The following is a 121,896-nucleotide window of genomic DNA, read 5'->3' as shown; positions in this document are numbered from 1 at the left end:
TTAGGGGGTGGTGAGGTGAGTGTGGGCTGAGCTTCATTACTGTACCAGTGTGTGTCCTATGTAGGTGGTGGTGAGGTGAGTGTGGGCTGAGCTTCATTACTGTACAAGTGTGTGTCCGCGTAGGTGGTGGTGAGGTGAGTGTGGGCTGAGCTTCATTACTGTACCAGTGTGTGTCCTATATAGGTGGTGGTGAGGTGCGTGTGGGCTGAGCTTCATTACTGTACCAGTGTGTGTTCTATGCACGTGGTGGTGAGGTGAGTGTGGGCTGAGCTTCATTACTGTACCAGTGTGTGTCCTATATAGGTGGTGGTGAGGTGCGTGTGGGCTGAGCTTCATTACTGTACCAGTGTGTGTTCTATGCAGGTTGTGGTGAGGTGAGTGTGGGCTGAGCTTCATTACTGTACCAGTGTGTGTCCTATATAGGTGGTGGTGAGGTGAGTGTGGGCTGAGCTTCATTACTGTAACAGTGTGTGTCCTATTTAGGGGGTGGTGAGGTGAGTGTGGGCTGAGCTTCATTACTGTACAAATGTCTGTCCATGTAGGTGGTGGTGAGGTGAGTGTGGGCTGAGCTTCATTACTGTACAAGTGTGTGTCCATGTAGGTGGTGGTGAGGTGAGTGTGGGCTGAGCTTCATTACTGTACCAGTGTGTGTCCTATATAGGTGGTGGTGAAGTGCGTGTGGGCTGAGCTTCATTACTGTACCAGTGTGTGTTCGATGCAGGTGGTGGTGAGGTGAGTGTGGGCTGAGCTTCATTACTGTACCAGTGTGTGTTCTATGCAGGTGGTGGTGAGGTGAGTGTGGGCTGAGCTTCATTACTGTACCAGTGTGTGTCCTATATAGGTGGTGGTGAGGTGAGTGTGGGCTGAGCTTCGTTGCTGTACCAGTGTGTTTTCTACGTAGGTGGTGGTGAGGTGAGTGTGGGCTGAGCTTCATTACTGTACCAGTGTGTGTTCTATGTAGGTGGTGGTGAGGTGAGTGTGGGCTGAGCTTCATTACTGTACCAGTGTGTGTCCTATATAGGTGGTGGTGAGGTGAGTGTGGGCTGAGCTTCATTACTGTACCAGTGTGTGTTCTATGCAGGTGGTGGTGAGGTGAGTGTGGGCTGAGCTTCATTACTGTACCAGTGTGTGCCCTATGTAGGTGGTGGTGGGGTGAGTGTGGGCTGAGCTTCATTACTGTACCAGTGTGTGTCCTATGTAGATGGTGGTGGGGTGAGTGTGGGCTGAGCTTCATTACTGTACCAGTGTGTGTCCTATATAGGTGGTGGTGAGGTGAGTGTGGGCTGAGCTTCATTACTGTACCAGTGTGTGTCCTATGTAGGTGGTGGTGAGGTGAGTGTGAGCTGAGCTTCATTACTGTACCAGTGTGTGTTCTACGTAGGTGGTGGTGAGGTGAGTGTGGGCTGAGCTTCATTACTGTACCAGTGTGTGTTCTACGTAGGTGGTGGTGAGGTGAGTGTGGGCTGAGCTTCATTACTGTACCAGTGTGTGTTCTACGTAGGTGGTGGTGAGGTGAGTGTGGGCTGAGCTTCATTACTGTACCAGTGTGTGTCCTATGTAGGTGGTGGTGGGGTGAGCGTGGGCTGAGCTTCATTACCGTACCAGTGTGTGTTCCATGTAGATGGTGGTGAGGTGAGTGTGGGCTGAGCTTCATTACTGTACCAGTGTGTGTCCTATATAGGTGGTGGTGAGGTGAGTGTGGGCTGAGCTTCATTACTGTACCAGTGTGTGTCCTATTTAGGGGGTGGTGAGGTGAGTGTGGGCTGAGCTTCATTACTGTACAAGTGTCTGTCCATGTAGGTGGTGGTGAGGTGAGTGTGGGCTGAGCTTCATTACTGTACCAGTGTGTGTCCGAAATAGGTTGTGGTGAGGTGCGTGTGGGCTGAGCTTCATTACTGTACCAGTGTGTGTTCTATGTAGATGGTGGTGAGGTGAGTGTGGGCTGAGCTTCATTACTGTACCAGTGTGTGTCCTATATAGGTGGTGGTGAGGTGAGTGTGGGCTGAGCTTCATTACTGTACCAGTGTGTGTTCTATGTAGATCGTGGTGAGGTGAGTGTGGGCTGAGCTTCATTACTGTACCAGTGTGTGTCCTATGTAGGTGGTGGTGGGCTGAGCTTCATTACTGTACCAGTGTGTGTCCTATATAGGTGGTGGTGAGTTGAGTGTGGGCTGAGCTTCGTTGCTGTACAAGTGTGTGTTCTACGTGGGTGGTGGTGAGGTGAGTGTGGGCTGAGCTTCATTACTGTACCAGTGTGTGTTCTATGTAGGTGGTGGTGAGGTGAGTGTGGGCTGAGCTTCATTACTATACCAGTGTGTGTCCTATATAGGTGGTGGTGAGGTGAGTGTGGGCTGAGCTTCATTACTGTACCAGTGTGTGTTCTATGCAGGTGGTGGTGAGGTGAGTGTGGGCTGAGCTTCATTACTGTACCAGTGTGTGTCCTATATAGGTGGTGGTGAGGTGCGTTTGGGTTGAGCTTCATTACTGTACCAGTGTGTGTTCTACGTAGGTGGTGGTGAGGTGAGTGTGGGCTGAGCTTCATTACTGTACCAGTGTGTGTTCTACGTAGGTGGTGGTGAGGTGAGTGTGGGCTGAGCTTCATTACTGTACCAGTGTGTGTCCTATTTAGGGGGTGGTGAGGTGAGTGTGGGCTGAGCTTCATTACTGTACAAGTGTCTGTCTATGTAGGGGGTGGTGAGGTGAGTGTGGGCTGAGCTTCGTTGCTGTACCAGTGTGTGTTCTATGTAGATGGTGGTGAGGTGAGTGTGGGCTGAGCTTCATTACTGTACCAGTTTGTGTCCTATATAGGTGGTGGTGAGCTGAGTGTGGGCTGAGCTTCATTACTGTACCAGTGTGTCTTCTATGCAGGTGGTGGTGAGGTGAGTGTGGGCTGAGCTTCATTACTGTACCAGTGCGTGTCCTATGTAGGTGGTGGTGGGGTGAGTGTGGGCTGAGCTTCATTACTGTACCAGTGTGTGTCCTATGTAGGTGGTGGTTGGGTGAGTGTGGGCTGAGCTTCATTACTGTACCAGTGTGTGTCCTATGTAGGTGGTGGTGAGGTGAGTGTGGGCTGAGCTTCATTACTGTACCAGTGTGTGTACTATTTAGCGGGTGGTGAGGTGAGTGTGGGCTGAGCTTCAGTACTGTACCAGTGTGTGTCCTATATAGGTGGTGGTGAGGTGAGTGTGGGCTGAGCTTCATTACTGTACAAGTGTCTGTCCATGTAGGTGGTGGTGAGGTGAGTGTGGGCTGAGCTTCATTACTGTACCAGTGTGTGTACTATTTAGCGGGTGGTGAGGTGAGTGTGGGCTGAGCTTCAGTACTGTACCAGTGTGTGTCCTATATAGGTGGTGGTGAGGTGAGTGTGGGCTGAGCTTCATTACTGTACAAGTGTCTGTCCATGTAGGTAGTGGTGAGGTGAGTGTGGGCTGAGCTTCATTACTGTACCAGTGTGTGTTCTATGTAGGTGGTGGTGGGGTTAGCGTGGGCTGAGCTTCATTACTGTACCAGTGTGTGTCCTATGTAGGTGGTGGTGAGGTGAGCGTGGGCTGAGCTTCATTACTGTACCAGTGTGTGTCCTATATAGGTGGTGGTGAGGTGAGTGTGGGCTGAGCTTCATTACTGTACCAGTGTGTGTCCTATGTAGGTGGTGGTGAGGTGAGTGTGAGCTGAGCTTCATTACTGTACCAGTGTGTGTTCTACGTAGGTGGTGGTGAGGTGAGTGTGGGCTGAGCTTCATTACTGTACCAGTGTGTGTTCTACGTATGTGGTGGTGAGGTGAGTGTGGGCTGAGCTTCATTACTGTACCAGTGTGTGTTCTACGTAGGTGGTGGTGAGGTGAGTGTGGGCTGAGCTTCATTACTGTACCAGTGTGTGTCCTATGTAGGTGGTGGTGGGGTGAGCGTGGGCTGAGCTTCATTACCGTACCAGTGTGTGTTCCATGTAGATGGTGGTGAGGTGAGTGTGGGCTGAGCTTCATTACTGTACCAGTGTGTGTCCTATATAGGTGGTGGTGAGGTGAGTGTGGGCTGAGCTTCATTACTGTACCAGTGTGTGTCCTATTTAGGGGGTGGTGAGGTGAGTGTGGGCTGAGCTTCATTACTGTACAAGTGTCTGTCCATGTAGGTGGTGGTGAGGTGAGTGTGGGCTGAGCTTCATTACTGTACCAGTGTGTGTCCGAAATAGGTTGTGGTGAGGTGCGTGTGGGCTGAGCTTCATTACTGTACCAGTGTGTGTTCTATGTAGATGGTGGTGAGGTGAGTGTGGGCTGAGCTTCATTACTGTACCAGTGTGTGTCCTATATAGGTGGTGGTGAGGTGAGTGTGGGCTGAGCTTCATTACTGTACCAGTGTGTGTTCTATGTAGATGGTGGTGAGGTGAGTGTGGGCTGAGCTTCATTACTGTACCAGTGTGTGTCCTATGTAGGTGGTGGTGGGCTGAGCTTCATTACTGTACCAGTGTGTGTCCTATATAGGTGGTGGTGAGTTGAGTGTGGGCTGAGCTTCGTTGCTGTACAAGTGTGTGTTCTACGTGGGTGGTGGTGAGGTGAGTGTGGGCTGAGCTTCATTACTGTACCAGTGTGTGTTCTATGTAGGTGGTGGTGAGGTGAGTGTGGGCTGAGCTTCATTACTATACCAGTGTGTGTCCTATATAGGTGGTGGTGAGGTGAGTGTGGGCTGAGCTTCATTACTGTACCAGTGTGTGTTCTATGCAGGTGGTGGTGAGGTGAGTGTGGGCTGAGCTTCATTACTGTACCAGTGTGTGTCCTATATAGGTGGTGGTGAGGTGCGTTTGGGTTGAGCTTCATTACTGTACCAGTGTGTGTTCTACGTAGGTGGTGGTGAGGTGAGTGTGGGCTGAGCTTCATTACTGTACCAGTGTGTGTTCTACGTAGGTGGTGGTGAGGTGAGTGTGGGCTGAGCTTCATTACTGTACCAGTGTGTGTCCTATTTAGGGGGTGGTGAGGTGAGTGTGGGCTGAGCTTCATCACTGTACAAGTGTCTGTCCATGTAGGGGGTGGTGAGGTGAGTGTGGGCTGAGCTTCGTTGCTGTACCAGTGTGTGTTCTATGTAGATGGTGGTGAGGTGAGTGTGGGCTGAGCTTCATTACTGTACCAGTTTGTGTCCTATATAGGTGGTGGTGAGCTGAGTGTGGGCTGAGCTTCATTACTGTACCAGTGTGTCTTCTATGCAGGTGGTGGTGAGGTGAGTGTGGGCTGAGCTTCATTACTGTACCAGTGCGTGTCCTATGTAGGTGGTGGTGGGGTGAGTGTGGGCTGAGCTTCATTACTGTACCAGTGTGTGTCCTATGTAGGTGGTGGTTGGGTGAGTGTGGGCTGAGCTTCATTACTGTACCAGTGTGTGTCCTATGTAGGTGGTGGTGAGGTGAGTGTGGGCTGAGCTTCATTACTGTACCAGTGTGTGTACTATTTAGCGGGTGGTGAGGTGAGTGTGGGCTGAGCTTCAGTACTGTACCAGTGTGTGTCCTATATAGGTGGTGGTGAGGTGAGTGTGGGCTGAGCTTCATTACTGTACAAGTGTCTGTCCATGTAGGTGGTGGTGAGGTGAGTGTGGGCTGAGCTTCATTACTGTACCAGTGTGTGTACTATTTAGCGGGTGGTGAGGTGAGTGTGGGCTGAGCTTCAGTACTGTACCAGTGTGTGTCCTATATAGGTGGTGGTGAGGTGAGTGTGGGCTGAGCTTCATTACTGTACAAGTGTCTGTCCATGTAGGTAGTGGTGAGGTGAGTGTGGGCTGAGCTTCATTACTGTACCAGTGTGTGTTCTATGCAGGTGGTGGTGAGGTGAGCGTGGGCTGAGCTTCATTACTGTACCAGTGTGTGTCCTATTTAGCGGGTGGTGAGGCGAGCGTGGGCTGAGCTTCATTACTGTACCAGTGTGTGTCCCATGTAGGTAGTGGTGAGGTGAGTGTGGGCTGAGCTTCATTACTGTACCAGTGTGTGTTCTATGCAGGTGGTGGTGAGGTGAGTGTGGGCTGAGCTTCATTACTGTACCAGTGTGTGTCCTATGTAGGTGGTGGTGGGGTGAGTGTGGGCTGAGCTTCATTACTGTACCAGTGTGTGTCCTATGTAGGTGGTGGTTGGGTGAGTGTGGGCTGAACTTCATTACTGTACCAGTGTGTGTACTATGCAGGTGGTGGTGAGGTGCGTGTGGGCTGAGCTTCATTACTGTACCAGTGTGTGTCCTATGTAGTTGATGGTGAGGTGAGTGTGGGCTGAGCTTCATTACTGTACCAGTGTGTGTTCTACGTAGGTGGTGGTGAGGTGAGTGTGGGCTGAGCTTCATTACTGTACCAGTGTGTTTTCTATGTAGGTGGTGGTGAGGTGAGTGTGTGCTGAGCTTCATTACTGTACCAGTGTGTCTTCTATGCAGGTGGTGGTGAGGTGAGTGTGGGCTGAGCTTCATTACTGTACCAGTGCGTGTCCTATGTAGGTGGTGGTGGGGTGAGTGTGGGCTGAGCTTCATTACTGTACCAGTGTGTGTCCTATGTAGGTGGTGGTTGGGTGAGTGTGGGCTGAGCTTCATTACTGTACCAGTGTGTGTCCTATGTAGGTGGTGGTGAGGTGAGTGTGGGCTGAGCTTCATTACTGTACCAGTGTGTGTCCTATATAGGTGGTGGTGAGGTGAGTGTGGGCTGAGCTTCATTACTGTACAAGTGTCTGTCCATGTAGGGGGTGGTGAGGTGAGTGTGGGCTGAGCTTCGTTGCTGTACCAGTGTGTGTTCTATGTAGGTGGTGGTGGGGTTAGCGTGGGCTGAGCTTCATTACTGTACCAGTGTGTCCCCTATGTAGGTGGTGGTGAGGTGAGCGTGGGCTGAGCTTCATTACTGTACCAGTGTGTGTCCTATATAGGTGGTGGTGAGGTGAGTGTGGGCTGAGCTTCATTACTGTACCAGTGTGTGTTCTATGTAGATGGTGGTGAGGTGAGTGTGGGCTGAGCTTCATTACTGTACCAGTGTGTGTCCTATGTAGGTGGTGGTGAGGTGAGTGGGCTGAGCTTCATTACTGTACCAGTGTGTGTCCTATGTAGGTGGTGGTGAGGTGAGTGTGGGCTGAGCTTCATTACTGTACCAGTGTGTGTCCTATTTAGCGGGTGGTGAGCTGCGTGTGCGCTGAGCTTCATTACTGTACCAGTGTGTGTCCTATGTAGGTGGTGGTGAGGTGAGTGTGGGCTGAGCTTCATTACTGTACCAGTGTGTGTCCTATGTAGGTGGTGGTGAGGTGAGTGTGGGCTGAGCTTCATTACTGTACCAGTGTGTGTCCTATTTAGCGGGTGGTGAGCTGCGTGTGCGCTGAGCTTCATTACTGTACCAGTGTGTGTTCTATATAGGTGGTGGTGAGGTGAGTGTGGGCTGAGCTTCATTACTGTACCAGTGTGTGTCCTATATAGGTGGTGGTGAGGTGAGTGTGGGCTGAGCTTCATTACTGTACCAGTGTGTGTCCTATATAGGTGGTGGTGAGGTGCGTGTGGGCTAAGCTTCATTACTGTACCAGTGTGTGTTCTATGCAGGTGGTGGTGAGGTGAGTGTGGGCTGAGCTTCATTACTGTACCAGTGTGTGTTCTATGCAGGTGGTGGTGAGGTGAGCGTGGGCTGAGCTTCATTACTGTACCAGTGTGTGTCCTATTTAGCGGGTGGTGAGGCGAGCGTGGGCTGAGCTTCATTACTGTACCAGTGTGTGTCCCATGTAGGTAGTGGTGAGGTGAGTGTGGGCTGAGCTTCATTACTGTACCAGTGTGTGTTCTATGCAGGTGGTGGTGAGGTGAGTGTGGGCTGAGCTTCATTACTGTACCAGTGTGTGTCCTATGTAGGTAGTGGTGAGGTGAGTGTGGGCTGAGCTTCATTACTGTACCAGTGTGTGTTCTATGCAGGTGGTGGTGAGGTGAGCGTGGGCTGAGCTTCATTACTGTACCAGTGTGTGTCCTATTTAGCGGGTGGTGAGGCGAGCGTGGGCTGAGCTTCATTACTGTACCAGTGTGTGTCCCATGTAGGTAGTGGTGAGGTGAGTGTGGGCTGAGCTTCATTACTGTACCAGTGTGTGTTCTATGCAGGTGGTGGTGAGGTGAGTGTGGGCTGAGCTTCATTACTGTACCAGTGTGTGTCCTATGTAGGTGGTGGTGGGGTGAGTGTGGGCTGAGCTTCATTACTGTACCAGTGTGTGTCCTATGTAGGTGGTGGTTGGGTGAGTGTGGGCTGAACTTCATTACTGTACCAGTGTGTGTACTATGCAGGTGGTGGTGAGGTGCGTGTGGGCTGAGCTTCATTACTGTACCAGTGTGTGTCCTATGTAGTTGATGGTGAGGTGAGTGTGGGCTGAGCTTCATTACTGTACCAGTGTGTGTTCTACGTAGGTGGTGGTGAGGTGAGTGTGGGCTGAGCTTCATTACTGTACCAGTGTGTTTTCTATGTAGGTGGTGGTGAGGTGAGTGTGTGCTGAGCTTCATTACTGTACCAGTGTGTCTTCTATGCAGGTGGTGGTGAGGTGAGTGTGGGCTGAGCTTCATTACTGTACCAGTGCGTGTCCTATGTAGGTGGTGGTGGGGTGAGTGTGGGCTGAGCTTCATTACTGTACCAGTGTGTGTCCTATGTAGGTGGTGGTTGGGTGAGTGTGGGCTGAGCTTCATTACTGTACCAGTGTGTGTCCTATGTAGGTGGTGGTGAGGTGAGTGTGGGCTGAGCTTCATTACTGTACCAGTGTGTGTCCTATATAGGTGGTGGTGAGGTGAGTGTGGGCTGAGCTTCATTACTGTACAAGTGTCTGTCCATGTAGGGGGTGGTGAGGTGAGTGTGGGCTGAGCTTCGTTGCTGTACCAGTGTGTGTTCTATGTAGGTGGTGGTGGGGTTAGCGTGGGCTGAGCTTCATTACTGTACCAGTGTGTCCCCTATGTAGGTGGTGGTGAGGTGAGCGTGGGCTGAGCTTCATTACTGTACCAGTGTGTGTCCTATATAGGTGGTGGTGAGGTGAGTGTGGGCTGAGCTTCATTACTGTACCAGTGTGTGTTCTATGTAGATGGTGGTGAGGTGAGTGTGGGCTGAGCTTCATTACTGTACCAGTGTGTGTCCTATGTAGGTGGTGGTGAGGTGAGTGGGCTGAGCTTCATTACTGTACCAGTGTGTGTCCTATGTAGGTGGTGGTGAGGTGAGTGTGGGCTGAGCTTCATTACTGTACCAGTGTGTGTCCTATTTAGCGGGTGGTGAGCTGCGTGTGCGCTGAGCTTCATTACTGTACCAGTGTGTGTCCTATGTAGGTGGTGGTGAGGTGAGTGTGGGCTGAGCTTCATTACTGTACCAGTGTGTGTCCTATGTAGGTGGTGGTGAGGTGAGTGTGGGCTGAGCTTCATTACTGTACCAGTGTGTGTCCTATTTAGCGGGTGGTGAGCTGCGTGTGCGCTGAGCTTCATTACTGTACCAGTGTGTGTCCTATGTAGGTGGTGGTGAGGTGAGTGTGCGCTGAGCTTCATTACTGTACCAGTGTGTGTTCTATATAGGTGGTGGTGAGGTGAGTGTGGGCTGAGCTTCATTACTGTACCAGTGTGTGTCCTATATAGGTGGTGGTGAGGTGAGTGTGGGCTGAGCTTCATTACTGTACCAGTGTGTGTCCTATATAGGTGGTGGTGAGGTGCGTGTGGGCTAAGCTTCATTACTGTACCAGTGTGTGTTCTATGCAGGTGGTGGTGAGGTGAGTGTGGGCTGAGCTTCATTACTGTACCAGTGTGTGTTCTATGCAGGTGGTGGTGAGGTGAGCGTGGGCTGAGCTTCATTACTGTACCAGTGTGTGTCCTATTTAGCGGGTGGTGAGGCGAGCGTGGGCTGAGCTTCATTACTGTACCAGTGTGTGTCCCATGTAGGTAGTGGTGAGGTGAGTGTGGGCTGAGCTTCATTACTGTACCAGTGTGTGTTCTATGCAGGTGGTGGTGAGGTGAGTGTGGGCTGAGCTTCATTACTGTACCAGTGTGTGTCCTATGTAGGTGGTGGTGGGGTGAGTGTGGGCTGAGCTTCATTACTGTACCAGTGTGTGTCCTATGTAGGTGGTGGTTGGGTGAGTGTGGGCTGAACTTCATTACTGTACCAGTGTGTGTACTATGCAGGTGGTGGTGAGGTGCGTGTGGGCTGAGCTTCATTACTGTACCAGTGTGTGTCCTATGTAGGTGATGGTGAGGTGAGTGTGGGCTGAGCTTCATTACTGTACCAGTGTGTGTTCTACGTAGGTGGTGGTGAGGTGAGTGTGGGCTGAGCTTCATTACTGTACCAGTGTGTTTTCTATGTAGGTGGTGGTGAGGTGAGTGTGTGCTGAGCTTCATTACTGTACCAGAGTGTGTTCTATGCAGGTGGTGGTGAGGTGAGTGTGGGCTGAGCTTCATTACTGTACCAGTGTGTGTTCTACGTAGGTGGTGGTGAGGTGAGTGTGGGCTGAGCTTCATTACTGTACCAGTGTGTGTCCTATATAGGTGGTGGTGAGTTGAGTGTGGGCTGAGCTTCGTTGCTGTACCAGTGTGTGTTCTACGTGGGTGGTGGTGAGGTGAGTGTGGGCTGAGCTTCATTACTGTACCAGTGTGTGTTCTATGTAGGTGGTGGTGAGGTGAGTGTGGGCTGAGCTTCATTACTGTACCAGTGTGTGTCCTATGTAGGTGGTGGTGAGGCGAGTGTGGGCTGAGCTTTATTCCACATGAATGAGAGCAGGCTTGTTGGGTCAGAAACGCACATAAAACCTGGTGGAACCTGAGTTGTACTTATTGATGTAGTGCTATGCGTTGTACTTATTGATGTGGTACTATGTGTTGTACTTATTGATGTAGTACTACATGTTGTACTTATTGATGTAGTACTATGTGTTGTACTTATTGATGTAGTACTATGTGTTGTAGTTACTGATGTAGTACTACGTGTTGTACTTATTGATGCAGTACTATGTGTTGTACTTATTGATGTAGTACTACGTGTTGGTGAAGGTCTTCTACCAGCTTGTTGTGTCATATCTGCTGGTTAGACTCAACACCTTCACTTCTTCTATCGCAACACTACCTGCCTTCTTCTTCCTCATGTGGCTGCTGTGATGAAGATGAAACACTGCACCCTGCCATGTTTCCTGGTGAATCCTACCAGACACCAACCATCCACATCACACACGGCTGCAGGCTGCAGGACCTGGAGGTCTGGGGATTATCGCATACACCAGAATAAAAAACAAAGACATCTGTTTGCATGTAGCTCTTCAGAATGTAGTGGCGTATCAGCCAACACTACAAGGACACCTGGGTTTGTTCCTTTTTTATTGGTCAACTTAGGTTTGACCGTCTCTCACCATCTTCTAATTTGCCCTCCATCTCATCGGTCTTCACCACCGGGCCTTCGAAGAGCACCTGCAGTCATCTTGGGTTTTTTTTACAAAGCGTCGCTGACATGTGAGAATCAACGCATGTGATGGTTTTTCTTACAAACACTTTGCTACTGTGTTTTTATTCGTTAATCTAACGGCTGAAAGCTGTGCTTGGCTGACTGCCATCAATCTACCTCAACACTACCACTGCTAATCCTAACCTTCAACTTAATCACTGTACCTACAGTATCCGCCGTGACCACGAAAGTGGACTTTCGTGTCTGCATTCCACAGTTTCAAGTGGAGTTCTTTGTTCTCCACTCACCGAGAATGTAAATCAGCAGTCCTCGTCTGTAACAACACCACCAAAGAAGTGAAAAGTTGCCCTGGACTCGGCAACTCGGTCCGGTTCTCCTCCAGGTCGTCCGGCTGCTTGCCTGGATGAGGGAGGGGTGCTGAAATGTTACTGGTTTGCAGGTCCTGACATCAAGACATGATGCGGGTAAAAGGCGTGTTTCAGACTTGACATGTTCCAGTTAGAGTTGTCGATCTAAAACCACGGCAAAGTGACAGTCAAGACGTTGTAACGCTTCATTGTGTTTATTGATTTTGGTTATTGCAGAGATACAATGTAAAAGCTGTGGAAATCAAGATTTTGACTGCATGTGCTCTTTGAATGACAAATAATCATCAATGGACATTATCCCTCTGTGAGTTCAGATCTTTGAAAGCCACCAAGCTCACATCCAGATCCATGGCAAAGCCACATGCTAAGAAACACCAACGTTCATTAAATTCCCTCTCTGACCAGTTGGCTCACTTCTCCAACCTGACACAAGATCCGAGAACAACAGCACGTTCCAGCGGTCCATGATCTTAAATGCCGACAATCCAGCAGCAGAGAGACCAGTCCTCTTCAGACATTCTATTCTTGTTGTATTACAGTCAATCCGGAGACCAGCTCCTGTCTGCCCTGTCCGACCCTCACCTTTTACTTTTCTAGCTGGAGAAGACACAGACTGTAGCCTGGAAACTCTTTTTTTCTCACTTGTACCTTCCTGTAACATCTACAGACTCCAGGCTTCCCCTCACAATCAATGCTTTTTCACTGCTCCCTGATGTAGGACAGCATCCCCCATCAGATAAATGAACTTCCCAACAATCCTCTTCCTTGTTTTTATGTTTTAAGAGCTAGCCAAAGGCAGTTCATGTGCTCTCATGTAGACATACTACACGGCTACACACTAACTTTGGCCTACAGTTTCGTTGTTGCTGGGGAGAACACTGGAGCGAGAGAGATATAGAGAGAGAGAGAGAGAGAGAGAGAGAGAGAGAGATAGATAGAGAGAGAGAGAGAGAGAGAGAGACCTCCTGGGATCTGGCAGTTCCCCTTCATTTCCTTGTGACCCCCCTGTGGTCTACCTCTGGGCGCTGATCTTGTAGCGCAGGACAAAATACGCAATGAGGCGAAGGGAGAAGAAGAAGATTCCCAGGACGATGAAGTCCAGGTACAGTTTGGCATCCACCATGTCCAGCTCCTTCAAGATGGCATCTGACTTTTGGAAGTGGCAGGTAGAATCCATGTCACAGTGCAGATCCTCTCTGTCCAGCCCGTAGATAGACAGAATGACTCCCTCGAAACCGTACCTGAGACACAGCAGAGACTCAACTACTGGACTCACACTTACATTACTGATAGTAAAACTTACACTTGACACAAATATTTTATTTTTGTGGTGAAGAAATACTTCAATCTCTAGAGCAGAAGAGAGGAGTGTTATTTGGTTAATTATTTTCAAAGCAGTAAATTACAAATAAAGCACTAAACTGTCCAGAAATATTTCAGTTTCTGGTGACATTCTTACTTCAAAAACCCTGATAGCTGAGACTCCAGAATGGGATAAACTGCCCCACTTCTTTTTTTTTCTTTCATTTTATTCTTTCATATATTTGCGACTCTTAACATCACGGATGTCTCCTCATGTCCATGGCTCTAGACATTCTGAGGGGTCTACAAAGAAGGACTAGCTGCTATCTCGATTGACCTGGTTCAGCCCAATATAGAACCTACAGCTCTATGTAAAATAGATTCTCAAAGTTCTGGTCACCAAATGAATCAGAGGTTCATCACATACTCCAGAAATATCTCATGTATTGAACCAGCTGTCCAAACCTACGCTCAGTATTCTAGAGACCAGCAGTGGTTTGGTCCAGAAGTAATTTTAAGATGAAATTTTTCTTGTTATTTAACAATATCATCTTCAGAGGGTTGTTGGTTACCTGACATAAGAGATATAAGACATCCATTGCAGGTACCAGGGAATGGTGTCAAAACTGACAAAGAAGCCAGAGAACAGCAGCACCGGGATGGCCGTCACCGGGCCGACAAACGTCGCCACCTAGAGGAGAGTCAGAGAAATTTGAGAGATTTGAGAAATAGTTTATTGATCCTCGTGGGGAAATTCTTTCTCTGCATTTAACCCAACCTAGCTGTGCAGCTAGGAGCAGTGGGCAGCCACCATGCAGTGCCCAGGGACCAACTCCAGTTGCCATGCCTCGGTCAGGGGCACAGACAGGAGTACTGACCCTAACATGCATGTCTTTTTGATTGGAGGTTCACCTCCAATGTGGGTACAATATTAGATATCAACTGAATAGGTAAAGTTTTAACGTCTCAAGAACGCTTGGTTTAACCCTGCAGTTGGTATTTCCTTCTGTAAGGTGACTCAGGAAGCACAATAGAAGAACAACGAACAACAGACAACCCAATCTAAATTTTCATTCCCTATCTTTTTTTCTTGTACAATTTCTACTGGGGTAGGTGTGCTGTCTTTACGTTTCAGAAAAATAGAAGAAAACAAGAAAGATGAACAACTAACTCCCTGGTTACCACAAGAACTGGCAAAGTAACCAAGACTGTTTTGGCTGCAGGTATAAGGATTGGACATGCAGTAAGATATCTACATCTGAAAATGTTAGCTATCATGTCAGAGATAGCAGACAAGCAATTTTTTCCAGGTTGATTTGACTAGAAGTGCGGACCTGTAGCGAAGTGGAGGCAGCCCCTATAAGCAGCCCCAGGGACTGGGCCACGAGTGAGGTCAAGACCCCCAGAGAGAGGAAAAGGAAGAACCTGGCTGCGTCTGGAGGCTGGGCCGTCATCCAGTAGACAATACTGCAGTACACCACAGGGAAGATGACCTGAAAAATTGAGGAAGATGACTAATGGTCCCAAGGGACTTCCACACCTCTGCTGAATTAAATTATTTGGAGTGAAACCTTTTAAAGTCCTAAATATGATAGGAGCTTTTCCTGTCTGGTACAGGACAGACATTCAGCATAGTTACTTTAAACTATGAAATTTAACACGCTGTTCACTTCACTTATATACAGCTACATAAGGTATACACATGGTAAAGGCTCTGAAATGCTTTCACCTCAGAACTGACATTCAGTGTGACTTCAGAGTCTGAGTATAAAATTATATTTAAGTGATGTATCAGAAAGCTAACTGTAAAGTTTGATAACAGTGATGAAACATCATGTTAAATGATACATTGTGGTGATGCACAGTTGGGGTTGATTCACCAGGGGCTGCTGCTCCTTTGGGGCAGAAGTTCAGAGTGCTGATGTAGGCACTGCTTAGAGTTTCCGGGGTGGAGCCATGTTGGCAGCAGCCTAGCAGTTACCTGGTTGCCACGAGAGATTGTGCTGTATCGGTGTTGTTTTGTGTGGCGAGTAAACGGAATTGACTCGACTCGATCTCTCCATCTCCTCATTCCTGCACTCCCACAACATCATCTCTGATAAACAGCATAAGAGGTTTTTCTGCACCAGTCTGAATGAGGGTCTCTGCTCCTGGCATCCATGTAGTCTCTTCTATTGTGACCTGCAGCCCAAAGCCTCTGAACTCTGACCTGTTGGGTTTTACTGTGAAAGCCTGTATGCTGCCGCTGCTTCTCCCTGCAGAACAACTCCTACTGAGCTCAAACTGAACTCCCACTGAACTCCTGCTGAACTCCCACTGACCTCCTACTGATCTCAAACTAAACTCTTACTGAACTCAAACTGAACTCCCACTGAACTCATACTGAACTCTTACTGAACTCAAACTGAACTCCTACTGAGCTTAAACTGAACTCCTGTTTAATTATTACTGAACTCTACTGAACTTCTACTGAGCTCCTGAACTCAAACTGAACTCCCACTGAGCTCCTACTGAACTCAAACTGAACTCCTACTGAGCTTAAACTGAACTCGTATTGAATTCTTACTGAATTCCTACTGAACTCCTACTGAGCTCCTGAACTCAAACTGAACTCCAACTGAGCTCCTACTGAACTCAAACTGAACTACTACTGAACTCCTACTGAACTCCTACTGAACTCAAACTGAACTCCCACTGAACTCCTACTGAACTGCCACTGAACTCAAACTGAACTCCCACTGAACTCAAACTGAACTGCCACTGAACTCAGACTGAACTCCTACTGAACTGCCACTGAACTCAAACTGAACTCCCACTGAACTCAAACTGAACTCATACTGAACTCCTACTGAGCTTTAACTGAACTCCTATTGAATTCTTACTGAACTCCTACTGAGCTCCTACTGAACTCCCACTGAGGTCCTACTGAACTCAAACAGAACTCCTACTGAGCTTAAACTGAATTCCTATTGAATTCTTATTGAACTCTACTGAACTCATACTGAACACCTACTGAACTAAAACTGAATTCCCACTGAGCTCCTACTGAACTCAGACTGAACTCCCACTGAACTCAAACGGAACTCGTACTGAACTCAAACTGAACTCCTACTGAGCTTAAACTGAACTCCTACTGAACTCAAACTGAACTCCTACTGAACTCCCACTGAACTTAAACGGAACTCCTACTGAACTCCCACTGAACTCAAACTGAATTCCCACTGAACTCGTACTGAACTCATACTGAGCTCCTACTGAACTAAAACTGAGCTCCTACTGAACTAAAACTGAGCTCCCACTGAACTCAAACTGAACTCCTACTGAGCTTAAACGGAACTCTTATTGAATACTTACTGAACTCTACTGAAGTCCTACTGAACTCACAATGAACTCCCACTGAATTCCTACTGAACTCAAACTGAACTCCCACTGAACTCAAACTGAACTCGTACTGAGCTTAAACTGAACTCACAATGAACTCCCACTGAATTCCTACTGAACTCAAACTGAACTCCCACTGAACTCAAACGGAACTCGTACTGAACTCAAACTGAACTCCTACTGAGCTTAAACTGAACTCCTACTGAACTCAAACTGAGCTCGTACTGAACTCCCACTGAATTCCTACTGAACTCAAACTGAACTCCCACTGAACTCAAACTGAACTCCCACTGAACTCAAACTGAACTCGTACTGAGCTTAAACTGAACTCCTACTGAGCTTAAACGGAACTCTTATTGAATACTTACTGAACTCTACTGAAGTCCTACTGAACTCACAATGAACTCCCACTGAATTCATACTGAACTCAAACTGAACTCCCACTGAACTCAAACTGAACTCGTACTGAGCTTAAACTGAACTCCTATTGAATTCTTACTGAACTCTACTAAACTCCTACTGAACACCTACTGAGCTTAAACCGAACTCCTACGGAATTCTTACTGAACTCCTAATGAGCTCCTACTGAACTCAAACTGAACTGCTACTGTACTCCTGCTGAACTCAAACTGAAATCCTATTGAATTCTTACTGAACTAAAACTGAACTCCCACCGAACTCTCACTGATCACCTACTGAATTCCTACTGAACTCAAACTGAAGCTGGTAAAGTATGCAGCCTAGAGAACTACAGGCCTATAGCTCTAGCCAGCATACTGTCAAAGTCCTAGAAGGAATTCTGCTGGATAGTATGCATGAGTTTATCAACTCCACGGATAACCAGTTTGGTTTTAAAGCTAACTGACGTATGTATATATGTCTTAAAGGAAGTTATTAACAAATACAGAGGCCAAAACTCATCAGTTCTTCTGTGTTTCATTGATGCTTCTAAAGCTTTTGATCGTGTTAATCACAGAAAGTTGTTTGTTAAACTGAGTCAAAGAGGGGTGCCTAAATACATTGTGAGAATTCTGGCTTATTGGTATGCCTACCACACTATGCAATTAAAATGGGGTAATAGTGTTTCAGCCCCATTTGGGGTTAGTAATGGTGTCAGACAAGGTGAAATTCTGTCTCTAGTTCTCTACAATTTATATATTGAGGATTTGTCCAGGCAGTTGAAAGCCTGTAACACTGGGTGCATGATGGGTAATACCTTGGTGAATCATATTATGTATGCAGATGACCTTGTCATTCTTAGTCCCTGTAGCGCTGGTCTCCAGCAGCTCCTTGATATATGTTATGTGTACAGTGTGCAGCATGATATCAAATACAATGCTAGTAAGAGTGTTGACATGATCTGCAGAACCACAGAGGTCAGTCATCTAAAACTTCCTGATTTTAAATTGTCTGATAATAATCTTGTGGTGTGTAATAAGGTGAAATATCTTGGACATCATATTACTGAACAAATGACAGACGATAATGATGTTTATAGGCAATGCTGCATGATGTATACACAAGCACACACTCTTTCATGCAAGTTTGGTATGTGTTACTGTGAAGATGTGTCTGTTCAGAGCATATTGTACACCACTTTATACTGCCCCCCTGTGGTCACACTACATATTGTACACCACCTTATACTGCACACCTGTGCTCAAACTACATATTGTACAAGACTTTATACTGCAAACCTGTGGTCACACTACATATTGTACACCACTTTATACTGCACACCTGTGGTCACACTACATATTGTACACCACTTTATACTGCAGACCTGTGCTCAAACTACATATTGTACACCACTTTATACTGCACACCTGTGGTCACACTACATCAGGGGTGCCCACAATTTTTTGACTCTTGAGCTACTTTTAAAATGACCAGGTCAAAATGATCTACTCATATTAAAAATAATAATAATAATAATAAAAATACTCAATACATGTTTTACATATATATGAACATTTCTATGCAGTGTGTGTATTTATATACATGCTGTGTTACATATACAGTATTGCAATGGATTTGCAGTTATATTGAACCTTACACAGGCAATAATCATACCAAGCATTTGCTACTACACTATTTTGAAATTGCATCACTGCATGAACCTTTACAGCTGTGGTAAATAGATTTGTGATCTCTACCTCTCTACTCTGATGATGACCTGCACTGGAGGGAGTCAGACAGGGTTGCATAGTTCAGACAGTAGCTGCTGGTAGCCAGCCTCAAGCAGGCCTCCAAATGATCATCTGTCATGGTGGAACGGTATTTGGACTTGATAATCTTCATGTGAGAAAAGGCTGACTCACACAAATAAGTAGAGCCGAATAATGCCGTCAAGGAGGTTGCGCATTTCCTCATGTTTGGGTACTTGTCCTCTGTAAGTAAGTTCCAAAACTCTCCATGCACCCTGGACTTAAGCTGAATGTCAGCCTGTACTGTCAGCACCTCATCCTCCACTGCAGACGAGTTCAGGTGAAACAGTGTTGCCCTTTTTGAGGCGAGGGAATCCACCTCTGTATCTTCCCCAAATGGGTAGCACATAAATGTAGTGATTGGCTCAAGCAAAGCAAAGTCTTGAAACCGTTTGTCAAAGTCTGACCGGACATTTTCAATCTGCTCTGTGTAGCGTGTACTGTCAAGTTGTGCACACGCCCTCCCTTGCTTCTCCAGCTCTGCTGCCAGGTTTCGAAGTTTCCCAAATCACAGCGCTGCAACTTTGAGGACAGAAGTTGCATTTTCCGTTTGAAAGCGTTAACTGAGCTGATCGTGTTTACCACGCTTTTGTCTTTTCCTTGCAGCTCTAAATTAAGCTCGTTCAACATGTTGGTTAAATCAGTTAAAAACGCCAAGTCTACCAGCCACTGATTGTCATTAAGTTGCTTGTGTTCCGCATGTTTAGTGATAAGGAGAAACTCCTTAATCTCCGGACAGAGCTCTCGACATCTCTGCAAGAATCTCCCTCTACTAAGCCATCTCACGTCAGTGTGTAGCAAGAGGTCAGAGTAGTTACAGTCGGCCTCTTCCAAATGTGTACCAAACAACCGTCTTTGAAGAGACCTCGCTCGAGTAGAACAGGCGGGTTTGGTTGCCACATCCATGATCTCTTTCATGTTTAGCATTTTTGCGCATAATGCTTGTTGGTGTATTATGCAATGGTAATTAAGGAAGTCAGGGAAAGCATCGTCCTCCCTGCACTTGGCAATAAATCCATTGGAGCGGCCCACCATAGCAGGCGCACCGTCCGTGGTGATTGACACCAGTTTACACACTGGGAGCTGGGTTTTATCCACAAAGTTTTTGAAGATCTGAAAAATGTCCTCTCCCCACGTGTGTTCCTTCATGGGTAGTATTGTTAACAGCTCCTCTTTTGCGGTCATATCTTGAAACACCATGCGAATGAAAATGCACAATTGGGCCGAATCACTGATGTCCGTAGACTCATCCAATTGTAGTGAGAAACACTCGCAGTCCACGATGTCCCTCCAAAGCTGCTGTGTCAAATCATCGCCCATCACTTCACAGCGCCTTGTGACGGAATCTCTTGATAACTGGAGAGCTTTGATTGAAGATATTATTTCTGATTTGTTTTTAAAGTCCCGAAACAACGAATCTGCTGCCTGAAGGAAGGCCTCTTTCATCATCTCTCCACCTTGGAAGGCTTTCTTATGCTTAATGATGGAGTGACTCACCCATAAAGATGCTTCGGTGGCTGCCTTTGCCTTTGAATGCAGCTGCGGGAAAAGTGACTGCTGCACGATTAACTGTGATTTTAGTTCCCTCACCTTTCTCTTTCTCAGCTCGCTTTTCGGAGGGAAGTCATCGTCATAGTTTTTATGAACAGTTCGAAAGTGCCTCTCCACATTTCCTTTCTTTGGGATAGCAATGCTAGACTGACAGAGGAGACAAACGCATTTGGAATAAGACATGGTGAAAAAAAAGTCCTCCTCCCATTCCACATGGAAATGGTAGGTTTTTTGTTTCTTGCTAGGTCCGGCTCCCCCACTCATTTTTGTTTTGTTTCACTTTTTAGTAGAATTTTTTTTAGAGAGTTGAACTAGCTAGCTCGATGCAGTTCTGCGTTAGCTGACGTTGTGGGCATGTGAACTTAAAGGTACGTTCGAGAAGGGCTCTGGTTGTTACGGTAACCTAATGTAACAAAGTTTTAGGTTCCGCTCTAGAATCTTTGGTTTTAGGCAACAGCAGACTGGCCGTCCTTTACGTCAATCAAAAGGCAAATGCCAAATGGAGGACAGATGATAGGCTAATGTCTTGGGGAAAAAAAAGAAGTTTTTTTGGAATGTCATGGAGATCTACCAGCACTGCCTTCGCGATCTACTGGTCGATCGCGATCGACGTAGTGGGCACCCCTGCACTACATATTGTACAACACTTTATACTGCACACCTGTGGTCACACTACATATTGTACACCACTTTATACTGCAGACCTGTGCTCAAACTACATATTGTACAACACTTTATACTGCACACCTGTGGTCACGCTACATATTGTGCACCACTTTATACTGCCCCCCTGTGGTCACACTACATATTGTACACCACTTTATACTGCAGACCTGTGCTCAAACTACATATTGTACAAGACTTTATACTGCACACCTGTGGTCACATTACATATTGTACAACACTTTATACTGCACACCTGTGGTCACCCTAAATATTGTACACCACTTTATACTGCACACCTGTGGTCAAACTAAATATTGTACACCACTTTATACTGCACAGCTGTGTTCTAACTACATATTGTACACCACTTTATACTACACCTGTGGTCACACTACATATTGTACACTACTTTATACTGCACACCTGTGGTCAAACTACATATTGTACCTCATTTTATACTGCACATCTGTGGTCAAACTACATATTGTACACCACTTTATACTGTATATCTGTGGTCAACTACATATTGTACACCACTTTATACTACACGCCTGTGGTCAAACTACATATTGTACACCAATTTATACTGCCCCCCTGTGGTCACACTACATATTGTACACCACTTTATACTGCACACCTGTGGTCAAACTAAATATTGTACACCACTTTATACTGCACACCTGTGGTCAAACTAAATATTGTACACCACTTTATACTACACGCCTGTGGTCACACTACATATTGTACACCACTTTATACTGCATACCTGTGGTCACACTACATATTGTATACCACTTTATACTGTACACCTGTGGTCAAACTGCATATTGTACACCACTTTATACTGCACACCTGTGGTTAAACTACAAAAAAACCTAGCTTACAGAGACTTCGAGTAGCTTATATGATGCTATGAGAATGCTACTAAAAAGAGGTAGATGGTGTAGTGCAGTGAAATGTTTGTGGCTGCAAGAGTCAGTACCTTTCAGGCTCTTCTAAGAAATCTCAAGTATAAATGTATTAGCCAGCTGACTGAGTCTGATAATGTAATTATCATAAGTTTAACTAATATAAGAGTCTGATAATGTAATCATTATGAGTTTTACTAATATGATTCTGATAATGTTATCATCATGAGTTTAACTAATATAAGATTCTGATAATGTAATCATCATGAGTTTAACTCACATAAGATTCTGATAATGTAATCATCATGAGTTTTTTTTTTAAATTTATTTCTGATTTTTCCCTTTTTTCTCCCAATTTAGTGGCCAATTGATCCCTATTTTAATTCAAACACCCACCCTCGCACTGCATGCGTTCGCCAACTGCGTCTCTCCGGCCGGCAGTCTCGAAGGAGACGCCTCCCCACTTTCGTGACAAGGCGAATCCAAGCCGAACCACTGTTTTTCCGACACACACAGAGACGCATTCACATGACGAACACAAGCCGACTCCGCCCCCCTCCCGAAGACAGCGTTGCCAATGATTGCTGCTTCATCGAGTCCGGCCATAGTCGGATCTGACGAGATCGGGGCGCGAACCCCAGTCCCCAGTGGGCAACTGCATCGACACCAAGCCGATGCTTAGACCGCTACACCACCGCGGACGTAATCATCATGAGTTTAACTAATATTAGATTCTGATAATGTAATCATCATGGGTTTAACTAATATAAGAGCCTAATAATGTAATCATCATGAGTTTAACTAATATAAGATTCAATGCCACACGCCACCAATCCCAGCAGTGGGACCACTGGTATAGCTGCTTCCTTGTAAGACACTGATTTGTTCCATTTATGCTATTTTATTGTGTTTCCTTCATGGATTGTCTAGGGTTTATCTTTTACCGATGGTTCTTATCTTTTATGGCTTTATTTCATTTACCTTGTCTTTGTCTGTTATGGACCCTGAGTCTGCAGTAAAGTTTTGAGTGGAGTTGAGTTGAAAGTGTTTGATCTCTGTTGTAATTATGTAATGTAACAATTTAAAGTTGCAATCCTGAAGATTTTGTTTTCATTCAACTTAGTGACCCCTACATACTGGTGATACAGGTGATAGTTGTGTTACTGGTGATAGTGTTCATACTGGTGATAGTGTTCATACTGGTGATACCGGGGGTGCTGGTGATACTGGTCACTGCAGTTTTTCCTTCCTCATTTGGCTGCTATGGTGAAGCTATATCACACTATACACCCTATAATTTTTCCTTGCAAATTCCTAACAGACACTAACCATTCAAATCAAATACTACCAAAGCCTGCAAGATATGGACATTCATGGATTAAATATTGTCTTAAATACACCAGAGATAGAAAGTATCTAAAATGAAACTTGATTGCATGTAAATCTTCAGGATTGAAGCTTTAACATAGTGTGAAAATGGGCTTTTCTTTGGTCAAGTCAATTTGATTTGTGTAGCCCAATATCACAAATTACAAATTTGCCTCAAGGGGCTTTACAGCAACACAACATCCTGTCCTTAGACCCTCACATTGTTGTTTGGTTCGAGGTGAGGTGTGAATCTGACCTGGAACGGAATGTCAGCCATGGTTTTAGCGAGGTAGTATGCCTTTAGACTGTACCAGTAGTTCAGATGTTCTCGCAGGAAAACGCCCATCTCCAAAGGAACTGGAGAAAGAAGAAAACACAACTTCTTCCATTACCTAAACTACTCCTAACCACTTCTAGTAACCTATTAACATTTAAACTGGTCCAAACCCTCCCAGTAATCTACCATTACTAACTGCTCCCAACCTGCCCAGTAACTTACCATTAATATCTGGTCCCAACCCTCCCTGTAACCTACCATTACTACCTGTTCCCAACCCTCCCAGTAATCTACCATTACTACCTGGTCCCAACCCTTCCCGTAATCTACCATTACTACCTGGTTCCAACCCTCCCAGTAACCTAACATTACTATCTGGTCCCAACCCTCCCAGCAATCTAACATTACTATCTGGTCCCAACCCTCCCAGTAATCTACCATTACTATCTGGTCCCGACCGTCCCCGTAACCTACCATTACTACCTGGTCCCAACCCTCCCAGTAACCTACCATTACTCCTGGTCCCAACCCTCCCAGTAACCTACCATCGTCTTAACTGGTCCAACCTTAGAGGAAAACTTACAGGTCAGCACAGTTGGCATGAGTGCAGCGAACATGAGGAAAAGCATGGAGAAGAAGAGGAAGCCAGAGTTACTCAGAACCTTCTTGGCTTCATTTCCAATTCCCAGGTATAGCAGACCGATGAGAATGCCGATCCCAATGTGAGACATGATCCGCAGGTGAGTCAGAACCTAGAGAGAACCAGAGCAGCAGCAGAACCCATCAGCACTGTAGGACAAACTCAAACTGAAAACCTGTTTGATGGACAGAACTTTTCTGCTCAAAGTTAAAATGTGATTGACCACACAAAGGCCAGAAACTGCTTCTGTGGAGAGCCATATAAATGCCTCTGAGAAGCAACACTTAGAAGGGCTTTCCACTTTCAAACCGGTCATTAATGAGCATGTTGAGCATGTCTGCAGGCAGGCACATGGTACCAACACTGTCTGCTGCTGTAGTGCAGCAAGGTTTCTATACACACTTGTTTGTTTGTTTGTTGATTTTCCTCATTTCAATATCCAGATATGGAAGCTCTAGACCGTGGGACAAGGACGATGACATTGGTTGTCCTGTATAATGTGCTTTTGTAAACATGGCAATGCCCTTAGGGAACAGTTGGGTGTTATGTTCAAGTATGTTGACAAATACGTTTGCCCACAAAATGTAGACGTGCTGGTATGATGTGTGGTGAGCCATGGCCTGTACATGTCCCATGTGACACGCAGAGAACCACACATCATAGTGGAAGAGCCAGTTCTCCCGCCGTCTCAGATGTGAAGTCAGATAAAGCTGATCAGCCACAACATTTTAGAAACATCCCAATGTATGATAACCCCATGTGATCTGTCAAATGACTGGCTGAGACACTCAGTACAAAAACAAAACCCAGATGTTTGTTGACTGGTTATTGACACAGAGTTGCTGACTGGTTATTGATACAGAGTCGCTGACTGGTTATTGACACAGAATTGATTACTGATTATTGATACAGAGCTGTTGACTGGTTATTGATGCAGAGTTGCGGACTGGTTATTGACACAGAGTTGCTGACTGGTTATTGATACAGAGTTGGTGACTGGTTATTGACACAGAGTTGCTGACTGGTTATTGATAGAGTTGGTGACTGGTTATTGACACAGAGTTGCTGACTGGTTATTGATACAGAGTTGCTAACTGGTTATTGACACAGAGTTGCTGACTGGTTATTGATACAAAGTTGCTGACTGGTTATTGACACAAAGTTGATGACTGTTATTGGCATAGAATTGATGACTGTTATTGATACAGAGCTGTTGACTGGTTATTGACACAGAGTTGCTGACTGGTTATTGATACAGAGTTGCTGACTGGTTATTGACACAGAGTTGCTGACTGGTTATTGACACAGAGTTGCTGACTGGTTATTGACACAGAGTTGCTGACTGGTTATTGACACAGAGTTGTTGACTGTGGATTGGGTGTTTGCTGGGGAACGGGTTTAACGTCTTTCCATTTTGAAAGAGCCACCGACTGAAAAAGTTTAAGTCTAAGTTTAGGCTGCTTTGCGTGTAGTTCTCCAATATAACCAGCAGATGGCGTGTCACTTCTCACCGAGTCCCTGAGGATGCTGAGGAAGGTCCTTCTGAACAGAATGGAGAACTGAGTAACACAGCTGGCCGACAGACTGTGACATCCTTCAGAAGACGAGTCCTGAGAGGGAGAGAGACAGAAATGACCGTCATCCTGCTGTATGTCTCTCTGGACAACAGTGTGTGTTTGTGTGCTGGCTGGTACCTCCTCAGTTTTCCAGATGAAGGAGTTGAGCTGTTCTCCCCCGTTGACCTCCGTCTCGTACTCTTCCTCACATGTCTTGTCCTGAATGGCCTTCACCAGCCGCGCTGTCTGGTCTCCATACTCCCCTGACGCCACCTCCATCACTGTGCGTGTGTGTGTGTGTGTTGTAAGGGAGAGACTCTGTCATACACAAGACCTTCTGCTGACAGCTCAACTATGCAGTAGTGGGTAGGAGCTAATCTACAGGGTAGTAGTACTGACTAGAGTAAAACTACATGGTTGTAGTACAAGGTGACAGGATGCTTGAGTTTGGACTCAGTCTCTGGTCCACACTTTGAAGGACTTGGCTTTGGTTGCCGCTTTATCGGCAAGCTCAGTAAAGGGCAGTCTAATGTAGTGAAGTGTTATGACCTTACATGTGTGAAACCAGGTGGCGCCTGAAACACGCCGCCCTTCCTCAATAAACACGAGAGCATAGTGAAACTGGCTGGGACTACAGGTGCAGTCAGGCCGCTTAACTGGCTGGCCAGTCTGTACACAGCTTATGACGTCATTAGTCTCCACTAGGACCCGACCCCTTACAGATCTGCTCTGTATGTGTTCTGGACTACAGGACAGCAGGTAGTAGTCATGGTGGGGGGGAGGGGTATTTGCTGAACGGCAGGTAGTAGTCGTGGTGGGGGATTGGGGTATTTGCTGGACGGCAGGTACTAGTCGTGGTGGGGGATCGGGGTATTTGCTGGACGGCAGGTAGTCGTCGTGGGGGGTCAGGGTATTTGCTGGATGGCAGGTAGTAGTCGCGGTGGGGGTCAGGGTTTTTGCTGGACGGCAGGAAGTAGTCATGGTGGGGGTTCAGGGTATTTGCTGGACGGCAATTAGCAGTCGTGGTGGGGGTCAGGGTATTTGCTGGACGGCAGGTACTAGTGGTGGGGGTGGGGGTATTTGCTGGACAGCAGGCAGTAGTTGTGGTGGGGGGTCGGGGTATTTGCTGGGTCTTACCAAAGTCCGCCGGGTTGTGGTAGGTGGGGCAGTTGAGTTGCAGGTCTCTCAGGTAGGGCACCAGGTTGGAGACTTTTCCTCTGTAGACACACTGACCCTGACTGAGGACATACAACTACACACAAACACACAACTAATTAAAGTCTCATCGTTTCATTTCTGTTAAATCATCCCTTCATCCGTTACAACACTTTATTTTAAGTGTGTGTCAGTTTATTTAAACTTGATCAGTAACATAACGTCATTCTAATTTAAGTGCTTGTTATTTTATCTTGGCTTTAAATAATGCCCTCATCAGTTCCTCTCACACCACTCACTACATGCTGTTGGGAAAAAGAACGTTTTAATTATTTAACATAATTAATATTTAGTTCATGTTTACTTCATTAATACTATTATTTCTTTTATCAACACGTCAGTAGCATAATTATCTACTAATATAATAAGTGATTATTAATAACATACATACGCATGTGCATGTGTGTGGTGTTAATAAGTAAGCTACTGAGGTGAAGGTGGCGGCAGGGTGGTACATTGGTTACTGGTATTTTCTCTATAGGCAACAGCAACATATTGACATATATCTTACAGAGATGAGGAGAGAAAGAGTCTGTAACCACATAATGTAACTAACTTTCAGATTAGTTCAGCTAGTTTACTGGTGAGCTGGGTTTACGTCTCCTTCAGACAGATACGTGTACAACACTGTTGTGCATCTCAGCAAGCTTCAGTCTCTCGGCTAGTTTGTCGGGTGACTGCGCGTTGCGGAGAAAAAAGTTCAAAACAATTCAACTCTGGCAGTGGGTGGGCATGTCCATGACACGAGCACGCCTGCGACACTGTCACGGGACCCTCCCCCCCCCGGCGGTCCACCTGACAGGTCACCTGCGCCTCCCTGCCTGCCCACTCACTTCTCGCTGAGAGTGAAGTACTGAGGCCTGTCTGGAGACAATAATGGTCCAGGTCTTCCAGTATAGTCATGCTTAAACCAAGCCCACGACTTCGACTACAGCAGGTAGATGAGTATTCATGTGGGTGTTTCCATGGAGCTGTATCTTAAATTACTCTCTGACTGGTGCTCGTTGCATATCTCCGTGCTGACTGGACAACTGCTCAAGGTCAAAGCCGGACTGGACGGTGTTCAAGCAAGCCGGCCACACCCCAACTGAGCTGGCATGAACCAAGCCCAGGTAAGATGTGTGTGTGTGTGTGTGTGTCTTCATATATGTGCTACGTATCTGGACTCTGCAGTAGGTCAGGTTATTGTGTTCTTCTGTTTCTTTTTGTGTATTTCTGCTTCCCCTACTATCCTGCTCCTCCTCTTCCACTACACCCTTGCTACTGCCTGTTTAACTGGTACTTCTGATACTGGAACCAACACGTCCTTGCCCTTCACTAGTGAACCAACCTATGTGAGTATTCCCCTGGGGGTAGGTAGGTCCCGGGGTGGTGTAGACGGGCTACATCCTGACATCTTACACCTCTGCCACTTTTGTTAGCGGCATATTATGTTAAAGCTTTACAGTTAATGAGCCCAAACATGTGCATGAGATTAAGCGTGCATGCGCATGCGCATGATTAAACCCATGGCATCAACATCTCACTCCTGCCGGGTACCCAGACCCGGAAACCCTAGTGATGGAGGCACCGGGGTGTTGGTGTGTTGTTGTTAGCTAATGTTTCATGTGTTTTCGGGGTATAATTCATTTGATTTGCATGCCAGCTCAGTAATTTACATGCATGCGACTTACTTGAACATTATGCTAGATTTAAAATGGACTAGAGCTTCCTATCAGAATCAGAGTCAACTTTATTGGCCAAGGGTGTCTATGCACACGAGGTGTTTGACTCCAGTACACAGCAACTACTAGCACTTGCAGACATCACTCACACAAAAAGGGAAGAGAAGAGAACAAAACAACAAACAAAAAAGAAAAAAGTAAATGGAACAACAACAGGACAGTGGAGGCAAGCATGTATGAACAACAGCTATCTCGCTACAATGCAGAGTTTTGTTATGGTTTAATAATCAACAACCTACGCCCATATCTACTACTACTACTACTACTACCACCACTACTACTACTACCACCACCACTACTACTACCACCACCACTACCACCACCACTACTACTACTACTACTACTACTACTACTACCACCACCACTACTACTACTACCACCACCACTACTACTACTACTTTCGGCTGCTCCCATTAGGGGGCGCCACAGCGGATCATCCGTTTCCATTTCTTCCTGTCCTCTGCATCTTCCTCTGTCACACCAGCCACCTGCATGTCCTCCCTCACCACATCCATAAACCTCCTCTTTGGCCTTCCTCTTCTCCTCTTCCCTGGCAGCTCCATATTCAGCATCCTTCTCCCAATATACCCAGCATCTCTCCTCCACACATGTCCAAACCATCTCAATCTTGCCTCTCTTGCTTTGTCTCCAAACCGTCCAACCTGAGCTGTCCCTCTAATATACTCGTTCCTAATCCTGTCCTTCTTCATCACTCCCAATGAAAGTCTTATCATCTTCAACTCTGCCACCTCCAGCTCCACCTCCTGTCTTTTCATCAGTGCCACTGTCTCCAAACCATACAACATAGCTGGTCTCACAACCATCTTGTAAACCTTCCTTTAACTCTTGCTGGTACCCTTCTGTCACACATCACTCCTGACACTCTTCTCCACCCGCTCCACCCTGCCTGCACCCTCTTCTTCACCTCTCTTCTGCACTCCCCGTTACTTTGGACAGTTGACCTCAAGTATTTAAACTCATCCACCTTCATCACCTCTACTTGCATCCTCACCATTCCACTGTCCTCCCTCTCATTCACACATAGGTATTCCGTCTTGCTCCTCCTGACTTTCATTCCTCTTCTCTCCAGTGCATACCTCCACCTCTCCAGGCTCTCCTCCACCTGCACCCTACTCTCACTACAGATCACAATGTCATCCGCAAACATATAGTCAATGGAGACTCCTGTCTGATCTCGTCTGTCAATCTGTCCATCACCATTGCAAACAAGGGTAGTGTGGTGGTCTATTCCGTTGCCTACCAACATGGGGATCACCAGTTCAAATCCCTGTGTTACCTCCGGCTTGATCAGGTGTCCCTACAGACACAATTGGCCGTGTCTGCAGGTGAGAAGCCAGATGTGGGTATGTGTCCTGGTCGCTGCATTAGTGCCTCCTCTGGTCGGTCGGGGTGCCTGTTCGGGAGGGAGGGGGAACTGGGGTGAATAGCATGATCCTCCCACGTGCTACGTACCCCTGGTGAAACTCCTCACTATCAGGTGAAAAGAAGCGGCTGGTGACTCCACATATATCGTAGGACGCATGTGGTAGTCTGCAGCCCTCCCCGGATCAGCAGAGGGGGTGGCACAGTGACTGGGACGGCTTGGAAGAGTGGGGTAATTGGACAGGTAAAATGGGGGGGGGGGACATGAGTAAGAGTAACACGAATAGAGTCATACCGGCTCGGATGTTGCCCTGGTTAAGAAGGTCTGCTTCAGGTGTTTGGGAACCAGGACCACCTGATGAGAAATGGGCTACTGGAACAAGACATTTATGGACTAGAACCGAGAACCTGGAACTGATGGAATGCTACTGTCACAGCAGACCCCAGGAGAGGGGCTATATGAAGTGTATGTGGGAACTGTGGGCCAGTATGAGACCTACTTCCACACTGGCTCAGAAGCAGCTAGTGGCTCAATGCTCGAATATCATTAGAAGGAAGCTACTGTCACAACTTGAAACGGAGATGCTCCAATAGGATGACTATATAATTCAGCCCCCTGAATGCCACCCATTAGGCAGGAGATACATGAGAACAGACTCCAACCAGATTAAACAATCCTACCAGCCATGACAGCTGAAGCTACTGAGAATCAAATGAGAATCATGGCCAGACTAAAAACAGCCAACCACTGGGCTCTGCTTCCATGACTCATTGACACGGTACCATCACAAAGTCTGCTTGCAGATGTGGACCCGGCCTTACAAAATATATTGACTGCCATCATAATAGAGACCAACGAGCTTGTATATGCCACTGCAACCATAATGCTGGAGATGCTTTGGTACAGGATTAAGAACACAGGTCCCTTCATGGAAGAGAAGGCTGGAAGTCAAGATGAAAGCAGCACAGAGAGAGGTACAGAAAGGTGTGATGAAAGTCAGGCCCTGGTTAGAGAAGTACAGCAAGATGTCCATAAACGAGGCCCTGGACACTGCCAAACAGGGGTGCACAGCTCTGGCCCCCAGGCTGAAGAGATACACTAGAGAAGCAGAAGCCAAAAGAGTAAATGGCCTGTTTGTCAAAGAACCATGCAAATAAACGTTATGTCCCGATGAACTGATTCAACTTTCTGGAACCATCTATAGTGTAATCCCAGCTGCAGAGTAACAAGAGAAAAACATCAGACCCACCCGGAGCAGAGACTGAGCAATATTAGAAGGATTTAAGGGAAAGGGAGGCATCACACAACACCAGTGCTCTTAGGCTCACCAACCCAGTGGGTGGTAGGCCTAAGAGCAGATCACAGCAATATTCCAGAACAAGAACCAGTTATCATCACAGTGGCTGACATCCAACGAGTCTCAAACATGATGAGCTGGACTGCACCAGGCCCTGACATGATTCATGCCTACTGGTTGAAGAAGCTAACGGCACTCCATGAACGCCTGGTGACACAAATAAACCAGCTGCTGCTAACATCACGGTCTCACCCTGACTAGCTAACACAGGGGAAAACAATAATGATCAAGAAGGATCCCCACAAGGGTACAACACCTTAAAACTACCGGCCAATAACATGCCTCTCTACAACATGGAAGATCCTGTCAGGCATCATAGCAGCTAAGCTGAATGGGCACATGAGTCAATACATGAGTGAAACTCAGAAAGGAATTGGGAACAACACCAGCGGATCAAACCATAAGCTACTGGTTGATAGAGCAGTCATCCAAGACTCAAAGACAGACCAACCTGAGCACAGCCTGGATTGACTACAAGAAAGCCAATGATTCAATGCCCCACACCTGGTTACTGGAGTGCTTGGCACTGTACAAAGCCAACATGACACTAATGGTCTTCATCAAGAACTCAATGCAGTGGTGGAAAACAACACTAGAGGCCAACGCAAAGACAATCCCACAGGTAACCATCAAATGTGGCATATACCAAGGTGGTGCACTATCCCCGCTGCTGTTCTGCATAGGCCTGAACCCCGTCAGTCAGATCATCACAAAGAGTGGATATGGATACTAGTTCAGAAGTGGAGTTACCAGGCGTCCAGGTAGCACAGCAGTCTATTCCGTTGCCTATCAACATGGGGATCGCTGGTTCGAATCCCCTTGTTACCTCCGGCTTGGTCAGGTGCCCCTTCAGACACAATTGGCCATGTCTGCGGGTGGGAAGCCAGATGTGGGTATGTGTCCTGGTCGCTGCACTGGTGCCTCCTCTGGTCGGTCAGGGCATCTGTTCGGGGGAGAGGGGGAACTGGGGGGAATAGGGTGATCTTCCCACGCGCTACATCCCCCTGGTGAAACTCCTCACTGTCAGGTGAAAAGAAGCAGCTGGCAACTCCGCATATATTGGAAGAGGCATGTGGTAGTCTGCAGCCGTCCCCGGATCAGCAGAGGGGGTGGATCAGAGACCGGGATGGATTAGAGAGTGGGATAATTGGCTGGATACAAGTGGGGAGAAAAAAGGGTGAAAAAGAAAAAAGAAAAAGAAAAGAAGTGGCGCTACCATCAGCGACCTCCTATAGATGGATGACATTAAGCTGTATGCCAGGAATGAGCGAGACATTGACTTGCTGATCCACCTCACCAGGATCTACAGAGACAACATTGGGATGTCATTCAGACTGGACAAGTGTGGTCGAATGGTGGCAAAAAAGGGAAAGGTGGTGAGCACTGAAGGGGCTGAACGACCAGTTGGCAGGATAACAGACATACAGGACAGTTACAACAACCTGGGTATTCCATAGGCAAATGCAAACCACAAGGAGGCAGCAAGGAGTTCAGCTACAGCCAAATACCTCCAGAGGGTGAGGCAGGCCCTGAGGAGGCAGCTCAATGGGAAGAATGAGATCAACCATCAACACATATACCCTACCAGTCACCAGATACCCAGCTGGAATAATAAGCTGGCCAAAGGAGGCGATAAAGTCCACAGATATCAGGTCACAGAAACTCCTCACAATGCACGGAGGTTCCCACCTGAAGTCCAGCAGCCTGAGACTGTATCTCCACTCCTGTAGGCTTCCTCTTTGGCCTGACGAAGCTGCCTGAGTTTAGCTGTGAACCAGGGCTTACTGTTGTTAAAGGTACAGAAGGCTTTGGTGGGCACACAAGTTCTCATAAACTTCTCTTAGATAATCTCTTTTTTTCTGATACTCATGATGTCATCAGTCTCATTTGCATACAGCCAATCAGATCAAATCATCACAATATGAAACATGCCCACCCTTACCACCAACCCTTGCTTGTACCTGTGACTGAAAGATCAGCTCATGAATCTTAATTAGGACCAGACCAGTGGCCCACATTTCTTGAGACAACCAAGAACAGCTGTGGATAAATCTATATCAAAATAAAAAATGTTGCTCAGGATTTATTATGCTTTGTTCAAGGTTATTATACATGAAAACCTGAATCTGAGTCTAAACTGGGAGGTGGTGATAATTTGTGGACTGTCCTGACTCGTGCCCTTTGAACTGGGAGGTGGTGATAATTTGTGGACTGTCCTGACTCGAGTCCTATAAACTGGGAGGTGGTGATAATTTGTGGACTGTCCTTACTCGTGTCCTATAAACTGGGAGGTGGTGATAATTTGTGGACTCCTGACTCGTGTCCTATAAACTGGGAGGTGGTGATAATTTGTGGACTGTCCTGACTTGTGTCCTATAAACTGGGAGGTGGTGATAATTTGTGGACTGTCCTGACTCGTGTCCTATAAGCTGGGAGGTGGTGATAATTTGAGGACTGTCCTGACTCGTGTCCTATAAACTGGGAGGTGATGATAATTTGTGGACTGTCCTGACTCGTGTCCTATAAGCTGGGGGGTGGTGATAAAAGCCGGTACTGGCTATAAGCTGGGGGGTGGTGATAAAAGCCGGTACTGGCTATAAGCTGGGGGGTGGTGATAAAAGCCGGTACTGGCTATAAGCTGGGGGGTGGTGATAAAGGCCGGTACTGGAATGCTGCAGAGAATGGACCTCTGGTGAGCTGAATCCACACTGAATAAAACAGAGTTGAGTGGAGACCCTTTTTCATGAGCTGTCCAAGCCGGTAAACACGTATGGCTGCCCAGGAGGAGGACTTGGTCATGTGGGAGGAACCAAGTGGGACATGCTGGGTTCATGACATTCTGGTGAAGACAGAACACATGTGAATATGGACGCGGGACAGTTCAGTTATGCCGCAGTAGTTTGAGGAGTTTGTATGTATGTTTTGATGCTTGTCCCGTGTAAATGGTCTCCACTGAACTCTGTTGTATTGGACCTGGGCTCAGCTGACCCCAGGGATCAGGACCTGGGTTCAGCTGACCCCAGAGAACAGGACCTGGGCTCAGCTGACCCCAGAGAACAGGACCTGGGGTCATCTGACCCCAGAGAACAGGACCTGGGGTCCTGCTCTCTGTGAAGGACTTTCTGATGGTTTACGTGGACCAGGTGATAGACAGGATACTGACGGGGTGTTCATGTGGATGTAACCAGAGTCCACCCAGCCGGTCCTGACCTGCAGCACCCTTCCTGAACCACACTGCTGTGTGAGCCCGACGGCTTCATCTAGTGGTCACCTTGTCAAAGAGCTCGAAGAGCTTCGCGCTGGGCTGGTGGATGGTACAGATGACCGTACGACCGCCCTGAGCCAGAGCCTTCAGCAAGGACACCACCTGGAAACACGACGAGCTGTCCAGACCGCTGCAGGAACACACACACACACACACACACACACACACACACACACACACACACACGATTTCATTTGTCAAATAAAATCCAAACTGAAGCAGAAATAACCAGCACCGCGGCAGTAAGCCGGTCTGTGTGATACCCGGTATGTGTGATACCCGGTCTGTGTGATACCCAGTCTGTGTGAGCTGCTCAGCACAGTGGCAGTAAGCCGGTCTTTGCAGCTTTACGTGGTCGCACCATGAAGTCCTGCATGACAGCTGCAGCAGGCTGCCAGGCCAGACACCACCCGTCTGCTGTTTTGGTGGATGTCTTCTAACCATAACACCAGGTTTCACTTTCACTATTCGTCTTCTCTAAAGACTGACTTTCATGCAACACCGCTGGCGTGTGTTGATGCTCAGCACCCAGGCTAGAACATCCCAGAAGGCTGAACCAGGTCTTCTGGACCCAGCCTTTAATGACATACGCTTCACCATCATCAACCAGGTCTTCTGGACCCAGCCTTTAATGACATACGCTTCACCATCATCAACCAGGTCTTCTGGACCCAGCCTTTAATGACATACGCTTCACCATCATGAACCAGGTCTTCTGGACCCAGCCTTTAATGACATATGCTTCACCATCATCAACCAGGTCTTCTGGACCCAGCCTTTAATGACATACGCTTCACCATCATGAACCAGGACTTCTGGACCCAGCCTTTAATGACATACACTTCACCATCATCAACCAGGTCTTCTGGACCCAGCCTTTAATGGCATACACTTCACCATCATCAACCAGGTCTTCTGGACCCAGCCTTAAATGGCATACGCTTCACCATCATGAACTAACTCATTAACTCACATACCCAAACTACCACATATACCCACACTGACACACATACCCACACTAACACACATATCCAAACTACTATTACTTTCGGCTACTCCCCATAGGAGTATAGATATACTATAACACATACGTATACCTAAACTAAACCCGCTGGTGGACACCGGTGGTGAGGGAAGCCGTCAGGCTGAGGAAGGAGGCCTTTCGGACTTGGTTGGTCCAGGGGTCTTCAGAAGCAACAGACAGGTACCGCGAGGCCAGAAGGGCTACCACTTCAGCAGTTGCGGAAGCAAAAACTCAGGTGTGGGAGGAGTTTGGCGAGGTTATGGAGGACGACTTTCATTTGGCCTCAATGAAGTTCTGGTAAACCATCCGGCAACGCAGGAAGGGGAAGCAGGGCTTGACTCAGGCTGTGTTCAGCCGGGGAGGGGAACTGTTGACCCGGACTGGGGATGTTGTCGAGCGGTGGAAAGAACACTCAGGGGAAGCCCCACCCATATCCCTGGCCGAGGTCTCTGAGGTAGTTAAAAAGCTACTCAGATGCTGAAGGCTCTGGACATTGTTGGGCTGTCTTGGTTGACACACCTCTTCAGTGTCGCGTAGAGGTCAGGTACAGTACCTGTGGAGTGGCAGACTGGGGTGGTGGTTCCCATATTTAAAAAAGGGGACCAGAGGGTGTGCTCCAATTATCGGGGCATCACATTGCTCAGCCTCCCTGGGAAAGTCTACTCTAAGGTGCTGGAAAGGACGCTCCGACCGATTGTCGAACCTCAAATCCAGGAGGAACAATGTGGATTCTGTCCTGGCTGTGGAACAACGGACCAACTCTTTACCCTTGCAGAAGTGCTGAGGGGGGCATGGGACTTTGACCAGCCAGTCTACATGTGTTTTGTGGACTTGGAGAGGCTTACGACCATGTACCCCAGCGCACTCTGTGGGGGGTACTGTGGGAGTATGGGGTACCGGGGCAGTTGCTACAAGCCATCTGGTCCTTGTATAACCAAAGTGAGAGCTGTGTCCACATTCTTGGCAAAGAGTCAAACATGTTTTCGGTGGGTGTTGGACTCCACCAAGGTTGTCCCTTGTCTCTGATTCTGTTTGTGATATTCATGGACAGGATCTCAAGGCGCAGCAAAGGTGAGGAGTGTGTCCGTTTTGGGAACCTCAGAGTTGCATCGCTGCTCTTTGCAGATGATGTGGTTTAGTTGGCTTCATCAGAACGCGACCTCCAGCACACACTGGGGCGGTTTGCAGCTGAGTGTGAAATGGCCGAGATGAGAGTCAGTACCTCCAAGTCTGAGGCCATGGTTCTCTACCGGAAAATGGTGGATTGCTCCCTCCGGGTTGAGAATGAGTTGTTGCCTCAAGTGAAGGAGTTCAAGTATCTTGGGGTCTTGTTCACGAGTGAGGGTAGGATGAAGCAGGAGATTTACAGGTGGATTGGTGCAGCATCAGCAATAATGTGGACGTTGTACTTGACCATTGTGGTGAAGAGGGAGCTGAGCTGGAAGGCAAAGCTCTCAATTTACCAGTCAATCTTTGTTCCAACCCTCACCTATGGTCATGAACTTTGGGTAGTGATTGAAAGGGTGAGATCGTGGATAAAAGTGGCTGAAATGAGTTTCCTCCGTAGGGTGTCTGCGCTCAGCCTTAGAGATAGGGTGAGGAGCTCGGACATCCAGAGGGAGCTTGGAATGAAGCCGCTGTGCCTTCGTGTCGAAAGGTGCCTCCTGGGCACCTTCCTTTGGAGGTTTACCAGGCACGGTCAACTGGGAGGAGACCCCGGGGTAGACCAAGAACTCGCTGGAGGGACTACATGTCCAATCTGGCCTGGGAACGCCTTGGGATCCCCCAGGAGGAGCTGGAGGGCGTTGTTGAGGAGAGGGATGTCTGGAGTGCCCTACTTAGTTTGCTGCCACTGCAACCTGGCTCCAGAGAAGCGGCTGATGATGAATGAATGAATGAATGAATATACCGAAACCCAAAAAAAAGAAATCACTGTCCAAGGGAACGAACGCCAGCCAGGATAACGGTTGGAACCACCAGTCTGCATGGGTTAGCAATTAGCTTAGCCTGCCCTGCTTCTGCGTCCTGTCAGACTGCCCTCGGTGTTTCCTCTTCGGGCACAGCTCCAGGCAGGGCCGTGGGCCCTGGGATCACAGGACGTAGCAAACCAGGCTCCCTCAGCCGATCCAGCGCCAGCTCTCCTGGCCACCAAACGAAGACAAACTTAGATGCAGACGTGGACAAAGACCATGCATGGATGGTACTGGCGAGACTGCCGTGAATTCGTGCTGTCATCTTCCCACACTGGAAGCAGAATAACACTGTATTGTTTATAAGGGTGGGCATACGTGCAGTCAGCTGAGACTGAAGAGGCCACCTGCTGGGACAGGCGCCAGCATCTCTGCGACCCTGAGAGCAGGATAAGCAGCTTGGATAATGGATGGATGGAAGGTCACTTAGATGATGATGAAACGTATCTGTCAATAAACGCTGTTTCCAGATGAACCGATTCAACCTGCTGTGAACACAGCTGAGAGTTTCAATGAGTTGGCAGGAGACTAATTGTGAAACAAGCCTACTAATATTTCCACAATGTGTAAATGCTTAACGAGCTTAGTTACCACAGTGAAAGTGACCACAGAGCGGTGTAATGGAAGGTTGTGGAAAGCTTAACCTTAGTCTTGATATGAGGATACAACGGAGGAAAGGATGAAAGCTAGGAAAACCTTTCAGCGACATTCCCCTCCAGTCCACAACATGCCCGCACCTCATCACACGGTCCACAAACACACTTCCTGGTACTGGTTGGGGTAAGCTGACCTGGTGGGCTCATCGAAAAACATGACTGGTGGGTTGTTGATGAGCTCCAGAGCAATGGCTAGTCTCTTCCTCTGACCGCCGGACAGATGAGACGTCCGCGTCTTACAACAGTCCAACAACCCCAGAGCTGTGAGGATCTCCTTCACCTACACACACACACAAGTATATAAACACACACACACACACAACGTATATAAACACACACAAACATACACGAGTAAACAAAAATACACCCACACAGTACCAGAGTACATACTGATACACATGATCACAGAAGGTTGAATCTGGGCACAACGTTTATTGGCAGAATCGTTTCATCATCACCTAAGTGACCTCTTCAGTCTCACCTGACTGCAGATGTCCCAACACTTATAAACAATACAGTGTCCTCACCTGACTGCAGGTGTCCCCACCCTTATAAATAATAGTGGCATAACGACCCAAAACCAATGACCAGTTTCATATGCAAATATGGGTGTGACCATTAACTAGAGTTACAATGGTCATGTGTACTGTTTAGAGGGTTGGGGAATAGTTGCAATCACAGCATTGTAAGATGGTGACAGATGTACTCTTAGCCCCCCCCCCCTCGGTTCAGGGATGGTCGTTCCCTCTTCACATTGATGGCCTCTTTTGACTCCCTGTTCAAACCAGTGTTCCTCCCTATCAAGGATGTGCACATTCCTATCCTTGAAAGAGTGGCCACTGGACTGTAGATGGTGTAGACTGTGGAGTCCTGGTCTATAGATGGTGTAGACTGCGGAGTCCTGGCCTGTAAATGGTGTAGACTGTGGAGTCCTGGTCTGACGTGTTAGCTCTCCTGTGTTGTGTCATCCTCTTGGCCAGCGTCTGTTTAGTTTCCCCAATGTACAAGTCACGGCAATCCTCCTGGCACTTAACAGCTACACTGTATTGGGGTGGACCAATTTCTGGCACAGCTTGTTTTGGGGTTTGAAAGCGACTGAGACGTGGAGTTTGATAAGTATGTGTCTCAACTGTTTCACTGATCAGTCAGTGTGGTAGATATAGTGAGTAGGGTGTAGGATGACAAGTGGTCAGGCACTGGAGAACATTTAACAAATTTATTAATTGGAACAACAGAACGATTTGTATAACTGGCACCTCTGCTAATCTTACCAAACTCTCGCCTATGTAACCGCCAGATGTCCTACCTGCCAAAAGGAATGCGAAGCGGTGCGTGGCCTCTCGCTTCCTGGTGTAGTGATCGCGCGGGTCCATCAGGACCTTAGCATATGGCCGCTCCTACACAAATGTGTCCGCAGCGGCACCTTCTTGTGGTACCTCTTGTTGTTGGGGCGACCGGGTTCCCGGCGGTATAACCGGGTGGGTCGATTGGACTCATTAGCCTTGGTTGGCAGTCAATCTAGAAGAAGAGCAACTCTGATTTCAGACCCGGGTAGATGAAGCTCGTTAGCCTGTCGGGCAGTTCATCTAGGAGAAGGACAACTCTGATTTCAGACCCGAGTAGATGAGGCTCGTTAGCCTGTCGGGCAGTTCATCTAGGAGAAGGACAACTCTGATTTCAGACGTCCGCTGCCTTGCAGGTGCACTTGTCTACAGGAAAGGCTCCGGGAAGAAACCCTGAGGAAAAATCTGCATCTGTCTTCATTGCCAGCAGTCTCGCTAGTCTTGCCATTGGTAGTAGGTGGTCTCGGACGAGAGAGTGGGGTTGATGATGCGCAACTCTTCCTCACTTTAATCATCACCCAAGTCATCAGTCACCCATCACAGGACGACTAGACGGTCCTCGTCGCTGCGACGGATGAATGAACAGCAGTAGTAGGTGGTTACCTTAGTACGGTGGCTGTTACATATCAAACATGTCTTGGAACAAATACAATGTTCTACATGGGGTATTTAGTCAGTAGTGTCTGTTGTGGTAATTAATACGTTGGAGTTGGTGACGTATATTCGTTAGAGTCTGGGGTAGTCATGGTGAGGTAGCTTTTAGTGAGCAGATGCAGGGAGTCCAACCTACTGTGATATTTTGTGGAATCTTGCTTCCAAACAACTAAAAACATGCCGTACAGGTCCAGTAAACTGGGCTGCACCCCACTCCCGCTGGATGTGGACCCCAGAGATAAGGTTGCCATTTAGGCTCTGCTGAAGCCCCAGCTGTCCCTTGGGACAAGAGTGTCCTCTGGTCCACACAGCAAGCACATGCTCTTAAACTAGAACCACCAATTTTCAAAGTTTGATAACTGTGATAAAACAGATACAGATCTGCCGCTCCCTGGGGGCTCCTAAAATTGCATATATCTACATGAAAACGAGTTTTAGATCAATCGCACAAAAAAAATTATGATCAGATCTACCTAAAACGACCATGGACGGTCAACATGACCGTCTCGTAATCTGCGCGTGATGGTGGGTGTCATGTCAATATTTATGACGTGTGTTGGTGGCGTCATTTCCTTGGTGAAGTTCATTGCTGTGTCCTAGAAACACACTAGCGCCCTCCAGTGCAGAGAAGTAGTCTAAACTTGATGTGTGATTATGTCCAACATGTCTGGGTACAGACGCCGTTACAGACGCACCATGACTACCACTGAGGCACTGCAGTGTTTACAGGCGTTGGACAGCGGCCATTTTAAATTGTTTAAAATAGTATTAAAGTTGTTAAAATGTTAATTTTGGTGTCAGTTAGTTTCATAACAGACACATTAACATATGTAATGCATTAATATCTCAGCTGGGTATTTATCTTGGCACAATATAGAGTTTAAACACCGGCCGTCATTTTGACCGCCCACAGTTGTTTTAGGCAGGAGTGAAACCCCGGTCGTTGCCCCACTGCGACCTCCTCTGGCACGTTCTTTGGTATTTATCTGTTTATCTGTTTATTTATCGGGATCCCCATTAGCTGTGCCCTAAAGCACCGCTAGTCTTACTGGGATCCACATAAAAACAATACATTTAATACATACATTTAAAAACAAGACAGAGAAAAACAAAAACAAAAGAAACAAAAATAGAAAAACCTACATTAACCTTTACAGTACACATGAGTCATCATCCAACAGCAAAGAGACATAGACAAATCATTCCAATGTGCAAACTGTTGAGACCATCCAGGCTATAGAATTCAGTTCCAAACACACCTTACCCTGTCCTGTATGCGTATGACCATGTATTTTGCATCCCACAAATATAATGTTCCAAGGTGTTTCTTTATTTGCTATTTAAATAGTGATTTCTGTGTCAGTTTAGTCATGGGCAGTGGTAAGAAATCCCATGCTTTCATTGATCTGTATTCTACTGGATGCTTCAGACAATCAGTGTTTGGCTTAGGAAGTGAAAACCGGCCTTCTGTTGCCTGTCTAGTGGCATATGTATATATGATTCTGAATTGTGTTTTAACTGATTGTACTGATATAATGGAGTCTTGTAACACACAGACATGCAAGTATATGATATGGTGGAGACACTTGCAGTCAGTTGAGACTGAAGAGGACACAGATGAGTACTGACACGTTTCTCTCAATACATGTTGTGCCCACATGAACTGACTCACCTTTCTGTGACATCCTTACCTGGACTACTGAGCATGCATCAGGACACTAGCACACAGACAACAGTACCTCTAACAGTACTAACATAGTACCACAGTATATAGTGATACACATGGTACACAGACAACAGTACCTCTAACAGTGCTAACATAGTACCACAGTATATACTGATACACATGGTACACAGACAAAAGTACCTCTAACAGTACTGACATATTATAGTAAACAGTGATTAAAGAATGAGAGGAAAAGGGTCTGACTGAACACTTACCAGCTCTTTGCGTCCCTCCACTTTCTCCTGTAGCTTCAGATTGGCTGATACCTAAAAGAAAAGTGTCAACAAATATGACTGGCTGATACTTTGACTGGAGACAAGAGAAAACAACAGGGTGTCATGCCAGATCATATGCTTTTCCACAGTGTCACATTCCACATGATACCAGAGAACAGGAATTAATCTTTCACTAAGTTTGCATCCCCTCCGAGAATCGCCACCTTAACGTGGTGGAGGGCTTTGGGTGTCCCGGTGATCCTGGCAGCTGTGTTGTCAGGAAGGTTTCCCAAAGCAGGGTTTCCCAAAGCAAATTGGTCCCAGGGGAGGGGCCAGACTAAGAGCGATTCCCAAGAAACCGAATGAAATAACACCAGCAGAACTACAGCAACCCGCCCGGAAAAGGGAAACCGGGGCCCCTCCTGGAGCCAGATCTAGGAAGGGAGCTCGCTGTCGAGTGTGTGGTGGCTGGGCCTTGGCTCATGGGGCCCGTTCGGGCCCAGCCTGAAAAAACAACATGGAGCCACCACCCTGTGGACCCACCACACGTGGAGATGAGCACTGGGATAGGGTGCAATGCAGGCCGAAGTGGAATGACTCCTCTCTGGCAGGGAAGGACCCTGAACTGGTGCGGGAGGTGGAGCAGTACCAACTAGATATAGTTGGGCTCACCTCCACACATACTATGGACTCTAGTACCAAATTCCTGGGGAGGGGCTGGACACTTTACTTTTCCAGAACTGGCCAAGGTGACAGGCGCCGGGTGGGTATAGGGATACTCACAAGTCCCCGGTTGAGCACCGCCATGGTGGAGTTCTCCCTGGGGAATGAGAGGGTCGCCTCTATATGACTGCGAGTCGCTGCAGGGAAGGCTCTGACTGTGGTGTGTGCTTATGCACTGAATAGCAGTTTGGAGTATCTAGCCTTCTTGGAGGCCGGATACTCCTAGGCCTCCAAGGCGCCTGGGGACTCTATAGTTCTGCTGGCGGACTTATACAGTCACGTGGGCAACAATGGAGAAACCTGGAGGGGCGTGATTGGGAGGAACGGCCTCCCCGAACTGAACCCGAGCGGTGCCTTGTTATTGGACTTTTGGGCGAGTCATGGATTGGCCATAACAAACACTATGTTCGAACATAAGTATCATCAGATCTGCGGCCGTATGTTTTGGACACTCGGGTGATAAGAGGAGCAAAGCTGTCAACTGATCACCCCTGGTGGTGAGTTGGATCAGATGGTGGGGAAGGCTGCTGGACAGACCTGGCAAACCCAAACGTGTAGTGAGGGAGAACCACAAATGTCTGGCAGAGGCCCCTGTCCATGAGGTCTTCAACTCCCACCTCCAGAAGTTCTCGTGTGTCCCGAGGGAGGCTGGGGATATGAAGTCTGAGTGGGCCATGTTCAGTGGTCATAAGGTCATCAGTGCATGTTGATGTGGCAACCTAAGAACCCGCTGGTAGACACTGGCAGTGAGGGAAAACATCAGGCTGAAGAAGGAGGCCTTTCAGGCTTGGTTGGCCCAGGGGTCTCCTGAAGCAGTCGACAGGTACCAGGAGGCCAGAAGGGCTGCAGCTTCGGCGGTCACGGAAGCAAAAAACTCGGGTGTGGGAGGACTTTGAAGGGGGAGCCGGGCCTGACTGTTCAGCCGGGGAGGGGAACTGCTGACCCGGACTGGGGATGTTGTCGAGTGGTGGAAAGAACACTTTTGAGGAGCTCCTGTACCTGACTAACACGTCCTCAGAGGAGGAGGTAGAGTCCGAAGACTCAGGGGAAGCCCCAACCATATCCCTGGCAGAGGTCTCTGAGGTAGTTAAGAAGCTCTTCAGTGGCAAAGCGCCAGGTGTGGATGAGATTCACTCTGAGAAGCTGAAGGCTCTGGACATTGTTGGGCTGCTTTGGCTGACACACCTCTTCAGTGTCGCGTGGAGGTCGGGGACAGTACCTGTGGAGTGGCAGACTGGGGTGGTGGTTCCCATATTTAAAAAAGGGGACTGGAAGGTGTGCTCCACATTGGGACATCATATTGCTCAGTTTCCCTGGGAAAGTCTACTCTAAGGTGCTGGAAAAGAGACTCTGACTGATTGCTGAACCTTGGATCTAGGAGGAACAATGCGGATTCTGTCCTGGCCGTGGAACAACGGACCAACTCTTTACTCTTGTGGAAGTGCTGAGGGAGGCATGGGAGTCTGACCAGCCAGTCTCCATGTGTTTTGTGGACTTGGAGAAGGCTTATGACCATGTACCCTGGGGCCCTCTGTGGGGGGTACTGCGGGAGTATGAGGCACCAGGGCAGTTGCTACAAGCCATCCGGTCCTTGTATAACCAAAAGTGAGAGCTGTGTCCGCATTCTCAGCACAAAGTCAAACATGTTTTCAGTGGGTGTCGGACTCCACCAAGGTTGTCCCTTGTCTCTGATTCTGTTTGTGATATTCATGGACAGGATCTCAAGGCACAGCAAAGGTGAGGAGTGTGTCCATTTTGGGAACCCCAGAATTGCATCTCTGCTCTTTGTAGATGATGTGGTTTTGTTGGCTTCATCAGAATGTGACCTCCAGTGCGAACTGCAGCTGAGTGTGAAATAGCCAGGATGAGAGTCACCACCTCCAAGTCTGAGGCCATGGTTCTCTACCGGAAAATGGTGGATTGCTCCCTCCGGGTTGAGAATGAGTTGTTGCCTCAAGTGTAGGAGTTCAAGTATCTTGGGGTCTTGTTCACGAGTGAGGGTAGGATGAAGCAGGAGATTTACAGGTGGATTGGTGCAGCATCAGCAATAATGTGGACGTTGTACTTGACCATTGTGGTGAAGAGGGAGCTGAGCCGGAAGGCAAAGCTCTCAATTTACCAGTCAATCTTTGTTCCAACCCTCACCTATGGTCATGAACTTTGGGTAGTGATTGAAAGGGTGAGATCATGGATACAAGCGGCTGAAATGAGTTTCCTTCGTAGGGTGTCTGGGCTCAGCTTTAGAGATAGGGTGAGAAGCTCAGACATCCGGAGGGAGCTCGGAGTAGAGTCGCTGCTCCTTCGCGTCGAAAGGAGCCAGTTGAGTTGGTTCGGGCATCTTATTAGAATGCCTCCTGGGCGCCTTCCTTTGGAGGTTTTCCGGGCATGTCCAACTGGGGGGAGACCCTTGGGTAGACCCAGAACTTGCTGAAGGGACTACATGTCCAATCTGGCCTGGGAACACCTTGGGAACCCCCAGGAGGAGCTGGAGGGCGTTGCTGGGGAGTGGGACGTCTGGAGGGCCCTACTTAGCTTGCTGCCACCGCGACCCAACCCCGGAAAAGTGGCTGATGATGAGATAAGAGGAGATGGTAGCGTTTTGGTGTGAGTGTGTGTGTGTCTCCTCACCATCATAGCTTCCTGTACAGTGAGGTGTGGGAGCAGCATGTCATCCTGCATGATGTAACAGGAAACCTTCCTGAATGAGCGCAGGTCACGGGGTTGTCCGTTTATCAGGATTTGACCCTTCATCCCAGTCTCCCTGCAGACCAGAAGCACATGGCAGTGACTGTGGAGATAACGAAAAATACTACGCAAGGACACTGAATGTAGACTGGTCCTGTATGATGTCAGCGATGTCCGTCATGGTGAGCAGGGTATGTGTTGGTGCACACTGGACAAGAGAAGAGACAGACTTAGGCCTTGTGTTGTGCACACATCCTGTATACTACCCTAGTGTTAAGGGTAAGATTGTCTTAGGGTCACACATGACCCTAAGACAATCTTAGTACCCTAGTGGTGTACAGCTTGCACGGAAATGTGAACAAACCCATGTTTCACTGTTTCTACTGTTAGGCTCACTGCAGGAAAAGTCATCACATTTCAGGTTGAAAAGAGAATATTTCGAGTCTTTTCTCTGCTGCTAAGCACTGTTGTGGGTCATTTTGACCCGTAGACAACAGAAGGGCCAGAGCAGCAGTGAAAAGGCTAATGTAACCAAAACCTACGAGGAAGCCATTCTTTTGCAGGCTTTAGGAAGGAAAACAACAACAACTCCAATGCAGATTAAATGAAATCTACATTTTTCAGAGTTAACATCTGCGTGGCATGTGTGTGGTTTCCTTCAGTGAAACGTTCTTATTTCACTTGCATTCAAATAAACTGCACAAAAGGGAACTGGATGTAAAAGGAATTTAAAGGGGGACAATATGTAAAGGTGCTGGTCTGGTCTCAGCACAGCAGGTTAAACATAGTTGTAGATAGTAAAATCAGTGATGGCTCTGTTTTATTTTGATGTGGCAACGAGCCAAGAGTGATAACAGGAAGTAGTGTCTTCCATGCTAGCTCATTAGTGCTGTGGGGTTTAAACTGCTCTTTAACCAGTCATCTAATGTCAAGCAAAGAAGACTGGAGCCCAAAACTCAGAAGAACTGTGTAAAATGATTAACCTGCAATGAGAAAATGTCATCTCTCTCTTCCTCACTGAAGACATTTTACAAACCCATTCTGCTCCAGGTCTCATATTCCATCCATTATCCGAACCACTTATCCTGACCTCAGGGTGGCAGGGATGCTGGCGCCTATCCCAGCAGTCATTGGGCAGCAGGCAGGGAGACACCCTGGACAGGCCGCAAGTCCATCACAGGGCCCACACACACACACACACACAGTCATACCTAGGGACAGTTTAGTAACGCCGATTCAGCTGACCTACATGTCTTTTATTCAGCTGACCTACATGTCTTTGATTCACCTGACCTACATGTCTTTGAGTGACCTGACCTACATGTCTTTGATTCAGCTGACCTACATGTCTTTGATTCACCTGACCTACATGTCTTTGAGTGACCTGACCTACATGTCTTTGATTCAGCTGACCTACATGTCTTTGATTAAACTGACCTACATGTCTTTGAGTCCCCTGACCTTCATGTCTTTGATTCAGCTGGCCTACATGTCTTTGATTCAGCTTGCCTACATGTCTTGATTCAGCTAATCTACATGTCTTTGAGTCACCTGACCTACATGTGTTTGGTCACCTGACCTACATATATTTGATTCAGCTGACCTACATGTCTTTGATTCACCTGACCTACATGTCTTTGAGTCACATGACCTACATGTCTTTGAGTCCCCTAACCCAGTGTTTCTCAACCGGGGGTCCGCGGACCCCTAGTGGTCCGTGGTGTAATTGCAAGGGGTCTGTGAAAATAAAATATCTTTAAAAAAAAGATCCTATGACATTTATAGAAATAGGATTATTTTACTCAAATGTGACTGAGACCTTTATCTACCTAAACTATAAAGGATAACAGGACTTTTTTCTCTAATTACATCTGTTTCACAAGTGTAATTTATTGTACTTTAATAAGAGATCTCGCTCCCGTTTGCATTGTTAAAAGTTACTGCATAAAAATGCTGTTGTTACATATATCTGAAAGTTACTGAATACATATTCTGTTTTGTTACATATATCTGAAAGTTACTGCATAAGAATTCTGTTTTGTTAACTATATCTAAGTTACAACTGAAAGCTCTTATTTTTGCCCCAAAGAGTGAATAAATGTTATAATGCAATTTAAAATGCAGTTTCTACTGTTTCTATCAAATTGCAACCCCCTCCCCCAAGATCAGGTGGAGGGGTCCTCAGGGTAGATCAAAAATACGCAGGGGGTCCAGGACCCCAAAAAGGTTGAGAACCACTGCCCTAACCTACATATCTTTGATTCAGCTGACCCACGTCTTTGAATCACCTGACCTACATGTCTTTGAGTCCCCTAACCTACATATCTTTGATTCAGCTGACCCACGTCTTTGAATCACCTGACCTACATGTCTTTGATTCACCTGACCTACACGTCTTTGGGCTGTGGGAGGACACGGAGACCCCAGAGGAAACCCACGCAGACACGGGGAGAACATGCAAACTCCACACAGAGGACCATCCGGGATGACCCATCAAGGTTGGACTACCCCGGGGCTTGAACCCAGGACCTTCTTGCTGTGAGGTGACTGCACCAACAACTGCACCACCACGCCAAAATTAATAAATTTCAGTACCGATTCAATTAAAAACATCACCTTCAATCTGCTGTAATTAATTTATTTCAATCTGTCAAGCCAAGACATGAGAACCACCACCAGTCTGACCAGTCTGTGTTAATCACCACCAGTTCACCTGCTGTGAACACACACACACACACACACACACACACACACACACACACACACACACACACACACACACACACACACACAAACACACAGTGAACACACCTGTATCCAGCCAAGATGTTCATGAGTGTGGACTTCCCGGCCCCAGAGGGTCCCATGATGGCAACCAGGTCTCTACTGCAGAACTTCCCAGAAATCCCACTGAGCAGAGTCTTGTGACCTGAGAGCGAGATAGGGATAAGGGCACTGATGTGTGTTGTGTGTGTGTGTTCATGTATGCAATAACAGGCAGCAGATGAACTGAAAAGCTCTCAAAATGTAAAAATTGTTAACAACAAAACAGCTGCATCATGTAAGAGATCTGCTTTCCATCTATAGGACACTGTGTGTTCTGTTAGACGTTCTGTTACACGTTCTGTTAGATGTTCTCCGTTAGATGCTCTGTTAGATGTTCTGTTAGATGCTCTGTTAGATGTTCTCCGTTAGTTGTTCTGTTAGATGTTTGTTAGATGTTCTGTTAGACGTTTTGTTAGATGCTCTGTTAGATGCTCTGTTAGATGTTCTCTGTTAGTTGTTCTGTTAGATGTTCTGTTAGACGTTCTGTTAGATGCTCTGTTAGATGTTCTCCGTTAGATGCTCTGTTAGATGTTCTGTTAGATGTTTGCTAGACGTTCTGTTAGATGTTCTCTTAGATGCTCTGTTAGATGTTTTCTTTTAGATGTTCTGTAAGATGTTCTGTTAGATGTTCTCTGTTAGATGTTCTGTTAGACGTTCTGTTAGATGCTCTGTTAGATGTTCTCCGTTAGTTGTTCTGTTAGATGTTTGTTAGATGTTCTGTTAGACGTTTTGTTAGATGCTCTGTTAGATGTTCTGTTAGACATTCTGTTAGATGTTCTGTTAGATGTTCTCTGTTAGACGTTCTGTTGGATGCTCTGTTAGATGTTCTGTTAGACTTTCTGTTAGATGCTCTGTTAGATGTTCTCTGTTAGATGTTCTGTTAGACGTTCTGTTAGATGCTCTTTTAGATGTTCTCCCGTTAGTTGTTCTGTTAGATGTTTGTTAGATGTTCTGTTAGACGTTTTGTTAGATGCTCTGTTAGATGTTCTGTAAGATGTTCTGTTAGATGTTCTCTGTTAGTTGTTCTGTTAGATGTTCTGTTAGATGTTCTGTTAGATGTTCTCTGTTAGTTGTTCTGTTAGATGTTCTGTTAGATGCTCTCTGTTAGATGTTCCCTGTTAGACGTTCTGTTAGTTGTTCTGTTAGACATTCTGTTAGATGTTCTCTGTTACATGTTCTGTTAGATGTTCTGTTAGATGTTTGCTAGACGTTCTGTTAGATGTTCTGTTAGACGTTCTGTTAGATGTTCTCTGTTAGTTGTTCTGTTAGATGTTTGTTAGATGTTCTGTTAGATGTTCTCTGTTAGTTGTTCTGTTAGATGCTCTCTGTTAGACGTTCTGTTAGTTGTTCTGTTAGACATTCTGTTAGATGTTCTCTGTTACATGTTCTGTTAGATGTTCTGTTAGATGTTTGCTAGACGTTCTGTTAGATGTTCTGTTAGACGTTCTGTTAGATGTTCTCTGTTAGTTGTTCTGTTAGATGTTCGTTAGATGTTCGGTTAGATGTTCTGTTAGACGTTCCGTTAGTTGTTCTGTTAGATGTTTGTTAGATGTTCTGTTAGACATTCTGTTAGATGTTCTGTTAGATGTTTTTTTTAGATGTTCTGTTAGACGTTCTCTGTTAGATGTTCTGTTAGACGTTCTGTTAGATGCTCTGTTAGATGCTCTCCGTTAGTTGTTCTGTTAGATGTTTGTTAGATGTTCTCTGTTAGATGTTGTTACACGTTCTGTTAGATGCTCTGTTAGATGTTCTCCGTTAGATGCTCTGTTAGATGTTCTGTTAGATGCTCTGTTAGATGTTCTGTTAGTTGTTCTGTTAGATGTTTGTTAGATGTTCTGTTAGACGTTTTGTTAGATGCTCTGTTAGATGTTCTGTTAGACGTTCTGTTAGACGCTCTGTTAGATGTTCTCTGTTAGATGTTCTCTGTTAGTTGTTCTGTTAGATGTTCTGTTAGATGTTCTCTGTTAGTTGTTCTGTTAGATGTTCTGTTAGATGTTATTCTAGACGTTTTGTTAGATGTTCTGTTAGACGTTCTGTTAGACGCTCTGTTAGATGTTCTCTGTTAGATGTTCTGTTAGATGTTCTCCGTTAGATGCTCTGTTAGATGTTCTGTTAGATGTTTGCTAGACGTTCTGTTAGATGCTCTGTTAGATGTTTTCTTTTAGATGTTCTGTTAGATGTTCTGTTAGATGTTCTCTGTTAGATGTTCTGTTAGACGTTCTGTTTGATGCTCTGTTAGATGTTCTCCGTTAGTTGTTCTGTTAGATGTTTGTTAGATGTTCTGTTAGACGTTTTGTTAGATGCTCTGTTAGATTTTCTGTTAGATGTTCTGTTAGACGTTCTGTTAGACGTTCTGTTAGATGTTCTCTGTTAGACGTTCTGTTGGATGCTCTGTTAGATGCTCTGTTAGATGTTCTCTGTTAGATGTTCTGTTAGATGCTCTTTTAGATGTTCTCCCGTTAGTTGATCTGTTAGATGTTTGTTAGATGTTCTGTTAGATGTTCTCTGTTAGTTGTTCTGTTAGATGTTCTGTTAGATGCTCTCTGTTAGATGTTCCCTGTTAGATGTTCTCTTAGACGTTCTGTTAGATGTTCTCCGTTAGTTGTTCTGTTAGACGTTCTGTTAGATGTTCTGTTAGATGTTTGCTAGACGTTCTGTTAGATGTTCTGTTAGACGTTCTGTTAGATGTTCTCTGTTAGTTGTTCTGTTAGATGTTCGTTAGATGTTCGGTTAGATGTTCTGTTAGACGTTCCGTTAGATGTTCTCCGTTAGTTGTTCTGTTAGATGTTTGTTAGATGTTCTGTTAGACGTTTTGTTAGATGCTCTGTTAGATGTTCTGTTAGACATTCTGTTAGATGTTCTGTTAGATGTTCTCTGTTAGACGTTCTGTTGGATGCTCTGTTAGATGTTCTGTTAGACTTTCTGTTAGATGCTCTGTTAGATGTTCTCTGTTAGATGTTCTGTTAGACGTTCTGTTAGATGCTCTTTTAGATGTTCTCCCGTTAGTTGTTCTGTTAGATGTTTGTTAGATGTTCTGTTAGACGTTTTGTTAGATGCTCTGTTAGATGTTCTGTAAGATGTTCTGTTAGATGTTCTCTGTTAGTTGTTCTGTTAGATGTTCTCTGTTAGTTGTTCTGTTAGATGTTCTGTTAGATGCTCTCTGTTAGATGTTCCCTGTTAGATGTCTGTTAGACGTTCTGTTAGTTGTTCTGTTAGACATTCTGTTAGATGTTCTCTGTTACATGTTCTGTTAGATGTTCTGTTAGATGTTTGCTAGACGTTCTGTTAGATGTTCTGTTAGACGTTCTGTTAGATGTTCTCTGTTAGTTGTTCTGTTAGATGTTTGTTAGATGTTCTGTTAGATGTTCTCTGTTAGTTGTTCTGTTAGATGTTCTGTTAGATGCTCTCTGTTAGACGTTCTGTTAGTTGTTCTGTTAGACATTCTGTTAGATGTTCTCTGTTACATGTTCTGTTAGATGTTCTGTTAGATGTTTGCTAGACGTTCTGTTAGATGTTCTGTTAGACGTTCTGTTAGATGTTCTCTGTTAGTTGTTCTGTTAGATGTTCGTTAGATGTTCGGTTAGATGTTCTGTTAGACGTTCCGTTAGATGTTCTCCGTTAGTTGTTCTGTTAGATGTTTGTTAGATGTTCTGTTAGACATTCTGTTAGATGTTCTGTTAGATGTTTTTTTTAGATGTTCTGTTAGACGTTCTCTGTTAGATGTTCTGTTAGACGTTCTGTTAGATGCTCTGTTAGATGTTCTGTTAGTTGTTCTGTTAGATGTTTGTTAGATGTTCTGTTAGACGTTTTGTTAGATGCTCTGTTAGATGTTCTGTTAGACGTTCTGTTAGACGCTCTGTTAGATGTTCTCTGTTAGATGTTCTCTGTTAGTTGTTCTGTTAGATGTTCTGTTAGATGTTCTCTGTTAGTTGTTCTGTTAGATGTTCTGTTAGATGTTATTCTAGACGTTTTGTTAGATGTTCTGTTAGACGTTCTGTTAGACGCTGTTAGATGTTCTCTGTTAGATGTTCTGTTAGATGTTCTCCGTTAGATGTTTGCTAGACGTTCTGTTAGATGCTCTGTTAGATGTTTTCTTTTAGATGTTCTGTTAGATGTTCTGTTAGATGTTCTGTTAGACGTTCTGTTTGATGCTCTGTTAGATGTTCTCCGTTAGTTGTTCTGTTAGATGTTTGTTAGATGTTCTGTTAGACGTTTTGTTAGATGCTCTGTTAGATTTTCTGTTAGATGTTCTGTTAGACGTTCTGTTAGATGTTCTCTGTTAGACGTTCTGTTGGATGCTCTGTTAGATGTTCTCTGTTAGATGTTCTGTTAGATGCTCTTTTAGATGTTCTCCCGTTAGTTGATCTGTTAGATGTTTGTTAGATGTTCTGTTAGATGTTCTCTGTTAGTTGTTCTGTTAGATGTTCTGTTAGATGCTCTCTGTTAGATGTTCCCTGTTAGATGTTCTGTTAGATGTTCTCTTAGACGTTCTGTTAGATGTTCTCCGTTAGTTGTTCTGTTAGACGTTCTGTTAGATGTTCTGTTAGATGTTTGCTAGACGTTCTGTTAGATGTTCTGTTAGACGTTCTGTTAGATGTTCTCTGTTAGTTGTTCTGTTAGATGTTCGTTAGATGTTCGGTTAGATGTTCTGTTAGACGTTCCGTTAGATGTTCTCCGTTAGTTGTTCTGTTAGATGTTTGTTAGATGTTCTGTTAGACATTCTGTTAGATGTTCTGTTAGACATTCTGTTAGATGTTCTCTGTTAGATGTTCTGTTAGACGTTCTGTTAGATGTTCTGTTAGATGTTCTCTGTTAGATGTTCTGTTAGATGCTCTGTTAGATGCTCTCTGTTAGATGTTCCCTGTTAGATGTTCTCTTAGACGTTCTGTTAGATGTTCTCCGTTAGTTGTTCTGTAAGACGTTCTGTTAGATGTTCTGTTAGATGTTTGCTAGACGTTCTGTTAGATGTTCTGTTAGATGTTCTCTGTTAGATGTTCTGTTATATGTTTTCGGTTAGATGTTCTGTTAGATGTTCTCTGTTAGATGTTCTGTTACACGTTCTGTTAGATGCTCTGTTAGATGTTCTCCGTTAGATGCTCTGTTAGATGTTCTGTTAGATGTTCTCTGTTAGATGTTCTCTGTTAGATGTTCTGTTAGATGTTCTCCGTTAGTTGTTCTGTTAGATGTTCTGTTAGACGTTTTGTTAGATGCTCTGTTAGAAGTTCTGTTAGACGCTCTGTTAGACGTTCTCTGTTAGATGTTCTCTGTTAGTTGTTCTGTTAGATGTTATTCTAGACGTTTTGTTAGATGTTCTGTTAGACGTTCTGTTAGATGCTCTGTTAGATGTTCTCCGTTAGATGCTCTGTTAGATGTTCTGTTAGATGTTTGCTAGACGTTCTGTTAGATGTTCTGTTAGATGTTCTGTTAGATGTTCTCTGTTAGATGTTCTGTTAGATGCTCTGTTAGATGTTCTCTGTTAGATGTTCTGTTAGATGCTCTTTTAGATGTTCTCCCGTTAGTTGATCTGTTAGATGTTTGTTAGATGTTCTGTTAGATGTTCTCTGTTAGTTGTTCTGTTAGATGTTCTGTTAGATGCTCTCTGTTATATGTTCCCTGTTAGATGTTCTCTTAGACGTTCTGTTAGATGTTCTCCGTTAGTTGTTCTGTTAGACGTTCTGTTAGATGTTCTGTTAGATGTTTGCTAGACGTTCTGTTAGATGTTCTGTTAGACGTTCTGTTAGATGTTCTCTGTTAGTTGTTCTGTTAGATGTTCGTTAGATGTTCGGTTAGACGTTCCGTTAGATGTTCTCCGTTAGTTGTTCTGTTAGATGTTTGTTAGATGTTCTGTTAGACATTCTGTTAGATGTTCTGTTAGACATTCTGTTAGATGTTCTCTGTTAGATGTTCTGTTAGACGTTCTGTTAGATGTTCTGTTAGATGTTCTCTGTTAGATGTGTCCTGTTAGATGTTCTGTTAGATGTCTGTTAGATGTTCTGTTAGATGTTCTCTGTTAGATGTTCTGTTATATGTTTTCGGTTAGATGTTCTCTGTTAGATGTTCTGTTAGATGTTCTCTGTTAGATGTTCTGTTACACGTTCTGTTAGATGCTCTGTTAGATGTTCTCCGTTAGATGCTCTGTTAGATGTTCTGTTAGATGTTCTCTGTTAGATGTTCTCTGTTAGATGTTCTGTTAGATGCTCTGTTAGATGTTCTCCGTTAGTTGTTCTGTTAGATGTTCTGTTAGACGTTTTGTTAGATGCTCTGTTAGAAGTTCTGTTAGATGTTCTGTTAGACGTTCTCTGTTAGACGTTCTCTGTTAGATGTTCTGTTAGATGTTCTCTGTGAGATGTTCTGTTACACGTTCTGTTAGATGCTCTGTTAGATGTTCTCCGTTAGATGCTCTGTTAGACGCTCTGTTAGACGTTCTCTGTTAGATGTTCTGTTAGATGTTCTCTGTTAGTTGTTCTGTTAGTTGTTCTGTTAGATGTTCTCTGTTAGTTGTTCTGTTAGATGTTCTGTTAGATGTTATTCTAGACGTTTTGTTAGATGTTCTGTTAGATGTTCTGTTAGACGTTCTGTTAGATGCTCTCCGTTAGATGCTCTGTTAGATGTTCTGTTAGATGTTTGCTAGACGTTCTGTTAGATATTCTGTTAGATGTTTTCTTTTAGATGTTCTGTTAGATGTTCTGTTAGACGTTCTGTTAGATGTTCTCTGTTAGTTGTTCTGTTAGATGTTTGTTAGATGTTCTGTTAGATGTTCTCTGTTAGTTGTTCTGTTAGATGCTCTCTGTTAGACGTTCTGTTAGTTGTTCTGTTAGACATTCTGTTAGATGTTCTCTGTTACATGTTCTGTTAGATGTTCTGTTAGATGTTTGCTAGACGTTCTGTTAGATGTTCTGTTAGACGTTCTGTTAGATGTTCTCTGTTAGTTGTTCTGTTAGATGTTCGTTAGATGTTCGGTTAGATGTTCTGTTAGACGTTCCGTTAGATGTTCTCCGTTAGTTGTTCTGTTAGATGTTTGTTAGATGTTCTGTTAGACATTCTGTTAGATGTTCTGTTAGATGTTTTTTTTAGATGTTCTGTTAGACGTTCTCTGTTAGATGTTCTGTTAGACGTTCTGTTAGATGCTCTGTTAGATGCTCTCCGTTAGTTGTTCTGTTAGATGTTTGTTAGATGTTCTCTGTTAGATGTTGTTACACGTTCTGTTAGATGCTCTGTTAGATGTTCTCCGTTAGATGCTCTGTTAGATGTTCTGTTAGATGCTCTGTTAGATGTTCTGTTAGTTGTTCTGTTAGATGTTTGTTAGATGTTCTGTTAGACGTTTTGTTAGATGCTCTGTTAGATGTTCTGTTAGACGTTCTGTTAGACGCTCTGTTAGATGTTCTCTGTTAGATGTTCTCTGTTAGTTGTTCTGTTAGATGTTCTGTTAGATGTTCTCTGTTAGTTGTTCTGTTAGATGTTCTGTTAGATGTTATTCTAGACGTTTTGTTAGATGTTCTGTTAGACGTTCTGTTAGACGCTCTGTTAGATGTTCTCTGTTAGATGTTCTGTTAGATGTTCTCCGTTAGATGCTCTGTTAGATGTTCTGTTAGATGTTTGCTAGACGTTCTGTTAGATGCTCTGTTAGATGTTTTCTTTTAGATGTTCTGTTAGATGTTCTGTTAGATGTTCTCTGTTAGATGTTCTGTTAGACGTTCTGTTTGATGCTCTGTTAGATGTTCTCCGTTAGTTGTTCTGTTAGATGTTTGTTAGATGTTCTGTTAGACGTTTTGTTAGATGCTCTGTTAGATTTTCTGTTAGATGTTCTGTTAGACGTTCTGTTAGACGTTCTGTTAGATGTTCTCTGTTAGACGTTCTGTTGGATGCTCTGTTAGATGCTCTGTTAGATGTTCTCTGTTAGATGTTCTGTTAGATGCTCTTTTAGATGTTCTCCCGTTAGTTGATCTGTTAGATGTTTGTTAGATGTTCTGTTAGATGTTCTCTGTTAGTTGTTCTGTTAGATGTTCTGTTAGATGCTCTCTGTTAGATGTTCCCTGTTAGATGTTCTGTTAGATGTTCTCTTAGACGTTCTGTTAGATGTTCTCCGTTAGTTGTTCTGTTAGACGTTCTGTTAGATGTTCTGTTAGATGTTTGCTAGACGTTCTGTTAGATGTTCTGTTAGACGTTCTGTTAGATGTTCTCTGTTAGTTGTTCTGTTAGATGTTCGTTAGATGTTCGGTTAGATGTTCTGTTAGACGTTCCGTTAGATGTTCTCCGTTAGTTGTTCTGTTAGATGTTTGTTAGATGTTCTGTTAGACGTTTTGTTAGATGCTCTGTTAGATGTTCTGTTAGACATTCTGTTAGATGTTCTGTTAGATGTTCTCTGTTAGACGTTCTGTTGGATGCTCTGTTAGATGTTCTGTTAGACTTTCTGTTAGATGCTCTGTTAGATGTTCTCTGTTAGATGTTCTGTTAGACGTTCTGTTAGATGCTCTTTTAGATGTTCTCCCGTTAGTTGTTCTGTTAGATGTTTGTTAGATGTTCTGTTAGACGTTTTGTTAGATGCTCTGTTAGATGTTCTGTAAGATGTTCTGTTAGATGTTCTGTTAGATGTTCTCTGTTAGACGTTCTGTTGGATGCTCTGTTAGATGTTCTCTGTTAGTTGTTCTGTTAGATGTTCTGTTAGATGCTCTCTGTTAGATGTTCCCTGTTAGATGTCTGTTAGACGTTCTGTTAGTTGTTCTGTTAGACATTCTGTTAGATGTTCTCTGTTACATGTTCTGTTAGATGTTCTGTTAGATGTTTGCTAGACGTTCTGTTAGATGTTCTGTTAGACGTTCTGTTAGATGTTCTCTGTTAGTTGTTCTGTTAGATGTTTGTTAGATGTTCTGTTAGATGTTCTCTGTTAGTTGTTCTGTTAGATGTTCTGTTAGATGCTCTCTGTTAGACGTTCTGTTAGTTGTTCTGTTAGACATTCTGTTAGATGTTCTCTGTTACATGTTCTGTTAGATGTTCTGTTAGATGTTTGCTAGACGTTCTGTTAGATGTTCTGTTAGACGTTCTGTTAGATGTTCTCTGTTAGTTGTTCTGTTAGATGTTCGTTAGATGTTCGGTTAGATGTTCTGTTAGACGTTCCGTTAGATGTTCTCCGTTAGTTGTTCTGTTAGATGTTTGTTAGATGTTCTGTTAGACATTCTGTTAGATGTTCTGTTAGATGTTTTTTTTAGATGTTCTGTTAGACGTTCTCTGTTAGATGTTCTGTTAGACGTTCTGTTAGATGCTCTGTTAGATGTTCTCCGTTAGTTGTTCTGTTAGATGTTTGTTAGATGTTCTCTGTTAGATGTTGTTACACGTTCTGTTAGATGCTCTGTTAGATGTTCTCCGTTAGATGCTCTGTTAGATGCTCTGTTAGATGTTCTGTTAGTTGTTCTGTTAGATGTTTGTTAGATGTTCTGTTAGACGTTTTGTTAGATGCTCTGTTAGATGTTCTGTTAGACGTTCTGTTAGACGCTCTGTTAGATGTTCTCTGTTAGATGTTCTCTGTTAGTTGTTCTGTTAGATGTTCTGTTAGATGTTCTCTGTTAGTTGTTCTGTTAGATGTTCTGTTAGATGTTATTCTAGACGTTTTGTTAGATGTTCTGTTAGACGTTCTGTTAGACGCTGTTAGATGTTCTCTGTTAGATGTTCTGTTAGATGTTCTCCGTTAGATGTTTGCTAGACGTTCTGTTAGATGCTCTGTTAGATGTTTTCTTTTAGATGTTCTGTTAGATGTTCTGTTAGATGTTCTCTGTTAGATGTTCTGTTAGACGTTCTGTTTGATGCTCTGTTAGATGTTCTCCGTTAGTTGTTCTGTTAGATGTTTGTTAGATGTTCTGTTAGACGTTTTGTTAGATGCTCTGTTAGATTTTCTGTTAGATGTTCTGTTAGACGTTCTGTTAGATGTTCTCTGTTAGACGTTCTGTTGGATGCTCTGTTAGATGTTCTCTGTTAGATGTTCTGTTAGATGCTCTTTTAGATGTTCTCCCGTTAGTTGATCTGTTAGATGTTTGTTAGATGTTCTGTTAGATGTTCTCTGTTAGTTGTTCTGTTAGATGTTCTGTTAGATGCTCTCTGTTAGATGTTCCCTGTTAGATGTTCTGTTAGATGTTCTCTTAGACGTTCTGTTAGATGTTCTCCGTTAGTTGTTCTGTTAGACGTTCTGTTAGATGTTCTGTTAGATGTTTGCTAGACGTTCTGTTAGATGTTCTGTTAGACGTTCTGTTAGATGTTCTCTGTTAGTTGTTCTGTTAGATGTTCGTTAGATGTTCGGTTAGATGTTCTGTTAGACGTTCCGTTAGATGTTCTCCGTTAGTTGTTCTGTTAGATGTTTGTTAGATGTTCTGTTAGACATTCTGTTAGATGTTCTGTTAGACATTCTGTTAGATGTTCTCTGTTAGATGTTCTGTTAGACGTTCTGTTAGATGTTCTGTTAGATGTTCTCTGTTAGATGTTCTGTTAGATGCTCTGTTAGATGCTCTCTGTTAGATGTTCCCTGTTAGATGTTCTCTTAGACGTTCTGTTAGATGTTCTCCGTTAGTTGTTCTGTAAGACGTTCTGTTAGATGTTCTGTTAGATGTTTGCTAGACGTTCTGTTAGATGTTCTGTTAGATGTTCTCTGTTAGATGTTCTGTTATATGTTTTCGGTTAGATGTTCTGTTAGATGTTCTCTGTTAGATGTTCTGTTAGATGCTCTGTTAGATGTTCTCCGTTAGATGCTCTGTTAGATGTTCTGTTAGATGTTCTCTGTTAGATGTTCTCTGTTAGATGTTCTGTTAGATGTTCTCCGTTAGTTGTTCTGTTAGATGTTCTGTTAGACGTTTTGTTAGATGCTCTGTTAGAAGTTCTGTTAGACGCTCTGTTAGACGTTCTCTGTTAGATGTTCTCTGTTAGTTGTTCTGTTAGATGTTATTCTAGACGTTTTGTTAGATGTTCTGTTAGACGTTCTGTTAGATGCTCTGTTAGATGTTCTCCGTTAGATGCTCTGTTAGATGTTCTGTTAGATGTTTGCTAGACGTTCTGTTAGATGTTCTGTTAGATGTTCTGTTAGATGTTCTCTGTTAGATGTTCTGTTAGATGCTCTGTTAGATGTTCTCTGTTAGATGTTCTGTTAGATGCTCTTTTAGATGTTCTCCCGTTAGTTGATCTGTTAGATGTTTGTTAGATGTTCTGTTAGATGTTCTCTGTTAGTTGTTCTGTTAGATGTTCTGTTAGATGCTCTCTGTTATATGTTCCCTGTTAGATGTTCTCTTAGACGTTCTGTTAGATGTTCTCCGTTAGTTGTTCTGTTAGACGTTCTGTTAGATGTTCTGTTAGATGTTTGCTAGACGTTCTGTTAGATGTTCTGTTAGACGTTCTGTTAGATGTTCTCTGTTAGTTGTTCTGTTAGATGTTCGTTAGATGTTCGGTTAGACGTTCCGTTAGATGTTCTCCGTTAGTTGTTCTGTTAGATGTTTGTTAGATGTTCTGTTAGACATTCTGTTAGATGTTCTGTTAGACATTCTGTTAGATGTTCTCTGTTAGATGTTCTGTTAGACGTTCTGTTAGATGTTCTGTTAGATGTTCTCTGTTAGATGTGTCCTGTTAGATGTTCTGTTAGATGTCTGTTAGATGTTCTGTTAGATGTTCTCTGTTAGATGTTCTGTTATATGTTTTCGGTTAGATGTTCTCTGTTAGATGTTCTGTTAGATGTTCTCTGTTAGATGTTCTGTTACACGTTCTGTTAGATGCTCTGTTAGATGTTCTCCGTTAGATGCTCTGTTAGATGTTCTGTTAGATGTTCTCTGTTAGATGTTCTCTGTTAGATGTTCTGTTAGATGCTCTGTTAGATGTTCTCCGTTAGTTGTTCTGTTAGATGTTCTGTTAGACGTTTTGTTAGATGCTCTGTTAGAAGTTCTGTTAGATGTTCTGTTAGACGTTCTCTGTTAGACGTTCTCTGTTAGATGTTCTGTTAGATGTTCTCTGTGAGATGTTCTGTTACACGTTCTGTTAGATGCTCTGTTAGATGTTCTCCGTTAGATGCTCTGTTAGACGCTCTGTTAGACGTTCTCTGTTAGATGTTCTGTTAGATGTTCTCTGTTAGTTGTTCTGTTAGTTGTTCTGTTAGATGTTCTCTGTTAGTTGTTCTGTTAGATGTTCTGTTAGATGTTATTCTAGACGTTTTGTTAGATGTTCTGTTAGATGTTCTGTTAGACGTTCTGTTAGATGCTCTCCGTTAGATGCTCTGTTAGATGTTCTGTTAGATGTTTGCTAGACGTTCTGTTAGATATTCTGTTAGATGTTTTCTTTTAGATGTTCTGTTAGATGTTCTCTGTTAGATGTTCTGTTAGACGTTCTGTTAGATGCTCTGTTAGATGTTCTCCGTTAGTTGTTCTGTGAGATGTTTGTTAGATGTTCTGTTAGACGTTTTGTTAGATGCTCTGTTAGATGTTCTGTTAGACGTTCTGTTAGACGCTCTGTTAGATGTTCTGTTAGATGTTCTCTGTTAGACGTTCTGTTGGATGCTCTGTTAGATGTTCTGTTAGACGTTCTGTTAGATGCTCTTTTAGATGTTCTCCCGTTAGTTGATCTGTTAGATGTTTGTTAGATGTTCTGTTAGATGTTCTCTGTTAGTTGTTCTGTTAGATGTTCTGTTAGATGCTCTCCGTTAGATGTTCCCTGTTAGATGTTCTCTTAGACGTTCTGTTAGATGTTCTCCGTTAGTTGTTCTGTTAGACGTTCTGTTAGATGTTTGCTAGACGTTCTGTTAGATGTTCTGTTAGATGTTCTGTTAGATGTTCTCTGTTAGTTGTTCTGTTAGATGTTCGGTTAGATGTTCTGTTAGACGTTCCGTTAGATGTTCTCCGTTAGTTGTTCTGTTAGATGTTTGTTAGATGTTCTGTTAGATGTTCTCTGTTAGATGTTCTGTTAGACATTCTGTTAGATGTTCTCTGTTAGATGTTCTGTTAGACGTTCTGTTAGATGTTCTGTTAGATGTTCTCTGTTAGATGTTCTTTGTTAGTTGTTCTGTTAGATGTTTGTTAGATGTTCTGTTAGACGTTCTGTTAGATGCTCTGTTAGATGTTCTCCGGAACGGAACACAACAGAACGGAACGGAACAGAACAGAACGGAATAGAACAGAACGGAACGCAACGGAACAGAACAGAACAGGACGGAACAGAATGGAACGGAACACAACAGAATGAAACGGAACGGAACAGAACAGAACGGAACGGAATAGAACAGATCAGAACAGAACAGAACGGAACAGAACGGAATAAAACAGAACGGAACGGAACGGAACAGAACAGAACGAAAGGGAGAAGAACAGAACGGAACGGAACGGAACGCAACGGAATAGAACAGAACAGAACAGAACGGAACGGAATGGAATAGAACAGAACGGAAGGGAACACAACAGAACGGAACGGAACTGAATAGAACGGAACGAAACAGAACAGAACGAAACGGAACGGAAAGGAACAGAACAGAACGGAAGGGAGAAGAACAGAACGAAACGGAACGCAACGCAACGGAATAGAACAGAACAGAACGGAACGGAATGGAATAGAACAGAACGGAACGCAACAGAACGGAAGGAAACACAACAGAACGGAACGGAACTGAAAAGAACGGAACGAAACAGAACAGAGCAGAACAGAACGGAACAGAACGGAACGGAACACAACAGAACGGAACGGAACAGAACAGAAGGGAGAAGAACAGAACGGAACAGAACGAAACAGAACAGAACGGAACAGAACAGAACGGAACGAAACGGTATAAAACAGAACGGAACGGAACGCACGGAACAGAACGGAACAGAAGGAAACGGAACAGAACGGAACGGAACAGAACAGAACGGAAGGGAGAAGAACCGAACGGAACGGAACGGAAGGGAGAAGAACAGAACGGAACAGAAGGAAACAGAACGCAACAGAACGAAACGGAACACAACAGAGCGAAACGGAACAGAACGGAACGGAACGAAACGGAACACAACAGAACGAAACGGAACACAACAGAGCGAAACGGAACAGAACGGACAACAGAACGGAACGAAACGGAACGGAACAGAACAGAACGGAACGGAATAAAACAGAACGGAACACAACGGAACGAAACAGAACGGAATAGAACAGAACGCAACGCAACGCAACGGAACAGAACGAAACAAAACAGAACGGAACGGAATAGAACAGAAAGGAACAGAACAGAACAGAACGGAACGGAACACAACGGAACGAAACGGAACACAACAGAACAAAACGGAACGGAACGGAACCGAACAGAACGGAACGCAACGGAATAGAACAGAACGGAACACAACAGAACAGAACGAAACGGAACACAACAGAACGAAACGGAACAGAACGGACAACTGAACGGAATGGAACGGAACAGAACGGAACGGAACACAACAGAACGAAACGGAACAGAACGGACAACTGAACGGAATGGAACGGAACAGAACAGGACGGAACACAACAGAACGAAACGAAACGGAACAGAACAGAACGGAATAGAACAGAACAGAACGGAACGCAATGCAACAGAACGGAACGGAGCGGAACAGAACGGAACAGAACAGAACGGAAGGGAAAAGAACAGAACGGAACGGAATAGAACAGAACGGAATGGAACGCAACGCAACTGAACAGAACAGAATGAAACAGAACGGAACACAACAGAACGAAACGGAACGGAACAGAACAGAACAGAACGGAACGCAACAGAACGGAACAGAACAGAACGGAACGGAACGGAACACAACAGAACGAAACGGAACGGAACAGAACGGAATAGAACAGAACGGAACGGAACAGAACAGAACCTAACGGAACAGAACAGAACAGAAGGGAGAAGAACAGAACGGAAGGGAGAAGAACAGAACGAAACGGAACGGAACGGAATATAACAGAACAGAATGGAACAGAACAGAAAGAGTGGCCACTGGCCTGTAGATGGTGTAGACTGTGGAGTCCTGTTCTGCAGATGTTTATAAGGGTGGGGACACCTGAGGTCAGGTGAGACTGAAGAGGTCACTTAGATGATGATGCAACATTTCTCTCAATAAACGTTGTGTCCAGATGAACTGACTCAACCTTCTGTTTTATTAAAGAGCATGAATGAAGAATAGAGTGACAAGCATTAATTGAGAACAGAGGTTGTGACGGTGATGATGAGGAAGAGGAGGGGAAAAAGAGGAGTAAACCCTTCCAGTATTTCTTTAACAGTGCTCCTAAACGCTAATCCAGTTGATTTAAGGGGCTGACGCTGTAATGGGATTGTCACATCTAATCCCTCAGCAGTCACAGTGTACGCTAGTAACCTTTCTACTGGACTCTACTGTCTTCTTTCTACTGGACTCCAGTTTCTACTGGACTCTACTGTCTTCTTTCTACTGAACATCTGTTTCTACTGGACTCTACTGTCTTCTTTCTACTGAACATCTGTTTCTACTGGACTCTACTGTCTTCTTTCTACTGAACTCCTGTTTCTACTGGCCTCTACTGTCTTCTTTCTACTAAACTCATATTTCTACTGGACTCTCCTTTCTTCTTTCTACTGGACTCCTGTTTCTACTGGACTCTACTGTCTTCTTTCTACTGAACTCGTTTCTACTGGACTCTACTGTCTTCTTTCTACTTAACTCCTGTTTCTACTGGACTCTGCTGTCTTTTTTCTACTGAACTCCTGTTTCTACTGGACTCTGCTGTCTTCTTTCTACTTGACTCATATTTCTACTGGACTCTACTATGCTGGTCCCTTAATGTATACCTACTATCAGACAAACACAATGGTGACCAACATCAGACTGCATGATGTTTGGGTTTTGAAAGGATTCAGGATGACTTCAACCCATGAAGGTAGAAGTGAAGGTACTGCGTCTCACTGTGAACAGTAGTAGAAGGTACTGCGTCTCACTGTGAACAGTAGTAGAAGGTACTGTGTCTCACTGTGAACAGTAGTAGAAGGTACTGCGTCTCATTGTGAACAGTAGTAGAAAGAACTGCGTCTCATTGTGAACAGTAGTAGAAGGTACTGCGTCTCACTGTGAACAGTAGTAGAAGGTACTGCATCTCACTGTGAACAGTAGTCACCTCCCATCAAGGTCACATCATGATACCTGATGCCACCGCCTCCTTTGGTCCACCTCATTGTGAAAACAGCTCTTGAAGTCTCCAGTGGACCAAAACAAGGTTTCTTGGCGGAGATTCGAGACTGGGAAAGTAGCATGTATTGTGTAGTGTGTAACATGTAGTGTGTAGCATGTATTGTGTAGCACATAGTGTGTAACACAGTGTGTAGCATGTACTGTGTAACATGTAGCATGTAGTGTGTAACATGTAGTGTGTAGCATGTAGTGTGTAGCATGGAGGATACTATCATGGTGACAAGCCAAGTCAGTGTAGAAGCTAAGAAGAAAGGACCGCGCAGAAGAGAGATAGGGTGGTTTCTTTATGCAACAATCCTGAATCTGTTGGTTTTACTGGACCAGTGTGTCTCCTATTCACGTGTTGGTTGGGGTGTGCAGGTAGCATAGCATTCTATTTCGTTACCTACCAACACAGGGATCGCAGGATCGAATCTCTGTGTTACCTCCGGCTTGGTTGGGCGTCCCTACAGACACAGTTGCCCGTGCCTGCGGGTGGGAAGCCGGATGTGGGTATGTGTTCTGGTCTCTGCACTAGCGCCTCCTCTGGTCGGTCGGGGCGCCTGTTCAGGGGGGAGGGGGAACTGGGGGGAATAGTGTGATCGTCCTGTATGCTACGTTCCCCTGGTGAAACTCCCCAGGTCAGGTGAAAAGAAGCGGCTGGTGACTCCACATGTATGGGAGGAGACATGTGGTAGTCTGCAGCCCTCCCCGAATAAATTGGCCGGATACAATTAGGGAGAAAAACAATCGGAAAAAAAAATGGTGGTGAGGTGAGTGTGGGCTGAGCTTCATTACTGTACCAGTGTGTGTTCTATGTAGGTGGTCGTAGGGTGAGTGGGGGCTGAGCTTCATTACTGTGCTAGTGTGTGACCTATGTAGGTGGTGGTGAGGTGAGTGTGGGCTGAGCTTCATTACTGTACCAGTGTGTGTCCTATGTAGGTGGTGGTGAGGTGAGTGTGGGCTGAGCTTCATTACTGTACCAGTGTGTGTTCTATGTAGGTGGTGGTGAGGTGAGTGTGGGCTGAGCTTCATTACTGTACCAGTGTGTGTTCTATGTAGGTGGTGGTGAGGTGAGTGTGGGCTGAGCTTCATTCCACATGAATGAGAGTCAGCAGGGCTGTTGTGTCAGAAACACACATAAAACCTGGTGGAACTTGAGTTGTACTTATTGAAGTAGTACTATGTGTTGTACTTATTGATGTAGTACTATGTGTTGTACTTATTGATGTAGTACTATGTGTTGGTGAAAGTCTTCTACCAGTTTGTTGTGTCACATCTGCTGGTTAGACACAACACCTTCACTTCTTCTAACTCAACACTACCTGCCTTCCTCCCCCTCATCTGGCTGCTATGATGAAGATGAAACACTATACACCCTGCCATGTTTCCTGGTGAATCCTACCAGACACCAACCATCCACATCACACACGGCTACAGGCTGCAGGATGTGGTGTTCATGGGTTAGATGTTGTAAATACAGCAGACAGACTCAAACAGGACATTTGTTTGAATGCAAATCTTCCAGGTGTGTTTACATTATTGGTGCCACCTTTGAGAAATTGAAATAATGAACACATTAACAGGGGTGGGGGTCATTTTATCTAACATAAGAGTAAATATTAAACTCAGCTTCCGGCAAACATAAAACTAAAGTGCAGTCCTGCATGTTATGAGTCACCCCCTCACAGTTGGTAGGTAACTAATACTCACAGTTGGTGGGTAACTAATACTCACAGCTGGTGGGTAACTAATACTCACAGCTGGTGGGTAATTAATACTCACAGCTTGTGGGTAACTAATACTCACAGTTGGTGGATAACTAATCCTCACAGTTGGTGGGTAAATAATACTCACAGCTGGTGGGTAACTAATACTCACAGCTGGTGGGTAATTAATACTCACAGCTTGTGGGTAACTAATACTCACAGTTGGTGGATAACATACTCACAGTTGGTGGGTAAATAATACTCACAGCTGGTGGGTAACTAATACTCACAGCTGGTGGGTAACTAATACTCACAGCTGGTGGGTAATTAATACTCACAGCTGGTGGGTAACTAATACTCACAGTTGGTGGATAACTAATACTCACAGTTGGTGGGTAAATAATACTCACAGCTGGTGGGTAATCAATACTCACAGCTGGTGGGTAATCAATACTCACAGCTGGTGGGTAATTAATACTCACAGCTTGTGGGTAACTAATACTCACAGTTGGTGGATAACTAATACTCACAGTTGGTGGGTAAATAATACTCACAGCTGGTGGGTAACTAATACTCACAGCTGGTGGGTAACTAATACTCACAGTTGGTGGGTAATTAATACTCACAGTTGGTGGGTAATCAATACTCACAGCTGGTGGGTAAATAATACTTACAGTTGGTGGGTAACTAATACTCACAGCTGGTGGGTAATTAATACTCACAGTTGGTGGGTAACTAATACTCACAGCTGGTGGGTAATTAATACTCACAGTTGGTGGGTAACTAATACTCACAGTTGGTGGATAACTAATACTCACAGTTGGTGGGTGATTAATACTCACAGTTGGTGGGTAATCAATACTCACAGCTGGTGGGTAACTAATACTCACAGCTGGTGAGTAATTAATACTCACAGCTGGTGGGTAATCAATACTCACAGCTGGCGGGTAACTAATACTCACAGCTGTTGGGTAACTAATGCTCACAGTTGGTGGGTAATTAATACTCACAGTTGGTCGGTAATCAATACTCACAGTTGGTGGGTAACTAACACTCACAGTTGGTGGGTAACTAATACTCACAGCTGGTGGGTAACTAATACTCACAGTTGGTGGATAATTAATACTCACAGTTGGTGGGCAATTAATACTCACAGCTGGTGGGTAACTAATACTCACAGCTGGTGGGAAATTAATACTCGCAGCTGGTGGGTAATTAATAATCTTCTCTGTAATGAAAGTAAGTTGTGTGTTAAAACACATGGTGTTGTGTAGTGACAGAGCAGAATGAATTCAGCTCTGGAGTCTTATGCTGTCCATCCATGTGCACAACTCATTCATGTACACAACTCATCCATGGCCATTGTTGTCCCATTCATAACTAAACCTTCTGTAAATGCCTCCGTCTCACAGCAAGACTCAGCAGGAGAGGACGCCTCAGTCAGAAGTTAGGCTCAGACTAGAACTAACCTACACCACGACCACACAAGTGAACTAGCAGAGTATGACAGTAGCATGCATGATCAGCATCTCCTTAACCAGGAAACAAGCATGGGACACACACACACACACACACACACACACACACACACACACACACACACACACAAGTTCCACTTTATCATCCTGTGCATATAAAAAGTATCTTCAGATGCAGTGTACTTCAGATGCAGTGTACTTCAGATGCAGCATACTTCAGATGCAGTGTACTTCAGATGCAGTGTACTGTGTACTTCAGATGCAGTGTACTTCAGAGACATTGTACTGTGTACTTCAGATGCAGTGTGCTTCAGATGCAGCATACTTCAGATGCAGTGTACTTCAGATGCAGTGTACTGACGCAGTGTACTTCAGATGCAGCATACTTCAGATACAGTGTACTTCAGATACAGTGTACTGATGCAGTGTACTTCAGATGCAGTGTACTGTGTACTTCAGATGCAGTGTACTTCAGAGACAGTGTACTGTGTACTTCAGATGCAGTGCACTGCATGTGGCGCTGGCTCGTCAACACTATATCAGTACAGATAAGGAGTCACAAATCCCACAACACGACCGCGGGGAGCCTGGCCTGAGCCTGGCCTGAGCTGGCCTGAGCCTGGCCTGCGCCTGGCCTGAGCTGGCCTGAGCTGGCCTGAGCTGGCCAGAGCCTGGCCTGAGCTGGCCTGAGCGGCTGAAGTGTAGGAGGCAGACTCATACCTGCTGCCGTAGCACAACATGCTTTATTTACAGGGTGTAGCAACACACGAAACAACATGAAAAGTAAGTAAACACAAAAATTAACTCACCTCAACAAACTCAACTGCCAACAACGGAGCTTAAACTAACAAATGAACACAACTCAACTCACAACAATATTAACAACATTAACAAACCAGTGAACAAAGCTCCACACAGGGGGAACGCCACGTGTTTTGCGGGACCGGCCACTCGTGGGAAGTCCGCCCGGCTGCGGTGACGCTCGTCCGGCCTCACTTCACGGGACATTCCACGGCCGACCCGGAAGTTCATAACACACTATGGAAACCAACTGCAGGCCCTACGACCGACACTACAGTCACTCCACCCTGTGAGGGCCTGGCGACCTGTCCAGGGCGGCGCCCCGCCTGCCACCCAGTGACTGCTGGGATAGGCTCCAGCACCCCCGCCACCCTGGGGGCAGGATATGCGGTTCGGGTAATGGATGTTGGATGGATGGACAAAACTCAAACTCACAACAACTGAGCTTTAAAGCAAGAAATAACTGAACATCTCATGCAGACTCCTCCACCCTGCTGTCCTACAGCCCCTCACACCTCTAATGCTACTGCTGAAATACCCCCTTCCAGCTGATCAGCAGCACCACTGTGGCAGGGAGCGCCAGCACCTGGAAGTGATCAGGACGGGTGCCGGGACACATGTAGTAGCGCCAGCACCTGGAAGTGATCAGGACGGGTGCCGGGACACATGGTGTAGCGCCAGCACCTGGAAGTGATCAGGACGGGTGCCGGGACACATGGTGTGCAGAACACAGGTTTAACAGTGAAGGTTAACCTGTGTGTAGAAACGTGTGAGAGCTGACCACAGCAGGTCTTAAGGACACCAGATGGGATCCCGTCTGGACTGACAGATTTAAAAACCTGACTCAGCCTCTGTCACTTGATGTGTTACCTCGCTGACCGAGGGCATAGATACACACACACACACACACACACACACACACACACACACACACACACACACACACACACATACACAGGAAGGCAGTGGCGAGGATGCATGATGAGAAAGCGCTCCTGTGTGGTTGCTGTGTTCCTCCAGGAAGGAAGTCCAGAAGGAACAGCGTGGTGTGTGGAGTGATGAAGGAACACCAGCCTGCTCTTCACTGCAGAAGGACTTGGTGTCGGTCTTTAAATGGTCTGGAGTGGTTGTGTGTTGTAGTATTTGTCTCTGTCCTGGTTGTAGGAGCACAGGGACCAGCCGTTAGTTTGACCCTTTCTGGACCAGAAACAAGGAAGTGAGTCTTAGATGGAAAGTGGAGACGGGAATATTGGGTGTGTGTGCGGTTTGTTCCCTTGCAGGACAACAGACGCATTACTAACACCTGAGAGGGCCAAAGAAGAGAGAGAACATGAGCTGCTGGAGAGGACGGCAGCCGCTCATTACCCACTCATGTCAACAAAGACAGCGGCTCAGCCGGCCCTCCGCATTCAGGCCAGACATGCAGGACCACTGGACACTGCAGGGATTGTGTAACTTGATTCTTGCTGGATTTAAACGTACTGAATGTTGAAGTCCTGGCACACACATGAGAGAGTGGAAGACGTACCAGTCATGTAGTCCTCATTCCTCTCTGGGAGGCCAGTGTGTCTGTGAACCACTAGTTTTACTCACCTCTGTACTGTACTGTTGTCCTGACATGTCCACACTGTTCTGTTAACATTAGCAGTCACTATGAAAAATGTCATTCAAGTCAACATTTTGCTGTATTTTCCCGCAACAGTTGTGTTTTTACTTTGTTTTTATAAACTTTTACTGTGTAAGACCACGACCACACCTGAAACTGGTCCTCTGTGTAACGCCATCACATCTACAGCAGTGTACATTAACATGTACTGTTCCCTTCAGATGAACCAACAAGCACATGAGCACATGACAGTCCGAATGAACACATGGAGGTGGTCCACTGCTGGTCCACACAACATCTCCTGAACATCCCTAGTGCTCTCATGACTCCAAGAGAGGGAGAAGATATTAGAAGTGGTCCACTGCTGGTCCACACAACATCTCCTGAACATCCCTAGTGCTCTCATGACTCCAAGAGAGGGAGAAGATATTAGAAGTGGTCCACTGCTGGTCCACACAACATCTCCTGAACATCCCTAGTGCTCTCATGACTCCAAGAGAGGGAGAAGATATTAGAAGTGGTCCACTGCTGGTCCACACAACATCTCCTGAACATCTCTGCTGCTCTCATGACTCCAAGAGAGGGAGAAGATATTAGAAGTGGTCCACTGCTGGTCCACACAACATCTCCTGAACATCCCTAGTGCTCTCATGACTCCAAGAGAGGGAGAAGACATTACAAGTGGTCCACTGCTGGTCCACACAACATCTCCTGAACATCCCTAGTGCTCTCATGACTCCAAGAGAGGGAGAAGACATTAGAAGTGGTCCACTGCTGGTCCACACAACATCTCCTGAACATCCCTAGTGCTCTCGTGACTCCAAGAGAGGGAGAAGACATTAGAGGTGGTCCACTGCTGGTCCACACAACATCTCCTGAACATCCCTAGTGCTCTCATGACTCCAAGAGAGGGAGAAGATATTAGAAGTGGTCCACTGCTGGTCCACACAACATCTCCTGAACATCTCTGCTGCTCTCATGACTCCAAGAGAGGGAGAAGACATTAGAAGTGGTCCACTGCTGGTCCACACAACATCTCCTGAACATCCCTAGTGCTCTCATGACTCCAAGAGAGGGAGAAGACATTAGAAGTGGTCCACTGCTGGTCCACACAACACCTCCTGAACATCTCTGCTGCTCTCATGACTCCAAGAGAGGGAGAAGACATTACAAGTGGTCCACTGCTGGTCCACACAACATCTCCTGAACATCTCTGCTGCTCTCATGACTCCAAGAGAGGGAGAAGACATTACAAGTGGTCCGCTGCTGGTCCACACAACATCTCCTGAACATCCCTAGTGCTCTCGTGACTCCAAGAGAGGGAGAAGACATTAGAAGTGGTCCACTGCTGGTCCACACAACATCTCCTGAACATCCCTAGTGCTCTCGTGACTCCAAGAGAGGGAGAAGATATTAGAAGTGGTCCACTGCTGGTCCACACAACATCTCCTGAACATCCCTAGTGCTCTCATGACTCCAAGAGAGAGAGAAGACATTAGAAGTGGTCCACTGCTGGTCCACACAACATCTCCTGAACATCTCTGCTGCTCTCATGACTCCAAGAGAGGGAGAAGACATTAGAAGTGGTCCACTGCTGGTCCACACAACATCTCCTGAACATCTCTGCTGCTCTCATGACTCCAAGAGAGGGAGAAGACATTACAAGTGGTCCACACAACATCTCCTGAACATCTCTGCTGCTCTCATGACTCCAAGAGAGGGAGAAGACATTAGAAGTGGTCCACAGAGCAGGGTCAGAAACAGTTGAGGGGGCAAGATAGAGACTGAAAAATGACCAGACAGAGTGAGATGATGCGAGAAAGAGAGAGACAGATGAAGAGAAAGACAGACAAACAGATGAAAGAGAGACAGATGAAGAGAAAGAGAAACAGATTAAAGAGAGACAGATGAAGAGAAAGACAAAGATAAAAGAGAAACAGGTGAAAGAGAAACAGATGAAGAAAGAGACAAACAGATGAAAAGAGACAGATGAAGAAAGAGACAGATTAAAGAGAGACAGATGAAGAAAGCAACAAACAGATGAGAGACAGATGAAGAGAAAGAGAGACAAACATAAAAGAGACAGATGAAGAGAATGACAAACAGATAAAAGACAGACAGATGAAGAAAGAGAGAGACAGATGAAGAGAAAGACAGACAAACGGATGAAAGAGAGACAGATGAAGAAAGCAACAAACAGATGAGAGACAGATGAAGAGAAAGACAAACAGATAAAAGACAGACAGATGAAGAGAAAGACAGACAAACGGATGAAAGAGAGACAGATGAAGAAAGAGACAAACAGATGAAAGAGACAGACAGATGAAGAAAGAGACAAACAGTTGAAAGAGAGACAGATGAAGAGAAAGACAAACAGATGAAGACAAAGAGACAGATGAAAGAGACAGTTGAAGAGAACGACAAACAGATAAAAGACAGACAGATGAAGAGAAAGACAGACAAACGGATGAAAGAGAGACAGATGAAGAAAGAGACAAACAGATGAAAGAGACAGACAGATGAAGAAAGAGACAAACAGATGAAAGAGAGACAGATGAAGAGAGAGACACAGTTAATGAGTAATACAGGATATCTTCCAGTGCTTGCACTGGCATGAATGAGAAGGCAGACATGGAGACCGTGTCATGAGAACACCAGTAACACATGGTAGATACCACAGACCAGTAACATAAAAGATACCACAGACCAGCAACACATGGAAGTTACCACAGACCAGCAACACATGGTAGTTACCACAGACCAGCAACACATGGTAGATACCAAAGACCAGCAACATGAAAGATATCACAGACCAGCAACACATGGTAGATACCACAGACCAGCAACATGAAAGATATCACAGACCAGCAACACATGGTAGTTACCACAGACCAGCAACACATGGTACTTACCACAGACCAGCAACACATGGTAGTTACCACAGACCAGCAACACATGGTAGTTACCACAGACCACCAACACATGGTAGTTACCACAGACCACCAACACATGGTAGATACCACAGACCAGCAACATGAAAGATATCACAGACCAGCAACACATGGTAGTTACCACAGACCAGCAACACATGGTACTTACCACAGACCAGCAACACATGGTAGATATCACAGACCAGCAACACATGGTAGTTACCACAGACCAGCAACACATGGTACTTACCACAGACCAGCAACACATGGTAGTTACCACAGACCACCAACACATGGTAGTTACCACAGACCAGCAACACATGGTAGTTACCACAGACCACCAACACATGGTAGTTACCACAGACCAGCAACACATAGTAGATACTACAGACCAGCAACACATGGTAGTTACCACAGACCAGCAACATGGTAGATACCACAGACCAGCAACACATGGTAGTTATCACAGACCAGCAACATGAAAGATATCACAGACCAATCACACATGGTAGTTACCACAGACCAGCAACACATGGTAGATACCAAAGACCAGCAACACATGGTAGTTACCACAGACCAGCAACATGAAAGATATCACAGACCAATAACACATGGTAGATACCACAGACCAGCAACATGAAAGATATCACAGATCAGCAACACATGGTAGTTACCACAGACCAGTAACACATGGTAGCTACCACAGACCAACAACATGTGGTAAATACCACAGCTAAGCAACATGATAGCTACCCCAGACTAGTAACACATGGTAGATAACATAGATCAGCAACACAGTGGATGTCACAGGCCAGTAACATGGTAGATGTCATTGACCAAAAACACATGGTAGATACCACAGATCAGTAACACAATAGATACCATAAACCAGTAACATGAAAGATATCGCAGACCAGTAACATGTGGTAGATATAACGGACCAGTAACATGAAAGATATCACAGACCAGTAACATGTGGTAGATACTATAGACCAGTAACATGAAAGATACCACGGACCAGTAACATGTGGTAGATACCATGGACCAGTAACATGAAAGATATCACAGACCAGTAACATGTGGTAGATACCACGGACCAGTAGCATGAAAGATACCACGGACCAGTAACATGAAAGACATCACAGACCAGTAACATGTGGTAGATACCACGGAGCAGTAGCATGAAAGATATCACAGACCAGTAACATGAAAGATACCACGGACCAGTAACATGTGGTAGATACCATGGACCAGTAACATGAAAGATATCACAGACCAGTAACATATGGTAGATACCACGGACCAGTAACATGAACGATATCACAGACCAGTAACATGAACGATATCACAGACCAGTAACATGTGGTAGATACCACGGACCAGTAGCATGAAAGATACCACGGACCATTAACATGAAAGATATCACGGACCAGTAACATATGGTAGATACCACGGACCAGTAACATGAACAATATCACAGACCAGTAACATGAACGATATCACAGACCAGTAACATGTGGTAGATACCACGGACCAGTAACATGAAAGATATCACAAACCAGTAACATATGGTAGATACCACGGACCAGTAACATGAACAATATCACAGACCAGTAACATGAACGATATCACAGACCAGTAACATGTGGTAGATACCACGGACCAGTAACATGAAAGATATCACAAACCAGTAACACATGGTAGTTACCAAAGACCAGCAACACGTGGTAGATACCACAGACCAGCAACACATGTGTAACGTGCATGGATAAGTAGACACGTTGGCTGCTAGCTGACGGGTCGGACCCTTTAGTCGAGCGGTCAGCGTTGTCTACTGCGGTGCGGGAGATACGGGTTCGCGTCCCGGCCGCGGCACTGCCTGTGGCTGCACCGCCTGAATTCGCTACATTGGTGTCAGAAGTGGGATGGTGAGACCGCGAGGTCATCGGTAAGCGCGTGCGCCCAGAGGCGTGAGGGAGCTGATATGCTGAAGCTTCCTGAAGGAGGGGGGCAGTGTAGCGTGCATGGATAAGTAGACACGTTGGTCCTTGACTAATGGGTCGGACCCTTTTACAATGCAGCGAATTCGGGGGGGCAACCACAGGAAGTGCCGCGGCCGGGATGCGAACCCGTATCTCCCGCACCGAAGGAGACATCGTTGACCGCTCAACTAAAGGGTCCGACCGGTCAGCCAGCGGCCAACGTGTCTACATATCCATGCACGTTACGCATGGTAGATACCACAGACCTGTAACATGAAAGATATCACAGACCAGCAACACGATATAGTACGTATATCACAGACCAGCAACACATGATATAGTATGTATATCACAGACCAGTAATACATGGTAGTTCCCACAGACCAGCAACACATGATATAGTATGTATATCACACACCAGTAACACATGGTAGTTCCCACAGACCAGCAACACATGATATAGTATGTATATCACACACCAGTAACACATGGTAGTTCCCACAGACCAGTAACACATGGTAGTTCCCACAGACCAGCAACACATGGTATAGTATGTATATCACAGACCAGCAACACATGGTAGTTCCCACAGACCAGCAACACATGATATAGTATGTATATCACAGACCAGCAACACATGATATAGTATGTATATCACAGACCAGCAACACGATATAGTATGTATATCACAGACCAGTAACACATGGTAGTTCCCACAGACCAGCAACACATGGTATAGTATGTATATCACACACCAGTAACACATGGTAGTTCCCACAGACCAGTAACACATGGTAGTTCCCACAGACCAGCAACACATGGTATAGTATGTATATCACAGACCAGCAACACATGGTAGTTCCCACAGACCAGCAACACATGATATAGTATGTATATCACAGACCAGTAACACATGGTAGTTCCCACAGACCAGCAACACATGGTATAGTATGTATATCACAGACCAGTAACACATGGTAGTTCCCACAGACCAGTAACACATGGTAGTTCCCACAGACCAGCAACACATGGTATAGTATGTATATCACAGACCAGCAACACATGGTAGTTCCCACAGACCAGCAACACATGATATAGTATGTATATCACAGACCAGCAACACATGGTAGTTCCCACAGACCAGCAACACATGATATAGTATGGATATCACAGACCAGTAACACATGGTAGTTCCCACAGACCAGTAACACATGGTAGTTCCCACAGACCAGCAACACATGGTATAGTATGTATATCACAGACCAGCAACACATAGTAGTTCCCACAGACCAGCAACACATGGTATAGTATGTATATCACAGACCAGCAACACATGGTAGTCCCCACAGACCAGCAACACGTGATATAGTATGTATATCACAGACCAGTAACACAACAGATACCACAAATCAGACACACGACAGATCCCACCCAGCAGTAACCAATGATAGATACCACAGACAAGTGAGACATGGTAGATAGCATAGTTAATCTTTTTAACAATGCTGATAACAAACTGACAAACCTTCTATTTTGAAACAGGAAGTTAAAGCTGGTCTTTTTAAAGCCGCAGCCGGTGACTTTTTCCACTATTTGACCCGTTTAAAAGGTGATGGTGATGTGGGGGTGGTTTTGGACAGTCAGTATTCCAGTAGAACAGTGGTGTGATATATTTGGATGTAGGATGCAGAGAGAACAGACCTGTTGATTCTGATGTTCCGGGACTACAAACCAGGTGTAGCAAGACTACAAACCAGGTGCAGCAGGACTACAAACCAGGTGTAGCAGGACTACAAACCAGGTGTAGCAGGACTACAAATCAGGTGCAGCAGGACTACAAACCAGGTGTAGCAAGACTACCAGGTGTAGCAGGACTACAAACCAGGTGCAGCAAGACTACAAACCAGGTGTAGCAGGACTACAAACCAGGTGCGGCAAGACTACACACCAGGTGTAGCAGGACTACAAACCAGGTGCAGCAGGACTACACACCAGGTGCAGCAGGACTACAAACCAGGTGCAACAGGACTACAAACCAGGTGTAGCAGCCATTGTGGCTGGTGTGCCGTCAGCTCAGCAGTAAACAGCTCCACCCTTGTAAAAATGGATCCTGGGACCACAGCTAACACAGACAGTCTGATGTAGTACAAACTCCATCACACTATGTGGAACACTGTTGTACAGTCGTACTGGTTGTCATGGAGACATCAGCATCACGTCTCAGTCTTTTTCCCAACACGTAGGTGTTTGCTGCTGCACCAGTGTTCATCCTACCCAGTCAAAACATCTCTACAGCGGTATAGGGAGACTGGAGAGAGTCTCCACCCATGGTGAAGAGGACAGGTGGTGTTATGGAATCTGACTCCATCATACACATGGAGAAAAACGTTGATAATTAAGGGAGAAAAATCACAGAGGTCAGACTTTATGCATAGCTCTGTCAGTCTGTCCTTCTGTCTGTAGAAAGAGGTCTCACCTCGGTGATGTTGGTAAAAGCAAGGTAAAACTTCAGTTCCATATAAATGGGCTTTAGCTGATTTGTTGTTAAATACATTTATTTGATTTCATGTTAAATAAAAACAGGGTTTACCTTTCTTCCTCCACCAGGGTCCCTCTGGGACGGAGTAGGAGACGTCTCTGAACTCCATGTTGACGGCCGGCCTCCTCGGCAGGGAGGAGAATCGTTGAGCCTCGCTCACATTGTGCTCCATCTTCTTCACCTGAGCACGGAGCAGAGGGGTCTGCTGACCGCCGGACGCCTCCTCCACACAGACACACACAGACCGGGGGTCCAGCATCAGGTCTGGGGGCCCGTTGGTGTTCTGTTCCAGCAGGGAGGGAGAGACAAAGAGAAAGACAGGCTATTCTCCATTTGTGTGGATGATGGTTTACAGGCATGCTCAGAACAGAAGGATGTGAGGGCCGAGACTACAGGTCCTCACTACATCCAAAACTGTTGGCTGACTGTTACAGCTTCTGATCAACCGGTCAATCATTGATCAGTGACCACACGACCGAGGTCAGGCGAGTTTGCTTTTGGTACAGCATGGTAGGAAGGTCAGTTCAGCCGTGTCAGTACCAGCAGACATAAGCAGATATCAACATCACATGAGACACAATGACTACACATCAGACAGCGTTCACAGTGTGCCACAAGACAGACTTAACGGAACATGTTCACAACGCTGATACAGGAACAACACAGCGATGTGCTCTTTTGTTTGCTTGATATTCTGTCGCTACTGACTGGCTACCGATCATCAGAGCTACAGGAGTACTTTAATGACTGTATATGTATGAACGTTATGAGGACGCTGTGAGGAGGTCGATGCTTTCTGGTGTGAGCTGGGACATTTGGACAGAGTCCATGTCTGTCTGGTTGAAGGCATCCTTTTGTTCGGTACGACAGGGCTGTATTAAACGGGCACACAAAGAAGGAAGCTCAGTTGGTCAGGATTGTTTGCAGGGTTGCCGAGTTACTTGGATGGCAGAAGCAGCTGGACGTCCTTTTCCATACAGCTGTGAAGAGGAAGGCGGCGGCTCTGGACACAATGACACCACCATATATAACAGATGACTCCGCTTTTATCAGCTTTCACATATCTTATACTTGTATTGTGCATGAGAGGAAATTGTGGAGTGGGGCGTGAGTTAATTAGACAACTTGGGACAGATCAACTGGATCCACACTCCAAACAAAGACACACCAGAGCCAGACAGAGAGCTGGAGGCTGTAGGGACATACCCACAGGGCCTCTCCCCACCGAAAAGACTTCTACTTGCGGTTATTTTTAGTCTTAAATGATTTTAACTCTGGTGTTTATACAGTATTGGTTTTAATTAAATGGGCTGCTGTGCCCTCATCAACCATCTGTGTCCGGGTCTCTGTGCCAGGAAGCCCCAGCTGTAGCGCAGCTTTGCCATAGTGGTGGCCTTTACAGGTACCTGTCCGGCATGGGAAAGAGACACGGACGCCCCTTCCTTCTGAAGGGCACTGTAGGATGAGAGTCCCTTCCTGCTCCTCTTCTCTCTCAGGGTGGGTCCAGGGCACTGGCTCCTGTCTGACTGGTAGCTAGCTGTCTGGATTCTGAACCAGGATTCCCATACCTCACTTGGCTAGCCACCAGTACCTCACCAGTACAGAATCTCCCCGCGGCCTGAAGGTGGAGGCATCTTCCGCGACCTTCTACCTTCCGACTTCCCCATCGGGAACAGCCCAGCTCCTTTAACGGTGCCCCCTACTCCGGGCCACTCCTCGAGGTGGCTCCTTGACTTTCAACCCCACGGGCCAGGACAGGCAGTTGAATCCTCCATCACAGGGCAGCTGGACTACAGACAGCGAGGTGTGCTGCTGGGCGGGACACCGGGTGGGAATGGAGAGAGCTGGCTGACCGGGCATGGGCTGTTGTCCCTCAACAACTGGTTGGCACCTCCCTTTTGGCCGCCAGCCCACAATGTAATGATTTATTTTCCCTTGATGCTGTTTTCCAAGCCGATGGTCTTCTTCCTGGAGCACCGTCTAGTCGCTAGGGCCATGTCTCTTTCCCGTGCCGGGCAGACACCTGTAAAGGCCACCACTACGGCAAAGCTGCCCCACAGCCGGGGCTCCCCGGCACAGACACATGGACACAGATGGTTGATGAGGGTAGAACAGCTCATCTATTAAAACCACAATCACAACCATGTTTACTGGCCATGTGGGTTTGCACATACATGACATGTGACTCTGGTTTCATGGCTCTACAACACTACAACACAACTCTCTCAGTGTACTGAACATAGAATAACAACACTACTACACAACTCTCTGTGTACTGAACATAGAATAACAACACTACAACACAACTCTCTCGGTGTACTGAACATAGAATAACAACACTACAACACAACTCCCTCAGTGTACTGAACATAGAATAACAACACTACAACACAACTCTCTCAGTGTACTGAACATAGAATAAGAACACTACAACACAACTCTCTTGGGGAACTGAACATAGAATAACAACAGTACAGTATGTACAACATGTACAGTACATTATAGACAACATGTACAGTTGGCCCGCACTCTTCCACACCAAACTCACCCAACCATGTCTTAATGGACCTTGCTTTGTGCACTGGGGTACAGTCATGCTGGAACAGAAAAGGGCCCTCCCCCAAACTGTTCCCACAAAGTTGGAGGCATAGAATTGTCCCAAATGTCTTGGTGTGCTGAAGCATTAAGATTTCCCTTCACTGGAACTAAGGGGCCTAGTCCAGCCCCTGAAAAACAACCCCATACCATCATCCCTCCTCCACCAAACTATACAGTTGGCACAATGAAGTCAGGCAGGTAACGTTCTCCCGGCATCCACCAAACCCCGACTTGTCCATCAGACGGCCAGACAGAGAAGCGTGATCCGTCACTCCACAGAACATGTTTCCACTGCTCCAGAGTCCAGCGGCAGCATGTTTTACGCCACTCATTGTGCTTGGTGATGTAAGGCTTGCATGCAGCTGCTCGGCCATGGAAACCCATTCCATGAAGCTCCTGGTGCACAGTTTTTGTGCCGATGTTAATGCCAGAGGAAGTTTGGAGCTCTGCAGTTACTGAGTCAACAAAGCGTTGGTGACTTTTACGCACTATGCGCTCCAGCACTTGTTGACCCCGCTGTCTGACTTTACGTGGTCTGCCACTTCGTGGCTGAGTTGCTGTGGTTCCTAAACACTTCCACTTTTCAATAATACCACTTACAGTTGACCATGGAATATCCAGCAGGGAAGAAATTTCACAAACTGACTTATTGCAAAGGTGGCATCCTATGACAGTACCACACTTGAATTCACTGAGCTCTTCAGAACAACCCATTCTTTCACAAGTGTTTGTAAATGCAGACTGCATGGCTAGCTGCTTGATTTTATACACCGGTGGCAATGGGTCTGAATGAAACACCTGAATTCAATGATAAGAGGTGTGTCCCAATGCTTTTGTACATATAGTGCATGTATAAATAAATAAATACACTGACATTTTAGAAAAAAAGAATGACTATTTTATAATGATTTTACTGTTTGGAACTGCGGGTCTGGAGGTAGTTGCAAGATACCCAGCAGAGAAGTCGACTATTTGTGGGATTAGTGGTCATATTTTTAGTAAATGATGGAGGTCTAGTTGGAGAATCAAGCTGCTGTATGTGGGACAGGTTGGATTCCCATATGTTGTCCTGAGAGCTGCTAATCTGTTTCTATACCAAGACACCTGCAGGTTACTAAAGGACACTCACACACACACACACACACACACACACACACACACACACACACACACACACACTCTACAGGATTAACTGTACTGTCAAATACACAAATCATGTGTGTGTCACTGAAAGTGTACATGTTATAGAAACAGAACAAACACGTGCTCAGCTCATGTTAATTGATTGTGACAACACAACGAGTGAAACACTACGTGTCTGTGTGTAAAACACTACGTGTCGGTGTTCAGCAGCGTGCTCACACAGTACACAGTGGGTGGATGTGGTGGGAGAGCAGGTGTAGTCTATCTACACAGGTAACGTTGAGACTAGATAGAACACAGTAAAATGAAGTGACAGGGACAGGACAGGGATGTCCAGCTCACCATGATGATGGAATTGGTGACCGCGGTGTTGTTGACGGAGAAGGCTGCCATCACACAAGCCATCCCCGCCCGGAGCTCTGCTGCCGTCAGCTTGACTCTCAGATGTGCCCTCTATGATGAAACACCTGTTCCTTCCTACTACACCCACTTCTCTCCGTCTCTCTCTACCTCTCTGTCTCTCTCTACCTGTCTCTGTCCACCTCTCTCTCTCTCTGTCTCTCTCTCTACCTCTCTCTCTCTCTCTCTCTCTCGTTCTGTCTCTCTGTCTCCCTCTACCTCTCTACCTTGCTCTCTGTCTCCCTCTACCTGTCTCTGTCTACCTCTCTCTGTCTCTCTCTCTCTCTCTCTCGTTCTGTCTCTCTGTCTCCCTCTACCCGTCTCTTTCTACCTCTCTCTCTCTCCCTCGCTCTCTCAATTCAATTCAATTCAAAATGGCTTTATTGGCATGATGTAACACTGTACATATTGCCAAAGCATGGGTTTAAACATTGAAAAAGCTAAACATTAATTGGAAAACATCTTAATTAATTGGTTTGAAAAGCTGTCTTGCTTTTTGTCTCTCTACCTTTGTCTTTCCTGCTCTCCCTCTCTCTCTCTCTCTCTCTCTCAATTCAATTCAGTTCAATATGTGCTTTATTGGCATGACATACGTTTGTGTACATATTGCCAAAGCATGTAAAACAACACAACACAACAATGATTATGATATTAAACAGCAACAACAACAATGATTATGATATTAAACAACAACAGTAGCAATAGCTGCCGTCCCCCACTGTCTCTCAGGTTGTGGCAGGAAAGTATAAATCTTGCTGCAATGCTCGCCGTTGCCTCCCTCCCAGGACCACCCGCAGCTTACCTGCGTCCTCCATGTCCTGCTACTCTGGAGTCACATGTCCCAGTTCCTGGACAAAAGCCCGGCGCTGTTTTTCACATGTGTCACATTCAAGGAGGAAGTGCCCCTCTGTCTCCACCTCATCTGTCATGCACTGACCACATGTTCGATGCTCTTTTGGTAACCACGTCTTCTTGTGTCTCCCCTTTTCTATGGCTAGACTGTGGTCACTGAGCCTGTATTTGGTGAGGGTCTGTCGCTGCTTCCTGTCTCTGGCAGTTAAGAGATGTTCTTCCAGATCATAGTTTGTTTTTAGGGCCGATAGACTTCTAGTTTGTTTTGAATTTTGATTTCAGCGTTCCAATGTTTCAGATAATTGTTCTTGCTTTGTTTTTTTAGTTTTTTTTAATTCTTTATTTTTCACAGCAGTATATATTACAAAATGTGTATCAAAACAATAAGTTTCATTTTCTTCTGCCATTCAGGTTTTTTTTTAAACTTACAAGAGAAAGTAAAAAAAAAAACAAACAAACAAACAAACAAACAAAAAACTATATATATATATATATACACACACACACACACACACACACATACATACACATACACATTAAAAAAAGGCAAGCTTTAAGAACTTTATACAATTTGGGAGAGGTAACGTGTGTACATAAGACTATACAGGAGAGAGGTGATCTGAGGATTCCCAGTTTGCGGTAGGGAGAGTGTGAAGGTTCCCAATGCGTGGTAGGGAAAAGGAGTGTGAGGGTAGAGAGAGAGGGTGTATTAAAATCTAATTAATTCAATATCTCCACAAAATCTGGCCTTAAGGGCCTCACATATTTGACCCACTTGGTCCAGAATTTATCAAACTTCTTTTTCTGAAGACGGAGGGAAAAAGTCATCTTTTCCACAACATAAATGTCATTTACTATATCTATCCACTCCTGTATTGTGGGGGGTTCAGGAAGTAACCAATGTCTTGTGAGTGCTTTTTACCAGCACATGTCAAAATACCAAATAAATATTCATCCGGCCGTCCTGCCTGGGAATCGGCATTTCCTAAGAATATTGTGGAAAATTGCAAGGGCAGATCATTACTAAGTATGCTTTTCAATGCTTTGTGAAGCTCTGCCCAGAAAGGTCTTATCATTGGGCACTTCCAGAATATGTGCCAGTGGTTGGCTTCCTGAAGTCCACACTGTCTCCAAAATTTGGTGTCCCCCCCCCATCAATATGTGCTTTCTGTTTTGGTGTAATAAAAAATCGACTAAAACACTTCCACCCAAACTCCCGCCATGTGTGGGAGCTGGTGCATTTCCAATGGAATTTACATACATCAAGCCAATCCTCATTTGATATTGTAAAGTTACCTTCTTTTTCCCATTTTTCTTCGATGCATTCTGTAGAGTGGGATTTTTTTGTCATAAGGCCTTTATAAAATCTCGAGACAACACCCCTATTTGAGTCTTTTTGATAGGCACCAATAAATATCCTCAGTATAGGATCATTAAAGTCTGTTTTATCTTTAATGTTATGTTCAAAATGATTACGTATCTGGAGATACCTATAAAAATCATATTTTTCAAGAACATATTCTTTCCTCAACTTTTCAAAGTCTTTTAAGTGTCCCTTTTCTGTTAGGGAATGGAATGTTGTTATTCCTTTTGAAATCCAGGACCTAAATCTATAATCCATTTTATTAGGCTTGACCTCAGGATCATAGGCACACCATTGAATTATTTGTAATGTATGGCCTAGTTTATATTGTTCTCTTATCATATTCCAGATTCTTAGTTGGGCATTAACACATGGATTTTGCACCTCATCTATAAATCTTCCTAAATTTTTGTGAGCCAATGCTGCATGTTCTTGCTTTGTTTTATAGTCTGATTTATCCTCATGTTTGTTTGTTTTATAGCTGATTTATCCTCATGTTTATTTGTTTTATAGCTGATTTATCCTCATGTTTGTTTGTTTTATAGTCTGATTTATCCTCATGTTTGTTTGTTTTATAGCTGATTTATCCTCATGTTTGTTTGTTTTACAGCTGATTTATCCTCATGTTTGTTTGTTTTATAGCCGATTTATCCTCATGTTTGTTTGTTTTACAGCTGATTTATCCTCATGTTTGTTTGTTTTATAGCTGATTTATCCTCATGTTTATTTGTTTTATAGCTGATTTATCCTCATGTTTGTTTGTTTTATAGTCTGATTTATCCTCATGTTTGTTTGTTTTATAGCTGATTTATCCTCATGTTTGTTTGTTTTACAGCTGATTTATCCTCATGTTTGTTTGTTTTATAGCCGATTTATCCTCATGTTTGTTTGTTTTACAGCTGATTTATCCTCATGTTTGTTTGTTTTATAGCTGATTTATCCTCATGTTTATTTGTTTTATAGCTGATTTATCCTCATGTTGGTTTGTTTTATAGTCTGATTTATCATGTTGGTTTGTTTTATAGCTGATTTATCCTCATGTTGGTTTGTTTTATAGCTGATTTATCCTCATGTTTGTTTGTTTTACAGCTGATTTATCGTCATGTTTGTTTGTTTTATAGCTGATTTATCTTCATGTTTGTTTGTTTTACAGCTGATTTATCCTCATGTTTGTTTATTTTATAGTCTGATTTATCCTAATGTTTGTTTGTTTTATAGTCTGATTTATCCTCATGTTTGTTTGTTTTATAGCTGATTTATCCTCATGTTTGTTTGTTTTATAGTCTGATTTATCCTCATGTTTGTTTATTTTATAGTCTGATTTATCTTCATGTTTGTTTGTTTTATAGCTGATTTATCCTCATGTTGGTTTGTTTTATAGTCTGATTTATCCTCATGTTTGTTTGTTTTATAGTCTGATTTATCCTCATGTTGGTTTGTTTTATAGCTGTTTTATCCTCATGTTTGTTTGTTTTATAGTCTGATTTATGCTCATGTTGGTTTGTTTTATAGCTGATTTATCCTCATGTTTGTTTGTTTTATAGCTGTTTTATCCTCATGTTTGTTTGTTTTATAGTCTGATTTATCCTCATGTTTGTTTGTTTTATAGTCTGATTTATCCTCATGTTTGTTTGTTTTATAGCTGATTTATCCTCATGTTTGTTTGTTTTATAGTCTGATTTATCCTCATGTTTGTTTGATTTATAGCTGATTTATCCTCATGTTTGTTTGTTTTATAGCTGATTAATCCTCATGTTGGTTTGTTTTATAGCTGATTTATCCTCATGTTTGTTTGATTTATAGCTAATTTATCCTCATGTTCGTTTGTTTTACAGCTAATTTATCCTCATGTTTGTTTGTTTTATAGCTGATTTATCCTCATGTTTGTTTGTTTTACAGCTGATTTATCCTCATGTTTGTTTATTTCATAGTCTGATTTATCCTAATGTTTGTTTGTTTTATAGCTGATTTATCCTCATGTTTGTTTGATTTATAGCTGATTTATCCTCATGTTTGTTTGTTTTATAGTCTGATTTATCCTCATGTTGGTTTGTTTTATAGCTGATTTATCCTCATGTTTGTTTGTTTTACAGCTGATTTATCCTCATGTTTGTTTGTTTTATAGCTGATTTATCTTCATGTTTGTTTGTTTTATAGTTTGATTTATCCTCATGTTTGTTTATTTTATAGTCTGATTTATCCTCATGTTTGTTTGTTTTATAGCTGATTTATCCTCATGTTGGTTTGTTTTATAGCTGATTTATCCTCATGTTGGTTTGTTTTATAGCTGATTTATCCTCATGTTGGTTTGTTTTATAGCTGATTTATCCTCATGTTGCTTTGTTTTATAGTCTGATTTATCCTCATGTTTGTTTGTTTTATAGCTGATTTATCCTCATGTTTGTTTGTTTTATAGTCTGATTGATCCTCATGTTGGTTTGTTTTATAGCTGATTTATCCTCATGTTGGTTTGTTTTATAGCTGATTTATCCTCATGTTGGTTTGTTTTATAGCTGATTTATCCTCATGTTGGTTTGTTTTATAGCTGATTTATCCTCATGTTTGTTTGTTTTACAGCTGATTTATCCTCATGTTTGTTTGTTTTATAGCTGATTTATCTTCATGTTTGTTTGTTTTACAGCTGATTTATCCTCATGTTTGTTTGTTTTATAGCTGATTTATCTTCATGTTTGTTTGTTTTACAGCTGATTTATCCTCATGTTTGTTTATTTTATAGTCTGATTTATCCTAATGTTTGTTTGTTTTATAGTCTGATTTATCCTCATGTTTGTTTGTTTTATAGCTGATTTATCCTCATGTTTGTTTGTTTTATAGTCTGATTTATCCTCATGTTTGTTTATTTTATAGTCTGATTTATCCTCATGTTGGTTTGTTTTATAGCTGATTTATCCTCATGTTTGTTTGTTTTATAGCTGATTTATCCTCATGTTTGTTTGTTTTACAGCTGATTTATCCTCATGTTTGTTTGTTTTATAATTGATTTATTCTCATGTTTGTTTGGAATGCAGTGCTGGCCTGAAGTTCGTTGGTCTTAGTATTTGTTAAAGGGTTAGTTAGTCTCAGAGCCAACTGCTTCAGGGGACTCTTTTTGGGGTTCAGTTCTTGGGTTTTCAGAGCTTTAAAGTGCAATGTATTTGTTGGGCTTGTATTTAAGTGCGTCCAGAAATTTAGAGATCTTTTTGTACATTTATTAATAATGGAAACCGGCCTAATTCTGCCCTACATGCGTTGTTTGGTGTTTTCCTTTGCATTTTCAGAATCATTCTACAGAATTCAGCATGTAGGGTTTCTGCTGGATGCTTGTCCCATCTAGTGTAGCTGGAAAGACTGAGTGGACCCCATACCTCACTTCCATATAGTGCAATGGGCAGAATTACACTATCAACCAGTTTGCACCAGATGGAGATTGGTATATCAATGTTAAGGAATGTATTTTTAATTGCATATAGAGCTCTGCCAGCTTTTTGTTTTAGGTTATTCACTGCCCTACCGAAAATCCCTGATGCTGTAATAATTAGACCAAGGTAAGCATACTGCATCGTATGCTCTAAGGTGATGCTACCTAGAGTTAACTGATATCTATTTTGCTGACATCTGGGTTTCTTCTGGAAGATCATTACTTTTGTCTTTTTTGGATTAATTGCCAGGGCCCAGTGCTGGCAATAGTCCTCAAGCAGGTCTAGTAGTTGTTGCAACCCACCTGCGGTTGGTGACAACAAAACTAGATCATCTGCATAAAGCACAAATTTTACTTCCATGTCAGACAGGAGAAACACCAATCAAGATCAACTTGAACAGTCAGAATGCACCGAAACAAAAATAAAGAAAGTAACCCTTCAAATCTTTGGATAATCCTTGTGGTTCTAGATCAAATGAATAATCAGTTCTGTAATCTCAGTCTAGCTTCCTCACTGGGAATGAGAAATCCAAAATTCCACAACCCTACCAGAAAGATGGAACAACGGTCTGTTCAGGTGGGTCAAACCATACGGAGGTGGTGTAGATGAGGTGACCCAGATGTCCTCTCAATAGGTAGGGGTTACTTGGGTGGGGCATGGAGGTGGTGTAGATGAGGTGACCCAGATGTCCTCTCAATAGGTAGGGGTTCCTTGGGTGGGGCTCGCCCCATCTAGTGGCCGTGTGCGCGCCGTCCTCACGTGCACGCACAGAAGAAGAACCCGTCGTGGTCCTGAGAAGACTTTCCCGGAGGGGGAACAAAACCAGGCCTGCATAACAGGCCATGCACTAAACAGTCCTCTCATCAACAGTCCATAACCAACAAATCACAATAAACAATATTTCACCACACAACGGAAATACATTTGGGCTTTGTCCTTATAGTGGTTCTGCTTGTGACGTCAGCTAGCTTACTGTACTTTTCCAGGCTAGAGCGGTTAGCTACTTTTACACGCTAGCACAGTTAGCTGCTTTCACAGGCTAGCACATGCAATGAAATTCGACATAAACTATAACAAAACTCACCAAAGCCGTTCTCTGGCTGTCCCACAGGCACAACTTCGGTTTTATAAGTATTTATCTTCACTTTTCAGATGCTTCTGAGAGATTTTCATCGAATGTTCAGCAGATATCTTTTCTGTTTGCTCTCGGTCGTAGCTAATCCGCTCCGGGGTTTACTGAGCAGGGCTCGTGCAGCTAGTCCGCTCCGGGTTTTACTGAGCAGGGCGCACGCTGCACACGGCACCTTAAAGGGGCGGTGAGGGTTGGATTAAAGGGATTGTCAAAACATTTTTAACCTCACATGAAATGAACATAAACCAAATGGTATGGATTTCAGTTGTTTTTAGGTACAATATTTGTTACTATCAATTATTTATGTATGTATCAATTGTTATTTATTTATTACTCTATGGTTATTTCTTATATATTCTCAACCCTGGGTTACAAGCAGTATAGACAGACAATTAGCAATCAGTCTTCTTTAAATCACTGCTGCTACTTGGAAGCGTCAGGCAAACAGGTCTAGGCTGAACGAAGGCGGGAGGGCTCTGGAATTGCCAGTCCGCGGTGCTGAAAGCTGAGTTTATCTCAGGCTCAGCATCCTTGCTCTCCCTCAACTTTCTTGCTATAACTGAGACCTGGATCATGCCAGAAAACACTACCACACCCGCAGCTCTGCCTGATGTGTACTCTTTTTCTCACACTCCCAGAGCTGGGAGGCGGGGTGGTGGTACTGGCCTGCTGATCTCCCTGAAATGGAAATACTCTCTTGTTTCCATTCCACAATTTTCTCCGCCCTCTTTTGAATTTCATGCTGTTACTGTCTCTTATCCAGTCAAACTCACCATCCTGGTTGTGTACTGCCCACAAGGCCCCCTTGGTGAGTTTCTGGAGGAGCTTGACACACTTGTCTCACACTTCCCTGTTGATGACTCTGCACTTATCCTTCTCGGTGACGTCAACATCCACACTAACAAGCTAGATCCTCTTCTCTCTTTCCTCTCCTCCTTTGACCTTCACCTCTCACCCTCTCCTCCTACCCACAAGGCCAGCACCCAGCTGGACCTTATCTTTACTAGACACTGTCCTATTTCCAATCTCTCTGTTATTCCCCTCCAGCTCTCTGACCACTATTTCATGTCCTACTCTCTCTCCCTCTCTTCACCCCCCTCAGCCCCTCCCCCTACCTACATGGTTTCCACCCGTAGACACCTCCGCTCTCTCTCCACCACTGATCTTTCCTCCTCTGTTACCTCTATCCTCCCTACACCTGAATCTTTCTCTCTCCTACCCCCTGACACTGCTACTGATCTTCTTCTCTCTACCCTCTCCTCTTCTCTGGACAACCTCTGTCCCCTAACCTCCAGGCATGCACGCCCAACTCCACCTGCCCCTTGGCTGACTGTCTTCTTCTTTTACACTGTTTTCTAAATTCTCTGTTTCACCAGACACCCAATGTTTGATCATTTTTAGGAGCTCATCTCGTGTGTGCACTCTCTCTCTGAAGGGGGGTAGTCTCTCTCTCTCTCTGTCTCTCTCTCTCTCTCTTCCTCCTTTCTCCCCAATTGCTTTCTCTCTCTCTACCTTTGTCTTTCCCTCTCTCCCTCTACCTCTGTCTCTACCTCGCTCTGTCTCTTTCTACCTGTCTCTCTCTACCTCTCTGTCTCTCTCTACCACTCTTTCTCTACCTCTCTGTCTCCCTCTACCTCTCTGTCTTTCTACCACTCTTTCTCTACCTCTCTGTCTCTCTCTACCTCTCTTTCGCTACCTCTCTGTCTCCCTCTACCTCTCTGTCTCTCTCTACCTCTCTTTCTCTACCACTCTCTCTCTCTCTACCTCTCTTTCTCTACCTCTCTGTCTCCCTCTACCTCTCTGTCTTTCTACCACTCTTTCTTTACCTCTCTGTCTCTCTCTACCTCTCTGTCTCCCTCTACCTCTCTGTCTCTCTCTACCTCTCTGTCTTTCTACCACTCTTTCTCTACCTCTCTGTCTCCCTCTACCTCTCTGTCTCTCTCTACCTCTCTGTCTCTCTCTACCTCTCTTTCTCTACCTCTCTGTCTCCCTCTACCTCTCTGTCTCTCTCTACCTCTCTGTCTCTCTCTACCTCTCTTTCTCTACCACTCTCTCTCTCTCTACCTCTCTTTCGCTACCTCTCTGTCTCCCTCTACCTCTCTCTCTCTCTACCTCTCTTTCGCTACCTCTCTGTCTCTCTCTACCTCTCTGTCTCTCTCTACCTCTCTTTCTCTACCTCTCTGTCTCCCTCTACCTCTCTGTCTCTCTCTACCTCTCTGTCTCTCTCTACCTCTCTTTCGCTACCTCTCTGTCTCCCTCTACCTCTCTGTCTCTCTCTACCTCTCTGTCTCTCTCTACCTCTCTTTCTCTACCTCTCTGTCTCCCTCTACCTCTCTGTCTCTCTCTACCTCTCTGTCTCTCTCTACCTCTCTGTCTCTCTCTACCTCTCTTTCTCTACCTCTCTGTCTCCCTCTACCTCTCTGTCTCTCTCTACCTCTCTGTCTTTCTACCACTCTTTCTCTACCTCTCTGTCTCCCTCTACCTCTCTGTCTCTCTCTACCTCTCTTTCTCTCTCTACCTCTCTTTCTCTACCTCTCTGTCTCCCTCTACCTCTCTGTCTCTCTCTACCTCTCTGTCTCTCTCTACCTCTCTTTCTCTACCTCTCTGTCTCCCTCTACCTCTCTGTCTCTCTCTACCTCTCTGTCTCTCTCTACCTCTCTTTCTCTACCTCTCTGTCTCCCTCTACCTCTCTGTCTCTCTCTACCTCTCTGTCTTTCTACCACTCTTTCTCTACCTCTCTGTCTCCCTCTACCTCTCTGTCTCTCTCTACCTCTCTGTCTCTCTCTACCTCTCTTTCTCTACCTCTCTGTCTCCCTCTACCTCTCTGTCTCTCTCTACCTCTCTGTCTCTCTCTACCTCTCTTTCTCTACCTCTCTGTCTCCCTCTACCTCTCTGTCTCTCTCTACCTCTCTGTCTTTCTACCACTCTTTCTCTACCTCTCTGTCTCTCTCTACCTCTCTGTCTTTCTACCACTCTTTCTCTACCTCTCTGTCTCCCTCTACCTCTCTGTCTTTCTACCACTCTTTCTCTACCTCTCTGTCTCTCTCTACCTCTCTGTCTTTCTACCACTCTTTCTCTACCTCTCTGTCTCCCTCTACCTCTCTGTCTTTCTACCACTCTTTCTCTACCTCTCTGTCTCTCTCTACCTCTCTTTCGCTACCTCTCTGTCTCCCTCTACCTCTCTGTCTCTCTCTACCTCTCTGTCTCTCTCTACCTCTCTGTCTCTCTCTACCTCTCTGTCTCTACCTCTCTGTCTCTCTCTACCTCTCTTTCGCTACCTCTCTGTCTCTCTCTACCTCTCTGTCTCTACCTCTCTGTCTCTCTCTACCTCTCTTTCGCTACCTCTCTGTCTCCCTCTACCTCTCTGTCTCTCTCTACCTCTCTGTCTCTCTCTACCTCTCTGTCTCTCTCTACCTCTCTGTCTCTCTCTACCTCTCTGTCTCTCTCTACCTCTCTTTCGCTACCTCTCTGTCTCCCTCTACCTCTCTGTCTCTCTCTACCTCTCTGTCTCTCTCTACCTCTCTTTCGCTACCTCTCTGTCTCCCTCTACCTCTCTGTCTCCCTCTACCTCTCTGTCTCCCTCTACCTCTCTGTCTCTCTCTACCTCTCTTTCGCTACCTCTCTGTCTCCCTCTACCTCTCTGTCTCTCTCTACCTCTCTGTCTCTCTCTACCTCTCTTTCGCTACCTCTCTGTCTCCCTCTACCTCTCTGTCTCTCTCTACCTCTCTGTCTCTCTCTACCTCTCTGTCTCTCTCTACCTCTCTGTCTCTCTCTACCTCTCTGTCTCTCTCTACCTCTCTTTCGCTACCTCTCTGTCTCCCTCTACCTCTCTGTCTCTCTCTACCTCTCTGTCTCTCTCTACCTCTCTTTCGCTACCTCTCTGTCTCCCTCTACCTCTCTGTCTCCCTCTACCTCTCTGTCTCCCTCTACCTCTCTGTCTCTCTCTACCTCTCTTTCGCTACCTCTCTGTCTCCCTCTACCTCTCTGTCTCTCTCTACCTCTCTGTCTCTCTCTACCTCTCTTTCGCTACCTCTCTGTCTCCCTCTACCTCTCTGTCTCTCTCTACCTCTCTGTCTCTCTCTACCTCTCTGTCTCTCTCTACCTCTCTTTCGCTACCTCTCTGTCTCCCTCTACCTCTCTGTCTCTCTCTACCTCTCTGTCTCTCTCTACCTCTCTTTCGCTACCTCTCTGTCTCCCTCTACCTCTCTGTCTCTCTCTACCTCTCTGTCTCTCTCTACCTCTCTTTCTCTACCTCTCTGTCTCCCTCTACCTCTCTGTCTCCCTCTACCTCTCTGTCTCCCTCTACCTCTCTGTCTCTCTCTACCTCTCTGTCTCCCTCTACCTCTCTGTCTCCCTCTACCTCTCTGTCTCTCTCTACCTCTCTTTCTCTACCTCTCTGTCTCCCTCTACCTCTCTGTCTTGCTCTCTCTCTCTCTTTCTCTGTGTGTTGGGACCGAGGCTCCTGATAATGGAGATCCGTTGCCGGTCCCAAACTTGGCTACTAAAATGGACCTTTATATGTTAGATAGAAAGGTCTTGTACACATGTTGTGTTGTTGCCATGAACAAGAAAATGCTGCATGAGAGAAAGGACACTGTATGTGGAGAACAAGGCTAAAAGTGGCAGATGATTGTAAGCCAGTGTGGAGGGTGCTGTATAAAGCTCTGCTGAACAAAAGGTCAGGTGACTTGCAGTGGAGGATACTGCTGGGGGCGCTGTTAATAGTTTCAGATTAAGCCAACTGTTTCTGTTAAGTGTCCTTTCTGTCAGTCGTCAGAGACAATGTTTCATTGTTTGGTGGGATGTGAAAGACTTCAGGTGATCTTTGAAGCTCTACAGATCATATTCTCACACTGTCATGAAAGATGGAATCAGTCAATGACAGGCAACTGGTGTTTCATTCTGTCTCTGCATAGTATTTCTTCTGACCCTTTGGGAATCTGTGACTTGGAGGACCACTGTTCTAAAACAACAAAAGGACTTTTTTAGATGGCGTAATGTGAAAGAGTTGCTCGTGTTGATGTTGTGAAATGGATGTGTCTTTGTTGAGTTTTTTGTTTTATGTAAAATAAGAGCTTTTTAAAAATTCAAAATTCTGTGTGTGTGTCTCCCTCTCCCTCTCTCCCTCTGTGTGTGTGTGTGTGTGTGTGTGTGTGTGTGTGTGTGTGTGTGTGTGTGTGTGCGTGTGCGTGTGCGTGTGCGTGTCTCTGTGTGTGAGTGTGTATGTGTGTGTGGGTCTCTCGCTCTCATGCATACACACACATACACAGGAGCATGCTGGGTAGGCTTCTTAGCTCGGTAAAGCTAAGAAGATATCCAGTCATGCAGAGCTGAGTAAAACATGTGCAGCTGGTGTGGTGGGTGAAGTAAAACGTGTGCAGCTGGTGTGGTGGGTGAAGTAAAACGTGTGCAGCTGGTGTGGTGGGTGAAGTAAAACATGTGCAGCTGGTGTGGTGGGTGAGTAAAACATGTGCAGCTGGTGTGGTTGGTGAAGTAAAACGTGTGCAGCTGGTGTGGTTGGTGAAGTAAAACATGTGCAGCTGGTGTGGTTGGTGAAGTAAAACGTGTGCAGCTGGTGTGGTTGGTGAAGTACAAAGTGTGCAGGTGGGGTGAAGTAAAACGTGTGCAGGTAGTGTGGTTGATGAAGTAAAACATGTGCAGCTGGTGTGGTGGGTGAAGTAAAACATGTGCAGCTGGTGTGGTGGGTGAAGTAAAACATGTGCAGCTGGTGTGGTGGGTGAAGTAAAACGTGTGCAGCTGGTGTGGTTGGTGAAGTAAAAAGTGTGCAGCTGGTGTGGTGGGTGAAGTAAAATTTGTGCAGCTGGTGTGGTTGGTGAAGTAAAACGTGTGCAGCTGGTGTGGTGGGTGAAGTAAAACGTGTGCAGGTGGGGTGAAGTAAAACATGTGCAGGTGGTGTGGTTGGTGAAGTAAAACATGTGCAGCTGGTGTGGTGGGTGAAGTAAAATGTGTGCAAGTGGTGTGGTGGGTGAAGTAAAACGTGGGCAGCTGGTGGGGTTGGTGAAGTAAAACATGTGCAGCTGGTGTGGTGGGTGAAGTAAAATGTGTGCAGCTGGCGTGGTGGGTGAAGTAAAACGTGTGCAGCTGGTGTGGTGGGTGAAGTAAAACGAGTGCAGCTGGTGTGGTGAGTGAAGTAAAACATGTGCAGCTGGCGTGGTGGGTGAAGTAAAACGTGTGCAGCTGGTGTGGTGGGTGAAGTAAAACGAGTGCAGCTGGTGTGGTGGGTGAAGTAAAACGAGTGCAGCTGGTGTGGTGGGTGAATAAAACGTGTGCAGCTGGTGTGGTTGGTGAAGTAAAACGAGTGCAGCTGGTGTGGTGGGTGAATAAAACATGTGCAGCTGGTGTGGTGGGTGAATAAAACGTGTGCAGCTGGTGTGGTGGGTGAAGTAAAACGAGTGCAGCTGGTGTGGTGGGTGAAGTAAAACATGTGCAGCTGGTGAGGTGGGTGAAGTAAAACGAGTGCAGCTGGTGTGGTGGGTGAGTAAAACGTGTGCAGCTGGTGTGGTGGGTGAAGTAAAACGAGTGCAGCTGGTGTGGTGGGTGAGTAAAACGTGTGCAGCTGGTGTGGTTGGTGAAGTAAAACGAGTGCAGCTGGTGTGGTGGGTGAAGTAAAACATGTGCAGCTGGTGTGGTGGGTGAAGTAAAACGAGTGCAGCTGGTGTGGTGGGTGAGTAAAACATGTGCAGCTGGTGTGGTGGGTGAATAAAACGTGTGCAGCTGGTGTGGTGGGTGAAGTAAAACGAGTGCAGCTGGTGTGGTGGGTGAAGTAAAACATGTGCAGCTGGTGTGGTGGGTGAAGTAAAACGAGTGCAGCTGGTGTGGTGGGTGAGTAAAACGTGTGCAGCTGGTGTGGTGGGTGAAGTAAAACGAGTGCAGCTGGTGTGGTGGGTGAAGTAAAACGAGTGCAGCTGGTGTGGTGGGTGAAGTAAAACGTGTGCAGCTGGTGTGGTGGGTGAAGTAAAACGAGTGCAGCTGGTGTGGTGGGTGAAGTAAAACGTGTGCAGCTGGTGTGGTGGGTGAAGTAAAACGAGTGCAGCTGGTGTGGTGGGTGAAGTAAAACGAGTGCAGCTGGTGTGGTGGGTGAAGTAAAACGAGTGCAGCTGGTGTGGTGGGTGAGTAAAACGTGTGCAGCTGGTGTGGTGGGTGAAGTAAAACGTGTGCAGCTGGTGTGGTGGGTGAAGTAAAACATGTGCAGCTGGTGTGGTGGGTGAAGTAAAACGAGTGCAGCTGGTGTGGTGGGTGAAGTAAAACGTGTGCAGCTGGTGTGGTGGGTGAAGTAAAACGTGTGCAGCTGGTGTGGTGGGTGAAGTAAAACGTGTGCAGCTGGTGTGGTGGGTGAAGTAAAACGAGTGCAGCTGGTGTGGTGGGTGAAGTAAAACGTGTGCAGCTGGTGTGGTGGGTGAAGTAAAACGTGTGCAGCTGGTGTGGTGGGTGAAGTAAAACGAGTGCAGCTGGTGTGGTGGGTGAGTAAAACGTGTGCAGCTGGTGTGGTGGGTGAGTAAAACGTGTGCAGCTGGTGTGGTGGGTGAAGTAAAACGAGTGCAGCTGGTGTGGTGGGTGAGTAAAACGTGTGCAGCTGGTGTGGTGGGTGAAGTAAAACGAGTGCAGCTGGTGTGGTGGGTGAAGTAAAACGAGTGCAGCTGGTGTGGTGGGTGAAGTAAAACATGTGCAGCTGGTGTGGTGGGTGAAGTAAAATGTGTGCAGCTGGCGTGGTGGGTGAAGTAAAACGTGTGCAGCTGGTGTGGTGGGTGAAGTAAAACGAGTGCAGCTGGTGTGGTGGGTGAAGTAAAACATGTGCAGCTGGTGTGGTGGGTGAAGTAAAACGAGTGCAGCTGGTGTGGTGGGTGAATAAAACGTGTGCCGGTGGTGTGGTGGGTGAAGTAAAACGTGTGCAGCTGGTGTGGTGGGTGAAGTAAAACATGTGCAGCTGGTGTGGTGGGTGAAGTAAAATGTGTGCAGCTGGCGTGGTGGGTGAAGTAAAACGTGTGCAGCTGGTGTGGTGGGTGAAGTAAAACGTGTGCAGCTGGTGTGGTGGGTGAAGTAAAACGTGTGCAGCTGGTGTGGTGGGTGAATAAAACGTGTGCAGCTGGTGTGGTGGGTGAAGTAAAACGAGTGCAGCTGGTGTGGTGGGTGAAGTAAACGTGTGCAGCTGGTGTGGTGGGTGAAGTAAAACGTGTGCAGCTGGTGTGGTGGGTGAAGTAAAACGTGTGCAGCTGGTGTGGTGGGTGAAGTAAAACGTGTGCAGCTGGTGTGGTGGGTGAAGTAAAACGTGTGCAGCTGGTGTGGTGGGTGAAGTAAAACGTGTGCAGCTGGTGTGGTGGGTGAAGTAAAACGTGTGCAGCTGGTGTGGTGGGTGAAGTAAAACGTGTGCCGGTGGTGTGGTGGGTGAAGTAAAACATGTGCAGCTGGTGTGGTGGGTGGAGTAAAACGTGTGCCGGTGGTGTGGTGGGTGAAGTAAAACATGTGCAGCTGGTGTGGTGGGTGAAGTAAAACGAGTGCAGCTGGTGTGGTGGGTGAAGTAAAACATGTGCAGCTGGTGTGGTGGGTGAAGTAAAACGTGTGCAGCTGGTGTGGTGGGTGAAGTAAAACATGTGCAGCTGGTGTGGTGGGTGAAGTAAAACGTGTGCAGCTGGTGTGGTGGGTGAAGTAAAACGTGTGCAGCTGGTGTGGTGGGTGAAGTAAAACATGTGCAGCTGGTGTGGTGGGTGAAGTAAAACGAGTGCAGCTGGTGTGGTGGGTGAAGTAAAACGTGTGCAGCTGGTGTGGTGGGTGAAGTAAAACATGTGCAGCTGGTGTGGTGGGTGAAGTAAAACGTGTGCAGCTGGTGTGTAGGGTGAAGTAAAACGAGTGCAGCTGGTGTGGTGGGTGAAGTAAAACGAGTGCAGCTGGTGTGGTGGGTGAAGTAAAACGTGTGCAGCTGGTGTGGTGGGTGAAGTAAAACGTGTGCAGCTGGTGTGGTGGGTGAAGTAAAACGTGTGCAGCTGGTGTGGTGGGTGAAGTAAAACGTGTGCAGCTGGTGTGGTGGGTGAAGTAAAACGTGTGCAGCTGGTGTGGTGGGTGAAGTAAAACGAGTGCAGCTGGTGTGGTGGGTGAAGTAAAACGAGTGCAGCTGGTGTGGTGGGTGAAGTAAAACGAGTGCAGCTGGTGTGGTGGGTGAAGTAAAACATGTGCAGCTGGTGTGGTTGGTGAAGTAAAACATGTGCAGCTGGTGTGGTGGGTGAAGTAAAACATGTGCAGCTGGTGTGGTGGGTGAAGTAAAACGTGTGCAGCTGGTGTGGTGGGTGAAGTAAAACATGTGCAGCTGGTGTGGTGGGTGAAGTAAAACGTGTGCAGCTGGTGTGTAGGGTGAAGTAAAACGAGTGCAGCTGGTGTGGTGGGTGAAGTAAAACGAGTGCAGCTGGTGTGGTGGGTGAAGTAAAACGTGTGCAGCTGGTGTGGTGGGTGAAGTAAAACGTGTGCAGCTGGTGTGGTGGGTGAAGTAAAACGTGTGCAGCTGGTGTGGTGGGTGAAGTAAAACGTGTGCAGCTGGTGTGGTGGGTGAAGTAAAACGTGTGCAGCTGGTGTGGTGGGTGAAGTAAAACGAGTGCAGCTGGTGTGGTGGGTGAAGTAAAACGTGTGCAGCTGGTGTGGTGGGTGAAGTAAAACGTGTGCAGCTGGTGTGGTGGGTGAAGTAAAACGTGTGCAGCTGGTGTGGTGGGTGAATAAAACGTGTGCAGCTGGTGTGGTGGGTGAAGTAAAACGAGTGCAGCTGGTGTGGTGGGTGAAGTAAAACGTGTGCAGCTGGTGTGGTGGGTGAAGTAAAACGTGTGCAGCTGGTGTGGTGGGTGAAGTAAAACGTGTGCAGCTGGTGTGGTGGGTGAAGTAAAACGTGTGCAGCTGGTGTGGTGGGTGAAGTAAAACGTGTGCAGCTGGTGTGGTGGGTGAAGTAAAACGTGTGCAGCTGGTGTGGTGGGTGAAGTAAAACGTGTGCAGCTGGTGTGGTGGGTGAAGTAAAACGTGTGCCGGTGGTGTGGTGGGTGAAGTAAAACATGTGCAGCTGGTGTGGTGGGTGAAGTAAAACGTGTGCCGGTGGTGTGGTGGGTGAAGTAAAACGTGTGCAGCTGGTGTGGTGGGTGAAGTAAAACGAGTGCAGCTGGTGTGGTGGGTGAAGTAAAACGTGTGCAGCTGGTGTGGTGGGTGAAGTAAAACGTGTGCAGCTGGTGTGGTGGGTGAAGTAAAACATGTGCAGCTGGTGTGGTGGGTGAAGTAAAACGAGTGCAGCTGGTGTGGTGGGTGAAGTAAAACGAGTGCAGCTGGTGTGGTGGGTGAAGTAAAACATGTGCAGCTGGTGTGGTGGGTGAAGTAAAACGAGTGCAGCTGGTGTGGTGGGTGAAGTAAAACGTGTGCCGGTGGTGTGGTGGGTGAAGTAAAACGTGTGCAGCTGGTGTGGTGGGTGAAGTAAAACATGTGCAGCTGGTGTGGTGGGTGAAGTAAAACGTGTGCAGCTGGTGTGGTGGGTGAAGTAAAACGTGTGCAGCTGGTGTGGTGGGTGAAGTAAAACGTGTGCAGCTGGTGTGGTGGGTGAAGTAAAACGTGTGCAGCTGGTGTGGTGGGTGAAGTAAAACGTGTGCAGCTGGTGTGGTGGGTGAAGTAAAACGAGTGCAGCTGGTGTGGTGGGTGAGTAAAACGTGTGCAGCTGGTGTGGTGGGTGAAGTAAAACGAGTGCAGCTGGTGTGGTGGGTGAAGTAAAACGTGTGCAGCTGGTGTGGTGGGTGAAGTAAAACGTGTGCAGCTGGTGTGGTGGGTGAAGTAAAACGTGTGCAGCTGGTGTGGTGGGTGAAGTAAAACGTGTGCAGCTGGTGTGGTGGGTGAAGTAAAACGTGTGCAGCTGGTGTGGTGGGTGAAGTAAAACGTGTGCAGCTGGTGTGGTGGGTGAAGTTTTCAGTCATGATGAGTAAAACAGGAAAGGGTTGTGGAGATACTGAAGCAGGGGAGCTGTTGGCTAACAGGGCAAGAAGAAGAGTAGAACTTGTAGCGGAGGCCTCAGCGATCTGAGGCGAGCAGAAGCCACATCACTAGCTTGGACCGGTTCTGTGACTGAACCCTTACAGACCAGCTACCTGTGTCCACCCGATGTTCTGGCGGGAGGAGCTTCCAGGAGGAGCTCCTTGGTTTGCTTCCTCGGGGAGGTGATTGGCTGAACAGAATGAGTGCGTGTGGGCATGTGCCACGATGGCCCCTGCACCGCGGAGGAGCTCCATCTTCATCTGAACCAGGTGTACTATTCACTCCCGGTCTGGGGCAGCTGTTGGTTTCCTCCTGCCTTGTTCTTCTGGGAAGGAGAAACCGCTGGACCACGTCTCTCGCCTGCACACGTGTTCATGAACCGGGACACGCTTCAGGTAGTGGATTTAGTGGTGTCTATACAACACACACCTGTTCAGGTGACTTTAAACAGGAAGTTATCATCATCTCTGCAGCCTGCCTGTGACGTAAGAAGAATATGGAGCTGCCAGGGAAGAGGAGAAGAGGAAGGCCAAAGAGGAGGTGTATACATGAGGTGGGTGAGGGAGGACATGCAGGTGGCTGGTGTGACAGAGGGAGATGCAGAGGACAGGAAGAGATGGAAACGGATGATCCGCTGTGGCGCCCCCTAACGGGAGCAGCCAATAGTAGTAGTAGTAGTAATAGTAGTGGTAGTAGAGGTAGTAGTAGTAGTGGTGGTAGTGGTAGAAGTAGTATTCGTGGTGGTAGTAGTAGTAGTGGTGGTGGTAGAAGTAGTATTAGTGGTGGTAGTAGTAGTCGTGGTGGTAGTAGTAGTAGTGGTGGTAGTAGCAGCAGTAGTAGTGGTAGTAGTAGTAGATATCACTGAAAGTAATTGTATATTATAAAATGCTGTTAAGTCTTAGTACTGTGGCCTTTACAGACTATACTACCTAAACTTTTAGACATGTTTATTTTACTTGTTTTACAGACTATACCATGTCAACTTTTAGACATCTTTTAGACACGACGTATGTAACTTTGGAACCCACACTATAACAACTCACAAGTCCCAGGGCAGAAGTAAGATGTCCCAGGACAGCAGTAAGGTGTTTCAGGACAGAAGTAGGGTGTCCCAGTACAGAAATAAGATGTCCCAGGACAGAAGTAAGATGTCCCAGGACAGCAGTAAGGTGTTCCAGGACAGAAGTAAGATGTCCCAAGGCAGAAGTAAGATGTCCCAGGACAGAAGTAGGGTGTCCCTGTACAGAAGTAAGATGTCACAGGGCAGAAGTAAGGGGTTCCAGGACAGAAGTAAGATGTTCCAGGACAAAAGTAAGAAGTCCCAGGACAGAAGTAAGATGTCCCAGGACAGAAGTAGGGTGTCCCAGGACAGAAGTAAGAAGTCCCAGGACAGAAGTAAGATGTCCCAAGGCAGAAGTAAGATGTCCCAGGACAGAAGTAAGATGTCCAGGGCAGACTCTCCAGACCAGTGATTGTCAGCACTGATGGATTTAACAAACACTGTCAAAGAATTCACACTGAGGAATACAAGGAGGACAGGGCGTCTTGTCTTGGTCATTGTTAAAGGTAAGAAAGAATAGATGTGATTCTATTAGGGGTATTTATTAATCATGGAGTCGAATTAACACAGGGCAAGCTGTTGGTGTAGCCTTGGGCCCATTTGTGTGTCTGTTTTCTGTGCTCGTTTATGAATGGGCCGTCCATTAGAATTGTGTCTTGGTTCTGTGCTGGCTACCAAAACATTTGTCTCGGCCTTGGAGGAGCAGTTGCAGGTTGCTTGTGCCCGTTGCCATGCTACCGATTGTTTCTGGCTTGCTGTTACATTGCCATGGTACCGTTGCCATGGTACCGATTGTGTTCGGCTTGCTGTTACAGAGCTGCATGTGGGTTAGCGTTACATGGTTTGTGTGTTGGGTTTTACTCCAAGCTGAGTCATGGGAAGAGGACATCAGCTCCTAACTCAGCTGTCTCACCGAGCTTGCAGTAGACGCTGCATGTTGAGCATTTTACTGGAAGTCACCTAATTCTTACATTGAATGTGTGGCGCGCTCGTATTTACTTTTTTAGTTAATTTTGCTGGCGTTACTATAAACACGCCTCCACTGCTAAAGGACCACGCCCCCTCCCTACAGGGACCACGCCCCCTCTCTGCGGGGGCCACGGGATGTTACGGTGCGCCGCAGGGTGACAGACGCCCGGCGCGTAGTACTGTCGTCGGCACACACGGCATCTCCCTCCGTCTCCCTCAGTCTCCCGCCGTCTCCCTCAGTCTCCTGCCGTCACCCTCCATGTCCCTCCGTCTCACTCCGTCTCCCTCAGTCTCCCGCCGTCACCCTCCATGTCCCTCCGTCACCCTCCGTCTCCCTCAGTCTCCCGCCGTCACCCTCCATGTCCCTCCGTCTCCCTCCGTCTCCCTCAGTCTCCCGCCGTCACCCTCCATCTCCCTCCGTCTCCCTCAGTCTCCCGCCGTCTCCCTCAGTCTCCCGCCGTCACCCTCCATGTCCCTCCGTCTCCCTCAGTCTCCCGCCGTCACCCTCCATGTCCCTCCGTCTCCCTCAGTCTCCCGCCGTCACCCTCCATGTCCCTCCGTCTCCCTCAGTCTCCCGCCGTCACCCTCCATGTCCCTCCGTCACCCTCCATGTCCCTCCGTCTCCCTCAGTCTCCCGCCGTCACCCTCCATGTCCCTCCGTCTCCCTCCGTCTCCCTCAGTCTCCCGCCGTCACCCTCCATGTCCCTCCGTCTCCCTCCGTCTCCCTCCGTCTCCCTCAGTCTCCCGCCGTCACCCTCCATGTCCCTCCGTCACCCTCCATGTCCCTCCGTCTCCCTCAGTCTCCCGCCGTCACCCTCCATGTCCCTCCGTCTCCCTCCGTCTCCCTCAGTCTCCCGCCGTCACCCTCCATGTCCCTCCGTCACCCTCCATGTCCCTCCGTCTCCCTCAGTCTCCCGCCGTCACCCTCCATGTCCCTCCGTCTCCCTCCGTCTCCCGCCGTCACCCTCCATGTCCCTCCGTCTCCCTCCGTCTCCCTCAGTCTCCCGCCGTCACCCTCCATGTCCCTCCGTCACCCTCCATGTCCCTCCGTCTCCCTCAGTCTCCCGCCGTCACCCTCCATGTCCCTCCGTCACCCTCCATGTCCCTCCGTCTCCCTCAGTCTCCCGCCGTCACCCTCCATGTCCCTCCGTCTCCCTCCGTCTCCCTCAGTCTCCCGCCGTCACCCTCCATGTCCCTCCGTCTCCCTCAGTCTCCCGCCGTCTCCCTCCGTCTCCCTCCGTCTCCCGCCGTCACCCTCCATGTCCCTCCGTCACCCTCCATGTCCCTCCGTCTCCCTCAGTCTCCCGCCGTCACCCTCCATGTCCCTCCGTCTCCCTCCGTCTCCCTCAGTCTCCCGCCGTCACCCTCCATGTCCCTCCGTCTCCCTCCGTCTCCCTCAGTCTCCCGCCGTCTCCCTCAGTCTCCTGCCGTCACCCTCCATGTCCCTCCGTCTCCCTCCGTCTCCCTCCGTCTCCCTCAGTCTCCCGCCGTCACCCTCCATGTCCCTCCGTCTCCCTCAGTCTCCCGCCGTCACCCTCCATGTCCCTCCGTCACCCTCCATGTCCCTCCGTCTCCCTCAGTCTCCCGCCGTCACCCTCCATGTCCCTCCGTCTCCCTCTGTCTCCCTCCATCTCCCTCCGTCTCAGTGGTCTGGTACATCCGCCTCCGCACGGTGTGGCCGTGCTGGTGAGGCCCCGCTTACCCTGCAGAGCGAACCGGCGGCTCAGCGGGGAGGATGAAAGCTGCAACACCACCACACCAACCCTCCTCCTCCTCCTCCCCACTGGCACTAACAAGCAGTGGCGCCCCCAGAAAATTTTCATAGGGGGGGCCAAATGGGGCCACTGAAAATCTGGGGGTGGCACACCAAAACCAAAAGCCATGACTGAATTTCGGGAATTCTATGATGCTGTAAGCATATTATGCATATGCGACTCGTGGCTGGGGGGGCCAGCGGGGGTGCCAGGGATAGTATCAGGGTGGCCGTGGCCACCCCTGGCCACCCCTTGGGGGCGCCACTGCTAACAAGCCACAGCGACCCAGTCCAATTTGCTCTGGATGGCTGGACCCCATCACCAACAACTTCCTCGGTGTCCATGTTACCGAGGACCTCACCTGGGATGAACACACCAGCCATGTGGTGAAAAAGGCACAGCAACGCCTCTTCCACCTCAGGCGACTGAAGAAGTTCGGCATGGGGTCCAGGATTCTATGGGCCTTCTACAGAGGCACAACCGAGAGCATCCTGACTGGATGCATCAGCGCCTGGCTGATGCATCCTGGGAACTGTACTGCCCACAACCGCAACACACTGCAGAGGGTGGTGCAGACGGCCCAGGACATCAGTGGATGAGAGTTTCCCTCCATCCAGGACATACACAACGGACACTGTGTCAGCAAAGCCCGCAGGATTATCAAAGACCCCCGCCACCCCAACTATGGACTGTTCCAGCTGCTACCGTCAGGCAAGCGGTACCGCAGCCTCAAAGCCCAGACCAGTAGGCTCCAGAACAACTATGGACTGTTCCAGCTGCTGCCGTCAGGCAAGCGGTACCGCAGCCTCAAAGCCCGGACCAGTAGGCTCCAGAACAACTATGGACTGTTCCAGCTGCTACCGTCAGGCAAGCGGTACCGCAGCCTCAAAGCCCGGACCAGTAGGCTCCAGAACAGCTATGGACTGTTCCAGCTGCTACCGTCAGGCAAGCGGTACCGCAGCCTCGAAGCCCGGACCAGTAGGCTCCAGAACAACTATGGACTGTTCCAGCTGCTACCGTCAGGCAAGCGGTACCGCAGCCTCAAAGCCCAGACCAGTAGGCTCCAGAACAACTATGGACTGTCCCAGCTGCTACCGTCAGGCAAGCGGTACCGCAGCCTCAAAGCCCGGACCAGTAGGCTCCAGAACAACTATGGACTGTCCCAGCTGCTACCGTCAGGCAAGCGGTACCGCAGCCTCAAAGCCCGGACCAGTAGGCTCCAGAACAACTATGGACTGTCCCAGCTGCTGCCGTCAGGCAAGCGGTACCGCAGCCTCAAAGCCCGGACCAGTAGGCTCCAGAACAACTATGGACTGTTCCAGCTGCTACCGTCAGGCAAGCGGTACCGCAGCCTCAAAGCCCGGACCAGTAGGCTCCAGAACAGCTATGGACTGTTCCAGCTGCTACCGTCAGGCAAGCGGTACCGCAGCCTCGAAGCCCGGACCAGTAGGCTCCAGAACAACTATGGACTGTTCCAGCTGCTACCGTCAGGCAAGCGGTACCGCAGCCTCAAAGCCCAGACCAGTAGGCTCCAGAACAACTATGGACTGTCCCAGCTGCTACCGTCAGGCAAGCGGTACCACAGCCTCAAAGCCCGGACCAGTAGGCTCCAGAACAACTATGGACTGTCCCAGCTGCTACCGTCAGGCAAGCGGTACCGCAGCCTCAAAGCCCGGACCAGTAGGCTCCAGAACAACTATGGACTGTCCCAGCTGCTACCGTCAGGCAAGCGGTACCGCAGCCTCAAAGCCCGGACCAGTAGGCTCCAGAACAACTATGGACTGTCCCAGCTGCTACCGTCAGGCAAGCGGTACCGCAGCCTCAAAGCCCAGGCCAGTAGGCTCCAGAACAACTATGGACTGTCCCAGCTGCTACCGTCAGGCAAGCGGTACCGCAGCCTCAAAGCCCAGACCAGTAGGCTCCAGAACAACTATGGACTGTTCCAGCTGCTACCGTCAGGCAAGCGGTACCGCAGCCTCAAAGCCCGGACCAGTAGGCTCCAGAACAGCTTCCACCAAGCAACCAGGCTTCTGAACAAGGAACATTAAAGACACTAAGCCTGGTGCCGGACTGATGGTACTGACCTGTGGTCTTCAGCGGATCATCAGTTTACACACACACACACACACACACACACACACACACACACACACACACACACACACACACACACACACACTATTTATTATTACTGCTGTTTTGTGTTGTTGTGTTGTTATTTATTATTATTGTTGCTGCAGGGTTGAGGAGCTGAAACACAACAACTTTACTCTCGTGTACGTGTACTTGTACTTGTTCTTTTACTTGTACTTGTACTGGTTCTTGTATTTGTACTGGTTCTTGTACTTGGTCTTGTGTATACTGAGACGTAACAAATAAAGAATGCAGAGTGTTGGACCTGCAGAGCAGCAGCAGAGGGGAGGTGTGAAGTGAAGGTGAAGAGAAGGTGCAGACTCGGACCTGGGTATTGTTAATGAGGGAGGAGTTGATCTGACTCATTGTGTTAGCTCCAAGATACCCGAACCTTATCCTACCGGACCTTATCCTACCGAACCTTATCCTACCGGACCTTATTCTACTGGACCTTATCCGACCGAAGCTTATCCAACCAAACCGTATCCTACCGGACCTTATCCTACTGGACCTTATTCTACTGAACCTTATCCTACTGAACCTTATCCTACTGGAACCTTATTCTACTGAACCTTATTCTACTGGACCTTATCCGACCGGAGCTTATCCTACCGAACCTTGTCCTACTGGACCTTATTCTACTGAACCTTATCCTACTGAACCTTATCCTACCGAACCTTATCCTACTGGAACCTTATTCTACTCGACCTTATCCGACCGGACCTTATCCTACTGGACCTTATCCTACCGAACCTTATTCTACTAAACCTTATCCTACCGAACCTTATCCTACCGGACTTTATTCTACTGAACCTTATTCTACCGGACTTTATCCTACCGAACCTGATCCTACTGGACCTTATTCTACTGAACCTTATCCTACCGGACCTTATCCTACTGGACCTTATCCTACCGGACCTTATCCTACCGAACCTGATTCCACTGAATCTTATCCTACCGGACCTTATCCTACTGGTCAAGGACACACTCCACTACCACTTACACACACACACGCATCTCCGTCTGTGTGTGTGTGTGTGTGTGTGTGTGTGTGTGTGTGTGTGTGTGTGTGTGTGTGTTAACACATGATGGATGCACATTAACATGACCGGAACCAGCTGTTCAACAGCACATTGTAGAATGTGTTATGGAACTTTTCCACATTTTGTCACGTTTCGACCACAAACATAAATATATTTTATTGGAATTTTATGTGAAAGACCAACACAAAGTGGCACACAATTGTGAAGTACAAGGAAAATTATACATGATTTAAAAAAAATTTTACAAATAAAAAGCTGAAAAGTGCGGTGTGCAAAAGTATTCAGCCCCCCTGAGTCAATACTTTGTGGAACCGCGTTTTGCTGCACCTCCAGCTGCAAGTCTTTTGGGGTGTGTCTCTACCAGCTCTGCACATCTAGAGACTGACAGTTTTGCCCTTTCTTCTTTGCAAAACAGCTCAAGCTCAGTCAGATTAGATGGAGAGCGTTTGTGAACGGCCGTTTTCAGATCTTGCCACAGATTCTCAGTTGGATTTGGGTCTGGACTTTGACTGGGCCATTCTAACACATGAATATGTTTTGTTTTAAACCAGTCCATTGTAGCCCTGGCTTTATGTTTAGGGTCGTTGTCCTGCTGGAAGGTGAACCTCCGGAGGCCCCAGTCTCAAGTCTTTTGCAGACTCCAACAGGTTTTCTTCCAAGATTGCCCTGTATTTGGCTCCATCCATCTTCCCATCAACTCTGACCATCTTCCCTGTCCCTGCTGAAGAGAAGCACCCCCAGAGCATGATGCTGCCACCACCATGTTGGACAGTGGGGATGATGGTGTGTTCAGAGTGATGTGCAGTGTTAGCTTCCCGCCACACATAGCGTTTTGCATTTAGGCCAAAAAGTTGAATTTTGGTCTCATCTGACCAGAGCACCTTCTTCCACATGTTTGCTGTGTCCCCCACATGGCTTCTGGCAAACTGCAAACGGGACTTCTTATGGTTTTCTTTTAACAGTGGCTTTCTTCTTGCCACTCTTCCATAAAGGCCAGATTTGTGCAATGCAGGACCAATAGTTGTCCTGTGGACAGATTCCCCCACCTGAGCTGTGGATCTCTGCAGTTCGTCCAGAGTCACCACGGGCCTCTTGGCTGCATCTCTGATCAGTGCTCTCCTTGTTCGGCCTGTAAGTTTAGGTGGACAGCCGTGTCTTGGTAGGTTTGCAGTTGTGCCATACTCCTTCCATTTCCGGATGATGGATTGAACAGTGCTCCGTGAGATGTTCAAAGCTTGGGAAATCTTTTTATAGCCTAACCCTGCTTTAAACGTCTCCACAGCTTTATCCCTGACCTGTCTGGTGTGTTCCTTGGACCACATGATGCTGTTTGCTCCCCAATATTCTCTTAACAAACCTCTGAGGCCGTCACAGAACAGCTGTATTTGTACTGAGATTAGATTACACACAGGTTGACTCTATTTAGTCATTAGGTCAACATTCGATCATTCAGCAATCATCAGGCAACTTCTGAAGGCAATTGGTTGCACTCAGAGAAAAGGGGGCTGAATACTTTTGCACACCGCACTTTTCAGTTTTTTATTTGTAAAAAAAATTAAAATCGTGTATAATTTTCTTTGTACTTCACAGTTGTGGGCCACTTTGTGTTGGTCTTTCACATAAAATTCCAATAAAATATATTTATGTTTGTGGTCGTAACATGACAAAATGTGGAAAAGTTCAAGGGATATGAATACTTTTGCAAGCCACTGTAACACTGAGCTGAACCGGTCTCCCGAAGGCCATCAGCGGCTGAGGTTCTCTGGACCAGATTTTAGACCATCACAGCTCACCAAAAACACTACCAGGAGCGACAACGTGCTTTCATTCACCTGCTGGCAGCACAGGATTAAAGGTGACACGACAACGTCATTTAAAATTTTGTCTATCTAGTGAATTAGCCAAACGTCCGTTGTACCGTTTGTCCGTTGTGGTGAAGAGGGAGCTGAGCCGGGAGGCAAAGCTCTCACTTCACCAGCCAGTCTTGGTTCCAACCCTCACCTATGGTCATGAGCTTTGGGTGGGGACCGAAAGGGTGAGGTCGTGGATACAAGTGGCTGAAATGAGTTTCCTCCATAGGGTGTCTGGGCTCAGCCTTAGAGATAGGGTGAGGAGCTCGGACACTCGGAGGGAGCTCGGAGTAGAGCCGCTGCTCCTTCGCATCGAAAGGAGCCAGTTGAGGTGGTTCGGGCATCTGATCAGGATGCCTCCTGGGCGCCTTCCTTTGGAGGTTTAGCAGGCACGGCCAACTGGGAGGAGACCCCGGGGTAGACCCAGAACTTGCTGGAGGGACGACGTGTCCAATCTTGCCTGGGAACACCTTGGGATCCCCCAGGAGGAGCTGGAGGGTGTTGCTGGGGAGAGGGACGTGTGGAGTGCCCTACTCAGCTTGCTGCCACCGCGACCCGACCCCGGACAAGATGAATGAATGAATGGTGAATTAGCTTCATTTAAGCCCATATACATAATGTCGAACAGTTTCTGAATCTTAAGTTATAGGACTGATCTCCACCCCTCCATCTGACTGGCAGACCACCAGAAGAAAGAAAGTCTGAAGGGACTCCAGAACGTTGGCGAAATGAATGATGGACACATTATGCTGCTTTCTGGTGTTAACCCCTTTATTTCATGTCCACTGGGAAAAGGCAGTTGCACTTTTTCTGTTGATTTCTATCAAGACGGAGCTTCTAGTGCTGAACCCAACACAGGAACCGGACCTCCTCATAGAGCCTGCAGCACCGCCACTGCCCCTCTTTCCAAACCATTTCAATTTTTACTGAACACAGCTCATCAATGTCACTTCTAGTTCCGCTAACCAATCAGAATGAGGCGGGGGGCAGGACCACACAGGAAATTAGCTACATCTCCTAGACGATGTACATAAACCCCCACGTGGCATCTGCTCACACCACCTGAAGACTTACAGCATATCTGAAGTAACACAACAACCAAGTGGAGTAGGTGTGATTAACCTGCTCTGAAGCAGCACCAGCTAACTTCTACTGTAACGTATTAAATTCACTGTGTGGGCAAAATGTGGTGTGTATGGGACAACTACACAATGTCCATTCAGAACATCTCTAGAAGTTTCTCTCTGTAGCTTGTTTGCCACCACACACGTGTAAGAACAGAAATTGTCTAGTGTCGCTGGTCTGAGTCACCAAACAAAATTTAATTGCGTGCACAATGACAATAAAGTAACTTATCTTTACTTCTCCAAACCTGCTCAAGCTTCCAAGATGGACAAGTGCAAGTCACGTTTGTGACTAGTGATGTTCCCACTTCTCATGCTGTGTTGAGGAATTTTATGTACAAATTTGTGTCGATTAACTGATTCCAACAATGTAACAGTAATGGTTTTAACTGAGCCTACACAAAGTGACACAAGGTACTCCTCTTGTTTCTGCAAACACTGGCACAGATGTCTGGATAACTTTTAATCATTGTGGACTTGGGAACTGCTGTTTTAGCTGTGTTGTTGTCCTGTGTTGTGTTGTGTTTTATTTATAAATTTATTTCTAGTTTTCCCCTTATCCCACCCGATTAACCCAATGGCATATGGCCGGAACTCTTGTGGAATAACTCCCCCGGCTCACGTTTCCACAGGAAGGAGATAGTCGTAACATCAGCGTCTTCAAACTCCTGTCTGCTGCTCTCGCCATTTTACACGCTGAAGCCTCCTCACATGGATTGCATCACCTTCAGGCCGCGAAGGAGGCGTAGGGAGAATGCTTTCAGTCCCTTGGCTGCAGGCGCCCGGGTGGGCCAGAGGGGTCGCTGGAGAACGACGAGTCCCCGAACACTACACCGATCTACACCCACTATCCCCCGGGTAAGGGTGGTCTAATGAATGCCTCACCCCGTGGACGCTCTGGCTCTGACCGGTTACGGCGAGTCTGGGATACGAACCTCCCAGCCACGTGACGAGCGGATCGCAAGAACGGCGGTTTACTCCGCTTGGCCACCAGAGTGGCTGTGTTGTATTGTTTTTTAATATGGACCCATGTGTCTGAATAAAGAAAGATTTGATAGCTCATCTGCTTCCACAATAGTCTTTTGAGCTACAGCTTGTCAATAAATGCAAACGTCTTGTTGCTATGCTTTGGGGGGAAAAAAAATCTCGGTTTGTCGCAGCTAACGTAAAAGAGGCTGCCAAGTAGTGGCAGCTGGCGCTAACAAATTTTTTTTTTTGGGGGGGGGGTGTGCAATGTACCTTGGTGCAGCACACCGGACAACTGCTTTAATTTCCACTCAGTCACAGAGTTATTAAGAAGGCCAATGTAGCCTACAGATGTTATCAACATTGTCCTTAATAACTCTGTGACTGTGTGGACATCAAAGCAGTTGTCAGGTGTGCTGCACCAAGGTACATGGCACCCCCCCCCCAACTGTTAGCACCAGCAGCCACTGGTGCCACATTAACATGAAGCGCCATCTGCTGATGTCAGGCCAACCTACACATGGCAGATCCACTAGGACTACTTCCTGGTGTGCACTCTACAAAAGAAGCTGCTGGAATGTGCTTAGTAAGTAGGCAGAGTCAGCTAGCTAGTTACCAGGACCTGGTGAAACGTGTGCAGCAGTGTACAGTACAGAGGGACAGTAGAAAAAGGATACCATAACAAAAGTATACATGAGGACCACCATGCTGATGATGCAGACATTATAAAACAATACGATAAGATCCACTGTGGCTTCCAGCTGCAGAACACACAAAAACTTATACCCCAATTTTACCCCTAAAACAAACAAAGATCCAATAATGCAGAACTTATGTCACTGTAACAGGGAAGCATCTGGACCAATCAGAACCCTGCAGTGGACCTAGAACAAGGACAGAGGTGGTATGTGCCCAGCACCGCTGAGGACCTGATAGGGGACAGACGGATGGAACAACACAGGGTTGGTGCTGTGTGACGTCAGCTGGAGGCCCAGGCTCTTGTCGGCTCAGCATTACTTGCTTTTCTTCTCTGAGGTCAGCGTGTCGTGGAGTTTAGAACAACACTTTTCAAACCGGTCCATGACCAGAGTTCCATTCTCATCGAAGAACTCTGCCACCGACTTAGTAAACTCCGCCTCCCGCAAGTTCTTGGAAACTCCATCAGTGAAGGAGACTCTCAGTGAGTATCGGTCATCAAACCTGCAAAGAAACCCCAAAAACCCCAATTAGACAGATGAGCTGAGAAGACCTGAGCACACAGAGACCAGTTTGGTTTAACACACACCATTCACCAAGTCAGATGGATTCCTGATGGTGGACATGATTATTTAAAAAATACTGATGACCCTGTCAACAGCCTGCAAACCAGCTGGAACTGGATTAGGTCAATATTCCTTTCTGGGGCTCCGCCACCATTATTTTGGTTGGATGAGAGATTCTGGTCAACAGAAAACTGAAATCTTGGTTAGAGTGTGCTGGTCGCCAATCAAGTAATGAACTGTTAATATACTTTTCATATACTAACACTTTAACAGTGTCTTGATGCTGCTCAGTAATCCAGGTAAGAACATCACAGAAGGTTGAATCAGGTTATCTGGACACAACCTTTACTGACAGAAACGTTTCATCATAATCTAATGCCCCTTTTCCACGATATGGTACTGGCTCAACTTGACACGACTCAACTCGCAGAGTGTTGTTTTCCATCACCATAATAGAACCACCCCCTCAGTGTAGCTGGTCTGCATTGATTTTGGTACCCGCTCCAGTGTTTTTGGAACCTCGACAAAGGTGGTACCAGAAAAGTGGAAACAGCTACCAAAATGCGGGTACTTTCCAGTAATGGAAAATGAATGAGTCAAGTTGAGCCAGTACCATGCAGTGGAAAAGGGGCATATGTGACCTCTTCAGTCTCACCTGACTGCAGGTATACCCAACCTTATAAACAATAGTGTCCTCACCTGACTGCAGGTGTCTCCACCCTTATAAACAATACAGTGGCATCACGACCCAAACCAACCACCAGTTTCATATGCAAATATGAGTGTGAGCATTAACTAGAGTTACAATGGTCATGTGTACTATTCACAGAGGGTTGGGAATAGTTGCAATCACAGCATTGTAAGATGGTGACACATGTACTCTTAGCCCCCCCGCCTCGGTTCAGGGATGGATGTTCCCTCTTCACATAGATGGTCTCTTTGACTCCCCGTTCAAACCAGTCAAACCAGGATTCCTCCCTATCAAGGATGTGTACATCCTCATCCTTGAAAGAGTGACCACTGGTCTGTAGATGGTGTAGACTGTCCTGGAGTCCTGGCCTGTAGATGGTGTAGATGTGGAGTCCTGGCCTGTAGATGTTGTAGACTGTGGAGTCCTGGTCTGTAGATGGTGTAGACTGTGGAGTCCTGGTCCGTAGATGGTGTAGACTGTCCTGGAGTCCTGGCCTGTAGATGGTGTAGACGTGGAGTCCTGGCCTGTAGATGTTGTAGACTGTGGAGTCCTGGCCTGTAGATGGTGTAGACTGTGGAGTCCTGGCCTGTAGATGTTGTAGACTGTGGAGTCCTGGTCTGTAGATGGTGTAGACTGTGGAGTCCTGGTCTGACGTGTTAGCTCTCCTGTGTTGTGTCATCCTCTTGGCCAGCGTCTGTTTAGTTTCCGTGATGTACAAGTCACGGTAATCCTCCTGGCACTTAACAGCTACACTATATGGCTCTGTTTGTGCCGGGGGACCTGATCCTTGGGGTGGACCAGCTTCTGGTACAGTGTGTTTTGGGGTTTGAAGCAACTGAGACACGGTGTTAGAAAATATGCATCTCAACTGCTGCGAAACTCCCACCACATACGGAACCACCACTGGTTTACAATTAGACAGCTGTTGTCAGGTGAGACTGAAGAGGTTACCTACATGAGTGATGAAAGGTTCCTCTCAATAAACGCTGAGTCCAGATGAACTAATTCAACCTTGTGAACGTAGCTGGATGATGGCGGAATGAAACAACGAGTTCAGCATAAAAATGCACATATTTACTTTGTTTTCTAGAACTCTGATGAATGTGTGACATACAGATGTCAAACTGTTTCCCAGTCAACAAGACTACACAACTTGTCAATGCTAGACAAGACTAGTCAGTGACCTGTTGTCAAGAAAAGCTGCACACAGACTTACCAACAGGAAAATAAATCACAATATCTAACACAAAGTTACTCAGCAGAACCAGAACCATGTTTACTGGCCATGTGGGTTTGCACATACATGACATGTGACTCTGGTTTCATGGCTCTACAACACTACAACACAACTCTCTCAGTGTACTGAACATAGAATAACAACACTACAACAGAACTCTCTCAGTGTACTGAACATAGCATAACAACACTACAACACAACTCTCTCAGTGTACTGAACATAGAATAACAACACTACAACACAACTCTCTCAGTGTACTGAACATAGAATAACAACACTACAACACAACTCTCTCAGTGTACTGAACATAGCATAACAACACTACAACAGAACTCTCTCAGTGTACTGAACATAGCATAACAACACTACAACACAACTCTCTCAGTGTACTGAACATAGAATAACAACACCACAACACAACTCTCTCAGTGTACTGAACATAGAATAACAACACTACAACACAACTCTCAGTGTACTGAACATAGCATAACAACACTACAACACAACTCTCTCAGTGTACTGAACATAGAATAACAACACCACAACACAACTCTCTCAGTGTACTGAACATAGAATAACAACACTACAACACAACTCTCAGTGTACTGAACATAGCATAACAACACTACAACACAACTCTCTCAGTGTACTGAACATAGAATAACAACACTACAACACAACTCTCTCAGTGTACTGAACATAGCATAACAACACTACAACACAACTCTCTCAGTGTACTGAACATAGAATAAAAACACTACAACACAACTCTCTGTGTACTGAACATAGAATAACAACACTACAACACAACTCTCTCAGTGCACTGAACATAGAATAACAACACTACAACACAACTCTCTCAGTGTACTGAACATAGAATAACAACACTACAACACAACTCTCAGTGTACTGAACATAGAATAACAACACTACAACACTACTCTCTCAGTGTACTGAACATAGAATAACAACACTACTACACAACTCTCTCAGTGTACTGAACATAGAATAACAACACTACAACACAACTCTCTCAGTGTACTGACCACAGAATAACAACACTACAACACAACTCTGTGTACTTAACACAGAATAACAACACTACAACACAACTCTCTCAGTGTACTGAACATAGAATAACAACACTACTACACAACAATCTTCACATATATACACAAGTATTGACTTATACAGGTGAAATAAGAGGTGATAAGGTGCAGTGGTGCAGAGAATATATCAGAGATGCTGAAATACATGTTAGCAGCTTACTGACATACATGCCTGAGGTAGATGTACATGACAGTGTACCAGTGTACGTACAATGTACAGTACAGTATATACAACATGTACAGCACAGTATGTACACCATGCACAGTATATACAACATGTACAGTACAGTATATACATGTACAGTATGTACAACATGTACAATACAGTATATACAACATGTACAGTACAGTATGTACATCATGTAGAGTACAGTATATACAACATGTACAGTATGTACAAAATATACAGTACAGTATGTACATCATGTACAGTACAGTATATACAACATGTACAGTATATACAAAATGTACAGTACAGTATATACAACATGTACAGTATGTACAACATGTACAGTACAGTATATACACAACATGTACAGTATGTACAACATGTACAAGTCCCACTTTCAGTAGAATTAGTCAACTGTCATAGCTGTACAGCTTGCTGATGAAGATGATGTGAGTCAAGCCTTCGCAGGATCAAACAACATTATACATCATTAAAGTACTAATATTATTTTTTTTCCCTTTTATCTCCCCAATTGTACTTGGCCAGTTACCCTACGTTTTCCGAGCCGTCCCGGTCTCCGCTCCACCCCCTCTGCTGATCCGGGGAGGGCTGCAGACTACCACATGCCTCTTCCCATACATGTGGAGTCTCCAGCTGCTTCTTTTCACCTGACAGTGAGGAGTTGCACCAGGGGGACGTAGCGTGTGGGAGGATCACGCTATTCCCCCCAGTTCCCCCTCCCCCCGAACAGGTGCCCCGATGAGCAGAGGAGGCGCTAGTGCAGCGACCAGGACACATACCCACATCCGGCTTCCCACCCACAGACACGGCCAATTGTGTCTGTCGGGACACCCAACCAAGCCGGAGGTTACACGGGGATTCGAACCGGCGATCCCCGTGCTGGTAGGCAAAAGAATAGACTGCCACGCCACCCGGACGCCCCCAAAGAACTAATATTACACACCCAACCTTCCACATCTTCCACCAGCCAAGTCAAGTTCTTCATGAGTCAGACACACCGTCTTGTATTGCTGGCAGATAAGACCACCAGAACGTGAAGGTTTTCTAGGCTGAAGGACTTTAGGTTACTGGTACCGTTTCAGAGAGGAGGAGAGCTGCCAGAGGTGGTCGGGGTCCATGCCTGCTGGGTCTCTCTGTATGGCCAGCAGGAAAATGTTCTTCTCTTTGTAGGACGTGTATAGAGTCAGGATGCCCATCATTATGAAGTAAGTGGTCTATGGTTAAGGACAACAGACAGCCCAACAGTACACCATAATACTACATTATAACACTACAGTAATACATTCATTCATTCATTCATTCATTCATTCATTCATCATCAGCCGCTTCTCTGGGGTCGGCTCGCGGTGACAGCAAGCTAAGTAGGACACTCCAGACGTCCCTCTCCCCAGCAACGCCCTCCAGCTCCTCCGGGGGGATCCCGAGGCATTCCCAGGCCAGACTGGACATGCAGTCCCTCCATTGAGTTCTGGGTCTACCCCGAGGTCTCCCCCCAGTTGGATGCGTCTGGAAAACCTCCAAAGGAAGGCACCCAGGGGGCATCCTAATTAGATGCCTGAATCCTCTCAACTGGCTCCTTTCCACATTTTGTTCCTGGTTGTGTTGAATCCAGGGCATTTGGGTCACAGATGCTAACAGTGTGCTTGTTTGTGTTTAGCACCAGCAATGACTGCGGTGTTGATCAGTGGTCATGTCGTGCTGCATTTCTATTGGTTGTTAGTAGACGTAGGTGGTAGCAGCAGTCACATTGTGAGACGGTCGTCCTACATTTATGAGTCTGTCAGACTTTTGTCCCCGCTTATCTTCGGTCACACAACAGTAATAACGGCCGTCTCTGAACCTGTGTCACAGTGTGACGTAGGACCACCGCTTTGGAGCTACGACCAAAGACATCACCACCTTTAGTCATCTTTCATCTGAGACGGCCCACATCACACAGTCTGTAGGAGGCTTCAGCCGCTGGGGACATGAGTTTTAATCGCACAATAGACTACCACTACCGAATAGAATAGTAATACACTGTCGATTCATCTCACACACACACACACACACACACACACACAGAAAGTGTCACTTCACACAAAAGTGTGTGACACAACCACTACCAAACACGGAACATCTTTATCAGGCACTCTCCAAGCTGGTATAGAGGCTGCTCTTTGTTATCACTGCTGATACTGGTCTATATCAGGGGTGGCTCACCATGTGCCATGGAGAGCCATGTGTATGCAGGTTTTCACTGCAGCCGGACTCCACACCAGGGGGTTTCACTGATGAGCAACCCTTCAACCAAAGAGGAAGAATGTGTCAGTGAAATCAGCTGGTGTGGAGGACGGCTGGAAGAATGAAAACCTGCATACACATGGTGAGCCACCGCTGGTCTAGATGGTTCTTGATGTGTACATTCTTAACTGATCTTTCCCGCCTTTCACTGGTGTGTTGACACAGCTCTGTAACCAATCTGGACTTGACTATACTTACAGCACTACATCATTATACTACAATACTAAAACAGCAGTACAACAATAGTACACTATGATACTATAATGATACACCACAACACTATAATCCAACCCCATTATACTACAGTACCACATCATAATACTATAATAGTACACCATAACACCAATCTGTTTCTGCTCAAACTTTTTTTTTGGTGTCACGCTTTCAACAGCTTCATACATTCACACTCGACAACGACAGAGAAGAACACCAACCACCACACCCCCCCCCCCCAACACACACACACACACACACACACACACACACACACACAGTCCCAACCGGGCAGGCGGGTTGTGGGCCCAGGTTGACTGAGTTTATTGGAGGATATGAGATGACACAGCAGGCGAGGACAGGTTTGGACTCGGGGAAGGGATGCAAGTAGTCCCATACCAGGGCCACCATGGCGAACAAGCACGAGACTGTACAGATGACCAGACGACCATCCACCAGGCCGAAGTTCTCTGTGTATCCATACTTCTCCAACAGCACCTGCAGTCAACAAACACAAAACACACTCAGACCGCTTTGTAAACCACCTCCGAACGGACAGTCATGCTCATTATGTGTCACCGTGTAGCTGACAGTACTGACGCTACGCCGACGCCACGCCACTACAACTTCCTTCATGCACACTGCCATACCCCTCAATTTCACCTGTCGGGCTTGTGTTTGTATGTGACCCGGAGTCAGTCATTCTGTAAAGGTCACACGTGCACTCAATACCCAGTCACACTTCTGCCAACGCTAACACACGATGACAGTTTCAACAAGCGCTGTCACATCGCCATACCAGTCCCACGCCAGACGCCCCGACAGGACTGACTGAACCAAACACAAGCAAGACACGTGCGACTTTTTCATGGCAGGCACTTGTCTCAAATGAGAGATTTACTCGCAAACCAGTAAAAGAGCTTATTTTAAAAGTCTGGAAAAGAGGCTGAGCTAGAAATATGAGAACTTTGTTCAGTCTGCCCAGAGGGTGAAATCAACAGGAAGCTGTGCAGTACGGTTGTATGAAACATCTACAGTGTTGGAACGAGTACAATATATATATACATATACATATACATACACACACACACACACACATACATATATGTGTGTATATATACATATACATACATATATATACATATATATACATAAATACATATATATACAGTGGGGAAAATAATTATTTGAGCCCCTGCTGGTTTTGTAAGTTTGCCCACTTACAAAGAGTGCAACAGTCTATAATTTTACGTGTAGGTTCACTTTAACAGTGAGAGACATAATATGACCAAAAAAAGTGGAATAAGACTTTGTATGAATTTTATGAATTTATTTGCATATTTTTGGTCCAAAATAAATATTTGAACCCCTGGACGAACATTATGTTAATATTTAGTAGAAAAGCCATTATTGGCCAGCACAGATGTCAAACGGTTTTTATAGTTTCTGACAAGGTTTGTGCACATTTCGGCAGGGATGTTGGCCCACTCCTCCCTGCAGACAGCCTCCAAATCGTTCAGGTTTCGAGGCTGTCGCATGGCAACCCGAATTTTAAGCTCCCTCAAAAGATTTTCGATTGGATTCAGGTCTGGAGACTGGCTAGGCCATTCCAGAAGCTTGATGTGCTTCTTCTTCAGCCACTCTTTGGTTGCTTTGGCGGTGTGCTTTGGGTCGTTGTCGTGTTGGAACACCCATCCACGACCCATCTTCAGCGCTCTCTCTGAGGGAAGGAGGTGTTGGTCCAGAATTCCACGGTACATGGCCCCATCCATCCTCCCCTCAATGCGATGGAGTTGTCCTGTCCCCTTGGCTGAAAAGCACCCCCAAAGCATGATGTTGCCACCCCTATGCTAGACGGTGGGGATGGTGTTCTTTGGGTTGTACTCCGTGTTCTTCACCCTCCAAACACGGCGAGTTGAGTTGAGCCCGAAAAGTTCTATTTTGGTCTCATCCGACCACATCACCTTCTTCCAGGCCTCTTCTGAGTCGTCCAGGTGTTCATTGGCGAACTTCAGACGGGCCTGTACATGTGCCTTCTTGAGCAGTGGGACCTTGCGTGCGCTGCAGGATTTTAATCCATGACGGCGTAGTGTGTTACTAACCGTTTGCTTTGTAACTGTGGTCCCAGCTGCCTTCGGGTCATTAACCAGTTCCCCCCTTGTGGTTCTGGGATGATTCCTCACCGTTCGCATGATCAGAGACACCCCACGAGGCGAGATCTTGCGTGGAACCCCAGACCGAGGGAGGTTGGCGGTGGTGTGGTGTTCCTTCCATTTCCTGATAACTGTACCGATAGTTGTTACTTTCTCTCGAAGATGCTTTCCAATTCTCTTGTAGCCCATCCCGGCCTTGTGCAGGTCTACACTCTTGTCCCTGGTGTCCTTAGACAGCTCTTTGGTCTTGCCCATGGTGGAGATGTTGAAATCTGATTGACTGGGTGTGGACAGGTATCTTTTGTACAGGTAACAAGGTGATGCAGGTGTATTTTATGTGGGTAATTAGTTGGGATTGGGGGTGCATCTTAAAGAAAAACTAACTGGTTTGTGGGAGCCAGAATACTTGCTGTTTGGTGGGGGATCAGATACTTATTTTTCTAAATCAGGTGGTTATTAATTTTTATAAATTCATATGATGTGATTTTCTGGAATTTTCTTTTGGATCCCGTCTCTCACTGTTAAAATGTACATATGATTAAAATTATAGACTGTTGCATTCTTTGTAAGTGGGCAAACCTACAAAATCAGCAAGGGGTCAAATATTTATTTTCCCCACTGTATATATATATATATATATATATATATATATATATTTGTGTAAAAGATGCCATAGTCTATGATAAAATAATACAGCCTACATGAGCCTGAAGATGCTATCATGTCATATGTGAGCGAATGCTATCAATACAGCTCACTGACACAGGATGTTTTAACAGAGGAAACCACCAGCAGCGCCAGACAAATCACTCCTGCAACACTACTGCACTTATGTTTGAAGACAGCACAACACTGCAGTTACCAAACCCTAGTACCACTCCAGTAACTACCCACCTTCTTTGCTGCATCGTCCAGAGAATTCTTCACCGCTGCCCCATCCCATTTATCAATCTTCACTGGTTTCTCATCGATTCTCCACTGAAACATCAGACACAGAGGCACGTCACACCATTAACCACAGCTCCAAAAGTGCATCATTCACTTAACATATCATTTAAACTACAATCCACTAAACCGCCTTTGATACTTCACAGTGTGTCCTATGTAGGTGGTGGTGAGGTGAGTGTGGGCTGAGCTTCATTACTGTACCAGTGTGTGTCCTATGTAGGTCATGGTAAGGTGAGTGTGGGCTGAGCTTCATTACTGTACCAGTGTGTGACCTATGTAGGTGGTGGTGAGGTGCGTGTGGGCTGAGCTTCATTACTGTACCAGTATGTGTCCTATGTAGGTGGTGGTGAGGTGAGTGTGGGCTGAGCTTCATTACTGTACCAGTGTGTGTTCTATGTAAGTGGTGGTGAGGTGAGTGTGGGCTGAGCTTCATTACTGTACCAGTGTGTGTTCTATGTAAGTGGTGGTGAGGTGAGTGTGGGCTGAGCTTCATTACTGTACTAGTGTGTGTCCTATGTAGGTGGTGGTGAGGTGAGTGTGGGCTGAGCTTCATTACTGTACCAGTGTGTGTCCTATGTAGGTGGTGGTGAGGTGAGTGTGGGCTGAGCTTCATTACTGTACCAGTGTGTGTCCTATGTAGGTGGTGGTGAGGTGAGTGTGGGCTGAGCTTCATTACTGTACCAGTGTGTGTTCTATGTAAGTGGTGGTGAGGTGAGTGTGGGCTGAGCTTCATTACTGTACCAGTGTGTGTTCTATGTAAGTGGTGGTGAGGTGAGTGTGGGCTGAGCTTCATTACAGATGAATGAGAGTCAGCAGGGCCGTTGTGTCAGAAACACACATAAAACCTGGTGGAACCTGATTTGTACTTATTGATGTGTTGTACTTATTGATGTGTTGTACTTATTGATGTAGTACTATGTGTTGTACTTATTGATGTAGTACTATGTGTTGGTAAAGGTCTTCTACCAGCTTGTTCTGTCATATCTGCTGGTTAGACACAACAAGTAGGTAGCATGATCACTACCCGTCTTCTTCCTCATTTGGCTGCCATGATGAAGATGTAAAACACTACGCGTAATATCGTTCAAAAACTTTTTTAAAAGTCTTCATCCTTTGAATAATCCTGGCTTTGATATAGTTTTGAATATGCCAGCAATTTAAATGATTAAAAGGGCCTTTTGTGCATGGGACTCTGCAGGAGAGTATCTTTAGATACTCCATCATGGGAAGCTTACGCCTATATATCGTCTTGCCAAATCCCTGGGAAACGAGATAGCCTTGTGTAACATAAGGTTTACGCACCATCTTAACACCAGCAATATCACGGCCACCATTTCACACCGTGTCCACACACGCCCCCTACAGTCTGTCCGCTGTCAGCGACTCGCCGAGCCGGATGACCGCCTGCAGCCAAATGATGCTGTGCCAGACGTGTAAAGCGT

General features: G+C 46.0%; 2 protein-coding genes across 3 annotated transcripts in view; both read right to left on the bottom strand.

Annotated features, from left to right (window-relative positions):
• Positions 1-12,752: 12,752 nt before the first annotated feature.
• abcg1 (ATP-binding cassette, sub-family G (WHITE), member 1) lies at positions 12,753-81,705 on the bottom strand. 2 transcript variants are annotated; one of them, XM_056283706.1, is made up of 15 exons: positions 81,643-81,705; positions 77,611-77,842; positions 48,349-48,466; positions 45,481-45,613; positions 42,130-42,180; positions 38,326-38,471; positions 34,548-34,671; positions 26,734-26,848; positions 25,735-25,877; positions 25,552-25,650; positions 23,984-24,152; positions 23,380-23,480; positions 14,377-14,535; positions 13,615-13,733; positions 12,753-12,981 (listed from the first exon to the last, which is right to left on the bottom strand). In XM_056283706.1, exons 1-15 carry the CDS (start codon positions 81,703-81,705, stop codon positions 12,753-12,755), a joined length of 2,001 nt encoding a protein of 666 aa, XP_056139681.1. The 2 variants fall into 2 exon arrangements, with proteins under 2 accessions (XP_056139681.1, XP_056139680.1); XM_056283705.1 differs by having other exon boundaries at positions 25,552-25,877.
• A 27,326-nt stretch (positions 81,706-109,031) lies between these two features.
• Positions 109,032-121,896, bottom strand: part of spcs2 (signal peptidase complex subunit 2) — a 13,243-nt gene continuing 378 nt past the window's right edge. Inside the window, exons 2-5 of the mRNA XM_056283326.1 lie at positions 120,401-120,484; positions 117,691-117,851; positions 115,932-116,066; positions 109,032-111,568 (exon numbers count right to left, since the gene is read on the bottom strand). Of these exons, the coding sequence (XP_056139301.1) occupies positions 111,382-111,568; positions 115,932-116,066; positions 117,691-117,851; positions 120,401-120,484 (567 nt within the window). The 3' untranslated portion in view covers positions 109,032-111,381. The remainder of the gene's footprint in view (positions 111,569-115,931; positions 116,067-117,690; positions 117,852-120,400; positions 120,485-121,896) is intronic.

Source organism: Lampris incognitus, chromosome 7, assembly GCF_029633865.1.
Source record: "Lampris incognitus isolate fLamInc1 chromosome 7, fLamInc1.hap2, whole genome shotgun sequence".
Taxonomy (NCBI): Eukaryota; Metazoa; Chordata; class Actinopteri; order Lampriformes; family Lampridae; genus Lampris; species Lampris incognitus.
The sequence above is the reverse complement of the archived record's forward strand: the minus strand, read 5'-3'. Positions and strand labels throughout refer to the sequence as shown.

Excerpts from the sequence above, each read along its gene's own strand:
- abcg1 (XM_056283705.1), bottom strand. The coding sequence starts at position 81,705 with ATGGCTTGTGTGATGGCAGCCTTCTCCGTCAACAACACCGCGGTCACC. Across the intron at positions 77,843-81,642 it reads TCACCAATTCCATCATCATG|AACACCAACGGGCCCCCAGA; the intron begins GTGAGCTGGACA and ends CTGCTGGAACAG. Across the intron at positions 13,734-14,376 it reads CTGCCTCCACTTCGCTACAG|GTGGCGACGTTTGTCGGCCC; the intron begins GTCCGCACTTCT and ends ACTCTCCTCTAG.